Raw genomic sequence first — 144179 nt, 5'->3', positions numbered from 1 at the left:
GGGAAAGCAAGGAGTCATCAGGCCAGGTAGTCCTGAGGCGTGGTCCTAGGGCTCAGGGCCTCCGAGAGAAGAGAGAGAGCGAATTAGAGGGAGCATACTTAAAATTCCCACAGGACACCGGATAAGACAGGAGACATACTCCAGATATAACAGACTGACCCTAGCTCCCTGACACAAAATATTGCAGCATAATTACTGGAGCCTTAGATAGAATAGAAGTAATATTATTCATTAAGGTAATATTAATCAGAATGCTGTGCAGCAGAAGGCCATCATCGCTCTTATGGTTGGTAATCTCCACCCGACACAGCCAGAAGAGGACTGGCCTCCCCTCATAGCCTGGTTCCTCTCTAGGTTTCTTCCTAGGTTCTGGCCTTTCTAGGGAGTTTTTCCTAGCCACCGTGCTTCTACACCTGCATTGGTTGCTGTTTGGGGTTTTAGGCTGGGTTTCTGTACAGCACTTTGTGACATCAGCTCATGTAAGAAGGGCTTTATAAATACATTTGATTGATTGATTGATAATGTAGGGGAGACGGTGAAGCATGTGTGTCCTCTACTGTCCGCATGGATCACGCCTGGATTTATTCAGCTAATCTAACAGCCACTTTAGTCATGCTGTGTTTCTGCTTGTTTTTGTATGTGAAATGTGTTTGTGTGTATGCATATTTTGTGTATTTAATTCTGTGGGTCTGTGCGCGTGTTTCTGCATGTGTGCATGTGTTAAATGTTTGTACACACACATTTTGTTTGTTTAAGTGCGTGCATTGTATGTTTGTACATACGTGTTTAGTTTGATTAAGTTTGTCTGCGTGTGTGCATACCGTATGTGTGAGAATCCGTATCGCAGAGGTTCAGCATTACACCGTGATTGAGATTGAAAGGCAATGTTCCCGTGTTAGCAGAGACTGCATTCACAGTAAAATGCTGTATTTGTCAGCTCAGTCTGAAATTACATTCAAATTTCTATTGTGCAATCAGCGATATAGATTGAGCCCTAAATTCATGTGTGTGTGTTTGTACATGTGTATGTTTACATATGTGGTGTGTGTTGGCTGTCAGGTTGACAGCGATTAGGTGATGCCTACCCCACAGGGATTACCTGGTCGGGCCGGATTAAAGTGTTTGTCTTTGATAAGGTCTGTAGTAGCAACCATAGAGGGAGAGGGACAGAGAGAAGGAAAGTGAGAGAGAAAGAGACAGAGAGAAAGATGGAGAGACTGCAGTCACTGGATTATTAGGCAACACAGAGGTTGTCGAGAGAGGGAGAGAGATAAACAGAGTAGGGGAGAGAGAGAGAGAGAGAGAGAGATGAAAAAATGCAAAACATGCAGAGGTAGATTAGAAGGAGGAGAAACACATGCTCCATGTCAGGTTAATCCTCCCACGTGCAGCTCTATACACAGAACTCTCCTCTCTGCTATGTACCTCTCTGCTACAAGTCTCCTTTAAAACTTCTTCAGGATCGGTGACCCATTCACGGGGCGGTTGAGCTAACATAGGCTAATGTAATTAGCATGAGGTTGTAAATGGCAAGAACATTTCTCAGGGCATAGACATATCTGATATTGGCAGAAATCTTAAATTATTTTTTAATCTAACTGCACTGTCCAATTCACAGTAGCTATTACAGTGAAATAGTACCATGCCATTGTTTGAGGAGAGTGCACAATGTTGAACACAAAAAGTTATTAATAAACAAAGTAAGCACATTTGGGCAGTCTTGATACAACATTTTGAACAGAAATGCAATGGTTCATTGGATTGGTCTAAAACGTACATTACTGCCATCTAGTGGCCAAACTCTAAAATGCCCCTCGGCTGGAATAATACATTATACTCTTTCTCTTGCATTTCAAAGATGGTGGTACAAAAAAAATACAAAAGAACATTTGTTTTTTCCTTTGTATAATCTTTGACCAGATCTATTGTGATATAATCTCCTGCCTTCCACTCACATTTCCACAAACCTCAAAGTGTTTCATTTCAAATGGCACCAAAAATATGCATATCCTTGCTTCAGGACCTGAGCTTCAGGCAGTTAGATTTGGGTATGTCATTTTAGTCAACAAGGCAGCGCAGCTAACTGATCAGCATATTAGCAGGTAATTTGTGTAATAAAAGTAGAATGGCATTAGCTTAGTGCCTAACTGGCTCTACCAAGGAACAGAGTGCCAGACGGAGCCGTGTGCCTGCAACTGACCGGTATTGGGAGCCGCAAGCGTCTTGGGATAGATCCAAAATGGGGTCGCAGGGAAGCAGTGGCAGAGCCTGTGATGGAGGTCCAGAAGCACTCTGAATATCAAATGGAGAACACATTAAAAGCTACATAAATAATGGTCTCAGCATTTTAGTAGGAACACATACATACAGGTGGAGGTCTCTTTTGGCACCATTTAATGCAGCGGGAGGCGAAACATGGTGTGTGTGTGTGTGTGTGTGTGTGTGTGTGTCTGTGTGAGCGGGAAGCAAGGTATCTACGGAATACTAATCCCCTCATCCTGCCTTCCTGGAAGACAACCAAATTCTTTGAAGTTTTCACATGAGCATTAGTGTGTGTGTATGTGGTTAGTGTTGCTAACAAGGCTCAACTTCGTCTCCGTGTCTAATATTTCCATGGCAACCACGGGGAAAGGCCAGGCTTTCTGGGAGACAGTGATGGATGAAACCCAGTTTCTGGGGGCTGAGAATGAGGTACACTACATGACCAAAAGTATGTGGACAACTGCTTGTTGAACATCTCATTGCAAAATTATTAGCATTAATATGTTGGCCCCCCCTTTGCTGCTATAACAGCCTCCACTTTTCTGGGAAGGCTTTCCACTAGATGTTGGAACATTGCTGTGGGGACTTGTTTCCATTCAGCCATAAGAGCATTAGTGAGGTCGGGCATTGATGTTGGGCGATAAGGGCTTGCTATCAGTCGGCGTTCCAATGAATCCCAGAGGTGTTCGATGGAGTTGAGGTCAGTGCTCTGTGCAGGCTAGTCAAGTTCTTCCACACTGATCTCAACAAACCATTTCTGTATGGACCCTGCTTTGTGGACGTCGGCATTGTCATGTTAAAACAGGAATGGCCCTTCCCCTAACTGTTGCCACAAGGTTTGAAGCACAGCATTGTCTAGAATGTCATTGTATGCTGTAGCGTTAAGATTTCCCTTCACTGGAAATAAGGCACCTAGCCCGAACTGTGAAAAACAGCCCCAGACCATTATTCCACATCCACCAAACTTTACAGTTGGTACTATGCATTGGGACAGGTAGCGTTCTCCTGTCAATCGTCTAACCTTGATTTGTCCATCAGACTGCTAGATGGTGAAGCGTGATTCATCAATCCAGAGAACGCTTTTCCACTGCTCCAGAGTCCAATGGCGGTGAGCTTTACACCACTACAGCCGATGCTTGGCATTGCATATGGTGATATTAGGCTTGTTGTGCAGCTGCGTGGCCATTTAAACCCATTTCATGAAGCTCCTGATGAAAAATTATTGCGCTGACGTTGCTTCCGGAGGCAGTTTGGAACTCAGTAATGAGTGTTGCAACTGAGGACAGACAATTTTTAGACGTTACGCGCAGTCCCGTTCTGTGAACTTGTAGGGCCTACCACTTCACGGCCGAGCTGTTGTTGCTCGGCTGAGCCGTTGTCCTTTCCATTTCAGACCAGAGTAGCTCTAGCAGGGCAGAAATTTGATGAACTGACTTGTTGAAAATGTGGAATCCTATGACTGTGCCATGTTGAAAGTCACTGAGCTCTTCAATTAGGCCATTCTACTGCCAATGTTTGTCTTTGTTTGTCTTTGGAGTGTGCTTGATTTTATACAACTGTCAGCAACTGGTGTGGCTGAAATACCCAAATCCACTACTTTGAAGGGCTGTCCACATACTTGTGTATATATAATGTGTCATGACTCTCCTGTGAAGATCCAAAAAGTCAGGTTACAGTGGATCAGCTCTACAGAGCTCTCTCTCTCCTGCAAAGGGGGAGAAGGATGGAGTTGGGCCGGTTTTATGACTTAACGCCAGTGGTAAACTTCCTCTCTCTTGCCCTGCAGTATTGAACAAAGTAATGTGCTGTGTGTATAGAGAGACTCTTGCCTAAGAACTTCAAACAATGGACATTGAAGCAATATCTCTAACATAAAGAATGTTGGGAATGATGACAGATGGAATATGGGAAATGAATGTCTATTTTGTGATGTTATTAAAATTATTATAAAGACGTTATAATGGGAACATTGTAACATTAAGAGCTTTCACACAGTATATATCAGATTTACATCTAAATGTTGTAAAACATATGATTAAATAATAAACTATTTTTTTAAAGATAGAAATGTGATTTTAGTCTTCTAATGAGATAATGGTTTTTCATGTCTGTTGCACACTCACTAAGCCACGCCCCTAATTATGTCAGAGTTCATGTCAGCATGATGTAACTGCCTTCCAAGGCCAGAGTGCTTTAAAGGACTCGCTGAGAATTTAAATACAGACCAGAGAACGTGAGGATGTGGTCCACACGTTGAAATGTTTAAAACTACAAGACCAAATAATGGTAAGACCCTCTGAAACTCTCAACGCTTGAAGAAAGTGAAGACTAGACCAAAACATGCACCTTCTGCACCTTTGCATGTAAAGTAGTCTAAGACAATTGACCAAAGTTGGGAGGGAATATATGATCCCTCACACCACCGGGTGGTACACCTCTGAGGTATCCATTCAAAAAATATTCTGAGACAAAGAAGCTTACAACTAAGAAGTACATTATGACCTCTGGTTGATAACCAGAGACTTTCATCGAACTACACTCCATAGTCGGGAACTACTCCCCATCGAGTGGTTCTCCCGAGTGTCTCTCCCGCTCTTTATCTTTCCCCACCCCCCGTCATATCAGGTTAGTCCACTAGGGACTGTTTTCATTATGTTAAGTTAGTAATCCATAACCTATACTGTGTGTATGTGTGTTTATGTATTTCTGTGTGATTATTTAGTTAGTTAGTAAATTAATAATTAAACCAATTTGTGTATAGCTGATTCATCACTTAAGTTAGGGATCGTGTAGATTTACAAAGTGAATGATGTTCAGAATGAGACCGATATGAGGAAATGATTAATTGGTGAATGGTATGATGTCTATATAGCCTTGAGTTAATTCGGGAGACGGTAACTCATTAAATCAACTTTTGGGGCACCACTACCTGTGGTGTCCCAAATTACTAATGAATTAGGTGTTATATGATTCATTTAATAGAATAATAATTAAACATAGTAGGTAATGAACATGTACACAGAGAGGGAGAGAAAAAGAGAGAGATGGAGAGAGAGTGAAAGAGTGACATTGCAAGATAGATGGGGAAAGAGAGAGAGGGGGGGGGGTGGGAAAGAGAGACAGAGAGATGGCGAGAGAGAAAGAGAGAGATGGATAAAGAGAACAATTCTCTCCTGGACCTCAGCTCTTTCCTATACCAGCCTCAGGATGTCAAGGATACATTTAATCTAGGAGATGAATGGCTTTGGTCCATCTCATTATCACAGCTCTCTGTGATCATTTCACTACACCTATACCCAGATGAAGGGAAGGCTCCCTCTCCCCTAATCTCTATCCCTCTTTAATTCACTCCATCTCTTTTCTTCAGCTCTCTGTCATCGGACAGGCAGAGCAGATGTATTCAATTACAGAGGAATAGATCGCCGCACAGCATGTCCATAACTTACAGACAACGTTTGGAGTGTTGAACAGTGTGGGGCCAATAAGGTAATCTTTAATTCTATACCTCTATTATACAACAGTAGATTCAGACTGTGTTGATTTGCCAAGTCTTACCTACTGTCAGTCACACAACTAACCAATCTGATGGCGGTAGCTGACTGCTGATGCTTTTAATTAGCATTGTATCTCTGCAGGGTTTTTATTTGAAAGAAATTGTGGTATAATTGACACTGGTCTATCAGTTAAATGCTCTTCCCTCTCCCAGCCTCCAGTTGGCTTGTTTGGAAAATCAGTAAAATTCTAGTTCATCTTTGTTTTCATTTCCACAACTTTCTGCTTGGGAGCAGGACAGAGAGAGAGAAAGACATTGAGAGAGACGGAGATAGAGAGACCCTAAAAAAATGATTTGCTTGATCCTGTCTTGCTGCAGCTTTCTGCTTCCCTGATTGCGGAGTCATTGACACATTGGTAATCTGACTATCATGACACAAGGCCAGACCCAGATGCAGGCACAGGAGGCAGATGGTTGGAGTCACAATATGTATTAATCCAATAGGGGGGAAGACGAGAGAATGGTCGTGGACAGGCAAAAGGGTCAAAACCAGTTCAGAGTTCAAAAGGTACCGAAGAGCAGGCGGAATCAGGGTCAGGCCAGGCAGGAAGATCAGGCAGACTGGATAGAGGCCCAGAGTCAGGCAGGGGTCAAAACCTGCAAGGTCTATCAAAAAGAGAATAGCAAAAGGAGTATGTAAAAAAACACGCTGGTAGACTTGACTAACATACAAGACGAACTGGCACAGGGAGACAGGAAACACAGGGATGAATACACTGGGGAAATAAGTGACACCTGGAGGGGGTGGAGACAATAACGAGGAAAGGTGAAACTAATCAGGGTGTGACACTGACAATCATCTTGGGTGCTATAGGATTTGGAAGGTGGTACACAAATGGTAAAATCAGGAATCAAATGGCAGCTTGGATACTTTATAACTACAATATGTATTCTAAGTGTCCACCAGTCAGGTTTCAGATGGAGTCATACACCATCTCTGTTGTAACTTGGTGTTAAATTATGTGGTTAAGCATATGGATAGGAGGAAGCAATGTGCAGCTCCACTCTTTATTGATTCAAATATTGTCTGCAATGGGTATGGATCAGGTGTCATGTAATTGGTAAAAAGATTACTTGACTGACAGGACACTGTGTTTTTCTCTAGTGGTGTTAAGGCAGGTTTCCTTTACATCACTGCATTCTGCATCAGATAGTAGCCTGGCCTTTGAAATTTCATAGATCGATGCATTGCACTCTTTTTGTTTATAAAGCCTTCCTGCATAGACTTCCGGCGAACCTTACTTCATTGTTAACTTGTAAACATACGAGACCTGGTCTCAGGGATGGCTAACTCTGGAGATTGCTTCAATCTCCACTGAGTTATGTAAATATTCTTTAAAGTTTTTGTTTCACCCTTACTTGTGGAATAATCTCCAAAGCTCTCTAGAACTGATAAAGAACCTTTTTACTGAAGAATATTTTTGTTTTTTAAGAATTGCATGAAATGAGTTACAAAATTTTTACATTTTCTTTACGTGCCACGGCAAAATCTGTAAAACTGCGGAAATGAACTAAAGAAAACTAAATGTTTATCGCTGCTGTCAAGATGGGGACAGCAACAAAATGTCACTTAGGGCCCCCAAAAGGCTAAGGCCGGCTCTGAATGCATGTGTGGGCACAGTATGGATGTGGGTATGCAGGCCCGTGAGTCACTGTAGCCCCTCAAGATGACTTCAGATTTTCTGTGGCCCCCACCCCCACCAAAGTTGCCCATCCCTGGTCTACACGAATAGAAAAACAAACAGGTCTATTTGATCTTTATTGTGCGTCTGAAATGGAACCCTATTCCCTATATTTTAGTGCACTACTTTTGGGTCTGGTCTTAAGGAATAGGGCACTATTTCTGACTCATCCTATGACCTCCATGATGGAAAACTAAATAACAGTGTTGATGTTCCCAGTGGTCAGTATCTGGTCATTGAGACAGTGTTTGTATTGCCTGGCATCTCTGTGTGTGAGAATGTTAATGGGGTTGTTCCAGGAGACAGGGGGAGAGAATGAGTTTGGGATGAGTCCCATTTGCAGCGCATCATTACCCTCTCACTCAGATAGTGATCTACAGTATAAATCTTTAAAGTGATCTTTAATGTCACGTAGATCACATCATTACACTCATTTTGTTTACAAAGCCCTGCCCCACAAGCTTCCAACTCACCGAACTTCACTGTTTAGATTAGTTATCAAACCCACTCACACGGTTTTAGGTAAATCAGCTTTAAATCTCTCTTGCACCCTATGTTTAGAATAATCTCTCAAATATATTTCAATTGCTTGCTTTGGTGTCCCTAAGGCAATTCAGACAGCTGACACAGGATTTTTATAATGAAGAATGTGTGTGTTTTAATTGACTGTGTTTTGTTTCCTAATTCTTTTTTTGTGTGTTTTATTGAACCTTTATTTAACCTAATGTGGGTTTATCTATACCTGCCTATTGACGTGTTTGTTTTGTATTGTGCAGGGCACATTTGCAAAAGAGACCTTAGTCGCAATATGATTTCCCTGTTGAAATAAAGGTAAATAAAACAACAATAATAATAATAAACACAACTGTCTCAGAGAGAAAACAGACCTAGAACTCTGGCACCTTGAACAACAAACCTAGGACATCAACACTACTAGAACATAAACTGTCCTAGAACATGAATAGATCTAGAACCTGAACTGATTCCTGTTAGAAAAAGGAATTGAAGGCAGAACTATGGTACTAGAGGATAAACCTAGAACATGGACAAGCATCCATTATGTAGATGTGTGCTAATGAACTAAATACCGCACAAATACTTTTCAACTGACAATTCATAAAGTAGGAAAGGAGGAGGTGCATGGGAGATTGATGATGGTAGGTGGATGCTTCTGAGGGAACAATAGAAGGGGAAACAAGACGATGGAGTTGACAGGCGGTTAGATGATGTTGTAGCATGTGTAACAGAAGAAGCAATAGGTGGCCGTGGCTGCATGGTGGGAGGAGGTACAGCAGAAGAAGAGTGTATTTCTCTAAAGTCTCAGTCAACGACCACGTTTACATGAGCACAGTATTCCCGGATAGTAGCTCATATCCCGCTTAAGGTATTATTTGGGAAAAGCTGTATCCATGAAATCCCTCATTGAAGTACACTGTCTGGGTTCAATGGAATAGTAACTGAAATGTGAAATATTAACGCCTGCAGAATTATGCATTTCTTGCAGTGAAATTATTCAACAAATGTTCATTTTGTCTCTGGAACATCTCATTCAGCATCGACTCTCCGCTCTAAAGGAAAACATTTTAGATCACGCTACAAACGAAACAGGCCCAGCAAACACAACTGACAGCCGTGTTTCGTCTTTCTCCCGTTTCTTACATCTTGTCGTGAATAAACATCATTTCCCTTCATGTTTCCCTCTTATGCGTTCCCTCCTCCAATTTGCCACATCCTCAGTCTTTTTAGTGTTCAACCGAGCATACGACTTGAACAACGCGAGAGAGAGAGAGAGAGAGAGAGAGAGAGAGAGAGAGAGAGAGATTCATGCTCAGGCTAATTGGGAATCCTTCATGGCTGAGGCCTCTGTCTTTGATCAGGGCCTCTGGTAGATACACCAGCATCCTCAGAGAGAGAGGAAAGGAGGGTGAGATAGAGAAAGAGTGGAGAACAGTATTTTTTTTTCTTTTTTTAAGTGAAAGGTGGGGTGGGAAAGATATATTTAGAGCATATGCACGTTCAGAAAGTGTGGCAGTTAGCCTAGCGGTTAAGAGCATTGGGCCAGTAACTGAAAGGTCGCTGGGTCGAAAGGTCTGTTCTGAAAGGTCCGTTCTGCCCTTGAGAAAGGCAGTTAACCCCCAATAACAACTGCGCCGATGACGTCGTTTAAGGGAGCCCCCCGGAACTCTCTAATTCAGAGGGGTTGGCTGAAACACATTTCAGTTGAATGCTTTCAGGTATGCAACTGACTAGGTAACCCCTAGCCCTTGTGTAAGAGTGAGGCCTCTTGTCTCAACCAGTCAAATGTGGCTCAGTGGGACATCTGCCTTCGTTATCCTCCAAACAGCAACACTTCCATCATTACGGTGCCTCTGAGCTGCTTGTTTACCTTGTAATCATTGCTGTGCTATGAAGAGAGACAGATCAATAGACATGTACCAGCAGAAATAAGTCCGAAAAGGAGATCAATGTTTCGTCTGTGATACTACTACCATAATGGGCCAAGGATGGTTGGATTTTATTGCTCACTAATGAGGGTTCAGAGGAGGAGCAGAGAGATGTGGCGATGTTACTTATACACGGAACCCAGCCTAGCCTACTCTGGATTGTTTAAAAAGACACAAAGAACAGAGGAGGTTAAGAATTGAAGTTACGGTAGTGTCTCTAATTCAATAAGAGATATGCAGAAAAAACAAAAAAACATGCCATTTACATACTGAACATAGTCTACTCTCTAATGTAGTGGCGTCTCTTGAATGAAAGATATTTTCAAAAAACAAATTGGCGCTGGCTAAGATAATGGTGTGTGTGCTGGTTGGGTCTGAACATAGCAGAGGTTGATGATATTATAAATATGGAACTCTCTCCACCTCCCAAAGAACTACTTAGTATTCACAATGAAAAACGGTCTCCCTTTGTGCATTCAGGGCCAGGTAGCATCCAGGAAACCACAACAAGACATCAGTAATAACATGCACACACATACACACATCCTTTCTCTGCAAACCTGCCCATGTCAGCAGAAAGTCCGTGTCAGTTTGCTGGGGAAGGACAGAATGAGAGGGGGAGAAAAGGAGGAGAGGAAATGAGAGGTAGAGGGGTAAGGGGGGACACTAGGGGCTCATCAGCTCTGTCTTTTACAGCAGGCAAGCAGTTTAAAACACACACACCTTCCTCTGCTTTCTCTACCGCCTACATTTCAGCATACATTGGTGATAGCCTGAGACCAGTAAGCTCTTTCATCAATGCTGATTGTGATTCATGTGACTCTTCCTATGTTTTCTAAAGGGTATAAAGGATGCTCGCTCATGTCAGCTGTTTCTTTATGCAGATGATTTGACACTCCTGGTGTTTCACAAAAACCAAACCACACTGGAGAGTGTACTGAGTGCAAAACTCACTAACATCCTTGCATGGCTCATAGACAACGAGTTGTCTCTGCACCTCAGGGTACAGCTAGCAGGATAGGTACTCACAGCCAAAACAGCAGTTAAATACTTGTACACTATTTTTTTTATTTTTTTTATTTCACCTTTATTTAACCAGGTAGGCAAGTTGAGAACAAGTTCTCATTTACAATTGCGACCTGGCCAAGACAAAGCAAAGCAGTTCGACAGATACAACGACACAGAGTTACACATGGAGTAAAACAAACATACAGTCAATAATACAGTATAAACAAGTCTATATACAAGGTGAGCAAATGAGGTGAGAAGGGAGGTAAAGGCAAAAAAGGCCATGGTGGCAAAGTAAATACAATATAGCAAGTAAAACACTGGAATGGTAGTTTTGCAATGGAAGAATGTGCAAAGTAGAAATAAAAATAATGGGGTGCAAAGGAGCAAAATAAATAAATAAATTAAATACAGTTGGGAAAGAGGTAGTTGTTTGGGCTAAATTATAGGTGGGCTATGTACAGGTGCAGTAATCTGTGAGCTGCTCTGACAGTTGGTGCTTAAAGCTAGTGAAGGAGATAAGTGTTTCCAGTTTCAGAGATTTTTGTAGTTCGTTCCAGTCATTGGCAGCAGAGAACTGGAAGGAGAGGCGGCCAAAGAAAGAATTGGTTTTGGGGGTGACTAGAGAGATATACCTGCTGGAGCGTGTGCTACAGGTGGGAGATGCTATAGTGACCAGCGAGCTGAGATAAGGGGGACTTTACCTAGCAGGGTCTTGTAGATGACATGGAGCCAGTGGGTTTGGCGACGAGTATGAAGCGAGGGCCAGCCAACGAGAGCGTACAGGTCGCAATGGTGGGTAGTATATGGGGCTTTGGTGACAAAACGGATTGCACTGTGATAGACTGCATCCAATTTGTTGAGTAGGGTATTGGAGGCTATTTTGTAAATGACATCGCCAAAGTCGAGGATTGGTAGGATGGTCAGTTTTACAAGGGTATGTTTGGCAGCATGAGTGAAGGATGCTTTGTTGCGAAATAGGAAGCCAATTCTAGATGTAACTTTGGATTGGAGAGGTTTGATATGGGTCTGGAAGGAGAGTTTACAGTCTAAACAGACACCTAAGTATTTGTAGTTGTCCACGTATTCTAAGTCAGAGCCGTCCAGAGTAGTGATGTTGGACAGGCGGGTAGGTGCAGGTAGCGATCGGTTGAAGAGCTTGCCTGGAGGGTTATTGAAGCTTGCCTGGAGGGTTGTTAACACAGTGTCCAAAGAAGGGCCGGAAGTATACAGAATGGTGTCGTCTGCGTAGAGGTGGATCAGAGACTCACCAGCAGCAAGAGCGACCTCATTGATGTATACAGAGAAGAGAGTCGGTCCAAGAATTGAACCCTGTGGCACCCCCATAGAGACTGCCAGAGGTCCGGACATCAGACCCTCTGATTTGACACACTGAACTCTATCAGAGAAGTAGTTGGTGAACCAGGCCAGGCAATCATTTGAGAAACCAAGGCTGTCGAGTCTGCCGATGAGGATGTGGTGATTGACAGAGTCGAAAGCCTTGGCCAGATCAATGAATACGGCTGCACAGTAATGTTTCTTATCGATGGCGGTTAAGGTATCGTTTAGGACCTTGAGCGTGGCTGAGGTGCACCCATGACCAGCTCTGAAACCCGATTGCATAGCAGAGAAGGTATGGTGAGATTCGAAATGGTTGGTAATCTGTTTGTTGACTTGGCTTTCGAAGACCTTAGAAAGGCATGGTAGGATGGATATAGGTCTGTAGCAGTTTGGGTCAAGAGTGTCCCCCCCTTTGAAGAGGGGGATGACCGCAGCTGCTTTCCAATCTTTGGGAATCTCAGACGACACGAAAGAGAGGTTGAACAGGCTAGTAATAGGGGTGGCAACAATTACGGCAGATAATTTTAGAAAGAAAGGGTCCAGATTGTCTAGCCCGGCTGATTTGTAGGGGTCCAGATTTTGCAGCTCTTTCAGAACATCAGCTGAATGGATTTGGGAGAAGGAGAAATGGGGAAGGCTTGGGCGAGTTGCTGTTGGGGGTGCAGTGCTGTTGACCGGGGTAGGAGTAGCCAGGTGGAAAGCATGGCCAGCCGTAGAAAAATGCTTATTGAAATTCTCAATTATGGTGGATTTATCAGTGGTGACAGTGTTTCCTATTTTCAGTGCAGTGGGCAGCTGGGAGGAGGTGTTCTTATTCTCCATGGACTTTACAGTGTCCCAGAACTTTTTTGAGTTAGTGTTGCAGGAAGCAAATTTCTGCTTGAAAAAGCTAGCCTTGGCTTTTCTAACTGCCTGTGTATAATGGTTTCTAGCTTCCCTGAACAGCTGCATATCACGGGGGCTGTTCGACGTACAGTAGATGGCAACTTGAGCAACCTGGGGGAAAATGGCCGCTAAGGTACTAGGTAAGGTCACTGCCAGGACCAAGCACTTGGCTAGGAATTCTAAGCTGTTGGACAAAGATTCAAAGAAAGTGCTAGCTAATGCGCTAATCCAATGTCATTTTGACTATGCTAGCACTTCCTAGTTTGAAGGCTTAACTAATCTACTAAAAAGCTAGTTTCAGAGGGGTATACTAAATCAAATCAAGTCAAATTGTATTGGTCACATAGACATATTTAGCAGATGTTATTGCAGGTGTAGCGAAATGCTTGTGTTCCTCGCTCCAACAGTGCAGTAGTATCTAACAATTCACAGCAATGGTACCTCCCGAGTGGCGCAGTGTTCTAAGGCACTGCATCGCAGTTCTAGCTGTGCCACTAGAGATCATGGTTTGAGTCCAGGCTCTGGTGCAGCTGGCCGCAAATGGGAGACCCATGAGGCGGCATACAATTGGCTCAGCATCATCCGGGTTAGGGTAGAGTAGGGATGTTCTTGTCCCATCACACTCTAGCGACTCCTGTGACAGGCCGTGTGCAATGCACGCTGACATGGTCGCCAGGTGTACGGTGTTTCCTCCAACATGTTGGTGTGATTGAGTTCTGGGTTATGCGAGTTCTGGGTTATGTGTCAAGAAGCAGTGAGGCTTGGCTGGGTTGGGTTTCAGGAGACGCACGGCTCTCGACCCTCTCCCGAATCCCTACGGGAGTTGAAGCAATGGAACAAGACTGTAACTACCAATTGGATACCATGAAAAAGGGGTAAAAGCAAAATATTTTTACACACATCTGCGACGTGGCTGGTTTTTCCTTTGTAGTCCTTGTTTGTCTGTAGACCTTGCCACTTACAAAATAGGATCAATGAGTTAGCCAACTAGCTGATAAACAACCAGAAATAACCACACATTGTCTGGTTCATTAAGAAAGCTAAACTCAGATATGTGTTTTTGGTTGTTAACTCAACTAGATAATTTACATTTAAGGCTTATCTTTCTTAAAAATAAAAGTTACGTAAGAATATTTAGACAAGTTAGCTGGCTGACTCATTGAACCTGCTTCGTAGTATACCCCTCAGATAGCCCAGATCAAGCTGAATAGGGTGGTGTTGAATCTAATGTACTCATATTGGTAGAAGTCCGTTTTTAATCCATGGAGCAGCTCCTAGGTATTTGTCTGACTACTTTCCCCATGTTAGAAATTCACACAACAACAACACTAGAGCTCAGATAGCTAATGTGTGTGAGTATAGATTCAGAAGCCTGGCAGGGAATAGTATTTGTTTATATTCAGAAGCCTCTGAGTGGTCTGAATAGTCTGCCTCTGTCAAAACAATTCCCACTCTGAGTAGCTTTATAAAGGAAGGTGAAATACTGTTGAAAACCTCTTGAATCTAGGGGGCAGTATTTTCATTTTTGGAAAAATAACGTTCCCAAAGTAAACAGCTATTTCGTCAGGACAAGATGCTAGAATGTGCATATAATTGACGGCTTAGGATAGAAAACACTCTAAAGTTTCCTAAACTGTAAAAATATTGTCTGTGAGTATAACAGAACTGATATTGCAGGCGAAGGCCTGAGAAAAATCCAATCAGGAAGTGACTCTTATTTAGAAACCTCTGCATTCCTATGCGTCCCTATTGAGCAGTGAATGAGATATCAACCAGATTCCTTTTTCTATGGCTTCCCTAAAGTGTCTAGTGTCACAACACATAGTTTCAGGCTTTTATTTTGAAAAATGAACATGAACGTCAACATTGCGTCAGTGGTCAGCTGAAGTCGCTCAGAGTGTTTTGTGCGTAAAGAACAAATGTGGCCATTGTTTCTCTCTTTCCTACTAAGAAGCCATCTGTCCCGGTTGATATATTATCAAATAGATATTTGAAAAACACCTTGAGGATTGATTATAAACAACGTTTGCCATGTTTCTGTCGATATTATGGAGCTAATTTGGAATATTTGGAACATATATGTCCGGTCGATTTCTCAGCCAGCTATCTAACTGGGAGTCTCGTGAGGTAAACAATTTAATTTGATTTCTTTTCTGATTTTCGTGACCAGGTTTCCTGCTGCTAGCTAGGCATAATGATATGCTAGGCTATCGCTAAACTTACACAAATGCTTGTCTTGCTTTGGCTGTAAAGCATATTTTCAAAATCTGAGACGACAGGGTGATTAACAAAAGGCTAAGCTGTGTTTCAATATATTTCACTTGTGATTTCATGAATAGGAATATTTTCTAGTAATATCTATGTCCGTTGCGTTATGCTAATTAGTGTCAGTTGATGACAACGCTCCCGGATCCAGGATGGGTAGTACGAAGAGGTTTTAATGGATAGTGTGCCTCTGTGAGAAATCCCTTCTAGCCCATCGATGATGACCAAATAGTGTTCCTTTGTGTATAGTGTGTATATATTGTTGTGTTTTTATGTCATTATATTACAAAATTGACCTGCCATTTTTAGCTTCTGTTTTTTTTATCCTGCCACACATGCCAAATGCTATTGTGAAAAAGGACCACATTGAAAATAAGTTGTTGACGTTTTTGTATTTTTCCTCTGATTCTTAATCAAGTGCATACTTTGTGTACCTTGTTTAAAATGATCAAATAAACTAAACTAAACACCACACGTGCCCACCGTGAAGCCACAACCTAGGAACACAGTACCTTTGGAAAGCATTCAGACCCCTTGACTTTTCTCACATTTTGTTAAGTTACAGCTTCTTCTAAAATTGTTTAAATTATTCATTTTTTCTTTATCAATCAACACACAATACCCCATACTGACAAAGATTTTTTTCTTCTAATTTATAGAACATTTTTTAACTGAAACATTTCCATAAGTATTCAGACCCTTTACTCAGTACTTTGTTGAAGTACCTTTGGCAGCGATTACAGTGTCAGTTCTTCTTGAGTAGGACGCTACAAGCTTGGCACACCTGTATATGGGGAGTTCGTCTCTGTTCTTCTCTGCAGATCCTTTCCAGCTATGTCAGGATATATGTCGAGAGTTGCACAGCTATTTTCAGGTCTTTCCAGTGATGTTCGATTGGGTTCAAGTCTGGAATCTGTCTGGGCCACTCAAGGCCATTGAAACTTGTTCCGAAACTACTCCATCATTGTCTTGGCTGTGTGCACAAGGTCTTTGTCCTGTTGGAAGGTGAACTTTCGCCCCCAGTCGGAGGTCCTGAGCACTCTGAAGCAGGTTTTCATCATGGATCTTTCTGTACTTTGCTCCGTTCATCTTTGCCTCGATCCTGACTAGTCTCCCAGTCCCTGCCACTGAAAAACCTCCCCACAGCATGATGCTGCCACCACCAAGCTTCACTGTAGGGATGGTGCCAGGTTTCCTCCAGACATGACACAAGCATTCAGGCTAAAGAGTTCAATCTTGTTTTCATCAGACTAGAGAATATTGAGTCTTTAGGTTCCTTTTGGCAAACATCAAGCGGGCTGTCATGTTCCTTTTACTGAGGAATGGCTTCCGTCTGGCCACTTGACCATAAAGGCCTAATTGGTGTGCAGATCTAGTTGTCCTTCTGGAAGGTTCTCCCATCTCCACAGAGGAACTGTGTTCTTGGGGACCTTCAAAGCTCTGTCAGAGTGACCATCAGGTTCTTGGTCAACTCCCTGACCAAGGCCCTTCTCCCCTGATTGCTCAGTTTGGCAGGGCAGCCAACTCTAGGAAGACTCTTGGTGCTTCCAAACTTCTTCCATTTCAGAATGATGGAGGCCACTGTGTTCTTCAATGCCGCAGACATTTTTGGTACCCTTCCCCAGATCTGTGCCTCAACATTGTCTCGGAGCTCTACGGACAATTCCTTCAACCCCATGGCTTCGTTTTTGCTCTGACATGCACTGCCAACTATGGGACCTTATATAGACAGGTGTGTGCCTTTCAAAATCATGTCTAATCAATTGGATTTACAACAGGTGGACTCCATTCAAGTAGTAGAAACATCTCAAGTAGACAGGAACAGGATGCACCTGAGCTCAATTTCGAGTCTCATAGCAAATCAAATTAGTATTGCGTGTAGATTTCTTCAGGGATTAAGAAAAAAAATGTTTTTTAGAAAATAGGCTGTAATTTAACAAACTCAGGAAAAAGTCAAGGAGTCTGAATACTTTCCGCAGGCACTGTACATTTCCCAAACACTCCTATACTGTCAGACTTACAGATATTCAAAACTGACCATCTCGTAAATTGATAGGCAAATCAACAAAAGATTGATATAAAACATATAATTGAAAAACCCTCTAAGAACACAAAAAGGTAATTAAGTCCATAATCCAACATAAATTCAAGTCCAATGGACACAGGTGGCTCTGAATTTTCAGACAAAACAGTGTGCAATATAGGAGAAGAGGACATAAATTCCTATTTTTTCAGCCTAAATGTATTTATTTATTTTTCATTTTTTATTTTATTTAACTGGGCAAATCAGTTAAGAACAAGTTCTTATTTGAAATGATGGCCTACCCCAGATGCCACCTGTAGGTTTGGCCACGCCTCCAACCACACCCATACAGTTTCTGACAGCTTGTGCAAAAAATGTTCAGTTTTGCAAACCCACAGTTTCATCAGCTGTCCGGGTGGCTGGTTTCAGACGATCCTGCAGTTGAAGATGCAGAGTTACGGACGTGATTACAATTGGTCTGTGGTTGTGAGGCCAGTTGGATGTACTGCCAAACTCTCTAAAACAGCGTTGGTAGATAAATTAACATTAAATTCTCTGGCAACAGCTCCGGTGAACATTCCTGCCGTCAGCATGCCAATTGCACGCTCCCTCTAAACTTGAGACATCTGTGGCATTGTGTTGTGTGACAAAACTGCACCTTCTAGTGGCATTTTATTGTCCCTAGCACATGCTGAACCAGTGTAATGATCATGCTGTTTAATCAGCTTCTTGATATGCCACACCTTTCAGGTGGATGGATTCTCTTGGCAATGGAGAAAGGCTCACTAACAGGGATGTAAGCAAACTACATTTTAGAGAAATAAAAGTGGTTGTACACCAACGTGGACTATTCTTAAATTGACATAAATTGATTCATCCATTGATCCTGAGAGACAAAATGACCAACAATATGGCGTAAGTCTCTTTATTTACTTACCCCACAGTCGGCATTAGCATCGCTGCTAGTGAAACAATGAGAGTGGTAGGGCCCATGGCATGACACTTCAAAAAGCATGGTCAAATCCTTAATGTCACTGTAAATTAAATGTTAGAGCAACCCAAATACCATAACAATTTGCACACATTGGATATTGTAGGATATTATAGGAATTCTGGTATTTATGTAACATTTCCCGTTTCGTACAGCCAATAACACAATAGAAAAATCTGTATAAAGTGTGTGCAAATGAGGTAAGGAGGTAAGGCAATAAATAGGCCAATAGTGGTGAAGTAATTACAATTTAAACAGGAGTGATATACGTGCAGATGAGGATGTGCAAGTAGAAATACTGTTGTCCAAAAGAGCAGAAAAACAAAACAAATATGGGGATGAGGTAGGTAGTTGGTTGGATGAGCTATTTACAGATGGGCTGTGTACAGCTGCAACGATCGGTAAGCTGCTCTGACAGCTGAAGCTTAAAGTTAGTGAGAGAGATATAAGTCTCCAACTTCAGTGATTTTTGCAATTCATTCCAGTCATTGGCAGCAGAGAACTGGAAGGAAAGGCGGCCAAAGGAGGTGTTGGCTTTGGGGATGACCAGTGAAATATACCTGCTGGAGCGTGTGCTACGGGTGAGTGTTGCTATGGTGAACAATGATCTGTGATATGGCAGAGCTTTACCTAGCAAAGACTTATAGATGACCTGGAGCCAAAGTATCCACCCTTTGCCTTGATGACAGCTTTGCACACTCTTTAGATTTTTTTTTGTTTACCTTTATTTGACTAGGCAAGGAAGTTATTAACAAATTCTTATTTTCATTGACAGCCTTGGAACAGTGGGTTAACTGCCATGTACAGGGGCCAAACGACAGATTTTTACCCTGTCACCTCGGGGATTCAAGCCTGCAACCTTTCTGTTACTAGTCCAATGCTCTAACCACTAGGCTACCTGCCGCCCCCTCTTGGCATTCTCTCAACCAGCTTCATGGGGTAGTCACCTGGAATGCATTTCAATTAACAGGTGTGCCTTCTTAAAAGTTCATTTGTGGAATTTCTTTCCTTCTTAATGCGTTTGAGCCAATCAGTTGTGTTGTGACAAGATAGGAGTGGTAAACAGAAGATAGGCCTATTTGGTAAAATACCAAGTCCATATTATGGCAAGAACAGCTCAATAAGCAAAGAGAAATGCCAGTCCATCATTACTTTAAGACATGGAGGTCAGTCAGTGCGCATCATTTCAAGAACTTTGAAGTGCAGTTTGCAAAAACCATCCAGAGCTATGATGAAACCATCTCTCACGAGGACCGTTACAGGAAAGGAAGACACAGAGTTACCTGTGTTGCAGAGGATAAATTCATTAGAGTTACCAGCATCAGAAATTGCAGCCCAAATAAATGCTTCACAGAGTTCAAGTAACAGACATATCTCAACATCAACAGTTCAGAGGAGACTGCGTGAATCAGGCCTTCATAGATGAATTGCTGCAAATAAACTACTAAAGGACATCATTAATAAGAAGAGACTTGCTTGGGTCAAGAAATACGAGCAATGGACATTAGACCAGTTGAAATCTGTCCTTTGGTCTGATGAGTCCAAATTTGCGATTTTTGGTTCCAACCGCCGTGTCTTTGTGAGACGCAGAGTAGGTGAACGGATGATCTCTCCACGTGTGGTTCCCACCATGAAGCATGGAGGAGAAGGTGTGATGGGAGGAGGAAGTGTGAGGGTGGGGGTGGGGGGGGGGTGCTTTTCTGATGACATTGTCAGTGTTTTATTTAGAATTCAAGGTACACTTAACCAGCATGGCTTCCGCAGCATTCTGCAGCGATACGCCATCCCATCTGGTTTGCGCTTAGTGGGGTTATCATTTGGTTTTCAATAGGACAATGACCCAACACACCTCCAGGCTGTGTAAGGGCTATTTGACCAAGGAGAGTGATGGAGTGCTGTATCAGATGACCTGGCCTCCACAATCACCCGACCTCAACCCAATTGAGATGTTTTGGGATGAGTTGGACCGCTGAGTGAACGGTATCTACTTTGAAGAATCTAAAATATTTTGGGGTTACTACAGGATTCCATATGTGTTATTTCGTAGTTTTGATGTCTTCACTATTATTCTACATTGTAAAAAATAGTATAAAGAAAGAAAAACCCTTGAATGAGTAGGTGTGTCCAAACCTTTGACTGGTATTGTATGTCTTTGCAGATGATCTGTCTATCTGGTCAAAATCACTGATACAGGTCCTCCCACCCTCTGGTGGTATGTTTGGATAACTTGTTATTTTGTATAGAGAAACCTGCATTCAAATAATGGTCCCATCTATCAAATTACTATAGACGGAATTAGGCGATTTTTGCTTGAATTAAAAAATAAATAATCCATATAGATACAGAAACATGATTTAGATTTACTAAGAACAATTTAAACATTTCTAAGAATTGAATAAACAACCTTTGGGATATGATTTCAAAAAATGGCCCTGGGATCAAAATGACCCCAGTCGGTAGTATGAGGGTTAAACGTTTACTGCTCAATAGGAACTTATCATCACATTACAGTGTGTTAAGATAGTCTTGATCAATTACATTCATTAACACATTATTTTTATAATTTCATACTGTAGCCAATGGCAGGGAAGGGAAGCGAACCTGGGCCATTGGCGTGAAAAGCAAACATACCATGCATCGTGCCATTTGGGTTAACCCAATTGGTGGGAATTGTAAAATGGCTTACAGTATATAGAGACGATTAATACACTGTTCTCCCTGAATGGTAAGGTACGTCCTCATGGCCCCCCTCACACATCCGGCCGTGCGTTCCGATGGCCTCATGCTGTCATCCCACTTCTAACACCCATTCGGTGGGAATTGTAACGTGGCTCATATAGCAAGATTTATTTTAGTATGGGGCAATATTTAATAAAATGGTAACATGGTAACACATGTTGCAAGAGGAAACAATCCATGTCTCCTACTCTTTACACTGAAAAAAAACCCAACTCTACGTTAAACTGAACCCATTGAATTAATCCATTTGACTTTAACAATGATCTAATCTGTTAATGGAGCTCCTCAGAGAGGCTCAGTGAGAGGTTCCTGTTTGAAATGAATCTACAGCCTCCCTCACTGACGGGAGATTTACGAACTGAGGAGATGAGAATTGAGGATACCATGACAGTCTATTCTTCTCCAACAACCTGAAATAGACCTTCTATGTGACTATCTTCTACCTAACAATGGGAGACTCCCTACAGGGATGGAGCGCAGCGGGGAGGTTTGAACACAAAAGATGGATGAACTAACCAATAATAAAATGTCTATTCTGTCTCTATACTTACATTTATGCTTATCTTCAAGTCATAAAAGCTTGTTTGAACAACTATTTCTCCCGTCGAGAGGTGCCATTCAGCATTCAGAACCCACGCTCAAAATGACACACTTTCACCTTGGAAACGATGGAGCTCGAAAGATGGAGAGAAAATGGTGGTGTGGAGGGACAGTGGGATGTGGAGACGAAGGGACATAGAGGTGGAGAAAGATTAATTATGGGATTCGAGTGCACTCTGCCGTTGCCCCATTCACCAGCGAGAGCCTTCCTGCTTACTGTCATGGCTACAATGGAATTCTCCCATGGGCGCAAATGGAATCCTTACTGCTCCTTCTCGGAAAACCAACAATGATTGCTGCATCGTTATCAGAACAGTGAAATTTCTCATCCAAGCCTCCATCTTTTCAATTATGATATGATTCAAATGCATTTCCAGAGTGTTTTTTTCCCCCAAAGGCTCATATTCAACAGAGAACAGTTGGGCTCAAACCTTTATCATTTAAGGCAAACATTCCTATTAAGGAGAAAAATGGTTAGAAACCACCTATGATACTTCAGGCTGAATTTCTCTGTGGTCATTTGGTAGCAAGCAAAATTGTTAATCTGTATTGTTATATAAATGTCATTCCCAGATGAACAGCCTGAAGTGTATTGAAATGAGACAGAAACGGGTGAAATTGTAGATTGGCCACAGAATCGCTCTTCAACAACAGTTGTGATTCTGTTCCCAAATTCTGCCCACTGACAACCAGTCCCCAGCTATCATATCCCTCTATTCATCCCTCTATCCCTCTTTTCATCCCTCCATATCCCTCTCTTAATCCGCAGATAACAGGATTCCCAATGATTACGGGCCTTAATGATTTTCTAATCTCCCATGCTCGACACGGGGATGGAAAATTTGCCAATTTTGCTCTTTGCCAAATCCTCCCAATCCATTCACGGAATGCCCTTTTTAGCTTGTGTGTTTAATATGATTTTTGTTTGGGTTGACATGGTGACCCAGAGCATCATCTCAAAGGTCAGCTATTGTAATGGAAGGGATGAGATGTCTCATGGAGTCTCGGTCATGACAAGAGTTTAAAAGTCACAGCTTGTGTGTGTGTGTGTGTGTGTGTGTGTGTGTGTGTGTGTGTGCGCATGCCTACTCGTGTGTGTTTGTGTGTATGAGATTCACTGCTGACTACACACACATCCTTAGCAGACATCTGCATGGCCTCAGCTGAGTCACGCATGGCAGGACAATTGAGTTCAGACATAATCTAAAAACTTTCAAACAGAACCAAATCCTTTCACTGTGCCTCTGGGGCATTCTGTTCAAACTATTTCTGACAAACGACATTTGTTTGGCCCAGCTAGCCAACCGCTTACATGAAAGCAAAAAATACATATAACAAGTCGTACGTTTAAGATGTGCATTAGAGCCCCAGTGACATCACCAGTCTCCTCATTATCCTACATCTCCACCCAGGGCAGGACCATCTGTCTCCATGGTCACCCAGAGGGCGAGGACAGAAGCAGGACAGGACCCATTTAGAGCCCCTAGCTTTGGACCACAGAGCCAAGAATAGCACAGGGAGAGAGGTGGAGAGAAACACAGAGAGAGGAGAGGGGGGGGTAGGATTGAATGAGGTCAACACATCGTATACTGCATTACCATGGTTTTTGAAAGAGAAGGAAAAGAGAACAAGAGGGAGAGAATGAGTGAGCATTGTACCAGATACAGTGGAGCAGCATTCACTGCACTACTTCCATAATTTATAGAACTGAAATTCACAACCTCGCACCTATCAACAACCACCGGGGTCTAACAACTTGGATAGAAAATTACTAAGGATAATAACGGACGATATTGCCACTCCATATCTTCAATTTAAGTCAACTAGAAAGTGTGTGCCTTCAGGCCTGGAGGGAAGCAAAAGTCATTCACCTACCTAAGGATATTAAAGCCCCCTTTAGTGGCTCAAATAGCCGACCAAGCCTATTACCAACCCTTTGTAAACTTTTTTAAAATTAAATGTATTTTTACAGTAAACAAATTGACAACAGACTTTCACCACACTTACAGGAAAGGACATTCAACAAGCACAGCACTTACACATATTACTGTTGATTGCTGAGGGAAATTGATGATATAAAAGTGTGGGGGCTGTTTTGTTAGACTTCAGTGCGGCTTTTGACATTATCGGTCATAGTCTGTTGCTGGAAAAATGTATATGTGTTATGGCTTTATACCCCCTGCTATATTGTGGATACAGAGTTACGTGTCTAACAGAACACAGAGGGTGTTATTTAATGGAAGCATCTCCAACAAAATCCAGGTAGAATCAGGAATTCCCCAGGGCAGCTGTCTAGGCCACTTACCTTTTTCAATCTTTACTAACACCATGCCACTGGCCAGTGTGTCTATGTATGTGGATGACTCAACACTATACACGTCAGATACCACAGCGACTGAAATAACTGCAACACTTAACAAAGAGCTGCAGTTAGTTTCAGAATGGATGGCAAGGAATAAGTTAGTCCTAAATATTTCTAAACTAAAGCATTGTATTAGGTACAAATCATTCACTAAATCCTAAACCTCAACTAAGTCTTGTAATGAATAATGTGGAAATTGAGCAAGTTTAGGAGACTAAACTGCTTCGAGTAACCCCGGTTTGTAAACTGTAAACTGTCAAACTGTCAAAACATATTGATACAACAGTACCTAGGATGGGGAGAAGTCTGTCCATAATAAAGCACTGCTTTGCATTCTAAACAGCACTATCAACAAGGCAGGTCCTACAGGCCCAAGTTTTGTCACACCTGGACTACTGTTCAGTCGTGTGATCAGCTGCCACAAAGAGGGACTTAGGAAAATTGCAGTTGGCTCAGAACAGGGAAGCACGGCTAGTCCTTGGATGGACAGTGGCTTGCGAAAGTATTCACCCCCCTTGGCATTTTTCCTATTTTGTTACCTTACAACCTGGAATTAAAATAGATTTTTGGGGTGTTCGTATCATTTGATTTACACAACATGTTGACCACTTTGAAGATGCAAACATGTTTTTATTGTGAAACAAACAAGAAAAAGACAAAAAACTGAACTTGAGCATACACAACTATTCACCCCCCAAAATCAATACTACCTTTTGTAGCAATTACAGCTGCAAGTCTCTTGGGGGTATGTCTCTATAAGCTTGGCACATCTATCCACTGGGATTTTTGCCCATTCTTCAATGCGAAACTGCTCCAGCTCCTTCAAGTTGGATGGGTTCCGCTAGTGTACAGATTCTCAAATGGATTGAGGTCTGGGCTTTGACTAGACCATTCCAAGACATTTAAATGTTTCCCCTTAAACCACATGAGTGTTGCTTTAGCAGTATGTTTAGGGTCATTGTCCTGCTGGAACCGGAACCTCCGTCCCATTCTCAAATCTCTGGAAGACTGAAACAGTTTTCCCTCAAGAATTTCCCTGTATTTAGCGCCATCCATCATTCCTTCAATTCTGGCCAGTTTCCCAGTCCCTGCCAATGAAAAACATCCCTACAGCATGATGCTGCCACCACCATGCTTCACTGTGGGGATAGGGTTCTCGGGGTGATGAGAGCTGTTGGGTTTGCACAAGACATAGCGTTTTCATTGATGGCCAAAAAGCTACATTTTTGTCTCATCTGACCAGAGTACCTTCTTACATATGTTTGCTGACTCTCCCACATGCCTTTTGGCGAACACCAAACGTTTTTCCTTTAAGCAATGGCTTTTTTCTGGACACTCTTCCGTAAAGCCCAGCTCTGTGGAGTGTACGGCTTAAAGTGGTCCAATGGACAGATACCCCTGAAGGAGCTGCAAAGCTCCACAGCAGAGATTGGAGTATCTTTGGTCTCTTTGTTGCATCTATGATTAATGCCCTCCTTGCCTGGTCCATTAGTTTTGGTGGGCGGCCCTCTCTTGGCAGGTTTGCTGTGGTCCATATCCTTTCAATTTTTTTTATTATGGATTTTTTATTTTTATTTCACCTTTTATTTAACCAGGTAGGTTAGTTGAGAACAAGTTCTCATTTACAACTGCGACCTGGCCAAGATAAAACATAGCAGTGTGAACAGAAAACAACACAGCGTTACACATGGAGTAAACAATAAACAAGTCAATAACACAGTAGAAAAAGTAGAGTCTATATACATTGTGTGCATAAGGCCTGAGGAGGTAGGCGAATAATTACAATTTTGCATATTAACACTGGAGTGATAAATGATCAGATGGTCATGTGCAGGTAGAGATACTGGTGTGCAAAAGGGCAGAAAAGTAAATAAATAAAAACAGTATGGGGATGAGGTAGGTAAATATGGTGGGCTATTTACCGATGGACTATGTACAGCTGCAGCGAACGGTTAGCTGCTCAGATAGCAGATGTTTGAAGTTGGTGAGGGAGATAAAAGTCTCCAACTTCAGAGATTTTTGCAATTCGTTCCAGTCACAGGCAGCAGAGAACAGGAAGGAAAGGCGGCCAAATGAGGTGTTGGCTTTAGGGATGATCAGTGAGATACACTTGCTGGAGCGCGTGCTACGGGTGGGTGTTGCCATCGTGACCAGTGAACTGAGATAAGGCGGAGCTTTACCTAGCATGGACTTGTAGATGACCTGGAGCCAGTGAGTCTGGCGGCGAATATGTAGCCAGGGCCAGCCGACTAGAGCATACAGGTCGCAGTGGTGGGTGGTATAAGGTGCTTTAGTAACAAAACGGATGGCACTGTGATAAACTGCATCCAGTTTGCTGAGTAGAGTATTGGAAGCTATTTTGTAGATGACATCGCCAAAGTCAGGGATCGGTAGGATAGTCAGTTTTACTAGGGTAAGTTTGGTGGCGTGAGTAAAGGAGGCTTTGTTGCGAAATAGAAAGCCGACTCTAGATTTGATTTTGGATTGGAGATGTTTGATATGAGTCTGGAAGGAGAGTTTACAGTCTAGCCAGACACCTAGGTATTATAGATGTCCACATATTCTAGGTCGGAACCATCCAGGGTGGTGATGCTAGTCGGGCGTGCAGGTGCAGGCAGCGAATGGTTGAGAGCAGTTGGAGGCCACGGAAGGAGTGTTGTATGGCATTGAACCTCGTTTGGAGGTTAGATAGTACAGTGTCCAAGGAAGGGCCAGAAGTATACAGAATGGTGTCGTCTGCGTAGAGGTGGATCAGGGAATCGCCCGCAGCAAGAGCAACATCATTGATATATACAGAGAAAAAAGGCAGTCATTAGAGAAAACCGACAACATGGCTACTGAGTCTGCCAATAAGAATATGGTGATTGACAGAGTCGAAAGCCTTGGCCAGGTCGATGAAGACGGCTGCACAGTACTGTCTCTGATCGATGGCGGTTATGATATCGTTTAGTACCTTGAGTGTGGCTGAGGTGCACCAGTGACCGGCTCGGAAACCAGATTGCACAGCGGAGAAGGTACGGTGGGATTCGAGATGGTCAGTGATCTGTTTGTTGACTTGGCTTTCGAAGACCTTAGATAGGCAGGGCAGGATGGATATAGGTCTGTAACAGTTTGGGTCCAGGGTGTCTGCGGCAGCTTTCCAATCCTTGGGGATCTCAGATGATATGAAAGAGAGGTTGAACAGGCTGGTAATAGGGGTTGCGAAAATGGCGGCGGATAGTTTCAGAAATAGAGGGTCCAGATTGTCAAGCCCAGCTGATTCATACCGGTCCAGGTTTTGCAGCTCTTTCAGAACATCTGCTATCTGGATTTGGGTAAAGGAGAAGCTGGGGAGGCTTGGGCGAGTACCTGCGGGGGGCGGAGTTGTTGGCCGAGGTTGCAGTAGCCAGGAGGAAGGCATGGCCAGCCGTTGAGAAATACTTGTTGAAGTTTTCGATTATCATGGATTTATCGGTGGTGACCGTGTTACCTAGCCTCAGTGCAGTGGGCAGCTGGGAGGTGGTGCTCTTGTTCTCCATGGACTTTACAGTGTCCCAGAACTTTTTGGAGTTAGAGCTACAGGATGCAAATTTCTGCTTGAAGAAGCTGGCCTTTGCTTTCCTGACTGACTACGTGTATTGGTTCCTGACTTCCCTGAACAGTTGCATATCGCGGGGACTATTCGATGCTATTGCAGTCCGCCACAGGATGTTTTTGTGCTGGTGGAGGGCAGTCAGGTCTGGAGTTAACCAAGGGCTATCTCTGTTCTTAGTTCCGCATTTTTTGAACGGAGCATGCTTATCTAAGATGGTGAGGAATGATGCTCCGTGGAATGTTCAAAGTTTTGGATATTTTTTTATAACCCAACCCTGATCTGTACTTCTCCACAACTTTGTGCCTGTCCTGTTTGGAGAGCTCCTTGGTTTTAATGGTGCCGCTTGCTTGGTGGTGCCACTTGCTAAGTGACGTTGCAGACTCTGGGGCCTTTCAGAACAGGTGTATATATACTAAGATCATGTGACAGATCATGTGACACTTAGATTGCACACAGGTGTACTTTATATAACAAATGATGTGACATTGAAGGTAATTGGTTGCACCAGATCTTAATTAGGGGCTTCATAGCAAAGGGGGTGAATACATATACACGCACCACTTTTCCGATTATTCTTTTATAGAATTATTTGAAAGAAGTCATTTTTAAAATTTCACTTCACCAATTTGGACTATTTTCTGTATGTCCATTGCATGAAATCCAAATAAAAATCCATTTAAATTACAAGTTGTAATGCAATAAAATAGGAAAAACGCCAAGGGGGATGAATACTTTTGTCAGGCACTGTACACAGTTTGAACTACTGGCACACAGCTCGGACACCCATGCGTACCCCACAAGACATGCCACCAGAGGTCTCTTCACAGTTCCCAAGTCCAGAACAGACTATGGCACAGTACTAATAGAGCCATGACTACATGGAACTCTATTCCACATCAAGTAACTCATGCAACCAGTAAAATTAGATTAAAAAACAGATAAAAATACACCTTTTGGAACAGTGGGGAATGTGAACCAACACAAACAGATGATAACATATGCAATGTACACACACATACACATGGATTTTGTGTTGAGGATATGTGGTAGTAGAGTAGGGGCCTGAGGGCACACACTTAATATGTTGTGAAATCTTTTGTGAATGTATTGTAATGTTTTTAAAATTGTATAACTGCCTTCATTTTGCTGGACCACAGGAAGAGTAGCTGGGGATGGAGATTTATAATAAATACAATTAGGTAATGGGAGTACACTATTTGTATCACTTTATTTACTTAGCTAGGAATAACACTTGTCACTGTTTTCCAGTATACCTCATCCTCCGATCCATATTATTGAAACCCATTCTGTCAAAAATGTACTGTATGTTAGTGTATTTCCGAGAACATGTCCTCATACTGTCAACAACTGGAAAGAATATTGCACATCATTACTGTCCCTCTGCCCACCTCATTGACTCTCTCCCCAGTCTAGCCCAGCCAAGACCATCCCAGCCCAGCACAGAATAGTTTGGAGCCCCGGGGAAATTGCCCTCCACTCTGCTTCTTCACAGACATCTGCTGACAACACCACCAAGATTAACTCTGAGAAACCCTGTAAAAAAAATATGCTCTCGTCGGTAATAGAAAAACAAGGGAATGTCATGCAAAGAATTGTGTATTCACAAATAAATCAGCTGGCATAAAGACATCAAACCAAAATACCCTAAAATGAATACAAATCTAATCTAAATGTTATTTCATTTATTAATTAACTCAAATGTTTAAGAAGTTTCTGTTTTAGTAGTTGAGCAACAACAATGCCTTTGTCTTACAATAACAGTAAATGTTCTATTGAGTTCAGTTCCAAAATCCCCCTCCCCCAAAAATCACGGTGCAGGAAATGAAATAAGGATTGATCTTATCAGTTCAGCTGTTCCTTTGTGTAATAATCCAAAGGAAAGTAGTCCACAAAAGTTAATGGGTGGCACCATTAAGGACTATCACCATTTTGAAGTATAGTCCACTGGGTGGGACTTCCTATGGCTTAAGGAAGGATCACATAATTCCATCGAGGTCATCAGGAGGGATTAGCCAATGAATTATACTTGTGAGCAAACATTCCATAACTGCTTGGCTTTATACCTGTTCAAACAAAACACTCCAGGTGGCAGTATGCACCCTTTCAGTTTATTTACCAACTCATAGAAGTAGTAGAAGAAGGAAATTGACTACCTCAAAATGGAGATGGCCTCAATGACAATGTCCAATCTCACAGATGCCTTAATAGGACAGATACAAAGATGAGTCGTCTATCTAAGTCTATGGAATGTTCTCGTCCTGTATGGCGTGAGGAAATACTGGGTCTATACTGGGTCCTACCTGAGGATAAGACGTTTGGTTTAAAATGTCTAGCTGTTTATTTTTCTCATAGGCCAACCTGGCACAATTAGCCGTCTGGCAACCACAAGTCAAACATGTAGAAGGATTATATGCTTACATTCATAGCTACATCATTAAAAAGATGAAGATGATGGTGGTCTTGTTAAATAGCTGTATTTTATTAGGTTTGAAGTTTGTTTTGGCCAAAGGTTTTTTAAAGGAAATAACGCTCCACTGCTGGGTGAAGATTAACAAAACACTTCTTACACAAAAACTTAAGAAGCTTCTTAAGATTAAAAAAATAAGAAGTTTATAAGATAGTTTGTAAAGTGCAATTCCTTAATAATATCTAAAGATTTTAATATTTTCTTACGAACTTCCCAAATATCTTCTTACAAATCTTCATAAGATGTTTGTTGCTAGGAAACCGTTTTAGCTAGCTATTTAGCTAGCAATGGCAATCATGTTAGCATATTTCTTAGTGATATTACTGTTCTGAAACATGTTCTTGGGTTTAAAATAACCAATTCTAAAACTTTCAGATTAAGTGTGTGAGTGAATAAAAAAAATCTATTGCTTTCATGAGCTTTTTCTATCACTGTCCTGAGTTTAAGGCAATTTCCAATAAATGTATTTTCAAAATTTTTTTTTTTTTTACCTCTTTCTTCAGGAGAAAAATAAGAAATAGCGTAATAACATTTTCAATAACTTGATTTTCAAGAATTTAAATTTAAATTTGGTTGCTTTTCTTATTTTCGTGAAAATGTTGCATTATCATGGCATTATGCCATGATAAACTTACACAAATGCTTGTCTGGCGTTGGCTGTAACGCATATTTTGAAAATCTGAGATGACAGTGTTGTTAACAAAAGCCTAAGCTTATGTTTGAATATATTTATTTCATTTCATTTGCGATTTTCATGAATAGGAAACGTTTCTAGGGGTATTTATGTCTGCTGCGTTATGCTAATGCATTATGCTAATGCATAATGCAATTTTTGCGACTGCCTTTTTTGCATCTGCCTTAGAAGAATCTTTCAAAATTCTTGAAATGTTCAAGATTGACTGACCTTCATGTCTTAAAGTAATGATGGACTGTCATTTCTCTTTGTTTATTTGATCTGTTCTTGTCATAATATGGACTTGGTATTTTACCAAATAGGACTATATTCTGTATACCACCCCTAACATGTCACAACACGACTGATTGGCTCTAACACATTGAGAAGGAAAGAAATTCCACAAATTGACTTTTACCAAGGCACACCTGTTAATTGAAATGCATTCCAGGTGACTACCTCATGAATCTGGTTGAGAGAATTCCAAGAGTGTGCAAAGCTGTCATCAAGGCAAAAGGTGCCTACTTTGAATAATCTCAAATCTAAACTTTTTGGGTTACTACATGATTCCATATGTGTTATTTCAGAGCGATGATGTCTTCACTATTATTCTACAATGTAGAAAATATTCAAACTAAAGAAAAACCCTGGAATTAGTTTTTACTGGTACTGTAGCTCCTTATTAAAATTCATTCTTAATCTTAATTTGTATAGTATTTTGTATTTATTAGGGAGCCAAGGCAGCAGCTACTCTTCCTGGGTTCCAAACACATTAAGGCAATTACATCACACGTCAAGTTGTTGTCTGCACCTTTCTCAACACACTGGCTGTGTCTCAAATCTGGCTTGGCTACTACTAATTGTACTATATACTATTTAGAAAGTTGTAACGATGTGTGCTGAGAGTCGGGAAGCAAGTTCAGGGAGTGAGGGTTTTCAAATAAACACAACATATTACAAAATAAGAAACACGAACAACGCACAGACATGACACAGGAACAGAAACAACGATGCCTGGGGAGGGAACCAAAGGGAGTGACATATGTAGGGCAGGTAATCAAGGAGATGATGGAGTCCAGGTGAGTCTGATGACACATAGGTGCGCGTAACGATGGTGCCAGGTTTGCAACATAACGAGCAGCTTGGTGACCTCGCGGCCGGGGAGGGAGCACACGTGACAAAAGTACTGTTTTGTAAAACAAATACAGTAAGCAACAAATATCAGCATACTAGGCTTATCCTGAGAATGCGTAATCTAATGTGCAATTTCCTTGATTCCCTACATAAATTCATTTTGGTACAGCGTGTCCCCCAGCTGATTATCAGCTGTTCAACGTGGGTCTCTAAATACGATTCTCTTCCTCAATAGTGTGCAGCAAATTCTACTAGATGACAAGGCAACATTAGTTTGATAATCCTGCCATTTAAAGCATACTCAATTTTTTTTCACATACCCAGAATGGCTACTATTTAGAACTCAGGTAAGGCTATTTGGACACGGCCACTAACACAATTAAAGTACTTCTTTCTACATTTCAAAGAAAAGGGGATAAGGGCCTTGGTCAGGGAGGTGACCAAGAACCCGATGTCACTCTAACAGAGCTCCAGAGTTCCTCTGTGGAGATGGGAGAACCTTCCAGAAGGACAACCATCTCTGTAGCACTACACCAATCAGGCCTTTATGTTCGACGGAAGCCACTCCTCAGTAAAAGGCACATGAAATCCCGCTTGGAGTTTGCCAAAAGGCACCTAATGGACTCTCAGACCATGAGAAGCAAGATTCTCTGGTCTGATGAAACCAGGATTGAACTCTTTGGCCTGAATGCTTAGCGTCACGTCTGGAGTAAATCTGACACTATCCCTACGGTGAAGTATGGTGGTGGCAGTATAATGCTGTGGGGATGATCTTCAGCAGAAGTGACTGGGAGACTAGTCAGGATCGAGGGAAAGGTGAACAGAGCAAAGTACAGAGAGATCTTTGATGAAAACCTGCTCCAGAGTGCTGAGGACCTCAGACTGGGGCAAAGGTTCACCTTACAACAGGACAACGTGTCACGCCCTGACCTTAGAGAGCCGTTTTATTTCTCTATTTGGTTAGGTCAGGGTGTGATTTGGGCATTCTATGTTGTCTATTTGTTTGTTTTGGCCAAGTGTGGTTCCCAATCAGAGGCAAGTCTGTGAATGTCCTTGAGTGGCCAATTTAGAGCCCTAATTTTAACCCAATCGAACATCTCTGGAGAGACCTGAAAATAGCTGTGCAGCAACGCTCCCCATTCAACCTAATAGAGCTTGAGAGGATCTGCAGAGAAGATTGGGAGAAACTCCCGAAATACAGGTGTGACAAGCTTGTAGCATCATACCCAAGAAGACTCGAGGCTGTAATCGCTGCCAAAGGTGCTTCAACAAAGTACTGAGTATAGGGTCGGAATACTTATATAAATATGATATTTCAGTTTTTTATTTTTAAAATATTGTTTTTGTTATGTCATTACCGGGTATTGTGTGTAGATTGATGAGGAAGAAATAAGACTGTAACGTACCACAATGTGGAAAAATTCAAGGGGTCTGAATACTTTTCCCGAATGCACTGTAGACCCTGGGCTTTTAAATTATGATCAGTTTTCTAGTTACCAAAGATTTCTATTTTACCAGGAAATGACTGGGTGTGGCTTGCCAGCGACCGGGGCGGAGCCCACAGCCTATACACATGAAAAATACATAGAACCTTGTGGGTCACAAAGTATCTAACTGCGTGAAACAGTACATTTGAAATCTTTAGTCTGTTACATCCTATCGCCGAATAGAATGAGGGTAAATATTTTTGAACACCGTAGTGTTTTTAGGAAATATCTACACCAACTGGGAGAAAAAAAAGGGGAAAATGACAAGTAAACGCCTACAAAAATCACTACAAAGAGGATGTAGACTTTAATCAACGTGGAAGAGCTGTAACCACCCACAGAGGGGTTTGGCTGGGAGACAGTTTGCCATTAGCTATGGACACATATTTATCAGCTTGGCAATAGATGGAGGGATCAGGATAAAGAGATGGATGGATGTGTTAAAGAGAGAGAGAGAGAAATACGAGATGACGTTAAAAGAGTTTTGAGAGCTACTGCTGTGGTAGGTAACACACACACACACAAACAAACACGCACACAAACACACTCCAGCTGCCGAAAGTGTTAAGTTTGACACAGCGTAAGTGTTATTGATGTGTTGGAGGGCGGATGCGAGATGCTTTCTGTAGCGCTTCGCTAAACTGTTAGCCTGTTTGCTGATTTTAACAGTGTTTGGCTTGACAGTGTGCTGTTCAATTAGTCTAATGAAGGTTGGCTAACACACACGCTTTGTCTCTCCCATTATGCATCATAATGCTGCGTCAAATTAAACACCATTTGATAAGAGCATCTGAGTGTTTAATTATTGTAATGATCTCATAGCACATCAATCAGCTTTTCACCGTCCAACGTTGCCGTCGGAGACAGATTATTAAAAGCCCTAGCTCTCTGATGGTCTGTTTGCTCTCTATCTCTTTATTTTTCTCCTCTGCACACTCTCTGTTCTCTGCTTCATATCTCTGATTAACAAAACACAAAGGCAAAATAAAAGAGTAACATTTTGAAATGTATTTTAGAAATTTAGAGTTCTAAGAAAAGCATTTTTGACATGATAAAATCTAGTGAGTTGGGAAAAAAAGCCTCTAGAATTCATCTCTTACAGGCTTGTCAGAACAAAGTCATCCTCATTTCACCTCATCTCACCTGGCTCAACAAAAGCCGGATCACAGACCAGTTAGTTATATAACCTTTCAGACTTTTCAGGGATGGTGCGAGATTTTGACCGTTTTTCTTTGTCTACTTACCCAACGTCAGATGAACTCATGGATATTATGTGTATGCCTCTGCGTCCAGTATGTCTAGGTATTAGCTCTGGCCTCAGACATGAGTCTTCAGGACACAAACACAAAAATATTCCCTCGAGATCTCAGCAGCTGTTGTGAACAGGTGTTTTGGCCTGTGTACCAGATGAGGGGTTTGGCTTGTAATTGGAGGTCTGGAGCATGGAGACCCTACACCAACACACACACACTGAGGGGCAGGACTGGGCGGCCAATCATTTTACAGCATGTTACAATCAGTAGTAATGTGTGGGTAAAATCAATGAGGAAGCCAATCCAGTAAAAAGACATACTACAACCTATGTTATGATAATTGCGCGGTTTGCTCTATAAGCAATTAATTCAAACGCCACGTGATATACAACAAGGCCGTGACAACAAAAATACAACAGTCACAGAGTGGCGGAGTTAGTTCAACTACACGTACGTTTGTTTCATCACAAAACCGAGAGCAACATCTGCAACAATATTGCATAAAAATAGTTATCACCTACAGCATTGTCAAGCAAGTTAATGTTTTCAACAACTACTGATTTAGAATCACGGAGATACTGCAAGTCAGCACAACGACAACAGGAGCACTGCTATCCCTGCACCATTTCCATTTAAACATCATCAAATCAACAAGGCTAAATATGCTTACTTTAATACACTGAAAACAAACTTAAAGATACCAAAAACAATTTAGTCCAATCAATGTTGCTAAATGTCATGTGATGTCCATGGTATTCATTTCTGTGTATGTATGTATGCGTGGGCATCCATGCGTGCGCATGCAAGTAAAACATTTTTTACATTTTTTTACTCACCCTACTTGTAGACTAGTTGAACGCCAATGCCATCCTCTTCTCTTTCATGTTGGCAAAACGGTCTATGGCTCTGTCATACAGTACACTTTTAGTTTTGGTTTTCATAAGCTGCCTAGCTAAAGTGCTTGCTAGCCTGACTTCCTCGCATGGGCAACAATGAACCAACTCAGTTAGCTAGCTAGCTAACGTGAGCCTATTAGGTTACATCTAGCAAGCTAGCAACCACAGCACCTCAACACAAGCAGACAAGAAACAGACACATTTTTCAGACAATTGTTTTTTCAAAGGAAGTGATTTGCTTGGTTTGAAGCCAAATCCAAACGGGCTTCTCTTGGGGGCTTTTGATGCATCAGGACAACCCAGAGTTGAGCGCAACACTGATTCAAGGGAGGCCAAATGCTTGCTGGCATCAATCAATAAAATGCTAAGGCGGAAACATGTTATACTCTTTTGGTCAAGACAGCATCAGAGACATGGGCTACACATACTGAGATAGAGGGGCGCTGTTTCCATTGACGTACAATTATGAAAACACAGGGAGAGCCGAAAGATAAATGATTTTATAATTCAACTTCTTTTATTGGTCAAATATTTGGGGGAAGCCTGGCTTCCCTTTGCATCCATGAATACACACCACTGGTTATAATATGTAACTTGTTGATGATAGAAGATGTTCTTCTATTATGGGCCGGAGGGCTATCTGGGCCAATTGTGACGACCCTCCTACTCTGTCTGCCGAATTCTTTCTCTTTGCTCTTGTTTTCCTTAATAGGATGTCTGTGGGCGGAGCCGGGAGGGTCGTCAGCGAAATGAGACACACCTGGGCTTCGGGTGTGTTCCGGGATAAATACACCTCTTTCCCTATTCATTGAGGAGACTCTCTCCATGCAGACACACTGTGTTTTACTTTGGCTGTGGCATTTTTGTGGCCGGTTTGTTTGCTTTGGCATCGTTCAACACTCCTCATTATCCCATCTATACACGCAACCACTCACTTACACTACTGATTACTGACTGTTTATTTGTATATAGGTTACCTCAGTTAATCAATATATTTTTGTTATTCCTTATCTCCACATTGTCTCCCTCTTTGTTACGGATTACGAGCTGGTTCGTGACACAATGCAGATCTTTCTACATGTTCTAGTCAATACCAGTCTCCGGAGATTCCAGTTATTCCCCAATAATCAGATTTTCTGCTTGCTGCTAATAGACACATTTGATTATAAGACTTTAGTTTGAATGGACTTAACAAACCATCTGAAAGATTGGGATGCCCATGACATAGTACTTAACGGGCCCTTTCTCAATTCATCCTCAATTCCTAACATCTTATGTACTCACCTCCTTCTCAACTGTATTGGAGAAGGCCTAAGTTCCCTCCCCTCAGACCTTCTCCACAAATGTGTTTTGAGGAGGCGATGAGAGAGGATGTGGAGGAATCAAGGCTTACCTGAATTGAGAAAGAGACAAAGTAACAACAGGACATCAATCTCACCCAGCTTTGTAGTTGTAAACAAAAAATAGGTGGGTAACTCTGATTGCCTGTTGCAGTGAAAAACAAGTATTGCTCCATATACTTTTGTGCAAACAAAAAAAGTGGGTAAACTACACTCCTGAACTCACCTCAAACTGCTGTTCATATGATTCACACTTCATTGCTTTTACATTGGTAAACACTTCACGTGTTGTTCACCGTGCAAGACTTTGAAATGAGAGCACATGATTCTGAAGTGTATGTAGACCATTTTTATCCATCGCTTGTGTGTGTGTGTGTGTGTGTGTGTGTGTGTGTGTGTGTGTGTTTGTTCGATGGCAGTCACACTCCAAACTCTCCTCGGCAACTAAATGCCAATTTTATACATAATAACACCCAGACAAGGCCAAACACACCTTTCAAAATATATCTATAACAGCCTTTTCACATACAGTAATCAGTCAAGTCCAGACTGATTGAAGCTCATTGAAAAACTTGGCTGTAATTTGTCTGTTCCCGCCCTTTTTCCTTCTCCAAACGACTAACTCAGATGACATCAATAGAATAATCAGGTTTACTTGATTTTATCGCAGTTTAAGCAACAGAAGACCTATCTGATGATAGAGCCTGCACTTTGTTTAAATTGCTGTTTAGATGTTCAAGAAGGTGTTGGAAGGCCAGAAGAAGAACACATATTAGATGCATAACTTGGGTTTATGTATTTGCATAGCCACCTTGAAAAAGATACAGAACTTCACAATGTCAATGGAGTCTGTAATATTCATATGTGTAAACATACTGAATTGTAATTGGACGCATTTTACCGCCACATCATACTGCGCTATGATTGGTTAAGACTAGAGGTCGACCGATTAATCGGAATGGCCGATTAATTGGGGCTGATTTCAAGTTTTCATAACAATCAAAATCGGTATTTTTGGGCGCCGATTTCCGATTATTATTTTTTTTTTTATACCTTTATTTAACTAGGCAAGTCAGTTAAGAACACATTCTTATTTTCAGTGACGGCCTAGGAACGGTGGGTTAACTGCCTTGTTCAGGGGCAGAACGACAGATTTTCACATTGTCAGCTCAGGGGATCCAATCTTGCAACCTTACAGTTAACTAGCCCAACGCTCTAACCACATGCACTCCACGAGGAGTCCGCCTGTTACATGAATGCAGTAGAAGCCAAGGTAAGTTGCTAGCTGGCATTAAACTTATTTTATAAAAAACAATCAATCATAATCACTAGTTATAACAACTAATCCAGGTTAGCAGGCAATATTAACCAGGTGAAATTGTGTAATTTCTCTTGCGTTCATTGCACGCAGAGTCAGGGTATATGCAACAGTTTGGGCTGCCTGGCTCATTGCGAACTAATTTGCCAGAATTGTACGTAATTATGACATAACATTGAAGGTTGTGCAATGTAACAACAATATTTAGACGTAGGGACCGAAATACACGTTTTGTTTTCGGAATTATAGTTTCCGGATTCGACCATATTAATGACCAAAGGCTCATATTTCTGTGTGTTATGTTATAATTAAGTCTGATTTGATAGAGCAGTCTGACTGAGCAGCAGCAGGCTCGTAATCATTCATTCAAACCGCACTTTCGTGCGTTTTACCCGCAGCTCTTCACAAGCACAGCGCTGTTTATGACTTCAAGCCTATCAGCCTAATGGCTGGTGTAACCAATGTGAAATGGGTAGCTAGTTAGCTGGGTGTGCGCTAATAGCGTTTCAAACGTCACTCGCTCTGACACTTTGAGTAGTTATTCCCTGCGGCTTTTGTGGAGCTATGGGTAACACTGCTTCGAGGGTGGCTGTTGCCGCTGTGTTCCTGGTTCGAGCCCAGGTAGGGGCGAGGAAAGGGACGGAAGCTATACTGTTACACTGGCAATACTATAGTGCCTATAAGAACATACAATAGTCAAAGGTATATGAAATACAAATGGTATAGAGAGAGAGAGTCCTATAAATACTACTGTATATTAACTACAACCTAAAACCTCTTACCTTGGAATATTGAAGTCTCATGTTAAAAGGAACCACCAACTTTCATATGTTCTGAGCAAGGAACTTAAAATGTTAGCTTTTTTACATGGCACATACTGCACTTTTACTTTCTTCTCCAACACTTTGTTTTTGCATTATTTAAATGAACATGTTTCATTATTTATTTGAGGCTAAATTGATTTCATTGATGTATTATATTAAGTTAAAATAAGTGTTCATTCAGTATTGTTGTAATTGTCATTATTACAAATAAAAAGAATCGGCCAATAATTGGTATCGGCGTTGAAAAATCATAATCGGTCGACCTCTAGTTAAGACCACCCAGGTGGTGAGGTCATCTACTGTTGATCATGGTATGAGACATGTGAACATGCCAGTCATAGCTAACTAACAAAGAGCTACGCTCAGAAATATCCCGTCGTACTGGATTTGATTATTTTGTACAAAGCGTGCAAAACAAGACATGGTGTCAGAATGAAAGGACTAAAAGATGGAGTTCCTTCACCTCGAATGGACTGGGAGTCTACAAACGTACCCGATGCATGACGTAAGTACAAACAGCATGTGGAGCTAATGTTCACGGGTCCTCTGAAAGAAAGAGGGGAAGAGGAAAAGCGCAGCTACCTGCTCCTCTGGATCGGTGAAAAAGTGAGAGATATTTACAACACATGGACACTTACCGAGGCTGAATCAAAGGTACTAAAAGCATACTACGATCGTTTTGAAGCATATGTTGTGCCGAAGACCAATAGAATTTTCGCTCGGTACAAATTCCATGAGAAAGTACAGGGAGCTAGCGAATCGTTTGAACAGTTTGTGACGGAGCTGCGTCTGCTTGTGAAAGACTGTGATTATGCAAACAAGGATAAGTCAGGGACCGTATTGTATTTGGAATACACTCACCTCGAGTGAGAAACTTTTGAATGTTGGGTCTGAGCTAACGCAGGACAAAGCTATCGACATAGCCAGAGCTCACGAGCTAGCACAGGTTCAGATGAAAAGCATTTTGGGCTGCAGCACGAGCGCATCACGTGAACAAGGAGTGCAGGCAGTCAGGCAGACATCAAAAGACACCTCCGGTGGCTAAAGAGTGCACTTCAGAACTGGGAGAGACAGAACTCCAAAACAGAGCAAGACTGACTCAAAAAGCCCCAAAACATGTGGATATTGTGGATACAAAGTACATGGCGAACAGGGAAATTGCCCAGCTAAAGGCAAACAGTGTACTAAATGTGGGAAATGGGTTTACTTTGCAAAAGTGTGCAGAGCTTACCATGCAAAAAACAGTACACACAGTGAGTGAAGATAAAATGTCAATCAAAGAGTAAAATACTGATATTGCATTATTCCTCTGAATAACTGCTGCAGCTTGACATCTGAGTGCGAGCTACAGCCCACCACGCGCAGACTGCCTGACTGGTTATGGTGGTGAACAGCTCCTAGTAAAAGGCACATGCACATGTTGGACTTTTACGTTGTTGACACTAGAGCACCTGCAGGGATATGGTCTTAAAGCATGTTTAGTCATGGACCTCATTAAGCTAGTTTTATCAGTGACAGCACCAGTAGAGACAGAAAATGGAGGAGTTTGCTGATGTTTTTACAGGAATAGGATTATTCCCAGGAGAATGTAACATTCACCTTGACCCAGACGCAACCCCTGTGGTCTCCCCACCAAGAAAGATTCCTCTTGCTCTCTGTGTCCGTCTGAAGAAAGAGCTGGATAGCATGGAGCAATCTGACATAGTCACCAAGGTTACAGAACCGACAGATTGGGTAAACGCATTAGTGGTGGTGGAGAGTACCACGCACAGGCAAGCTCCGAGTATGTCTCGACCCAAGAGACTTGAACAAGGCTATCAAACGCTCCCATTACCCTTTACCGACGCTAGAAGGCCTCACACACAAGCTAACGGGAGCACGCTACTTCAGTGTCATGGACGCCAGATCAGGCTACTGGGCTATCAAGCTCACAGAAGAGTCATCTAAGCTCACAACGTTCAACACACTGTTTGGACGCTACAGGTTTCGTCGCCTGACTTTCAGTATTATCTCAGCCCAAGACGAGTTTCAGCAAACAAAGTGTACGAAGGCCTCTACGGAGTTGTGGCAATTGTGGACGACATCCTTGTCTATGGTCGAACCAAAGAGGAACATGACAGAAACCTCTGCGCAATGCTGCAAAGGTCCCGTGAGAGAGGAGTCCGGCTCAACCCCGAGAAGCGCAGTCTGCACTACAGAGGTCAGCTACTTCGGACATCTTCTCACAGCGAATGGAATCAAGCCAGTGCACCCCTGCGTCAGCTGCTAAAGCAGTCCAGTGAGTTCCTCTGGGACAAGCAACAAGACATTGCTTTCCAGAGAGTGAAATACTTGATCACAAGAGAACCAGGAGTGGGTGTAGGTGCAGTGCTACTGCAAGAAGGAAAGCCCATCGGCTAGCGCTTCCAAATCTCTCACAGACTGTGAAATCAAAAAATCAATCAAATTAAAATTAATTACTTAAAAATCATACAATGTGATTTTCTGGATTTTTGTTTTAGATTCCGTCTCTCACAGTTGAAGTGTACCTATGATACAAATTACACACCTCTACATGCTTTGTAAGTAGGAAAACCTGCAAAATTGGCAGTGTATCAAATACTTGTTCTCCCCACTGTATATGGATGCCAAGTCATTGTGGAATCCAACCACAAGGCCCTCGAGTTAATCATAAGGAAACCCCTAGCCGCAAGCCTCGCCAAAGCTACATAGAATGATCCTTCAACTACAAAAATAGCAGAAACAGAAAAGGACACAAAACTCACACAGCTGAGGAAAGTCATACAGGATGGATGGCCTAAGGAGAGGAGAAAATCCCCTCTGATTGTCTCAAAGTTATGGAACCATCATGATGGACTATCACAGATCAACTGAATTATTTTCAAAGGAGAGAAAATCATCATTCCTACCAGTCTCAGAGAAGAGATTTTGACAAAGATCCATGCTGGACATATGGGCATTGAAAAATTGCTTTTTGCCCAGAATGGCCAAACAAATAGAGGACATTGTTGGTAAATGCCCCACCTGTCTTGAACAATGCCCCTCAAACACCTAAGAGCCAATGTTACCTCACTGTATCCCAGACCAACCCTGGCAGGTCGTGGAACAACGAAGATTACATCGTAACAGTGGACTACTACAGCAGATACTTCAAACTTGACAAACTTCACAGCACCACAACTGCAGCTGTGATACAGAATCCTGGAAGCAATCTTTGCTAGGCATGGCATTGTAGAGACTGTAATGTCTGAGAATGGTCCCTGTTACAAATCAAATGAGTTTGAATCCTTCACAAAAGCACGGGAGTTCAGATGTCACCACAAGCCCGCATTACTCTCAAAGTAATGGCCTTGCTGAAAAATCCTTGCAGATTGTTAAATCACTCATGGACAAAGCAAAAGCAGACAAGAGAGACCCCTACCTCAGTCTCCTTGAATACCGCAACACTCCAGTTGACAACTTCAAATCACCAGCCCAGCTGTTGATGAGCCGCAGACTTCAGACTTCGCTCAACCCTTCCCAGCACCAACGAGCAGCTGCAGCCGGAGGTTGTCAGCTACACGGAAATGCATGAAAAACATGCGCAGAGACAACAACATGCATGCTCAGGATCATATCACACAAGGTCAGGAAGAAAGGTCAAGCCCAGGGCTGTCCTAGACCTGTGAAATTTCAAAAGGTATAGGCGGATAGCTGCCCTAAAAGAGTTCTTGATTGTTCTTGTTCTTGAAAAGTTGACTTGAAATGCTTTGGTATTGTATTTGTTTGAAATTTTAAGATGTCATTGCTAGAGTGAAAGCTGAGTTACTGAGAATTCTTTGTTCTAAAATTAACAGTATGCTGAATTATTGTTTCCGAGTCTGTTATGTTGATTTAGTTGGTGCAGTATGCAGTATAAATGGTCACTTACCTTGAGTTCAAACTACAGAGCATGTATTCAAAAGGAACATTTAGAATATGTTAAAAAAATATATATATATTTTTGTTTTAAAAGAAGGGGGATCTCATATGTGTAAACATACTGAATTGTAATTGGATGCATTTTACCGCCACATCATACTGCGCTATGATTGGTTAAGACCAACCAGGTGGTGAGGTCATTTTCGGTTGGTCATGGTATGAGACACGTAAACATGCCAGTTATAGCTAGCTAATAAAGAGCTACTTTAAGAAATATCCTGTCGTACTGCATTTTATTATTTTGTACAAGGCGTGCAAAACAAAACAGAGTCCATAAGCATCAGTGAACTGAACCTCAGTGCAATAAACAAGTCATTGTATCCATAATCAGCTCTAGCTGCAAAAATCCAATTGGAGAAAAACAATTACAAGATGACTGTAAATGCCACCGCCACCCCTCACGACCTGCGCCCTTTGACCCCGGCTCCATATTGATCCAGGTAGCCTAGAGGAGAGAAATTGCCTGGAATTACAGGTATCAAGTAACAAACAAAACCTTCCAGAAACACGCTAAACAAATATAATAATATCCTCCAGTAAACAAATAGTCTGCTCCATAAGAGTATCCCTATAGGATAGGACAATAAAGACCTTAAAGTATGAAAGGTATATTTTCATTCCCCCAACCGGGAGGCACAATCACAGTAGAGTGGGATGGATTGTTAGGGGACACTTTATTGACCAAACGGAGGGGAAAATAAAGAGAGGGAGAGGTTATTGCCATTGATTCAGTGGAGGCAGCGGTGGAAGAGTAGTGTGGAGGGGGGCGGTTGTGGGAGTTCATTTTTATTTGGAGACTCGGAGGTAGGACATCGATCCCACAGCTGACACCAATAATGAGACTGGTGCCACCCACTCTGTCCCCTGATGGGTCTATCTCCAGTACTCCTTGGCATCTCGCATGTCTGGGACTGTCTGCCAGCACTGTGGCACAAAATGACAGAGAGAGAGTAATCATACTGTATCAAGGGTGGACAACAGGTGGCCCACGGGAAAAAAAAAACATCCCGCAAGTGATTGAACCCCCAGTGTTTTGTCAAATAATATAAACTCTGCAAAAAAATAAATGTCACTTTTTCAGGACCCTGTCCCTGTAATTCGTAAAAATCCAAATAACTTCACAGATTTTCATTGTAAAGGGTTTAAACAGTGTTCACATGCTTGTTCAATGAACCATAAACAATTAATGAGCATGCACCTGTGGAACGGTCGTTAAGACACTAACAGCTTACAGACGGTAGGCAATTAAGGTTACAGTTATGAAAACTTAGGACACTAAAGAGGCCTTTCTACTGACTCTGAAAAATGCAAAAAGAAAGATGCCCGGGGTCCCTGCTCATCTGCGTGAATGTGCCTTAGACATGCTGCAAAGAGGTGGCCAGGGCAATTGCAGTGTCCATACTGTGAGATGCCTAAGACAGCACTACAGGGAGACAGGACGGACAGCTGATCGTCCTCGCAGTGGCAGCCCACGTGTAACAACACCTGCACAGGATCGGTACATCCGAACATCACACCTGCGGGACAGGTACAGGATGGCAACAACAACTGCCCGAGATACACCAGGAACGCACAATCCCTCCATCAGTGCTCAGACTGTCCGCAATAGGCTGAGAGAGGCTGGACTTGGGGCTTGTAGGCCTGTTGTAAGGCAGGTCCTCACCGGACATCACCGGCAATAACGTCACCTATGGGCACAGACCCACCATCGCTGGACCAGACAGGACTGGCAAAAAGTGCTCTTCACTGACGAGTTGGGGTTTTGTCTCACCAGGGGTGATGGTCGGATTCGTGTTTATCGTCGAAGGAATGAGCTTTACACCAAGGCCTGTACTCTGTAGCGGGATCGATTTGGAGGTGGGGGGTCCATCATGGTCTGAGGCGGTATGTCACAGCATCATCGGTCTGAGCTTGTTGTCATTGCAGGCAATCTCAACGCTGTGCATTACAGGGAAGACATCCTCCTCCCTCATGTGGTACCCTTCCTGCAGGCTCATCCTGACATGACCCTCCAGCATGACAATGCCAACAGCCATACTACTCGTTCTGTGCGTGATTTCCTGCAAGACAGGAATGTCAGTGTTCTGCCATGGCCAGCGAAGAGCCTGGATCTCAATCCCATCGAGCACGTCTGAGACATGTTGGATCGGATGGTGAGGGCTAGGGACACGACCCCCCTTGGTGGAAGAGTGGGGTAACATCTCACAGCAAGAACTGGACATTCATTCTGGTGCAGTCCATGAGGAGGAGATGCACTGCAGTACTTAATGCAGCTGGTGGCCACAGCAGACACTGACTGTTACTTTTGATTTTGACCCCGCCTTTGTTCAGGGACATTATTCACTTTCTGTTAGTCACATGTCTGTGGAACTTGTTCAGTTCATGTGTCAGGTGTTGAATCTTGTTTTGTTCATTCAAATATTTACACATGTTAAGTTTGCTGAAAATAAAAGCAGTTGACAGTGAGAGGATGTTTCTTTTTTTTGCTGAGTTTATATACAGTATCAGTCAAACGATTGTTTACACCTACTCATTGCAGGGTTTTTCTTTATTTTTGCTATTTTCTACATTGTAGAATAATAGTGAAGACATCAAAACTATGAAATAACACATATGGAATCATGAGGTAATCAAACAATTGTTCAACAAATCAAAATATATTTGATATTTGAGATTCTTCAAAGTAGTCACCCTTGGCCTTGATGACAGTGTTAAACACTCTTAGCATTATCTTAACCAGCTTCATGAGGTAGTCACATGGAATGCATTTCAATTAACAGGTGTGCCTTGTTAAAAGTTCATTTGTTGCATTTATTTCCTTCTTAATGTGTTTGTGCCAATTAGGTGTGTTGTGACAAGGTAGGGGTGGTATACAGAAGATATCCCTATTTGGGAAAATACCATATTAGTCCATATTATAGCAAGAACAGCTCAAATAAGCAAAGAGAAATGACAGTCCGTCATTACCTTAAGAAATGAAGGTCAGTCAATCCTGAACATTTCAAGGACTTTGAACATTTCTTCAAGTGCAGTCGCAAAAATCCTCAAGTGCTATGATGAAACTGTCTCTCATGAGGACCGCCACAGAAAAGGAAGACCCAGAGTTTCCTCTGCTGCAGAGGATAAGTTCATTAGTCACCAGCCTCAGAAACTCCAGCCCACATAAATGTTTCCCAGAGTTCAAGTAACAGACAGACACATCTCAACATCAACTGTTCAGAGGAGACTGTGTGAATCAGACCTTCATTGTCAAATTGCTGCAAAGAAACAACTCCTAAAGGACACCAATAATTAGAGACTTGCTTGGGCCTATCTATATAGGCAGTTTTTTGTACAAAAAATACTATAAAATCACCAAAATTAATTTAATTAAGGAAATCTGTTCCCAAGTATTCCCACAAATAAAAAAAAGGGACATATATGATCGTGTCTCAAGATAATCAAGGTATGACGTTACCATTTTCAAATCTATTTTGGGCTTATTTGAGATCAATTTGCAGTGTAAAAATTATCATAATTTAAAAAAAATTGCCCTCGGCCGAATCTTGCTGCATACCCTCTAGATTTTCCAAGTTTACAGTTTGCTAACTTAATTGTTGACCCCTTTGTTTTTTGGAAACTGGGGGAAAATATATCTAAAACAGAACATCATTGATCACATCATCCAACTCATTTGCAACACTTTGAATCATTTCCTTCTCTTTGTACATTGATAGGCAATCTTAGAAACTGTTGTGTAACTCAAGATTGTGTCTGTTTGGAGCACAAAGGCTAAACTCTTTCTAAATATATCTAGCCTAGCACACAAGCTTCTGCAAAGCAAATGGAACAAAAACAAAAGGAGTCTAAACAAACATGGGTAAAAAAAAATAGCGCTCAAGCTCACCTCCGTGCTTCCACATCGAGCATTTCATAACTAGAAACAAACCAATTTTGCCAGCCATTCATGAATCACAAATTAGAACAGGTTTGAACAACCAAATAGAGTCAGCGTTTTCATAAACACCTATCTGAAATTCAATGTAAAGCAAGAGTACATTCCTCTGCTGGATTTTTGAAGCTTTATGTTGCTGACTCTCCTCTTGAGAAGCTTCCAGTACGCCTCTACGTGGTTGGTCTTATGTGACCTCCTGTTATATTAAGAGTGCTTGTGTCAGGCCCGTCTAATGTGTGCAGTGGGCGAGATGATTCATAACGTCATAAAGGACCACATCCAGCAATTACTCCATTATTAGCCAGCAGATAAGAGATGGGGAGGAAGGAAAGGAGGGACGGATGGAGAGAAGGAGAAAGTGAGGATGGTGTAAATTTGTCCATACAAAGAGGGTTTACATAAAGTGTTTAATTCAATTTGAAAGAAGCATCGCATCCATTCAAGATGCCCTATATCTCTTCCCTCCAATCGGCTTGGAAGAACTTCAGAACAACTTGACCCTGTATATGTTGAGAGGTCAAACAAGTCTTTAAGCTGGTTATCACTACCAGGATCATTCAAAGGTCAAGAAATGTCATTGAAGATAATTAATTTTTTAATTGTGAATACCTAATGTATCAGTCTAATGGTTTGATAGGACTTGTCTGATGTGGCTACTTGAAAAGGCCATTAACGACACTGTAGCTCTATACTAGATCAGCCCAATCTATCCCTTTTCGTTCTCGTAAGGAGAATACAGATACTTTATTGCATTATGTCTAGTCTTTTAGTTCGACAATGGCCCCTGTTACAAAGTTTTTTAAATGTTTAGTGTAAGTATATCATTTGTATTTGACTTTTTCCCACTAATCTTTGAATGATCCGTATTCAGCAATTCATGTCATACTTAGGTCCTGATGATTTGCAGATTAGTTTTGCCTTCTGTGAGTGAATGCCCATTAATAGATCATCTCAGTGATCCATTCTACCTTTTGTAATGTGAAAATATCAGACTTTTTATTGCTTATGCAGTGTAGTGACACACAACTGTTTTCATAGATTACTATAATCATGCCACAGTTGTTTCTGAAGATATCGGAGATGGGAAAGTGGATATGAAGAAATGCTAAACTATTTTTATTCTATTTTTTGGTGAAAGAAAACTGCCTGCCTGGCGGCCGATTTTTTCCTTAAGACAAGCAGTACATCTATAAGAGACAATTCAATTTTCAGGCTGGTAATAAATGTCACAGAAGATAACAAACAGCTGATGGAGAATTACAATTTGTTTTGTTTTCCCTCCTTAGTGGTGTGTGTGTGTGTGTGTGTGTGTGTGTGTGTGTGTGTGTGTGTGTGTGTGTGTGTGTGTGTGTGTGTGTGTGAAGTCATTGCATACATTATGTCTTCATATAAAAACATGAATGAGAGGAGAATCCTTGATGCTTTAAAACCAATTAACTCTGAAAATAAATCATGTGTATATAATTCCACACTTATAGTGGTGATACCATATCCTTCAATCCGTTCCACTTATGTTCCAATCGAGACAAACCTCAGACAAACTGGTTGAAAAAGGGCATATTTATTTAAAGCACTTTGTCCCCGACATAGAAAAATATGATTGATTTGAGTCGACAATAATAAATAGAGTGCCTGACTATCCTCAGGCCCCATTGGTAACGTAACCCATTGGTACAGCAGTACAATCAATATCCAGTTACACAATACAGCAAAGGCACTAGCATTTACTGCACTCAGAACAGTCGACAGGGGTTTGTGGGAGGCATGGAAGGTGGCAGGGAGAGGTGGTGTCTTGATCCATTCCTAGGTAGCCAATCCAATGGCAGCTGTGTATATACCTAACCCATAGTAACGATGCAGGGTATGGTGCCCATCCCATAGTTGTGTTGTATGTGCCGACCCCCATAGTGGCATTATATGTGACCATTCAGTCATTGCAAAGTCATTACAGTAGCAAATAGGCTTGAACACTTGTGCCGTTTCTCGTGACTTTAGGCGTATACCTATTATTTGGCATTTGGAGTGGTAGGTTCATTGGGGTTGAAAGGTTGATTTGTTACTGCCCGGTTGTCCCATGGATTATGTGTACTATAGAGGTCAAAACAGTAGTAGTAGCATATAGAGATTTAGGAAGGGGTTGGGATTAGAGAAAGAAGGGATGGTTTGTGAGAACAGAAGTGGTTTTCCTGATGGTATACGACAAAAAAACAAGGAATGGGTCAATAGAAAAAGGAATGAAGTTTTAAAGAAAAGGGGAAAGGTTCATCATAAAAGGAGAACGGCTTGTTTGGTAGATGACAAGGTTTGTTACAGTAGATGGCACATAGCATACAGTGTATTACTCATCTCGACATGGCACTGGTAATGCTCCAATCGCTCATGGCATTTCTGTAGTGATTGTTAACAATTCAACAACAGGCCGTTTATTTTCAGCCATTGCATTTCTGGCGAGATGCTTTTTTTGTTGTTGCTATTTTGATTTTTGGGGTCTGTTTGCGATGGTCCCAATCAGTGGTGACTTGTATTTTTGACTGAAGTTGGGTGCATATTTGGCTTAGAGGGGATAAATATATGCAGAAGGAAAAACAAGAATCTTAATATTAACACCTATGCGGTACCAGTCAAAAGATTGGACACACCTACTCATTCAAGGGTTTTTCTTTATTTGACTATTTTCTACATTGTAGAATGATAGTGAAGACATCAAAACGATGAAATAACACACATGAGATGATGAAGTAAACAACAAAAAAAGCATATAATTTGTTAAGCAAATCAAAATAGATTTTAGATTCTTCAAAGTTGGCACCCTTCGGCTTGATGACAGCTTTGCACACTTGGCATTCTCTCAACCGGCTTCACATGGAATGCTTTTCCAAAAGTCTTGAAGGAGTTCCCACATATGCTTGAGCACTTGTTGGCTGCTTTTCCTTCACTCTGCAGTCCAACTCATCCCAAACCATCTCAATTGGGTTGAGGTCAGGTGATTGTGGAGGCCAGGTCATCTGATGCAGCTCTCCATCACTCTTCTTCTTGGTCAAATAGCCCTTACACAGCCTGGAGGTGTGTTGGGTCTTTGTCCTATTGCAAAACAAATGAAAGCGCAAACCAGATGGGATGGCGTATCACTATAAAATGCTGTGGTAGCAATGCTGGTTAAATGTGCCTTGAATTCAAAATAAATCACCGACAGTGTCACCAACAAAGCACCATCACACCTCCTCCTCCATGCTTTACGATGGGAACCACATATGCAGAGATCATCCATTCACCTACTCTATTTCTCAAAGACACAGCATTGAAAAAACAAAAAAAACAAAGGACAGATTTCCACCCGTCTAATGTCCTTTGCTCGTGTTTCTTGGTCTAAGCTAGTCTCATGTTCTAATTGGTGTCCTTTGGTAATGGTTTCTTTGCAGAAATTCAACCATGAAGGCCTGATTCACAGTCTCTGAACAGTTGATGTTGAGATGTGTCTTATTACTTGAACTCTGTGAAGCATTTATTTGGGCTGCAATTTCTGAGGCTGTTAACTCTAATGAACTTATCCTCTGCAGCAGAGGTAACTCTGAGTCTTCCTTTCCTGTGGCGGTCCTCATGAGTGCCGTTTCATCATAGCGCTTGATGTTTGTTGTGACTGCACTTGAAGAAACTTTCAAATCTCTTGACATATTCTCGATTGACTGATCTTCATGTCTTAAAGTAATGGTGGACTGTTGTTTCTCTTTGCTTATTTAAGCTGTTCTTTCCATAATATGAACTTTTTCTTTTACCAAATAGGGCTATCTTCTGTATACCACCCCTACCTTGTCACAACTGATTGGCTCAAACGCATTAAGAAGAAAATTTATTCCACAAATTAGGTACACCTAAATTATTCCCCATCCTCCATGCATTCCAGGTGACTACCTCATGAAGCTGGTTGAGAGAATGCCAAGAGTGTGCAAAGCTGTCATCAAGGCAAAGGGTGGCTACTTTAAAGAATCTGAAATATCAAATATATTTGGATTTGTTTAACACTTTTTTGGTTACTACATGTTTCCATATGTGCTGGTTCATAGTTTTAACGTCTTCACTATATTCTTCTACTATGTAGAATATAGTCAAAATAAAGAAAAACCCTTGAATGAGTATGTCTGGCCAAACTTTTGACTGATACTGTGTGTATATATTATTTAGATGCATGATGATATTAGTATGATGTAGAGGAAAGAGAAAAGTATATGACATTGAGTGGTAAGAATGTAGTATGACATAGCATGGTGACTTAGTGAGCAGCTCATTTAGTCAGTGAGTGCACACACATACACAATGTCCAGTTTAACCATGATGCCTGGCTATTCTCCCCGCTCAATTCTTCAGAGGCTTTCAAACAAGGACATACTCTTTCCTTTCAGGGGAACCCAAAAATAGAGAAAGGAAATAGAATGTAATTATAATGCAACATCATAATCAAAACATATATATGCCATATTTGTTTGCTATTAATTGCTAATCATTTACATTGAGAAAAATACTGATATCATTAAATATCTTATTAAATATAATGGAAAATTATAAGGCTTAAACGTTTATCCAGTTCGATTGGTCACTCCGAACGTGATTCCGATTCGTCCCCTTGAAGAGACCAGGGAAGATGCAACTTCCCTTTCTTTCAGTTCTGTGTTTCCCAAATGTCCTGTCCTTGAGTTCCAGGTACAGATATCCCATGTGGTCGTATTGGTTTGAAATGTATTTTCCTCAGAAAAGGCCCTGATTGTCAGAACAAATCATGATAATCATCACTTACTCCCTGGCTTAAAGCAGTCAACCACTCATCCCTCTCAGAGGAACGTCTTCCCAGTGAGCCCAACATCTTGCGACAACTGTCATGTCTGTTCTGTTTGGTTCATTTTTTTACTCCAGTTTGGGCCATAATCCATTCTAGCATAGTTGGGTGGTTCATCCCAGCCCAAACCACCCCAGAAAGTTTAACACATCTCCAGAAATTTCTACAAGACTTTAAAGCTCCATCTTGATATCCAAGATTAGTCGAGATATTGGAGGATAGTTGCCAATATTCCCAAACCCCTTCAGACTTGCCAGGGAGCAGCATGGGTGTCAGTAGGGCCGTTGGGGCCCTAGATATGGAGCCCAGTGGCCCTTGGGAGTCCTGGTTTAGATGTTCCTCTGAGCAGTGAGGTACTTGAGGGCGGCTGCGCCGTACTTCCGGGACAGGTCTTGGTGGAACTCTTCTTTCAGGGTCTGCAGGCAGTAGCGGTAGCCCGGGCTGGAGCGAAACTTGGAGATGTCGAAGCTGGGTGCGTGTGGCATGTGGATCATGAACGCATTGGGCAGAACCATCAGGTCGTACTCCTGGGGGGTGGGAAAGGGGTGAAAACGGGTTTTATTTTATTTGTTTATTGGACACGGTCCGTGTACAACAGGCACCACATTTTAGCTACGTAGCTAATACTCATCTGCAGTCCCGGCTGTGACTGAATAATTTAAGACTCGAGAAACAAAGTCACGTTCGTTGCTCTGAGGTGCTGAACACTGAAATGTCACGGCTCCACTTTGATTTATGGGCCATTACAACAGCTATTATTCCTGACTTAGCGAAAGCATTAAACCTAATAACAGGGGTCTACTGCGAATCAAATCTGTTCTAATCATTAGCCTAACCTTAACTGAATTCCAAAGATGAGTTGAGGTTTTGAATTAAATTTAAATTAAAAGGAGTTATTATGTGCAGATTATTTGGGAGTAGAATCTGAGGATAAAATGTGAACAATAACTTTAACAAACATTTTTCTTCTCAACAAGCCCTAAACAGGTGACCATATGCAGACTTTAACTACATCTCTTTGTCTGCCCGTCTTGTCTGCTATGGTTGTTTGGTCTACCCAATGTGTGTAAATGTACTGTGGTGTGATAATGTGTCCTGGAGGAAAATAAATCTATTATATTTTAACTCCCCACCATTATCCTCCATACTGTACCTGTGCATCCAGCTCCATGATATGGGAGACCTTGTTCCAGCCAAAGCCCACAAAGCGCTGGTCATACTCAGGGCAGTCCCGCTTCACCACCACATAGGGCTCAAAATCTACCTCCCACTCCACCTTATAGGGCGTGGTGGCTGTCCGCCACTTGGCGTAGTTGGTAGGAGCATGGCCCTTGGTCCAAACGTGATACCTGGGGAAGGCAAGAAGAAAGAGAAGTGTGCAGGTGTGTTAATAATAGTTTTGAACAAGATTGCATTAAGTGCATTTGGGAAAGTATTCAGACCCCTTGACTTTTCCCCCACATTTTGTTACGTTACAGACTTATTCTAAAATGGATTAAATCTTTAGTTTTTTTCATCAATCTATACACAATACCTCATAATGACAAAGCAAAAACATGTTTGTCATTTACATAGGTAATCAGACCCTTTAAACTGACTTGTCTCCTAGTCCCTGCCACTACCATGCTTCACTCTAGGGATAGTGCTAGGTTTCCTCCAGACGTGATACTTGATATTCAGGCCAAAGAGTTCAATTTTGGTTTCATCAGACAAGAGAATCTTGTTCCTCATGGTCTGAGAGTCCTTTAGTTGCCTTTTGGCAAACTCCAAGTGGGCTGTCAAGTGGCTTTTTACTGGAGGAGTGGCTTCTGTCTGGCAGGCCTGAATGGTGGAATGGTGGAATGCTGCAGAGATGGTTGTCCTTCTGGAAGGTTCTCCAATCTCCACAGAGATTGCACTTGGTCACCTCCCTGACCAATGCCATTCTCACCCGATTGCTCAGTTTGGCCAGGTGGCCAACTCTAGGAAGAGTGTTAGGGTTTCCAATCTTCTTCCATTTAAGAATGATGGAGGCCACTGTGTTCTTGGGGACCTTCAATGCTGCAGAAATGTTTTGGTACCCTTCCCCAGGTCTGTGCCTGGACACAATAATGTCTTGGAGCTCTACGGACACTTCCTTCGACCTCATGGCTTGGTTTTTGCTCTGACATGCACTGTCTACTGTAGGACCTTATATAGACAGGTGTGTGTGTGTGCCTTTCCAAATCATGTTCAATCAATTGAATTTAAAACAGATGGAAACAGGATGTCTCATAGCAAATGATCTGAATACTTATGTAAATAAGGTATTTCTGTTTGCTATTTTGATACATTTTCAAACATTTAGAAAAACTAAAATATATTTTTTTAAATAAGGCTGTAAACGTAACAAAATGTGTAAAAAGTCAAGCGTTTTGAATGTTTTCTGAATGCACTGTATACAGTACCAGTCAAAATTGGACACACCGAAAGTGTACTTTCTACCTTCATATCTTAAAGTAATGATGGACTGTCATTTCTCTTTGCTTTTTTGAGCTGTTCTTGCCATAATATGGACTTTGGTCTTTTACCAAATAGAGCAATCTTCTGTATATCACCCCAACCTTGTCACAACACAACTGATTGGCTGAAATGCATTAAGAAGGAAATAAATTCCACAAATTAACTTTTAACAAGGCACACCTGTTAATTGAAAAGCATTCCAAGTGACTACCTCATGAAGCTGATTGAGAGAATGCCAAGAGTGTGCAAATATGTAATCAAGGCAAAGGGTGGCTACTTTGAAGAATCTCAAAAATAAAATATATTTTGATTTGTTTAACAAATCAAAAAAATGTTGGTTACTACAGTATTCCATGTGTTATTTCATAGTTTTGATGTCCTCGCTATTATTCTACAATGCAGAAAATATTACAAATAAAGAAAAACCCTTGAATGAGTAGGTGTGTCCAAACCTTTGAATGGTACCGTATATATTATCAAATGACTTCAATGTATCAATGTAACAAACATAGTATCAACATCAGGATGGCTGTTCCAAGTTATGTCATCTGGGTATATTTCAGAAGGGCCATTCAAACCTCCTGATCTACAAGCCAGATTGACCAATGGGGTGAGCTGTTAGTGCTGGTGTACCTGAAGGTGTAGAGGGTCCCCATGTCCAGCATGGAGAGCAGCTCGGCTTTGGATTTGGGAAAGGAGAGGCGGTAGCGCAGAGTCTCAAAGGCCGGTACCACCAGAGCCTTCTTAGTGTTGGCCATGTCTAACTGGACCACTGACTTTCTGTGGGGGTACGATAGAGAAACCATTAATTTACAATGAATACTCTTCATCAGCTAGAGCCACAGCTGCCACTAGTTGGTAGGAATGCATTGCTGGCAACACCTTAGCTGTGGGCTCGACTCCCACATGGGCCATATATGAACATCATACATATGGTGTCTGTACATTTCTTTGGATTAAAATGGCTGCTAAATGACAAAAAAAAATCCCAGCCAGTGTTCTGTCTATGTTTATGATGGAACATCTTTGGGAAGAACTACGACTCACCTGAGGTAATCATAGAGGCCGTACATGGGCAGGAAGTCCACGTCTGCCAGGAACACATAAGGTGTGTTGGCGTTCCTCAGGGCCACATTTCTCACCAGGTTGACAGGGTAGAACTGTCCCTCCTTGTAAACGATATGGTATCCCACGTTCTTACGGTTCTTCAGCACCTCGGAGGCCTGGGCGTAACGCAGGAACTGTTGGGCCTCGGCGTCTGACATGTACAAGGCCAAGCTGATAGGGCCTTCCCAGTGTTTACATATGGCCTCCAGCATCTGTAACCTGAGAGAAATAGAGGTGACATAAAATACAAACAGAGTAGTATAGTATCACAAGCATGTATAATGATAGTAAAAGCAGTGGTGGAAGTAGAGAAGAAAAGATGGAGGAGGGGGAAGAGGAAGAAGTAGAGAAATAAGCAAAATACAATCGTATTTGTGGAGAGGTGATAATGAATTCAAGCTCACATCTCCAATAACTAGTAAACCAAAGGCCAGTAGGATCAGAGCTATAAGGTGAGTGTTCACCTGTCCATGGAGAGCTGTGCGACCAGCGTGACGTCCGTGTCGTCCCCGGTGGGCGTGTACTCGTACTGCAGAAAGTAGAGGTGCACGCGGTGCACTGTGATTCGCTCCCGCCGGAAGTCATAACACTGGTCGTCTTCATCCAGCTCCTCCAGAGCTCCTTGTAACTGGAGAGGGATGGACAGAGGGAGGTCAAAACCCATGTTCAGATTGTAAATATTCCCTCTAATAGGCTAACATGGTTTCATGAGAGCATGCGGCACACCTGCACACTCTGTTGTATTCTGTCTGGATGTCCATGATAGTATAGTGAATAAAGGTATGGTGAATGTTAAAACCTACTTGAGGTGTTAGGGAGTGGTTTGTTAAATGTTATACAATGGGTGGTGCAAATCCTGAATGGTTAAAGCCACATTCCAGCCGGTGTCTATTCCACAAGTTACCACTAAATCTATGACGTTAAAATGCCTATTTACCTAGTTCCATCTGACTGCGCAATCCACTGTCTCATCACCCCAGCCAGGCAATTTATAAACTTGATCTCCACTATAAAAGCATCTAGACATTATCTCACATCTCTTTTAGACTAACATTTAGTTTTCAACAGCGGAGATTTGTATAGACCTTGCTATCTCTCTCCGACATTTGCAACATTGTTTCAATATTCAAAGTCTATCTCCAGCTGTCCCATAGTAATGAACGTTTGGGAGTCGGGACTGCGACAGACAGGCAGGCAGCTTTTCTCAGCCAGTCCAAATCATAAATCAGCTGGCATCATTTTAATGGGTATATACAAAGAAATGTCAATAGAAAGAAGGTAAAACAAAGTTTGCAGTCCTCCCAGCTTCAGTTTAAAGTGATTGTGTTAGCTGTGTTGTTGGCTAGCTCCTCTGAACAATAGTGTCCTGACGAGAGAACACATTTTCTTTGCCATGTGAAATCGCACCTCATTATAAAGTTCATCCACAAAAAACTGAATTGGTGCCTATTAATCTTTCTGCCATGCAATCTTATTTTAGCTATGTGCCCTTCAGAGTGACTACACAGACATATTTGGGAATTTGGGTCACGCACAATTTAAAAGATCTCTATAATGCAAATTTCCCTCCCTTGATACTCCGCCTGAAACAGGATCTTGAACGGCGGGATTTACTTTCTCTTTCTTTGGCCGGGAAGAATTAGCATTGTTAAAACTAATGCATTACTTAAGCTTTTATACTTAATTGAATGTATTCCTATCTTTCTAACAAAATACACTGCTCAAAAAAATAAAAGGGAACACTTAAACAACACAATGTAACTCCAAGTCAATCACACTTCTGTGAAATCAAACTGTCCACTTAGGAAGCAACACTGATTGACAATACATTTCACATGCTGTTGTGCAAATGGAATAGACAGGTGGAAATTATAGGCAATTAGCAAGACACCCCCAATAAAGGAGTGGTCTGCAGGTGGTGACCACAGACCCCTTCTCAGTTTCTATGCTTCCTGGCTGATGTTTTGGTCACTTTTGAATGCTGGCGGTGCTTTCACTCTAGTGGTAGCATGAGACGGAGTCTACAACCCACACAAGTGGCTCAGGTAGTGCAGCTCATCCAGGATGGCACATCAATGCGAGCTGTGGCAAGAAGGTTTGCTGTGTCTGTCAGCGTAGTGTCCAGAGCATGGAGGCGCTACCAGGAGACAGGCCAGTACATCAGGAGACGTGGAGGAGGCCGTAGGAGGGCAACAACCCAGCAGCAGGACCACTACCTCCGCCTTTGTGCAAGGAGGAGCAGGCGGTGCACTACCAAAGCCTTGCAAAATGACCTCCAGCAGGCCACAAATGTGCGTGTGTCTGCTCAAACGGTCAGAAACAGACTCCATGAGGGTGGTATGAGGGCCCGACGTCCACAGGTGGGGGTTGTGCTTACAGCCCAACACCGTGCAGGACGTTTGGCATTTGCCAGAGAACACCAAGATTGGCAAATTCGCCACTGGTGCCCTGTGCTCTTCACAGATGAAAGCAGGTTCACCATTTTTTATTTATTTTATTTTATCTTTATTTAACCAGGTAGGCAAGTTGAGAACAAGTTCTCATTTACAATTGCGACCTGGCCAAGATAAAGCAAAGCAGTTCGACAGATACAACGACACAGAGTTACACATGGAGTAAAACAAACATACTGTCAATAATACAGTATAAACAAGTCTATATACAATGTGAGAAAATGAGGTGAGAAGGGAGGTAAAGGCAAAAAAGGCCATGGTGGCAAAGTAAATACAATATAGCAAGTAAAACACTGGAATGGTAGTTTTGCAATGGAAGAATGTGCAAAGTAGAAATAAAAATAATGGGGTGCAAAGGAGCAAAATAAATAAATAAATTAAATACAGTTGGGAAAGAGGTAGTTGTTTGGGCTAAATTATAGGTGGGCTCTGTACAGGTGCAGTAATCTGTGAGCTGCTCTGACAGTTGGTGCTTAAAGCTAGTGAGGGAGATAAGTGTTTCCAGTTTCAGAGATTTTTGTAGTTCGTTCCAGTCATTGGCAGCAGAGAACTGGAAGGAGAGGCAGCCAAAGAAAGAATTGGTTTTGGGGGTGACTAGAGAGATATACCTGCTGGAGCGTGTGCTACAGGTGGGAGATGCTATGGTGACCAGCGAGCTGAGATAAGGGGGGACTTTACCTAGCCGGGTCTTGTAGATGACATGGAGCCAGTGGGTTTGGCGACGAGTATGAAGCGAGGGCCAGCCAACGAGAGCGTACAGGTCGCAATGGTGGGTAGTATATGGTGCTTTGGTGACAAAACGGATTGCACTGTGATAGACTGCATCCAATTTGTTGAGTAGGGTATTGGAGGCTAGTTTGTAAATGACATCGCCAAAGTCGAGGATTGGTAGGATGGTCAGTTTTACAAGGGTATGTTTGGCAGCATGAGTGAATGATGCTTTGTTTGCAAAATAGGAAGCCAATTCTAGATTTAACTTTGGATTGGAGATGTTTGATATGGGTCTGGAAGGAGAGTTTACAGTCTAACCAGACACCTAAGTATTTGTAGTTGTCCACGTATTCTAAGTCAGAGCCGTCCAGAGTAGTGATGTTGGACAGGCGGGTAGGTGCAGGTAGCGATAGGTTGAAGAGCATGCATTTAGTTTTACTTGTATTTAAGAGCAATTGGAGGCCACGGAAAGAGAGTTGTATGGCAATGAAGCTTGCCTGGAGGGTTGTTAACACAGTGTCCAAAGAAGGGCCGGAAGTATACAGAATGATGTCGTCTGCGTAGAGGTGGATCAGAGCCTCACCAGCAGCAAGAGCGACCTCATTGATGTATACAGAGAAGAGAGTCGGTCCAAGAATTGAACCCTGTGGCACCCCCATAGAGACTGCCAGAGGTCCGGACAGCAGACCCTCCGATTTGACACACTGAACTCTATCAGAGAAGTAGTTGGTGAACCAGGCGAGGCAATCATTTGAGAAACCAAGGCTGTCGAGTCTGCCGATGAGGATGTGGTGATAGACAGAGGCGAAAGCCTTGGCCAGATCAATGAATACGGCTGCACAGTAATGTTTCTTATCGATGGCGGTTAAGATATTGTTTAGGACCTTGAGCGTGGCTGAGGTGCACCCATGACCAGCTCTGAAACCAGATTGCATAGCAGAGAAGGTATGGTGAGATTCGAAATGGTCAGTAATCTGTTTGTTGACTTGGCTTTCGAAGACCTTAGAAAGGCATGGTAGGATAGATATAGGTCTGTAGCAGTTTGGGTCAAGAGTGTCCCCCCCTTTGAAGAGGGGGATGACCGCAGCTGCTTTCCAATCTTTGGGAATCTCAGACGACACGAAGGAGAGTTTGAACAGGCTAGTAATAGGGGTGGCAACAATTTCGGCAGATAATTTTAGAAAGAAAGGGTCCAGATTGTCTAGCCCGGCTGATTTGTAGGGGTCCAGATTTTGCAGCTCTTTCAGAACATCAGCTGAATGGATTTGGGAGAAGGAGAAATGGGGAAGGCTTGGGCGAGTTGCTGTTGGGGGTGCAGTGCTGTTGACCGGGGTAGGGGTAGAAAGACTTTCCACCTGGCTACTCCTGACCGGATGAGATCAATATCCTTCCAGGATACCCCGGCCAGGTCGATTAGAAAGGCCTGCTCGCTGAAGTGTTTCAGGGAGCGTTTTACAGTGATGAGTGGAGGTCATTTGACCGCTGACCCATTACGGATGCAGGCAATGAGGCAGTGATCGCTGAGATCTTGGTTGAAGACAGCAGAGGTGTATTTAGAGGGCAAGTTGGTTAGGATGATATCTATGAGGGTGCCTGTGTTTAAGGCTTTGGGGAGGTACCTGGTAGGTTCATTGATAATTTGTGTGAGATTTAGGGCATCAAGTTTAGATTGTAGGATGGCTGGGGTGTTAAGCATGTTCCAGTTTAGGTCGCCTAGCAGCACGAGCTCTGAAGATAGATGGGGGGCAATCAGTTCACATATGGTGTCCAGAGCACAGCTGGGGGCAGAGGGTGGTCTATAGCAGGCGGTAACGGTGAGAGACTTGTTTTTAGAGAGGTGGATTTTTGCAATGAGCACGTGACAGACGTGACAGAGTCTGGAGACGCCATGGAGAACATTCTGCTGCCTGCAACATCCTCCAGTATGACCGGTTTGGCGGTGGGTCAGTCATGGTGTGGGGTGGCATTTCTTTGGGGGGCCGCACAGCCCTCCATGTGCTCGCCAGATGTAGCCTGACTGCCATTAGGTACCGAGATGAGATCCTCAGACCCCTTGTGAGACAATATGCTGGTGCGGTTGGCCCTGGGTTCCTCTTAATGCAAGACAATGCTAGACCTCATGTGGCTGGAGTGTGTCAGCAGTTCCTGCAAGAGGAAGTCATTGATGCTATGGACTGGCCCGCCCGTTCCCCAGACCTGAATCCAATTGAGCACATCTGGGACATCATGTCTCGCTCCATCCACCAATGCCACATTGCACTACAGACTGTCCAGGAGTTGGCGGATGCTTTAGTCCAGGTCTGGGAGGAGATCCCTCAGGAGACCATCCGCCACCTCATCAGGAGCATGCCCAGGCATTGTAGGGAGGTCATACAGGCACGTGGAGCCCACACACACTACTGAGCCTAATTTTGACTTGTTTTAAGGACATTACATCAAAGTTGGATCAGCCTGTAGTGTGGTTTTCCACTTTAATTTTGAGTGTGACTCCAAATCCAGACCTCCATGGCTTGATACATTTGATTTCCATTGATCATTTTTGTGTGATTTTGTTGTCAGCACATTCAACTATGTAAAGAAAAAAGTATTTAATAAGAATATTTCATTCATTCAGATGTGTTATTTTAGTGTTCCCTATTTTTTTCAGCAGTGTATATATATATATTTTTTATCTCCATAGATACACTGATATATGCTTTCATCTGGAACAAGAAAAACCCTCGGATACGTAAGAGCATATTGCAGAGATCTCGTCCCCAGGTTGGTCTAGCACTTCCGAACTTTCAATATTATTACTGGTCAGCTAATATATGAATAATTCTATATTGGATGACAGATACCCCTGATGTTACAGGTCTGAAATGGTTGACCTTGGAGATCTCATCCTGTGGCCCCACCTCCTTAGCTGCCTTACTTTTCTCAAGACTTGCATTAGCTGAGCCTGTTTCCAAATACACTAAAAACACTAGTGTGAAACATTCTCTAGAAATCTGGAAACAGTTCAGGCAATCGTTTGATCTTGGTGAACTTTCAACTTCTGCCCCATTATTAAAGAACCATACATTCTCTCCATCAGTATTAGACCATGCGTTTCATTTCTGGTCTGGAAAAGGGGTCTCCTCACTGAACGACTTGTACATTGGTAAGGATTTTTCATATTTGGAAAAGTTAGTACAAAAGTTTAATTCCTGGATCCCATTCATTAGATACCTGCAATTGCGTAGTTTTGTGTCTTCATACTCCAGTAACTTCCCATCATGCCCACCTACTTCCTTTCTATATTCTCTTTTTAAAGTGAACCCTTATATCAAAAGGGGCATAATCTTGATCTATACATTATTAACTTCATGGCCGCAGGGCAGTATTGAGTAGCTTGGGTGAAAAGGTGCCCATTGTAAAACGGCCAGCTCCTCAGTCTCAGTTGCTAATATATGCATATTATTATTAGTATTGGATAGAAAACACTCTAAAGTTTCCAAAACTGTCAAAATATTGTCTGTGAGTATATATACTGATATTGCAGGCGAAACCCGAAGGAAAATCAAAACAGGAAGTGGCTCCTATTTTGAAAACTTCATGTTCCATAGCCTCACATTGCTGGATTTAAAGGGATATGAACCAGATTCCTTTTCCTATCGCTTCCTCAAGGTGTCAAAAGTCTTCAGACATAGTCTCATCGTGTCAAGTGGTCACATGAGTTTTGCTTGTTTTGCTTGCGAAACAGAATTTGGACAGCCATTGTTTTCCCCTCTCCTACTGTGAAAGACATTTGCGGTTGATATATTTTAAAAACAACCTGAGGATTGATTATAAAAAACATTTGACATGTTTCTGTGGACATTATGGAAACTATTTGGAATTTTCGTCTGCGTTGTCGTGACCGCTCTTTCCTGTGGATTTCTGAACATAACGCGACAAACAAACTGAGATATTTTGGATATAAAAATCATCTTTATGGAACAAACAGAACATTTGTTGTGTAACTGGGAGTCTCGTGAGTGAAAACATCCGAAGATCATCAAACGTAAACGATTAATTTGATTGCATTTCTGATTTTCTAAGTGTACTTAATGTTTTATTGTCCGATCGATAAATTTACACAAACGCTTGGATTGCTTTCGCTGTAAAGCATAATTTCAAAATCTGACACGACAGGTGGATTAACAAAAGGCTAAGCTGTGTTTTCCTATATTGCACTTGTGATTTCATGAATATAAATATTTATAGTAATATTTATTGTATGTAGCGCTGTGCTATTCAGCGGTTGTTGATGACACTTATCCCAATAGGGGGATTGCAGCCATAACAGGTTTTAAACTCGCACAATCTGGATTCCCTGTACTCTCTTAAGAACCTTAAGAACCAATGGGAAGAGGATTTAGGTTTACAGATGAAACGTGGCAGATGAAACGTGGCAGAATATGCTTCAGAGAATACATTCTTCATCTATATGTCTAAGACATGTTGTAATTCAATTTAAAATAGTTAATTGGCTGCATTGGACAAAGGCAAAATTATTCAAGATTAGACCACAAATAGATCCCACTCGTGACCGATGTAAGCAGGCTCCTTTCTTTTTTATTACACGTTTTGGACATGCCCGAAATTGACAGATTTCTGGATATCAATTTTTGAGACATTTTCTAAGATACTGGGGTGACCTACGGAAAATTCTGCCTTCATTGCATTATTTGGATTGTCACCACAGGAGGCCCCTCTAAACAGTTCTTGGCATTTACATGCTGGCATTTACTATTCTTCTAGCTAAACATCTTATACGATTTAAGTGGAAGGATCCTACTTTTAACCATTGGATAAAGGAAGTTATGCAACATCTCGAGCTAGGGAAAATACTCTACTCCGTTAGGGGATCTGCAATTACTTTTTATAATATCTGACAACCTTTCCTATCCTTTGTAGAAGACAAGGACACGGCTTATTTCACAATTCCATAAACGAACCCAAATTCGAATTTGTGTCATTATTTTTCCTTTTTTTTGGTTTAGATTTTTACCCCCCTTTTCTCCCCAATTTCGTGGTATCCAATTGTTAGTAGTTACTATCTTCTCTCATCGCTACAACTCCCGTACGGGCTCGGGAGAGACAAAGGTCGAAAGCCATGTGTCCTCCAAGCCGCACTCCTTAACACAGCACGCATCCAACCCGGAAGCCAGCCACACCAATGTGTCTGAGGAAACACAGTGCACCTGGTGACCTTGTTAGCGCGCACTTATGACCGGCCCGCCACAGGAGTCGCTGGTGCGCGATGAGACAAGGATATCCCTACCAGCCAAGCCCTCCCTAACCCGGACGACGATAGGCCTATTGTGCGTCGCCCCACGGACCTCCCGGTCGCGACTTGTTTCAGGAAACTAGGTTAATGTCGCGGGTCACTATTTCACAGGAGTGCCAGTTTTTTATCAAAATGCGTTGGAACATGAACTTTCACGTGCGTTAATAACAGACTTGTATGCCATCTGAACAATTGTATTCATATTTACAATTACGAGCGCAATTGGTTTAGCCACAGAAAAAGCGAGCAACATTCCTGCTAGCCATGATTGACTGAGATAACGAGTGGGCTGGATATGCCGAAAGATGAGTTCGGATTGGTCTGCCATATAGCAATCTTCTGTCTATTTGAGGTGGTCAGTATGTGTAGGTAATCAGTATGTGTAGGTAATCCTGTCAAACACAGCTTTTTAATGTATCACATAGTAGAACTGCATAAGTGTTGCTTTCCACTTTCTGGAGGACTGAGATTTGAAATCAGTGGAATTAGAATATGATAGCTAAGGAGATGGAGAAAACACCTGTCTCTGGATTACATCTTCAAACGAAGGGCAACCATGGCATCCGTGACAGGGAGAGGCATCCATCCATGATGTATACGGAGAAGATAGTCTAGCTAGCTACATTTTCAGATATTACACGTTTTTAATTTTGACAGAAAGTCATTTTCATTTCAAATTAAATTGTACTGTTAGCTAGCTAGCTAGCTAGCTAATGTTTGCTGGCTGGCTCACTAGCTACTGTCACGTGTACAATCTTATTATTAACTTCTCAAAGGCCTTTACTTTACTAGTTATAGCCTAATATTAGCTACAGTAGCTAGCGTTGGACCTGGTTGGTTAGCTACCTGCAGATTCATGCAGGGTAGTAATGTCATGAGTTGGGATTATGGTTCATTGTTTAGCTAGCTACATGTCTTAACAAAAGAATGTCACTGCAACAACTGTTGATAGACTTAGCTGGTAAATTTGCTCTGGCTATCTAATCCGATTTCAGAGCACTCTCGTCTGAGTGTGCCAGAGTGCAGAATAACTGACGAATTTACGAACACTCAACACCCGTTGAATATGGTCGGTGTCAGTAAACATTGTAAATTGTTGTAAATTGTTGCCAGCAGCACAGTTGCAGTCACCAACATATAAACAGCGTAACCAGAGTAAAATGGTCAATGAGCTGTTCTCTCATTTGTGGTTGGAAGTAGCTGTTAGCTTGGGTGCTTGACTGTTGTTGTTAGGACAGAACGCTCGGATCAACTCTTAAAGAGATGGGTGGGGCTAAAGCTTAAGAGTGTGTCATCGATGCTGAATGGTTGTAGACAAAGAAGAGCTCGCCGGTAGGTACCAAAACATTGGCCATTTTCTCAAAAGTGAGGTTACAAATTTATCAACTTAAAAGTGCAATGTGTAATATACCATTTTGTAGCTCTGTGTCTCTGCTTTTATCCAATATAAAAAATAAATAAAAAAACATTTTGCTACATAAGACCGAATCAAGGCAGTGGGTCACATATGTCAATAATTATTTTAATATGTTAGTAACCTGTTGTATAAAAGTGCTAATGCCCTCGAAGCCGGTGTTTGGAGGATTTAATGACACGCAACACCAATGCCGCAACACCCATGCCAATTTACCCTCCAAACACCGGCTTCAATGGCATTTTACATACACAGAGACGCATACAAAGCCCTCCCTCGCCCTCCATTTGGAAAATCTGACCATAATTCCATCCTCCTGATTCCTGCTTACAAGCAAATAGTAAAGCAGGAAGCACCAGTGACTCGGTCAATAAAAAAGTGGTCAGATGAAGCAGACGCTAAACTACAGGACTGTTTTGCTAGCACAGACTGGAACATGTTCCGTGATTCTTCAGATGGCATTGAGCAGTACACCACATCAGTCACTGGCTTTATCAATAAGTGCATTGAGGAAGTCGTCCCCACAGTGACTGTACATACACAACCCAACCAGAAGTCATGGATTACAGGTAACATTAGCACTGAGCTAAACGGTGGAGTTACCGCTTTCAAGTAGCGGGACTCTAACCCGGAAGCTTATAAGAAATCCCGCTATGCCCTCCGACGAACCATCAAACAGGTAAAGCATCAATACAGGACTAAGTTCGAATCATAGTACACTTGCTCCAATGCTCGCCGGATGTGGCAGGGCTTGCAAACTATTACAGACTACAAAGGGAAGCACAGCCGAGAGCAGCCCAGTGACACAAGCCTACCAGATGAGCTAAATAACTTCTATGCTCGCTTCGAGGCAAGCAACACTGAAACATGCATGAGAGCATCAGCTGTTCCGGATGACTGTGTGATCACACTCTCCGCAGCCGATGTGAGTAAGACCTTTAACTTCTTGGTGACGGGGCAGTATTTTCACGTCCGGATGAAATGCATGCCCAAATTCAACTGCTTGCTACTCATCCCCAGAAGATAAGATATGCATATTATTAGTAGATTTGGATAGAAAACACTCTGAAGTTTCTAAAACGGTTTGAATCATGTCTGTGAGTGAGTATAACAGAACTTATGTAGCAGGTGAAATCCCGAGGAAAAAACCATTCAGATTTTTTGTTTTGAAGTCACTCTCTATTCAATGACTTTTCATTGGGAATCCAGATTTCTAAGGGATCTTCTTGCAGTTCCTACCGCTTCCACTGGATGTCACCAGTCTTTAGAAATTGGTTGAGGTTTTTCCTTTGTGTAATGAAGAAGTAGTCCTGTTCAAAACGAGGGTCACTTCAAGGGTACTGTTAGATAGAGGCGCGTGACCAGAAAGGTAGCGTCAGTTTGTTTTCTTCCTGTATTGAACACAGATCATCCCGTCTTCAATTTGATTGATTATTTACTTTACAAAATACCTAAAGTTGTATTACAAAAGTAGTTTGAAATGTTTTGGCAAAGTTTACAGGTAACTTTTGAGATATTTTGTAGTCACGTTGCGCAAGTTGGAACCGGTGTTTTTCTGGATCAAAGCGCCAAATAAATGGACATTTTGGATATATATCGACGGAATTAATCGAACAAAAGGACCATTTGTGATGTTTATGGGACATATTGGAGTGCCAACAGAAGAAGCTCGTCAAAGGTAAGGCATGATTTATATTTTTATATCTGCGTTTTGTGTCGTGCCTGCAGGGTTGAAATATGTTTTCTCTCTTTGTTTACGGAGGTGCTACTCTCAGATAAGAGCATCGTTTGCTATCGCCGGGTAGCTTTAATTTGGTATCTTACATGTGTGATTTCATGAAAGTTTGATATTTTATAGTAATTTATTTGAATTTGGCGCTCTGCATTTTCTCTGGCTTTTGGCCAGGTGGGACGCTAGCGTCCTACATATCCCAGAGAGGTTAAACAGGTCAACATTCACAAGGCCGCAGGGCGAGATGGATTACCAGGACGTGTACTCCGAGCATGCGCTGACCAACTGGCAAGTGTCTTCACTGACATTTTCAAACTCTCCCTGTCAGAGTCTGTAATACCAACATGTTTCAAGTAGACCACCATAGTCCATGCGCCCAAGAACACTAAGGTAACCTGCCTAAATGACTACCAACCCATAGCACTCACGTCTGTAGATAATGCTTTGAAAGACAGGTCATGGCTCACATCAACACCATTATCACACTCCCATTTGCATACCGCCCCAACAGAGCCACACAGCCCTTTCCCACCTGGACAAAAGGAACACCTGTGTGAGAATGCAATTCATTGACTACAGCTCAGCGTTCAACACCATAGTGCCCTCAAAGCTCATCACAAAGCTGAGGATACTGGGACTAAACACCTCCCTCTGCAACTGGATCCTGGACTTCCTGACAGGCCGCCCCCAGGTGGTAAGGGTAAGTAACAACACATCCACCATGCTGATCCTCAACACGGGGGCCCCCTCAGGGGTGCATGCTCAGTCCACTCCTGTACTCCCTGTTCACTCATGACTGCACGGCCAGGCACGACTCCAACACCATCATTAAGCTTGCTGACGACACAACAGTGGTAGGCCTAATCATTGACAACGATGAGACAGCCTATAGGGAGGAGTTCAGAGACCTTGCCGTGTGGTGCCAGGACAACAACCTCTCCCTCAACGTGATCAAGACAAAGGAAATGATTGTGGACTACAGGAAAATCAGGACCGAGCATGCCCCCATTCTCATCGACAGGTCTGTAGTGGAGCAGGTTGAGAGCTTCAAGTTCCTTGGCGTCCACATCAACAAACTAACATGGTCCAAGCACACCAAGACATAGTCATGAAGATGGCACGACAAAAATTATTCTCCCTCAGGGGACTTAAAATATTTGACATGGGTCCTCAGATCCTCAAAAGGTTTTACAACTGCACCATCGAGAGCATCCTGACGGGTTGCATCACTGCCTGGTACGGCAACTGCTCGGCCTCCAACCACAAGGCACTACAGAGGGTAGTGTGTGCGGCCCAGTACATCACTGGGGCCAAGCTTCCTGCCATCCAGGACTTCTATACCAGGCGGTGTCAGAGGAAGGCCCTAAACATTTTTAAAGACTCCAGCCACCCTAGTCATTGACTGTTCCCTCTGCTACTGCACAGCAAGCGGCACCAGAGAGCCAAGCTTCTAAACAGCTTCTACCCCCAAGCCATAAGACTCTTGAATATCTAATCAAATGGCTACCAAGACTATTTGCATTGTCCCCCCCCATTCTACGCTGCTGCTATTCTCTGTTGTTATCTATGCATAGTCACTTTAATAACTCTACCTACATGCACATATTACCTAAATTACCTCAACACTGGAGCCCCCGCACATGGACTCTGTACCTGTACCCCCTGTATATAACCCCGCTATTGTTATTTACTGCTGCTCTTAATTATTTGTTATTCTTATCTCTTACTTTTTTAAAGGTATTTTCTTAAAACTGCATTGTTGGTTAAGGGCTTGTAAGTAAGCATTTCACTGTAAGGTCTACAGCTGTTGTATTCGGGCGCAAGTGACAAGTAAAATGTGATTTGATTTGTTTTGATTTATCACATAATTATGGTTAACGTTAAGGTAATGTTTTACTCACTTGTACACTCTCTGAGGTGGCATGGCTGGGGCAGCCAAACAGCTCTCGTCTCAGTAGGTTCCCATCGTACTCTAGGAAGGTTAGGTAGAGGTTCCTGAAGAACTCCACATGCTTGTTCTTCACACGAAGTTTCTTAGGAGAGTTCCAGTGGATCACCTGACACGGGACATAAACATGTTACCATGATGACCTGTAGCCAGATGACTAGACGCAGTACATTCATAAAGGAAATAAGTGAGGGATTTTGCTGTATTGAGTGTGTGTGCGTGTGTGTGTGTGTGTGTGTGTGTGTGTGTGTGTGTATTTCACTGCATAGCCCTACCTTGAGGTCAGACACCTCTGTGTAGCACTGTTCGGAGCGTGTGTGGTCAGACAGCTGAACGTTCCAGAAGCAGGGCAGCTGATGCACTAGGACTGGGTTCTGCTTAATGAACACATTAAAGATGTCCTGCACACAAGATTACCCACTCACATTAAACACCTGTGTAATACCCTCCTTGAAAAATGGGTTCCAAAAGGGTTCTTCGGTGTCCCCATGGGATAAACTTTTTTGGTTCCATGTTTACTCTTTTGGATTCAATGTAGAACCCTCTGTGTAAAGGGTTCTACATGGAACTCAATAGGGTTCTACCAAGAACCAAAAAAGGGTTATTCAAAGGGTTCTCCTTTGGCGACAGCCGAAGAACCCTTTTAGGTTCAAGATCGCACCTTTTCTTTCTACGAGTGTATTATACACACTCATTTTGACATTAAAATCATATAGAACTCTGGCACACAATAGTAAACATTCACATTTACACATGCACCAAATGTTCATTTGAGATGTCTTACACACTTACATTACCATTTGCCTCATACACAGTATGCTTTGAGGCATAAGATTACCCTACATCAGGGTCCCCAACTGGCGGCCCGTGGGTCGAATTTTGGCCGAGGGTGGTTTTATTTGTACCCCAACATTTTTATAGACTGTATATACAGTTGAAGTCGGAAGTTTACATACACTTAGGTTGGAGTCATTAAAACTCGTTTTTCAACCACTCCAAAAATGTCTCGTTAACAAACTATAGTTTTGGCAGGTCGGTTAGGACATCTACTTTGTGCATGACACAAGTCATTTTTCCAACAATTGTTTACAGACAGATTATTTGTATCACAATTCCAGTGGGTCAGAAGTTTACATACAATAAGTTGGCTGTGCCTTTAAACAGCTTGGAAAATTCCCCAAAATTATGTCATTGCTTTTGAAGCTTCTGATAGGCTAATTGACATTTTGAATCAATTGGAGGTGTATCTGTGGATGTATTTCAAGGCCAACCTTAAAACTAATTTCCTCTTTGCTTGACATCATAGGAAAATCAAAAGAAATCAGCCAAGACCTCAGAAAATTGTAGACCTCCACAAGTCTGGTTCATCCCTGGGAGCAATTTACAAATGCAAAAAGGTACCACGTTCATCTGTACAAACAATAGTATGCAAGTATAAACACCATGGGACCACGCAGCTGTCATACCGCTCAGGAAAGAGATGCGTTCTGTCTCCTAGAAATGAATGTACTTTGGTGCGAAAAGTGCAAATCAATCCCAGAACAACAGCAAAGGAAGATGCTGGATGAAACAGGTACAAAAGTATCTATATCCACATTAAAAGGAGTCCTATATCGACATAACCTGAAATGCCGCTCAGCAAGGAAGAAGCCACTGCTTCAAAACCGCCATAAAAAAGCCAGACTACGGTTTGCAACTGCACATGGGGACAGAGATTGTACTTTTTGGAGAAATGTCCTCTGGTCTGATGAAACAAAAATAGAACTGTTTGGCCATAATGACCATCATTATGTTTGGAGGAAAAAGGGGGAGGCTTGCAAGCCGAAGAACACCATCCCAATCGGGGATGGCAGCATCATGTTGTGGGGGTGCTTTGCTGCAGGAGGGACTGGTGCACTTCACAAAATAGATGGCATCATGAGGGAGGAAAATTATGTGGATATATTGAAGCAGCATCCCAAGACATCAGTTAAAAATTGGTCGCAAATGGGTCTTCCAAATGGACAATGACCCCAAGCATACTTCCAAAGTTGTGGCAAAATGGCGTAAGGACAACAAAGTCAAGGTATTTGAGAGGCCATCACAAAGCCCTGACCTCAATCCCATAGAAAGTTTGTGGGCAGAACTGACAAAGTGTGTGCGAGCAAAGAGGCTTACAAACCTGACTCAGTTACATCAGCTCTGTCAGGAGGAAGGGGCCAGAATTTACCCAACTTATTGTGGGAAGCTTGTGGAAGGCTACCCGAAATGTTTGACCCAAGTTAAACAATTTAAAGACAATGCTACCAAATACTAATTGAGTGTATGTAAACTTCTGACCCACCGGGAATGTGATGAAAGAAATAAAAGCTGAAATAAATCATTCTTTCTACAATTATTCTGACATTTCACATTCTTAAAATAAAGTGGTGATCCTAACTTAACTAAAACAGGGAATTGTTTACTAGGATTAAATGTCAGGAATTGTGAAAAACTGAGTTTAAATGTATTTGGCTAAGGTGTACGTAAACATCCAACTTCAACTGTATATATATATTTATTTTGATTTTTTATTGTTGGACATAGAAGACTGTAAAAACATCAGGAAATCATCTTCAAGTGATTTTTATTCAAGACATCTGTTCCCAATTATTTCCACGCATAACAGAGAGTCACTTGATTGTAATGCAAATGTGAGTAAGGTTTGAAATTATGTTTTAGTCTAACATTATATCTGTTTGGGCTTCTTGCAGTCAATTTGCAGTTTACAAATTATTTGCAATTATTTTCTGGCCCTCTGACTATCCGTTCAAGAAAAATATTGGCTGAATCTAGTTTATGATCCCTGCCCTATATTAACATTTGTTAAGAAAAGTCATGATCTAAAGAGTATTTAATAATATTCTGAATAAAAAGAATAGACTAGAATAGAATAAAAGTAAATAAACAGACCTGGTCAGCCAGCGAGGTACTGAGCATGCTCATTAGCTCTCTCTCGGCGGTCAGCCTCCACATCTGCTCCCAGCCAATCCGTCGCAGCCTCTCCAGGTAGAGCAGGATGACCCCAGTGTTGAAGCCTCGTCCCAGGGCGGGCCAGGGTTTATGGTTCTTCCACAGGTTCCCCAGGTACCAGTCACTCTGGTTCTCCACCAGACCTATCACCTGCTTGTCTGCAATCACAGCATCACCAATCATCATTCATCCGGATTTTAAAATGCTGATTATCATTTGTAATCAAATCAAATCAAATGTATTTGTCACACACACATGGTTAGCAGATGTTAATGCGAGTGTAGCGAAATGCTTGTGCTTCTAGTTCCGACAATGCAGTAATAACCAACGAGTAATCTAACCTAACAATTCCAAAACTACTACCTTATACACACAAGTCTAAATGGATAAAGAATATGTACATAAAGATATGAATGAGTGATGGTACAGAACGGCATAGGCAAGATGCAGTAGATGGTATCGAGTACAGTATATACATATGAGATGAGTAATGTAGGGTATGTAAACAAAGTGGCATAGTTTAAAGTGGCTAGTGATACATGTATTACATAAAGATGCAGTAGATGATATAGAGTACAGTATATACATATACATATGAGATGAATAATGTAGGGTATATAAACATTATATTAAGTAGCATTGTTTAAAGTGGCTAGTGATATATTTTACATCAATTTCCATCAATTCCCATTATTAAAGTGGCTGGAGTTGAGTCAGTCTGTTGGCAGCAGCCACTCAATGTTAGTGGTGGCTGTTTAACAGTCTGATGGCCTTGAGAGAGAAGCTGTTTTTCAGTCTCTCGGTCCCTGCTTTGATGCACCTGTACTGACCTCGCCTTCTGGAAGATAGCGGGGTGAACAGGCAGTGTCTCGGGTGGTTGTTGTCCTTGATGATCTTTATGGCCTTCCTGTGACATCGGGTGGTGTATGTGTCCTGGAGGGCAGGTAGTTTGACCCCGGTGATGCATTGTGCAGACCTCACAACCCTCTGGAGAGCCTTACGGTTGCGGGCGGAGCAATTGCCGTACCAGGCGGTGATACAGCCCAACAGGATGCTCTCGATTGTGCATCTGTAGAAGTTTGTGAGTGCTTTTGGTGACAAGCCAAATTTCTTCAGCCTCCTGAGGTTGAAGAGGTGCTGCTGCGACTTCTTCACGATGTTGTCTGTGTGGGTGGACCAATTCAGTTTGTCTGTGATGTGTACGCTGAGGAACTTAAAACTTACTACCCTCTCCACTACTGTCCCATCGATGTGGAGAGGGGGGTGCTCCATCTCCTTAGTTTTGTTGACGCTTATGTGAGGTTATTTTCCTGACACCACACTCCGAGGGCCCTCACCTCCTCCCTGTAGGCCGTCTCGTCGTTGTTGGTAATCAAGCCTACCACTGTTGTGTCGTCCGCAAACTTGATGATTGAGTTGGAGGCGTGCGTGGCCACACAGTTGTGGGTGAACAGGGAGTACAGGAGAGGGCTCAGAACACACCCTTGTGGGGCCCCAGTGTTGAGGATCAGCGGGGTGGAGATGTTGTTAGGGGGCAGCCCGTCAGGAAGTCCAGTACACAGTTGCACAGGGTGGGGTTGAGACCCAGGGTCTCGAGCTTGATGACGAGTTTGGAGGGTACTATGGTGTTAAATGCTGAGCTGTAGTCGATGAACAGCATTCTCACATAGGTATTCCTCTTGTCCAGATGGGTTAGGGCAGTGTGCAGTGTGGTTGAGATTGCATCGTCTGTGGACCTATTTGTGCGGTAAGCACATTGGAGTGGGTCTATGGTGTCAGGTAGGGTGGAGGTGATATGGTCCTTGACTAGTCTCTCAAAGCACTTCATGATGATGGAAGTGAGTGCTACGGGGCGGTAGTCGTTAACTTAGCTTTTTTGGGAACAGGAACAATGGTGGCCCTCTTGAAGCATGTGGGAACAGCAGACTGGGATAAGGATTGATTGAATATGTCCGTAAACACACCAGCCAGCTGGTCTGCGCATGCTCTGAGGGCGTGGCTGGGGATGCCGTCTGGGCCTGCAGCCTTGCGAGGGTTAACACGTTTAAATGTTTTACTCACGTCGGCTGCAGTGAAGGAGAGTCCGCATGTTTTGGCTGCGGGCCGTGTCAGTGGTACTGTATTGTCCTCAAAGCGGGCAAAAAAGTTATTTAGTCTGCCTGGGAGCAAGACATCCTGGTCTATGATGGGGCTGGTTTCCTTTTTGTAATCCGTGATTGACTGTAGACCCTGCCACATACCTCGTGTCTGAGCCGTTGAATTGCGACTCTACTTTGTCTCTATACTGACGCTTAGCTTGTTTGATTGCCTTGCGGGAGGAATAGCTACACTGTTTGTATTCGGTCATGTTTGCGGTCACCTTGCCCTGGTTAAAAGCAGTGGTTAGCGCTTTCAGTTTCACGTGAATGCTGCCATCAATCAACGGTTTCTGGTTTGGGAATGTTTTAATCGTTGCTATGGGAACGACATCTTCAATGCACGTTCTAATGAACTCGCTCCCCGAATCAGCGTATTCGTCAATGTTGTTGTTGGACGCAGTGTGGAGCATATCCCAGTCCACGTGATGGAAGCAGTCTTGGAGCGTGGAATCAGATTGGTCGAGGTGTATTCTTCAGCATATAGACAGCTTTTAGACAGCTTTTCAATTACTAGTTCATCAAATATAATTTTTGTTCTCTTGGCATTTTTGCCCTCAAGGGATTTTTGCTTTATGGCATAAAAAAAGGTACAATTCACTAATTTGCTTTATCACTCAACCAATGAATTCATTATTCAATCAATCAACCAGAAACGTTTATCAAGGTCAAAGGTCGTACCAGTGAACTTCCTGAAGATGGCCCAGAGCTCAGCGATGTCGGTGGCGAAGGTGATGTCCGTATCCAGGACTATGACCTTTGTGAGGTCAGAGGGCAGCGCTTTGGTTAGGGTCAGCTTCATCAGGCCGTAGATACCTGAGTAGTGCTTGTTAGGTATCCATGACACCTCAGACTGGAAGAGAAGAGACGGTAGAGGGATGGAGAGAGAAAGCAAGAGCGAGGATGAACCACTTTAGACCTCACAAATATTGATTTAAAAAAGAAACGGAACATAAAGTTGCAAGGTATGAAAAATAATGTCATTAGAAGCAACACCACTGTGGTTCTTTTGTCAGGTGTGTAAGGGTATTCTCCTTCCTTTAAATAGCTAACTTGCTCAGACACCCATCCATTTCCCAAGGTCCCTTTAGAATAAAAGTCCCTTTAAAGCAGAGGTGAAGCAATTGGAGCTTTACTGCTGTTCACTTAATAGCATCAATCTTTTAAAAAATGTCATCTCTTTTTATGCCCAGGATACCCAAATGAATACTGAAACCTGCATAACTCTCGGCATGCATCGGGGCAACCATGTCTGATCATTTACGCCTCTTGATTGTACAGAACGGGATCTGCATAAGTGAATCATTTGCAAACATAATCAGCTCAGAAGGTGCAGTGTTTCCTTCTCTGTTTGAACTGAGTTAATGAAAACGGTGAGTAGGTTGAGACATTTGAGAGCACAAGGAGCTTTTGTTCCTGCTAAGCTTGCTAAGAGTGCTGAGAGAGAATTTGATGATGGGGACAGAGACGGAACCAAGTCATATTACAGGTCGAGGCCAGGTTGTTATGGGAGTTGAGCAACAACATGTTACTTTATGAACCCTTTGTCAGTAGCAAAAGAGCCAAAGCTAGACGCACACATCCAACCACCAACAGTACATGCACGCAACACACACATACCACACACAAAAGACACAGCACATGCATACATACACCCCCTCCAACCCACACACACACACACCACTTTTCGATTTACACAGACACACAGTGACTGAGCGGAGAGGCCAGAGGAGTAGGATTGAGGTGACACATCACTGTTGTAAGAGTAGGGAAAGGGAAGAGAAGGAGGGAGTAAAGAGCATGTAGAACAAGGAAAATTGAATAAGAGCAAGTATGGTCTCCAGTCCTTGTGAAGTGTCTACTGGATTTCTCTTTCTCCTGCCAACTGATTGATTGGAAAGGGGTGGAATCCCCTTTTATGTCAATGGTTGCTCAAAGAGTGCACGCCATTGTTTTCCTAAACACGGATTTAAAAGGTAGAGCAGACACTCAGGCTCCTGAGGACCATAGTTGGTATTTACCTTGAGTTCATCTGCGTCGTAGAAGCTAACTTGTACAGATGGAACCATCCAGGACTGGAACAGAGAACTCAGGATCTGATTGGCTACTGCGTCTGTGATGAAGTGGAAATGGAGAGGGTTTTTCCTGAGAGAGCAAGAGAGAGAGAGAGAGAGAGAGAGAGAGAAAGAGAGAGAAACGTATGCCAAGAGCTACTCAAGTGCTTCATCTCTCTGATTATGAAGGGTCTAACATTTCCTAAACTTCCAATAATGAATGAATAAATCATTCTCATTTTTACAAGTGCCCTTCCGAATTGACTTCATCCTTATTGGCGCAGGATTCATCGAGTCGAACAAACAACTGTCGTTGCTTTATAAGGTGTAGCTGTATCTATGAGCAGCAGGTGTAGTTGTATGTGAAGCTCTGTTGTGTTACCTGTGGAACAGGATGGACTTGACCAGGGTGACCACATCTCTGCTGGCGTTGTGACCGGCACACACGCACGCTACATGGATCAGCTGTGCAGAAAAGAGAGAAGCAGAACACTGTTGCGAATATCAACTCCCTACATTTTAGCACTACAGCCATATTTTTAGAACTATGTCTATGTTATTTCATCCAAAACACATAAACACCAATGACAGTAGATTTGACATATCAACTTAACACCAATGACCAAACAGTGAAGCTAAACTAACACAGGTAAAAAACACAGAGCTGCGCTAAAATAAGTATTTGATCCTGGCTCACCTCACACTTCAGTACGGTGGGCGAACGGGGACACTCTGTGTGATTGGCTCTCTCCTCCGCCGTGTTCTCCACATCCTCGGGCCCAGTGTCAGCTGACGCCCCCCACGCCGCGTTGCCATAGTTACCACCGTCGGCGGGCTGGCCGGCCGTGCCCTGCAATTGGCTGAGCTGCAGGCGGATCTGCCGGTTCTCCTCCTCCATCTCGCGCACCCGCGACTCTAGAACCGCCCGCTCTAGGACCCGTGCCTCGGGGGTCTCTGACAAACAGGGGGACAGGAGGAGAGAACGCCCATCTGGAGGGGGGCGAGGAGGGGATAGAGGGAATTAAGATTAGGGTTGAATAAAATCTTTCATTTGTAGAGTTGTAAAACACAGGAAGCTGACACAGCTGGATGGGGCACTCGGGGAATGTTCACAACCTGTTCCTGGTCGCTCAGAGGAAAGTGGGTGAGAGAGAGAAATACTGATATGTAGACAGTCAGACCTAATACTGACACAGATACTGTACAAGGGCAGCCTTGTCCTCTCGTGTGTACACAGTAATTCACTGCTTCCTATGGCTATTCCGTAGAGCTGAAGTGAACAGACTGCACTATAACACCCCATCAGTCATCTTAGGTACAGTATGTGTGAGAGAGGATTTGCATGCACATGTGTGCGCTTATGAATTTTGGCGCACTTCATAAATTGGTTTTAGGAGTGTATGACAGTACGTCCAGGGTCTATCGTTTTTGTTTACGACAGGATACTTAACCACATTCTCGGACGAAGATATCTAGGAATCTTAATTTCGAGCCAGTTTCACACAGAAAGATTATATTCCTGCAGCAAGAGGAAAGGTGAATTGTTAGAGACAGATCGAAATTGGGAAGTTTTTATTTTTATTTTTTTATCGGGCACAGGGGAGGGTAGTGTGTTTTGTCCCTGGTTTACATTCGCTCTTTTGCAAGATTAATTATATAATTGATTCTATCCTAGCCACATTTCGATATCTGTTTGCATGCGCCTCCCCTACAGTGCCTTCGGAAAGTATTCAGACCGCTTGACTTTTTCCACATTTTGTTAAGTTACAGCCTTTTTCTAAAAGGTATTATATCGTTTTTTCCCTCATCAATCTACCCCATAATGACAAAGTAAAAACTTTTAAACATTTTTTTAGAAATGTTAGCTAATATATCAAATAAAACAACTGAAATATTACATTTACATAAATATTCATAAATACTCTTTACTCAGTACTTTGTTGAACACCTTTGGCAGCGATTACAGCATCGAGTCTCCTTGGGGAGTGTCGATGCACAGATATTTTCAGATCTCTCTCTAGACAGTTTTGATCGGGTTCAAGTCCAGGCTCTGGCTGGGCCACTCAAGGACATTCAGAGACTTGTCCCAAAGCCACTCCTGCATTGTCTTGGCAGTGTGCTTAGGGTCGTTGTCCTGTTGGAAGGTGAAACTTCGCCCCAGTCTGAGATCTCTCTGTACTTTGCTCCATTCATCTTTGCCTCGATCCTGACTAGTCTCCCAGTCCCCGCCCCTGAAAAACATCCCCACAGCATGATGCTGCCAACACCATGCCTCACCGTAGGACGTGAAGAGAGTTCAATCAGACAAGAGAATCTTGTTTTCATGGTCTGAGAGTCTTTAGGTGCCTTTTGGCAAACTCCAAGCGGGCTCTCATGTGCTTTTTACTGAGGAGTGGCCTCTGTCTGGCCACTCTACCATAAAGGCCCAATTGGTGGAGTGCTGAAGAGGTGGTTGTCCTTCTGGAAGGTTCGCCCATATGGTCACTCAGTCAGAGTGGTCACCTCCCTGTCCAAGGACCTTCTCCCCCGATTGCTCAGTTTGGCTTGGTACCCTTCCCCAGATCTTGGCCTCGACCCAATCATGTCTCGGAGCTCTACAGACAATTCCTTCAACATCATGGCTAAGTTCTTGCACTGTCAACAGTGGGACCTTATGCTGGGACCACACACAGGTGTGTGCCTTTCCAAATCATGTTTAGTCAATTGAATTTACCACAGGTGGACTCCAAACAAGTTGTAGAAACATCTCAAGGATGATCAATGGAAACAGGATGCACCTGAGCTCAATTTCGAGTCTCATAGCAAAGGGTCTGAATACTTATGTAAATAAGGTATTTCCGTTTTTTGTTTTAAATACATTTGCAAAAATGTAAATAAAAAAACTATTTTTTGCTTTGTCATTATGGGGTATTGCGTGTTATTTGCTGAGGAAATTGTTTTATTTAATCCATTTTAGAATAAGGCTACAACGTAACAAAATGTGGAAAAAGTCAAGGGGTCTGAAAACTTTCCGAAGGCACTGTATATCAAGTTGTTTTGGTACTTCCCTTATGCACTATGCTTTTCTGCATGCTAACTTTTACTATACCAGAGGTCAATCAATATACACTGATTATACAAAACATTAACACGTACTCTTTCCATGACCGACTGACCAGGTGAATCCAAGTGAAATCTATGATCCCTTCTTGATGTCACTTGTGAAATCCACTTCAATCAGTATAGATGAAGGGCAGGAGACAGATTAAAGTATTTTTAAACCTTGAGACTATTAAGATAAAATGGGTGTGTGCCATTCAGAGGGTGAATGGGAAAAACAAAGTGCCTTTGAACGGGTGCCAGGTGCCCCGTTCTGGGTCAAGAACTGCGACGCTGCTTGGTTTTTCACAGTCAACAGTTTCCCAAGTGTATCAAGTATGATCCACCACCCGAAGGACATCCAGCCATCTTGACACAACTGTGGGAAGCAATGGAGTCAACATGGGCCAGCATCCCTGTAGAACACTTTCAACACCTTGTAAATGTACATATGAGGCTGTTCTGAGGGCAAAAAGAGGGGGGCTCGGGTCGATCGATAGTGGTTCATGGAGATTAGAGTTTCTATGTGAAGAGAGATGTAGGTCACGTCTCAAACAACTATTTATTCTTTTTTTACCCCTTTTTCTCCCCAATTTTGTGGTATCCAGTTGGTAAACCAGAGTTCCAATAGGTTGGTAGTTACAGGGTCTCATCGCTGCAACTTCCGTACGGACTCCAGAGAGGTGAAGGTCGAGAGCCGTGCGTCCTCCGAAACATAAACCAACCAAGCCGCACTGCTTTTTGACCAATGCCCACTTATCCTGGAAGCCAGCCGCACCAATGTGTAGGAGGAAACACCGTACACCTGGCGACCGCGCACTGCACCCGGCCTGCCACAGGAGTCAGTAGTGCTGCGATGGGACAAGGACATCCCTGCCGGCCAAACCCTCCCCTAACCCGGATGACGCTGGGCCAATAGTGCGCCGTCCCATGGGTCTCCCTATCGCGGCCGGCTGCGACAGAGCCTGGACAGCAGGTAGCTCAATATTAGGAAAGTATTCCTAAGGTTTGGTATACTCAATGTAGTCTACCAGTCTATCCTGCCCTCTATCCACCATTCATAGTGACAACAGTGGTAGGTGCACGTTTGTCAAGATCTGCAAGAGGCTAACTGGCAATCATGCCTCACATGCCTCAAAGCTGCATACATTTTCAATATAAATCCACAAGGACAAATAGCAATAGCTGATAGGCAGTCGAGAAGCCAGGTGCATCATTGTGCATAAAATAACTTTGAAGGCATGATCTTGTATAGGCGGCAATACAAAATTCTACTCTAGGCTCCAGTGAAAATGTCCTTTGAATAATGACGTTAAAGCCCTGTGATTTTAAATGTTTCGTTCCATTTGGATCAGTTGTGGGTGGACAGTTTTTAAGGTCTAGTCAAGCACAGTAGCGGACCATTCTGGCTGTATTCTTACATCTGATACTGAGATGTGCCGTGTGTTGCAGATCATCATTCTCCCAAGTCATCCTATAATAATGTGGCCATATATACAACTGTATGCTCTCGGCAGGCCCAGCTATTCGGGAACGCTGAACGCACGCTCTGCTTCCTCTCCAAATCCGAGCAGCCATTCCTTGTACACCTAGAACCTGACGCTTCAATGTAGCCTAAATTTAAACTTTAAAAAATGTATCGCCTTTTATATGCGCTACTTCAGAAGTCTACTGGAGGCATGCGCAGGTTTGTCCAAAATATAATTCTAGCCTCCTCAAAATGGCTTGATATTGAGTGGGCATGTTCACCATACCTACGCATTTCTTTTGAGACAAAACCATCAGTAGGACTAAATGCAATGGAAAGTCATTTTCCTTGTATTTTTTTCCCGCTACGGGAATCTAACCGCAAAAGTTATTTTTGTGGACTATGTATTTACGCATTTAAGTCAATTTGATGGAAACACAAATCTGATGGGAAAATATTGTTTTTATGCAGATTTTTTCATATTTATATGAAAATCTGTCAACAATTGGATGGAAAGTTCGCTATAGGGACACCCTAAAGACTCTGGCAAGTGTGCTAGTCCAGTGTTTCACCAACAGCCCCAAGCATCTAATGAATAAGCTGCAGACCAGCAAAAACAAGCTTGTAAGAATTGTACTTAAACTCATACTCATCTAGAGGCAAGCATTTTTTTTGTCTGTGTCTCTGTAATGTGTCTCTATCCCTGACATTTCATTATGTATCTATGCAAAAAAAATAGGGACCACAATGGAAATAAGTCTGACTTTAATTGTGAAATCCCGGTCACTTTGAAAAAGTGTTGTACAGTGTGTATATGTATTTGTATTTACTGAACCATTCAAATCAATCCAAACTGTGCAGCAAAACATTTGATTAACGGAAAGAGACATCTCTTATAAAACACCAAAAAGCTGAATGACATTCGGTGATTGGCACGCCAATCCTAGGTCGGGATGGAGGGATGCATTTTATGTTTGTCGAGATTGACATCTATTTATTGTGGTGTTGAAAATGCAAACCATGATATAGAAGTGCCCGAAGTCAGTATGCTTTGTTTATTGGTTGTTGGGTGCATTGGCACAGATACCTGTTCGTTATCTTTTTTTTTGCAAATATTTTGTAGAATTATATAAAATCTGATTTCCCCTAGCTGATCATTTTCTGCTGCCAGCTCTGATTGTAGTGTTACTCTTCAGCTCCACTATATGCATTGTGTTGCTTTGCCATCAGCGTCACGTCAATGTGAAGTTTTACCTGCTACACAGAGTTCGTTGTTTTGAGAGAGGAGCCTTTATTCTATTTTGCCTACTGTACCATATTCAACGATTATGCGTAAGTATAATAGCTTTGGTCCAGTTTTTCGTAAGTACTGCTAGTGGTTGTACTAAATGATCCCCTAATTTCACACGCTGCTTTTGAACCTAGCTAGTCAATGTAACTAGCTAGCTAGTAGTAGTAGCTTCTTGACTACAATAACCAGTGGTGTATAGTCGTGGCCATGTGCAACCAAAATCGTCTTTATTTGTCATCAATTCAAATCACAAGATAGAATTAACGTTTGCGTCAGCCATCGAGAATTTAACCTCTGTGATTCTTGAGCTTGGACGCTGACATTGGACGTGACGCATCGTGAGCGCAACACGGGCAGTGAAGCAGCATTCATTGATTTCAAGGAAGCATTTCCTCAATGGCTGATGGCAATGCCGGACAAGGGCCTCCCGGATGGCGCAGCGACTCCTGTGGTGGGCCGGGCGCAGTGCATGCTAGCCAAGGTTGCCAGGTGCACGGTGTTTCCTCCGACACATTGGTGCGGCTGGCTTCCGGGTTGGATGCGGCTGGCTTCCGGGTTGGTATCGGAGGACGCATGACTTTCAACCTTCGTCTCTCCCGAGCCCGTACGGGAGTTGTAGCGATGAGACAAGATAGTAGCTACTAACAATTGGATACCACGAAATTGGGAGAAAAAGGGGTAAAAAGTTTGAAAAAAGTAAACAAAGGGTCGTTACAGTTATTGTTATTTTGAGGTCGTAAACATTATTTTGAGTCTGACATTTCAAAATGGAAATTACAAACTTTAGAAGCCTTTTTAAACCTTGAATGCACTACAAGTTTGCAATCTCCATATTCCTGCAACAACAGGATGCTCAAATTAAGATACGGCATCTGTATACCGTTGTTTAATGTGTTTTTAAAGTAGCTACAGTACATGCATACATGTGTTTCCTATTCCTTTCTTCTGCAGCTCAGTGGAAAAGTAGTTCCGGTCAGTCATGTAACCATGGCGACGGGTCGGTACTACTTACTCTCCAGGTTCCCAGCCAGCAGGTAGAGCCAGGTGAGCAGGATGACGGCGGTCAGAGATGCCACCAGCAGCTTCAGACGACCTCGAAACGGCATGTGCATGATGGGACGGCCGGGAGGGGGCGGGGGCGGGTGGTGAGGGCTCAGGTGGGGCTCAGTCTCACATCCACTTCCTGCTGCATCCTCTCATCTGGAGGGAGAGACGAGGAGAAAGAGAGGAGGAGGGAGAGGATTAGCATGATGCTATCACAAAATGCTTTAGTGGCATAACAGTGCAGTTTGTATTCCAGCAAAGCAGAAGTAAGGACACGGAAATGCCAGGGGCATAATTAAAATATGATGTCATCTCACTCTCATAACACAAATACAAGCACAGGCATGAATGCTCAAACGCGCACGCACACACACATGTGCACGCAAGCACACACATACACACACAGTTTATTCACAGCCAGGCTCAATTGGCAATAAGTGCGGGAAGACTCTCACTCTCTCTCTCTCTCTACCTCCCTCTATCTATAAAGGCTATAAGAGTTCCAGGTCCTCTCTTTGTTTTAGGATGAGCTTAATTAATCAGGTTTCACTTTAATTAGATGCAGGCCTGAAGGAAACAAGATTGGATGCAGCTGCCAATTAAAGAAGAGAAGTCAAAAAATATCTGGGAGTTTATGAAAAGAAGAGTGTGTCTGGCCTGTGCTTTGCTGGTGTGAAAACTCTGGTGAGAGAGAGAAGAGAGGGAGGAGAAAGTGGAATGGGTGGACGGTATAGGGGTGAGATTAAACTGAACTCGCTCCTTGACCCAGGTTTTCATGCAGGTTGACTGGGATGAGTCTTGTCCTAGAGGCAGAACCGAGCGATTCCTGCTAAATTGGCCAGCTGCAAAGTCAAAATTGGCTATATTGTAAAAGTTCATGAAAACAAAAATGTGCTTTTTGGTCTTAATTTAAGGTTAGGGTTAGGCATTAACATTAGCAGTGTGGTTAAGGTTTAAAATCTGATTCTATGACTGTACCAGCTTGTGACCACTCTGCAGAGCAGACTCCAGAACAAGATACATGATGAAAAACGCCAACCTGTGGGTATCATCTACTTGACATGTGCGCACACACACCCTCAAGACTGTCAAATGAACATCCTGACCTTCAGTGTGCAACTTTACTTAAAACAGGCGCTTAACTTGGTTGCTCGAGGTGTGTGTGTGTGTGTGTTTGCTCAAGGTCTCTCATTCCAATGGATTCTCGTCACAGCGCCTACAGCTAGCAGACTCTAAAACGACAAGGACAAAGAGCACTGCTGATAATGCCAGCGAGAGAGAGAGAAAAGCAACAATACCACAACATGCTGGAGAGCAACTCCGACATGTGCAGTATATTAACGAAAAGTATAATTCTATAGAAAATGCTATTAGTAACATTAATAACACAACAACCAAAGCCATAGCTGGCTCACAGTCCCTGATTTAGATGACCATCCTAGATTACGGAGACGTAATTTATAGATCAGCAGGTAAGGGTGCTCTCGAGCGGCTAGATGTTATATACCATTCGGCCATCAGATTTGCCACCAATGCTCCTTATGGGACACATCACTGCACTCTATACTCCTCTGTAAATGGGTCATCTTTGTATACCCATCGCAAGATCCAAGGGTTGATGCATATTTATAGAACCCTCTAAGGCCTCACTCCCCCCTATCTGAGATATCTACTGCAACTCTCATCCTCCACATACAACACCCGTTCTGCCAGTCACATTCTGTTAAAGGTCCCCAAAGCACACACATCCCTGGGTCGCTCCTCTTTTCAGTTCGCTGCAGCTGTCGACTGAAACGAGTTGCAAAAAAACACTCAAACTGGACCGTTTTATCTCCATCTCTTCATTCACTCAGACACTCTAACTGACAGCTGTGGCCGCTTCACGTGATGTATTGTTGTCTCTACCTTCTTGCCTTTTGTGCCGTTGTCTCTGCCCAATAATGTTTGTACCATGTTTTGTGTTGCTACCATGTTGTGTTACTACCATGTTGTGGTCATGTTGTGTTGCTACCATGCTGTGCTTTCATGTGTTTCTGACATGCAATGTTGTTGTCTTTAGGTCTCTTTTGCCTTCAGGTAGGCCGTCATTGTAAATAAGAATTTGTTCTTAACTGACTTGCCTAGTTAAATAAATACAATTTTTAAAAACAGTCAGAGTAAGTGAGGGCTGTTGAGAGGTTTTGTATGTTGGATAGGGAAAGAGAGCCAGGGCCTGCAGATACAGAAGAGAAAGGCGAGAGGTGTTTCAACCGAACCACCCACCTCAACGGGCCCCTCTTCAGGAGGGTTGGCCAACCCTGCCTTAAAAGGAGAGTTCAACAATCCCCTCAAATCCACAGTTGATTCAACTATAACCTCAAAATAAATTCACGCCAAATACCCCATACATTTCCTTGCTGTGCTTTTATAAGCACAGTTACTGCTCTTTGCCTGTTAAAGTACAGTAATAGTACATGTGATCCACATAGCATTGAGGTTACGCCCTGGAGCTACAACACCTGGTCAAGGTGATATCAGGAAGGGGATTTTTTCCCCAGAAACCCTTGGCTGCATCAAGTGATAAATACTGCAAGATATCTGCTTTTGAATCTTTCTTATTTTCTCTCTGATCTTTCATATGTTTTTCTCTGTGTGTGTGTGTGTGTGTGTGCTGAAGATAAACCCATTCTGAAATTATTTACACCACAGGTGTAAATCTCTTTCTTTTTCCCTCCCTCCCTCCTGCCCAGATCATAAAACAATGTTATTAACCGGTTCCCATGCTTTTAAAACAAGGATTCTGTTCAGGAACAGCATAGATCACTTCCGTTACTGGCTCTGATTCAGTTTTATTATTTTCCAGTTTTCGGCTCTGTTCCCTGAACCGGTTCCAAACCCTGGTTTAAAATCCTACCCCAAACTTTAACCCTTATCTTAACCATATGGAATTAATGCCTAAGCTTAGCCGTCAAAATGTCTGTGTTTATGGTCAAAAGTCGAATACTGCAGTCAGACCACAAGATTTGTTGGAAAAATAATAAAAACTAAACAGAATACAACCCTTCATGCATTGTCCTCCAAAGCAGAAATTCTTAATTTGTTAGGTACAAAACAGCCAAAGTTTTCTATTTCACATTATTGTAGAGCATAGTGAATGGTGCCAAGGGAAACCTGCCTGTTCCTGTATTTCTAAGCATGGCTGTCAATAAAACACGAGAAACATATAATGCAAGTAATAGTGCAATAAAGAGCTGACGCCATTGTGTAAAGGCTTTCATCGGTAGCTTCCCCATTAAAAGTGAAGGGGCTTTTAGCACTGAGCTAAGCAGGAAGGGAGATATCTCTGATTAGGGCATAATCAGTTTGGCGCTTCCTACATCAGAGAACCATGATAACAGAGACAGTTAATCATCTACTCTCTTTCTCTATTTTGACCTCAGCCCAGGGTTCACACACACACGCGCACACACACTCTTGAGATTAGATTCTTGAGTGAAAACCAGACCATCCATTCAGAGTGGATACGTTTACCCCTGTCTGTATGTCTGTGAGTGTATCTGTGGCACAGACGGATTGGGTCCCTCTGCATTTGTTTGACCTGGCTTGTGTTTGTGTGTGTGTGTGTGTGTGTGTGTGTGTTTGATACGTGGGTTGACTCATAACCTGCAGTCCCCGCAGTTATATCTGCGGGTCGGGCGGATGGCTGTCGGGTTGAATAAAGAGAAAATAGTACAGAAAAAAAAATCTATAAAAGCATAATTCTTGTGCAATTTACATCTAGGCCTACAGGCTACATTGAGGTCTGGCATTAGTGCATAAACCTAAGCTTTAGGGCCTAACTTCACATCTGCCAAATAGCCTACACACCAATCCCTCAAGCTTTTGGGAACGGATAGAAAAAGTGAATGTCTTTCCACTGAGGCAAAAAAGTACAATGTCAGAGTTTAATTCAATAACAGAAATGCTGCAAAATGGAGAATTCATGCATTTTTGGGAAATATTTGGTGAAGTGGTAAAAGAGGATGGTAGCAGTGTCGGCTATGTTGTGTGTGTGATTTGTGTGAGGCACTATATGAATTCGACAGACACTAGACGGAGACCTCTAATAGACCTATGACACGTCAAGGGAACTGTAGCCTACTGTTCAGATGGGTTAAATGGAAACTGAAATCTGGATAATGACTGTAGGTCTATAACCTCTCACATAGTCTTAACATTAACTCCTGCAGAAATAAGCCAGTCTTGCAGTAAATTGATACGAACAAGCTCAAGTCAGAATTAGATGTTCATCTATGTTTCTCAAACATCACATTTCGAAGTCTTTAAGTGTTTAGGTATTAACTCAGAATTTTTAAAGGTAAGGCATTACCTTTCGAATGGTTAAGGTAAAGGGTTAAGGTTTGGGATAGGCTAAAAACAAAAATCGCAAAAACAACTTTCTATTGCTGGATTCAAACATGCAACCTTTGGATGCTTACACCCATCCCACTCCACAACACCCGAGCAAAACCGAAACCTACTTGAAGGTAACAGCGCTCACTGTTACCCCTAGTGGACGGTTTACACGTCTTCGCCAGACATCCTCAGACATGGATGGACGTCAAATACTGACTTGTATCAAGGGTGAGCTGGCTGATTGATACAGAGATGACATAGAACAATGTTGTGATGTCAATTACACTGTAAAAGTAGAAAGTCTCAAAACACCATGATTGTGTAATGAAACCATGACAACTAAACTGAGATCTGGTGTTTGAAGAGTGTTTGAATGTTAACCCAATGCAAGTGTTTTAATGCACAGAATGTTTGAGGAATATACGGTAATGGAGTCTGTTCAGGCGTGTGTCGGGGGAGATGACAGAGAGACGCAGCACACACACACACACACACCTTTCTCTCTTCTGCATTTCTCTCAGAGCAGGGTAAGAAACACAATTATCACCCCGCTCAATAATCTGTGCTCACATGATGGTTCACACACTTCACAGTAACAGCAGGGAGTTTTCACATGAAACTGCAGTTTAGACAGTTAGACTCTGCTGCTCATATCACATCTGCTGCAGCTCTGACTGCTATCATAAGAGAGTGTGTGTGTGTGTGTGTGTGTGTGTGTGTGTGTGTGTGTGTGTGTGTGTGTGTGTGTGTGTGTGTGTGAAAGAGACAGAGAGAGAGAGAGGCAAATCAAATCAAAGTGTATTGGTCGCGTACACAGATTTGCAAATGGTGTTATTGTAGGTTCAGCGAAATGCTTGTGTTTCTAGCTCCAACAGTGCAGTAATACCTAGCAATAATAATACAACATTTGTAAAACACACGCATAATCCAGAACAATTAAGAAATTAAGAATTATCAGTACGAGCAATGTCAGAGGCAGGAATATAACTATATATATACATATAATACATACGGTGTATTCTGAAAGTATTCACACCACTTGACTTTTTCCACATTTTGTTACGTTACTGCCTTATTCTAAAATAGATTTAATAAAACATTTTCCTCCTCAACCTACACACAATACCCCATAAAACAGGTTTTTAGAAATGTTTTCAAAGTTAATAATAATACAAAACAGAATCCTCATCCTATCATCAGTGATCATCATCCTACAACTTGATCGGAGTCCACCTGTGGTACATTCGACTGATTGGACATGATTTTGGAAGGCACACACCTGTATGTATAAGGTCCGACAGTTTACTGTGCAGGTCGGAGCAAAAACCAAGCCATGAGGTCGAAGGAATTGTCCGCAGACCTCTGAGACAGTATTGTGTCATGGCACAGATCTGGGGAAAGGTACCAACAAATGTCTGCAGCATTGAAGGTCCCCAAGAGCACAGATTTGCGATGTCAACTACACTGTAAAAGTAAAAAGCCTCAAAACACCATGATTGTGTAATGTAACCATGAAAACTAAGCTGAGATCTGGTGTTTGGAGGTTGTTTGAATGTAAACCCAATACAGGTGTTTTAATGCACAGAATGTGTTTTTAAACAGAAATGAATTACTCTGAAACACCCAAAGTGGTTCTTCAACCTTAGTATTGTTGTTTTGAAAAGAGTATTGTGAAAACACAGGGTTTTAGTGCACATAAAAGACAGCATCGAAAACACAACAACTGTTTCTCATACAATCAATGGTTTATAGCCTAAATATTGATTGATGACAAGGGCCGATGGAGAATATTTGATGTGGAATTACACCTTTCTTTTTTCAATGCTTTTTTAAAGACAGATTAGAAACAGGAGGGCAGTAAAATGGTACATTTTGTTGGAATTTGACACACTCAACCACACTGCAAGAAATTATTCTGGGGTTAATTGAAATGAACTCAAACGTGAAAAATGAATGCAAGTCGTGTAGTGTCTGTGGTCTAGCAATAACGCACACGGCTTAAACATGTCTCCCCTCTCTATCCACCGAAGACGGGGCTTAAATTCCCCGCTCCAACCCAGTCTGTTTCTCCCACCTATCTGTTTCCCCTCTGTCATTTCATGACTGTTTCAATAGTGTCAAAATACAACCAAAATACCTTTAAAAAAATATGTATTTAAGTTATTTCTATGATTTATTAATTTCATTCTACCAAAATAAAGAATAAATTCAACTAAATATATTCCTAAAAATATAAGTAACTTTCATGAGGAAAATGTCGTGATCGAACTCATTGGAAGTCTGGTTTTAATCACTTTGCATTTTATATCCTGCCATGTGACTCTGATGTTAAAGGATTGTGCATAATGCAACATTTTTAGACTTTATCATTCTTTCACACAATGTTGTATACGTGTTTGACGAAAGAAAAGTCTATTTTTCTATGAGTAATAAGCTCGTTGTGCCACGAGGTGTAATGGATCTTGATGAATGGATATCAAAACCATCAGGCAAATTGATGGTGAATGAAGACAGCACCCATTCAAGCCTTCATGATTGTCAATGGAAGAGGGCAAGTGCAGAGTCCCACAGTTTTGCTGTTCAACCAGTTAGTGTTGATGGTTTGAACACTGAGCTTGACAATACCTGCCAAAATGTTATACAATGGCAAATGATCAAATACATAAAACAATGTTAAACATTAAAACACTTCAGAAAAAGGGATCTAATTATGCATTAGAAGGGATTCTAATCGTAATGGTGTTTAGGAGCTTTAGAGTGAGGAAACGACACCAAAAGAGAAGGTATCTAATTCGGCACTAAACAGGACTCGAAACACCAAAATAGTGTTTTCAATCATTTCTTTTTAGTGCTCCCAGTCTCTGGCAAGGTGTTGCACACAACACTTAAGTGGCGTTACAACACACCGTGTTATGTTTCAAAACATCTCAGGATAATGTTTTTCAGTACTCCACCAAAGTTAAAGTTTCATCTCCTTCAAGTTGGTGGCAGCTCAGTCGCCACTAGTTTTGGTGTTACAAAGCACTTTTTAAAAATTTATTTTTACCCCCTTTTCATGATATCCAATTGTTAGTCGTTACTATCTTGTCTCATCGCTACAACTCCCGTACGGGCTCGGGAGAGACGAACGTCGAAGGCCATGTGTCCTCCGAAACACAACCCAACCAGGCCGCACTGCTTCTTAACACATCCAACCCAGAAGCCAGCCGCACCAATGTTACGGAGGAAACACTGTGCCCCTGGCAACCTGGTTAGCGTGCACTGCGCCCGGCCCGCCACAGGAGTCACTAGTGCGCGATGAGACAAGGATTTCCCTACCGGCCAAACCCTCCCTAACCCGGACGACGCTAGGCCAATTGTGCGTCGCCCCATGGATCTCCCGGTCACGGCCGGCTGCGACAGAACCTGGGCTCAAACCCAGACTCTCTGGTGACACAGCTAGCACTGCAATGCAGTGCCTTAGACCACTGCACCACCCGGGAGGCCATAAAGCACTTATTTTTAACAGTGTAGACTCCCGAGTGGCGCAGCGGTCTGAAGCGTCATTAAGGACCAGGGTTCGATCCCGGGCTGTATCACAACTGGCTGTGATCGGGCGGCGCACAATTGACCTAGTGTCATTTGGGGAGGGTTTGGCCAAGGGGGGCTTTACAAGTAGACTGTCATTGTAAATTTGTTCTTAACTGACTTGCCTAGTTGAATATATATAAATATTTTTTAAATAAACATTCTGGTGAGCAAAAGTTTATTTGGTCTTCAAGGGCAACATATACTGACAGAAGGGAAGCTGCATGATTCTAATTACAGACAAGTTGACAAACAAATAGCCTACCAAAATGTCAGAAATTATAAGCAGAAACATATTTAAATTAGGCAAAAAACGATTCTGCACCCCCTGTCAAAAAATCATTGCTCCTTCTCTGACTGTAGCCTACAGCGCATTTTCTATATTTATTAGCAATTTCGGGTGGGTGTGTGAATGTTTGCATTAGCGTTTGGTTGGCTGACTGTGTGTCATCATGTATTGTTGTTGCAGCCTCCCTAGATCACTTCTGTTCACTTCAAATCAGGTCAAATCAGGCTTTATGTCACTTGGGGCAATATACAGTAATGGAGTCTGTTCAGGCGTGTGTCGGGGGAGATGACAGAGAGACGCAACACACACACACACCTTTCTCTCTTCTGCATTTTTCTCAGAGCAGGGTAAGAAACACAATTATCACCCCGTTCAATCATCTGTGCTCATATGATGGTTCACACACTTTGAAGTAACAGCAGGGAGTTTTCACATGAAACATGAAACTGCAATTTAGACAGTTAGACTCTGCTGCTCATATCACATCTGCTGCAGCTCTGACTGCTATCATAAGAGTGTGTGTGTTTCTTTGTTTTTGTGGGTGTGCGAGTGTGAGTAGTGGCGGATTTACGTAGAGGTGATGTGGCCATCTTGCCGGGGGTGGCACGGGGCACCCGCACCATAAAACTCGTAAAGGTGACCTTTGCGCGATCATTTCTAATTTCTAATCGCTCGTTTGCATGTCACGTCAATGATATCATGTCCCCGTGTGGGACTGTGGTTCAATTAGCCTTGTCGGAGTGGGCACCCTGATTGTAGTTTGTGAGCTAGGCAGGCTACTTCCAGGGAAGGTCTCCCACTCAGAAGTACGAGATGGGGCGGAGGCAGGTTGACCTCAGGTCTCCCCACTGTAACGGTTTTCTTCTGTGGACGAAGGATCGGACCAAAGCGCAGCGTGGTTAGAGTTCAACATCTTTAATAAAGACCATAAACGTGAACACTACAAAATACCAAAACAACAAATGTGAAAAACCGAAACAGTCCTATCTGGTGCATAGATACAAAGACAGAAGACAGGAAACAACCACCCACAAAACCCAACACAAAACAGGCTACCTAAATATGCTTCCCAATCAGAGACAATGACTAACACCTGACTCTGATTTAGAACCATTGAAGGCCAAACATAGAAATGGGAAAACTAGACACACAACATAGAATGCCCACTCAGCTCACGTCCTGACCAACACTAAAACAAAGAAAACACAAAAGAACTATGGTCAGAACGTGAAACCCACTGGAAGCCCGAGGTCGGGGGAGCGGGTGGGAATCTATCAAATAGAGGTGCTCCAACATTGTACAGTACTAATGTTTTATTTATTTATTTTTCTGACCAGGTAAGTTGACTGAGAACACATTCTCATTTACAGCAGCGACCTGGGGATGTAATTAGTCAATTCGGTCACACTACGACACACTACCAAATGAACCACAATTCATTCATAATACTTTTGAATATACAGTTTCACGGACAAATTGTTGTTATTTTTTGTTTTATTTTGTGTGAAATGGTTAAGAATAATATTAATAAACCAATGTGCACACCACCAAGGTGAATTGGTTTAGTCTTGTGTCGTGGAAGATTCAGAATTTGTTGGTAACATATGTAAGATGTTTTATATTTATCAAATGTGTGTAAGTTACTTCTCATCAGAATGGTATTTTTGTATAATACTGTGGCGAGGGTTGCAGTATCTGTTCTATGTCAAGACTAAGTTGCATGGCCGCAGAGAGGGGAGAGGTCAAAGTATCATCATGTGTAAACATATCTCTTGACTCCACAATGTCTGTGTGCCAGTTCAGTGTGTCTCTGTGAGCTTGTCCAGGAGTTTGTATTTAGAGTTGGTTGTATCTAAATGACAATTTGATATATGCCTGTTGATATGGAGGGTTGGTTTATGGTTCTGGGGTTTGAGTAAGGGGACAAAGCTGAACGATTTATTATGTCTATGCTGTCTGACTATGTGTGATCTTTGCTATAAAGGATCCCATGTTGCCATTGTGTGGGGACTCTCAACTTTTCATTAGAGATACTGAACTGTTGAAAGTCAAAATGCTATAGAGCTTATATAATTAAAGATGTACTTTTATAACTAACTCTGACTTGTGTGTGTGGTTTGCTCCCATGATTAGGTAAATAGAGGAAATTTCTATGACATTTGGCGACGAGGAGGGGATGTGAATCTTCACTCGGTGACCGTTCCTACGATCTAGGTAAATAAATCGTGCACGAGGGATCCCCCAAACTTGGGATCTCAGGGAGAACCACACTTCGGGAACGAAGCAGATGGACCAACCTTTGATCTAAGAGGAAGCGAGCCGAGTGGATACCACATCTCGAACTGAGTTTTTTGTAAGAAAAAGGTGAGCGAACCACACACAGATTTGAAGTCGAGTTTTTTAATTATGCCTGTTACGTATACTCTGAGCGTGAATTCCTTTATAAGGAAGCACCTTGGCGGCGTAAGCAGGGCCGAGTCAGAGGAGAGTAATCTGGGGGTTTTGTGGACTCAAAAGATACTCTGTACTGTCCGGTTGCCAGTGACCAAGAGCCCTCCTGACACTGAATTGATCACAGTGGGGATTTGGTGCGGTCTGTCGGGGTGAGGAGCCAGGGTGACTGTGTGTTCTAGGTGAAACACGGTACTTGGTGAAGCCCTATTGGAAGAAGGACCTCATTCTGTGCGTCTGTGTGATTTGTCTAAGTGACCCTCAGATGTGGTGAATTCCAATTATTTTAAATGTGCTAGCCAGGTATGCCCTGGGTTACTCTGTGTGAGTAGGTAATAGTTGTCGGACCGTTCTGTGTGAGCGGGGTAGGGTTGACTCTGTGTGGGCAAACCTTTTGATGTTCTGCGTGGACGTCTGAACAGTTCTATGTGAACATCTGACCAATCCTGTGTGGATGATCCTGAAAGTTCTGTGTGAGTACCTAAGATTTTTAAAGTTTTATTTGGATTCTATGAATTATTTGAAATTATGATAAATGGTATGTGTGTAAATCAAATCAAATCAAATCAAATTTTATTTGTCACATACACATGGTTAGCAGATGTTAATGCGAGTGTAGCGAAATGCTTGTGCTTCTAGTTCCGACAATGCAGTAATAACGAGCAAGTAATCTAACTAACAATTCCAAAAAAAAAAAAACTACTGTCTTATACACAGTGTAAGGGGATAAAGAATATGTACATAAGGATATATGAATGAGTGATGGTACAGAGCAGCATAGGCAAGATACAGTAGATGATATCGAGTACAGTATATACATATGAGATAAGTATGTAAACCAAGTGGCATAGTTAAAGTGGCTAGTGATACATGTATTACATAAGGATGCAGTCGATGATATAGAGTACAGTATCAACGTATGCATATGAGATGAACAATGTAGGGTAAGTAACATTATATAAGGTAGCATTGTTTAAAGTGGCTAGTGATATATTTACATAATTTCCCATCAATTCCCATGATTAAAGTGGCTGGAGTAGAGTCAGTGTCATTGACAGTGTGTTGGCAGTAGCCACTCAATGTTAGTGGTGGCTGTTTAACAGTCTGATGGCCTTGAGATAGAATTGTTTTTCAGTCTCTCGGTTAGCTTTGATGCACCTGTACTGACCTCGCCTTCTGGATGACAGCGGGGTGAACAGGCAGTGGCTCGGTGGTTGATGTCCTTGATGATCTTTATGGCCTTCCTGTAGCATCGGGTGGTGTAGGTGTCCTGGAGGGCAGGTAGTTTGCCCCGGTGATGCGTTGTGCAGACCTCACTACCCTCTGGAGAGCCTTACGGTTGAGGGCGGTGCAGTTGCCATACCAGGCGGTGATACAGCCCGCCAGGATGCTCTCGATTGTGCATCTGTAGAAGTTTGTGAGTGCTTTTGGTGACAAGCCGAATTTCTTCAGCCTCCTGAGGTTGAAGAGGCGCTGCTGCGCCTTCCTCACGATGCTGTCTGTGTGAGTGGACCAATTCAGTTTGTCTGTGATGTGTATGCCGAGGAACTTAAAACTTGCTACCCTCTCCACTACTGTTCCATCGATGTGGATGGGGGGTGTTCCCTCTGCTGTTTCCTGAAGTCCACAATCATCTCCTTAGTTTTGTTGACGTTGAGTGTGAGGTTATTTTCCTGACACCACACTCCGAGGGCCCTCACCTCCTCCCTGTAGGCCGTCTCGTCGTTGTTGGTAATCAAGCCTACCACTGTTGTGTCGTCCGCAAACTTGATGATTGAGTTGGAGGCGTGCGTGGCCACGCAGTCGTGGGTGAACAGGGAGTACAGGAGGGGGCTTAGAACGCACCCTTGTGGGGCCCCAGTGTTGAGGATCAGCGGGGAGGAGATGTTGTTGCCTACCCTCACCACCTGGGGGTGGCCCGTCAGGAAGTCCAGTACCCAGTTGCACAGGGCGGGGTCGAGACCCAGGGTCTCGAGCTTGATGACGAGCTTGGAGGGTACTATGGTGTTGAATGCCGAGCTGTAGTCGATGAACAGCATTCTCACATAGGTATTCCTCTTGTCCAGATGGGTTAGGGCAGTGTGCAGTGTGGTTGAGATTGCATCGTCTGTGGACCTATTTGGGCGGTAAGCAAATTGGAGTGGGTCAAGGGTGTCAGGTAGGGTGGAGGTGATATGGTCCTTGACTAGTCTCTCAAAGCACTTCATGATGACGGATGTGAGTGCTACGGGCGGTAGTCGTTTAGCTCAGTTACCTTAGCTTTCTTGGGAACAGGAACAATGGTGGCCCTCTTGAAGCATGTGGGAACAGCAGACTGGTATAGGGATTGGTTGAATATGTCCGTAAACACACCGGCCAGCTGGTCTGCGCATGCTCTGAGGGCGCGGCTGGGGATGCCGTCTGGGCCTGCAGCCTTGCGAGGGTTAACACGTTTAAATGTCTTACTCACTTCGGCTGCAGTGAAGGAGAGACCGCATGATTCCGTTGCAGGCCGTGTCAGTGGCACTGTATTGTCCTCAAAGCGGGCAAAAAAGTTATTTAGTCTGCCTGGGAGCAAGACATCCTGGTCCGTGACTGGGCTGGGTTTCTTCCTGTAGTCCGTGATTGACTGTAGACCCTGCCACATACCTCTTGTGTCTGAGCCGTTGAATTGAGATTCTACTTTGTCTCTGTACTGGCGCTTAGCTTGTTTGATAGCCTTGCGGAGGGAATAGCTGCACTGTTTGTATTCAGTCATGTTACCAGACACCTTGCCCTGATTAAAAGCAGTGGTTCGTGCCTTCAGTTTCACACGAATGCTGCCATCAATCCACGGTTTCTGGTTAGGGAATGTTTTAATCGTTGCTATGGGAACGACATCTTCAACGCACGTTCTAATGAACTTTGTATAAAGTAATGCGGAGAATGATTAGATACAATTTAAACCGCCCATTCGTAGACGTACGTAGGTTTTGAGTTGATATCTTAAATGGATAATTTGACAAAGATTACGTTTTTAAGCACTATTAAAATAATCTACAAAATCTGGGAAATTGAGCTGTAGAAACTGATTAGTGTGTGTCCACTTTTTGTTATCTTACCCTAACGATGTAACTATAAAACGCATATTGGATTATCTCCGTCTGGGTGAAACATGTTAAATTAAACTGCCTTTAAGGTCTGAACATGTTATAGTTTTTCTTCCCAGTATGAGAGAAGTTGCGGGATTTATTGAATAAACTGTTTTCCATAAAGTTAAAGAGAATTCGAGGGATGCTCGATGTAATTTATAATGTTGTACAAAGCCTAAGGTTTTCCATCAAACTAATTATCATTGCGTGATTAATGTGATGTAGTAAAGTAATTGAAATACGTTGCATAAGTAAACATAATCTACTTTTATTAAAAGGCAATATCTGTTTCCTAGTCATTAGTGTCGATTTTATTCTTTGATTGCTCATATATTCATTTGGAATTTGAGAATCATAGCTGGAATATGAGAATCATAGCTGGAATATGAGAATCATAGCTGGAATATGAGAATCATAGCTGGAATATGAGAATCATAGCTGGAATATGAGAATCATAGCTGGAGTAACGTTTTGTACTATCAAAATTGGGCTATTATTCTTCTGGGAATTACCGATAGTGACGTGTTTTGATTTTACTTTGTAAATGGGGTTTATATCCAGAGAATTTTTGTTTTTCACAATAGCATTAGTGGTTCAGTGGTAGAATTCTCACCTGCAACACGGGAGGCCCGAGTTCCGTTCCCAGTCATGGCGCTGGCTGAATTCAGAGTTTTTGATTGTAAATAATCTATCTGTATGTTTTGCCTGGAAAGTTATGGTCGCTAGTGTTTGTATAAGAGATAAATTGAACGTTTTCAATAGATTGTTTAGGTTAAATTGATAGACTAATTCAATTTACAGTGCCTTGCGAAAGTATTCGGCCCCCTTGAACTTTGCGACCTTTTGCCACATTTCAGGCTTCAAACATAAAGATATAAAACTGTATTTTTTTGTGAAGAATCAACAACAAGTGGGACACAATCATGAAGTGGAACAACATTTATTGGATATTTCAAACTTTTTTAACAAATCAAAAACTGAAAAATTGGGCGTGCAAAATTATTCAGCCCCTTTACTTTCAGTGCAGCAAACTCTCCAGAAGTTCAGTGAGTATCTCTGAATGATCCAATGTTGACCTAAATGACTAATGATGATAAATACAATCCACCTGTGTGTAATCAAGTCTCCGTATAAATGCACCTGCACTGTGATAGTCTCAGAGGTCCGTTAAAAGCGCAGAGAGCATCATGAAGAACAAGGAACACACCAGGCAGGTTCGAAATACTGTTGTGAAGAAGTTTAAAGCCGGATTTGGATACAAAAAGATTTCCCAAGCTTTAAACATCCCAAGGAGCACTGTGCAAGCGATAATATTGAAATGGAAGGAGTATCAGACCACTGTAAATCTACCAAGACCTGGCCGTCCCTCTAAACTTTTAGCTCATACAAGTCGAAGACTGATCAGAGATGCAGCCAAGAGGCCCATGATCACTCTGGATGAACTGCAGAGAACTACAGCTGAGGTGGGAGACTCTGTCCATAGGACAACAATCAGTCGTATATTGCACAAATCTGGCCTTTATGGAAGAGTGGCAAGAAGAAAGCCATTTCTTAAAGATATCCATAAAAAGTGTTGTTTAAAGTTTGCCACAAGCCACCTGGGAGACACACCAAACATGTGGAAGAAGGTGCTCTTGTCAGATGAAACCAAAATTGAACTTTTTGGCAACAATGCAAAACGTTATGTTTGGCGTAAAAGCAACACAGCTCATCACCCTGAACACACCATCCCCACTGTCAAACATGGTGGTGGCAGCATCATGGTTTGGGCCTGCTTTTCTTCAGCAGGGACAGGGAAGATGGTTAAAATTGATGGGAAGATGGATGGAGCCAAATACAGGACCATTCTGGAAGAAAACCTGATGGAGTCTGCAAAAGACCTGAGACTGGGACGGAGATTTGTCTTCCAACAAGACAATGATCCAAAACATAAAGCAAAATCTACAATGGAATGGTTCAAAAATAAACATATCCAGGTGTTAGAATGGCCAAGTCAAAGTCCAGACCTGAATCCAATCGAGAATCTGTGGAAAGAACTGAAAACTGCTGTTCACAAATGCTCTCCATCCAACCTCACTGAGCTCGAGCTGTTTTGCAAGGAGGAATGGGAAAAAATTTCAGTCTCTCGATGTGCAAAACTGATAGAGACATACCCCAAGCGACTTACAGCTGTAATCGCAGCAAAAGGTGGCACTACAAAGTATTAACTTAAGGGGGCTGAATAATTTTGCACGCCCAATTTTTCAGTTTTTGATTTGTTAAAAAAGTTTGAAATATCCAATAAATGTTGTTCCACTTCATGATTGTGTCCCACTTGTTGTTGATTCTTCACAAAAAAATACAGTTTTATATCTTTATGTTTGAAGCCTGAAATGTGGCAAAAGGTCGCAAAATTCAAGGGGGCCGAATACTTTCGCAAGGCACTGTAATGGAAACATACTATAACATTAGACTACATGAACTTTCCTGCTCAAATTAACTGGTGTTACTTAAACAATCAAACCAAGAATCAATAACCATCAGAATCTATCCTTACGATGTTTTATGATTCAGACATCCAGTCTCCCACAAATCTCTGTTGCCCACCTAGCGAATCAGCTGCTAGAAATACAAAAAAATGTACCTGAACAACGGTCAAAACACTTAGAGTAAGGTTATTGTATATTCAAACTAATAATGCAAATTTACGTTTCATTTGGATAATGAAATTAGGGTCATTTGTAATACTGCTTTCAAAATCATTTGTGTAATTGGTAAATATGTTTCTTAGCCATATTTGTAATTTGGCCCACTGTGGAGGGCATTGCTTTTAACTAAGGATATGCTGACTTAAGTCTATTTTCCTATGACCATAGGGGTTAAATAATTTTTCTTTGTGGAGTTTTTTTTCAGTTTAGTGATTTTAATTGGATTAGGTTAGCTGAAATGTTGTTTTATATTTGTTTTCAGTTTTGTTTTACATTACTCTCATAGGGAGAGATGTGTGTAAAACATGGGGGAGGATTCAGTTTTTTGAGGGTTTGAATTGAAGTTATACAACTTAAGTGATATGTGAATGAGTGTATTGTATTGTTGAGTGTATTGTATTGTTGAGTGTATTGTATTGTTGTGTTTGTTTTGTTCTATTCCCGAGGTATAGGTCTAATTTCTTGATCCTTGGCTCTACGATGGAGTTGACAGTGAGATGGGGAGTATAAACCAATTTGAAAGAATAGTTTCAATAGAATGTTTTGATATTCTATGTGAAATATGTTTTGATATGTGTGTTAAGAATAATTGTTAAAAGTAATCATTTATCATGTAGTTAATGAACTGAACTGAACTAAACTGTTGTTCTCATCTGTTCTTTCGAGGTTATCATGAAAAGTGACATCAGACGGTATCTTAATGCATGGAAGAGATAATATGGACCGAATGGTGTGTGTACCTCAAAACCCCCTCTAACTGGCTGAAGAAGGGTGACAAAGGCATTGAAGGAGGCTTTCCAAACCACTTCTACTGAGAGAAAAGAACCAAGCCAGAAATTGGTGTACAGTATCAGATCTAAGCTATCAACTGCTTTTCTTTCATGGTTCTGTCATACTGTGATGAGTCCACTTGGAGTGATCATGGAGAAAGATCTGTTCTAACATTTTCTTATGATGCTGGTATATTGGTTGACGAATGGACAAGACATGAGTGGTAAAGATGAGACATTGAAATTGGGACATTATCATGGGCCGTCCACTTTGAACTGTAAAGCTATCTGAAGAAAAACGAAGATGCCAGAAGATGCCGTGCCTGTGTAGGGGGGGTTTAATCAAACTGTGCCATTAAAATTGTTTATACTTTTGTGGTATCAGATTGATTGAAGAGGTCTACACCATGTAAATTGTAGTAATTTAGATTAAGAGTGCATTGAGATACTGATCTGTATTAAAATCATGATTAAAAAAGTTAATAGTAGAATTATGGGATAATTATACTGTATGTAAATCTGCTAATATTGATGTGTGTTAAATTGAGGTTTTTCCTTTGAGTGATAAGACAAATTTGAATCACTGAGGAGTGCTATTCTAAATATTGGTTTGATAAATAGTTGGGTTGTTACTTATGATTTGGAATATGAATGATTTCACTGACCTATTCTCTATTCCTGAGTATATTTCTGAGCATGAGTACTTAGAGGGATGTCTGTCCTATATGTTGTGAGGAGACATGTGTTTAGACACTGGTTCTCATGTAACTTAAAGAGCATTTACATGTCATGCTTTTATTTTCCTCAAATGTATTATTCTGTGTTATTTAAACATGTGCAAGTTTGTCTTGTAGAATAAAGGTTGTAAACTTAGTTTCAGAAGGGAGAAAGCTTACATATAAGCTAAGGTATTTGACATTAAGGGGATTTGAATTTTTAAAGATTGAGTATGTTACTATTCTGATTCTTCAGAAGGGACTGAGTCCCTTGAGAGGGGAATGTCGTGGAAGATTCAGAATTTGTTGGTAACATATGTTAGATGTTTTATATTTATCAAATGTGTGTAATTACTTCTCATCAGAATGGTATTGTTGTATAATACTGTGGCGAGGGTTGCAGTATCTGTTCTATGTCAAGACTAAGTTGCATGGCCACAGAGAGGAGAGATGTCAAAGTATCATCATGTGTAAATATATCTCTTGACTCCACAATGTCTGTGTGCCAGTTCAGTGTGTCTCCGTGAGTTTGTCCAGGAGTTTGTATTTAGAGTTGGTTGTATCTAAATGACAATTTGATATATGCCTGTTGATATGGAGGGTTGGTTTATGGTTCTGGGGTTTGAGTAAGGAGACAAAGCTGAACGATTTATTATGTCTATGCTATCTGACTATGTGTGATCTTTGCTATAAAGGATCCCATTTTGCCATTGTGTGGGGACTCTCAACTTTTCATTAGAGATACTGAACTGTTGAAAGTCAAAATGCTATAGAGCTTATATCATTAAAGATGGACTTTTATAACTAACTCTGACTTGTGTGTGTGGTTTGCTCCCATGATTAGGTAAATAGAGGAAATTTCTATGACACTTGACTCTTGGTTGACAGTGTCGGGGGATGGGTAATGAACTGACGCTTGAGTGCCAAATCAACACAAATTTGTTTCTATTTGTCTTTGTTATTTCTTTTTGATATTTATGAGGAACTGGGAGACTAGTCAGGGAAAGATGAACGGAGGAAAGTACAGAGACATCCTTGTTGAAAACCTGCTCCAGAGCGCTCAGGACCTCAGACTCCATCAGCACAATGACAGTAAGCACACAGCCAAGACAATGCAGGAGTGGCTTCGGGACAAGTCTCTGAATGCCCTTGAGCGCCCCAGCCAGAGCTGGGACTTGAACTCGATCAAACATCTCTGGAAAGACCTGAAAATAGCTTTGCAGCGACTCTCCTCGTCCACCCTGACAGAGCTTGAGAGGATCAGCAGAGAAGAATGGGAGAAACTCCCCAAATACAGGTGTGCCAAGCTTGTAACGTCATACCCAAGACAACTATATGCTGTAATTAGAGGTCGACCGATTAATCGGAATGGCCGATTTAATTAGGGTCGATTTCAATTTTTCATAACAATCGGAAATCTGTATTTTTTGACACCGATTTGGCCGGTTTAAAAAATATATTTTTTTTACACCTTTATTTAATCTTTATTTAACTAGGCAAGTCAGTTAAGAACACATTATTATTTTCAATGAAGGCCTAGGAACGGTGGGTTAACTGCCTTGTTCAGGGGCAGAACGACAGATTTTTACATTGTCAGCTTGGGGATTCAATCTTGTAACTTTACAGTTAACTAGTCCAACGCTCTAACCACCTGCCTCTCATTGCACTCCACGAGGAGCCTGCCTGTTACGCGAATGCAGTAAGCCAAGGTAAGTTGCTAGCTAGCATTAAACTTATCTTATAAAAAACAATCAATCAATTACTCATAATCACTAGTTAATTACACATGGTTGATGATATTACTAGTTTATCTAGTGTGTAATCGATATGGTCCGTATTTGCGGTTCCGTATTTCACTGAAAGAATAAACGTCTTGTTTTCGAGATGATAGTTTCCGGATTCGACCATATTAATAACCTAAGGCTCGTATTTCTGTGTGTTATTATGTTATAATTAAGTCTATGATTTGATAGAGCAATCTGACTGAGCGATGGTAGGCACTAGCAGGCCCGTAAGCATTAATTCAAACAGCACTTTCGTACGTTTTGCCAGCAGCTCTTTGCTGTGCTTCAAGCATTGCGCTGTTTATGACTTCAAGCCAATGAACTCCCGAGATTAGGCTGGTGTAACCGATGTGAAATGGCTAGCTAGTTAGCGGGGTGTGCGCTAATAGCGTTTCAAATGTCACTTGGAGTAGTTATCCCCCTTGCTCTGCATGGATAACGCTGCTTCGAGGGTGGCTGTTGACGATGTGTTCCTGGTACGAGCCCAGGTAGGGGCGAGGAGAGGGACGGAAGCTATACTGTTACACTGGCAATACTAAAGTTCCTATAAGAACATCCAATAGTCAAAGGTATATGAAATACAAATGGTATAGAGAGAAATAGTCCTACAATTCCTATAATAACTACAACCTAAAACTTCTTACCTGGGAATATTGAAGACTCATGTTAAAAGGAACCACCAGCTTTCATATGTTCTCATGTTCTGAGCAAGGAACTTAAACGTTAGCTTTCTTACATGGCACATATTGCACTTTTACTTTCTTCTCCAACACTTTGTTTTTGTATCATTTAAACCAATTTGAACATGTTTCATTATTTATTTGAGGCTAAATTGATTTTATTGATGTATTATATTAAGTTAAAATAAGTGTTCATTCAGTATTGTTGTAACTGTCATTACTACAAATAAAAACAATAAAAGAAATCGGCCGATTAATCGGTTTCAGCATTTTTGGGGCCTCCAATAATCGGTATCGGCGTTGAAAAATCATAATCGGTCGACCTCTAGCTGTAATCACCGCCAAAGGTGCTTCAACAAAGTACTGAGTAAAGGGTCTTATGTAAATGTGATATTTCAGTTTTAGATTTTTAAGACATTTGCAAAAATGTATAAAAACCTGTTTTGCTTTATCATTCTGGGGTATTTTGTGTAGATTGATGAGGAGGAAAAAAAACAATTTAATCCATTTTAGAATTAGGCTGTAGCGTAGCAAAATGTGGAAAAGGTCAAGCGGTCTGATTACTTTCCGAAGGCACTGTATAAGGAAGATTGACATAGAGAAAGAGAGTGAGAAAGAATGGCAGAAAGACAGAGAGAGCTCTGAAGTTAACTGCAGTAGCTTTGCCATTAGGATCGTGGAATAGTTCTAGGGGGACTGTGAAGTTGTTAACTCTACTCGGCTCTGTTATCAACAGCCACACACACACACACAAGCACGCACACAAATATTCAGCATTACATGGTCTGTTGGTCATTTGAACCCAAGCTAATATGTGTCATCTCGTCTGGCCACCCTCTAAAATCAGCCTTTATCACTCTGTGTCTCAAAGTCCCTTATTTTCCCCTCTATTCCCATCTCGCCCTCAGTCTTATTTCAGAGCACTTCTACTGTTCTGGTAATGGAAAGATTAACACTTCTCCAGTGCCAATCCAAGTTGATAGCTCACAGCCTCAACAATTCACAAACAATGGGTTTGATTATCAGTGGGAGATATTAAAGGTCAACTGCAAAACCCAGCATCATATGATGCAAAATGCATCATACAGGCCAGATTTCCGGTATTTTGGAAAGTGACAAATCTTGAAAACTTGATGGCTGACATGCAAAATTTTTTGGGATTATATCAATAACAGACTAATGAAACAAACACCAAAAGGCAGTGTTTGGGTGAAGTTTTCCTTTAACGTCGCAACCACTTTACAGTCTTTACACACTTGTCTTGTGGTAGTTAAAGCACACGAGCGCACACGCACACGGCCCTTCAAAAGTTTGGGGTTACTTAGAAATGTCCTTGTTTTTGAAAGAAAAGCACATTTTTTTGTCGATAAAATTAACATAAAATTGTCTCCCGCAAAACACCAATCTCAATGTCAACAGGAAAGAGGTGACTCCGGGTTGCTGGCATTCTGGGCAAACTTGCTAAGAAAAAAAACACATCTCAGACTGATGTCACATCTCAGACTCACATCTCAGACTGAATGAAAATAAAAGATTAAGATGGGCAAAAGAACACAGACACTGGACAGAGGAACTCAGCCTAGAAGGCCAGCATCCCGGAGCCACCTCTTCACTGTTGACGTTGAGACTGGTGTTTTGCGGGTATAATTTAATGAAGCTACCAGTTGAGGACTTGTGAGGTGTCTGTTTCTCAAACCAGACACCTCTAATGTACTTGTCCTCTTGCTCAGTTGTGCACTGGGGCCTCCCGCTCATCTTTCTATTCTGGTTCGGGCCAGTTTGCGCTGTTCTGTGAAGGAGTAATACACAGCTTTGTATGAGATCTTCAGTTTCTTGGCAATTTCTCGCATGGAATAGCCTTCATTTCTCAGAACAAGAATAGACTGACGAGTTTCAGAATAAATGTCTTTGTTTCTGGCTATTTGAGCCTGTAATCGAACCCACAAATGCTGATGCTCCAGATACTCAACTAGTCTAAAGAAGGCCAGTTTTATTGCTTCTTTAATTAACACAACAGCTTTCAGCTGTGCTAACATAAATGGCAAAAGTGCTTTCTAATTATCAATCAGCCTTTTAAAATGATAAACTTGCATTATCTAACACAACGTGCCATTGGAATACATGAGTGATGGCTTCTGATAATGTGCCTCTGTACGCCTGTGTAGATCCATTAAAAATCAGCCATTTCCAGCTACAATAGTCATTTACAACATTAACAATGACCAATTTGATGATATTTTAATGGACAAAAATGTGCTTTTCTTTCAAACACAAGGACATTTCTAAGTGTCCCCACACTTTTGAACGGTAGTGTGAATAGAAAACAGATGTAGTACTAGAAACACATGGCATGTGGGGCGGCAGTGTACCTTAGTGCTTAGAGCGTTGGACTAGGAACCGGAAGGTTGCAAGTTCAAACCCCCGAGCTGACAAGGTACAAATCTGTCCTTCTGCCCCTGAACAGGCAGTTAACCCACCATTCCTAGGCCGTCATTGAAAATAAGAATTTGTTCTTAACTGACTTGCCTAGTTAAATAAAGGTAAAAAAATGAGGGAATTACATGCTTGAGGGCAGACTAGGGTAGCATTCCTGGGAGACAGATATACATCTATAGAGGACTCTAGTCTAGGAATTCTAGGTGGGAATGGTTTTCAGGTTACTGAAGGCCAGAAGGAGAGCGAGATGTTCTGCAGCCTGCAGAAACATGAGAGCAAGAAGCAAAATAAAGGATTCTGGACAAATATCCATGACCTATCATTACCTATCTGTTAGCTATCCCTTATCTATCATAGATCATCGGCATCGATCACAGAGGCCCAGAAAAAAATTATTTCAGAATATGGTTTGAAAAATGTAAAGAAATTCTTCTCCTAATCGGAAAGAAAAGGTGATTCAGCAGTGTGTAAGGTGTTTCTCTGAACTGTGTGAAAATCTGTTAATCTTCACGCATGAATGCAAGGACTCTCTCACATACACACACACTCCACACAGCAAGAGAGTGTGTGTGACCAATCAGAGCCATAGTAAAAAAGAAAAGCAAATCCTGGTTAAGATCATTCAATTCTAGTTTGAATAAAAGGTGGCCCAGAAAAAAATGTCATATTCATATAATGTTTGTTTACAATATGGAGGATTGTTTGCTGAGCTAAACCCCAGCTGTCACAGGGAAGGAGAACACTTCCAGACAAACTAAACACCTTCTTTGCCCGCTTTCAGGATAATACAGTGCCACCGTCGCAGCTCGCTAACAAAGACTGCGTTCTTTCCTTCTCAGTGGCTGACGTGAGTAAAATCTTTATAAATGTTAACCCTCGCAAGGCTGCTGGCCCAGACGACATCCCTAGCCGCGTTCTCAGAGCATGCGCAGACCAGCTGACTGGTGTGTTTACGGACATATTTAATCGCTCCCTATCCCAGTCTGTTGTCCCCACATGCTTCAAGATGGCTACCATTGTTCCTGTACCCAAGAAGGCAAAGAAAACTGAACTAAATGACTACCGCCCCGTAGCACACTTCTGTCATCATGAAGTGCTTTGAGAGGCTAATCAAGGATCATGTCACCGCCACCTTACCGGCCACCCTAGAGGGTCCACAGATGACGGTCCACAGATGACGCAATCGCCATCGCACTGCACACTGCCCTATCCCATCTGGACAAAAATAATATTTATGTAAGAATGCTGTTCATTGACTGCAGCTCAGCATTCAACACCATCGTACCTTCCAAGCTCATCATCAAGCTGGAGGCCTGGGTCTCAACCCCTCCCTGTGCAAATGGGTCCTGGACAGTTTGACAGGCCGCCCCCAGATGGTGAAGGTAGGAAACAACATCTCCACTTTGCTGACCCTCAACACTGTGGCCCCACAAGGGTGTGCGCTCAGCCCTCTCCTGTACTCCCTGTTCACCCATAACAGTGTGGCCATGCACGCTTCCAATTAAATCACTACCACAGTAGTGGGCTTGAACACCAACAATGACGAGACAGTCTACAGGGAGGAGGTGAGGGCACTCGGAGTGTGGTGTCAGGAAAACAAGCTCTCACTCAACGTCAAAAAAACAAAAGGAGATGATTGTGGACTTCAGGAAAAAGCAGAGGGAGCACCCCCCATCCACATCAAAGAGACAGCAGTGGAGAAGGTGGAAAGTGTTGTTCCTGGGCGTACACATCATAGACAAACTAAAATGGTCCACTCACACAGACAGTGTGGTGAAGACGGTGGAACAGCATCTCTTCAACCTCAGGAGGCTGAAGACATTTGGCTTGTCACCCAAAACCCTGCCAAACTTTAACAGATGCACAATCGAGAGCATCCTGTCGGGCTGTATCACAGCCTGGTACGGCAACTGCTCCACCCTCAACCGCAAGGCTCTCCAGAGGGTGGTGCATTCTTCACAATGCATCACCGGGGGCAAATTACCTGCCCTCCATGACACCTACAGCGCCCGATGTCACAGGAAGGCCAAAAAGATCATCAAGGGCAACAACCACCCGAGCAACTGCCTGTTCACCCCGCTATCATCCAGAAGGCGAGGTCAGTACAGGTCAAAGCTGGGACCGAGAGATTGAGAAACAGCTTCTAATGGCACTTTAATAATGTCTACATATCTTACATTACTCATATCACATGTATATACCATCTACTGCATCTAGCCTATGCCGCTCAGCCATATACTTATATGTACATATTCTCATTCACCCCTTTAGATTTGTGTGTATTAGGTAGTTGTTGGGGAATTGTTAGATTACTTGTTAGATTAATGTGTATTAGGTAGTTGTTGGGAATTTTTAGATTACTTGTCAGATATTACTGCACTGTAGAAGCACAAGCTTTTCGCTACACTCGCATTAACATCTGCAAACCATGTGTATGAGATCAAAACAATTTGATTTGATTTGAGAAACACTAAAGCTGAAGGTTACGCTAGATCACAGACTAACTAATCTCACCTCAGTTTACAATCAATAATTTACCTGGTTATGCAGAAACACGCACGGACGCCGACACACTAATACTCACAAACATGCTCAGGCGTACACACAGGCACACACAACGTCCTCCTCAGCCCCCCGTAGAGAGTGACGCTACAACAGATTAAGTTGAGTATCCTTCAATGGCCTGCAGAAATAACAACAACTGCAGAGATAGTTGCCTCGTCCCATCTGCCCTACTTTGTTGTTCTAACATACTGTCGCCTCCGACAGCTCACTCTGGATGACTCAGTAACAACATAAAACAAAGACAGAACACATAACACACACACACACACACACACACACACACACACACACACACACACAGTGTAGAGAAGGACATCCAAGATAGTAAACACAGCACACCAAGGTCAAATTCCTGGGGAAAACTTTTAGGAGATAGTACCTTTTAAGGAAAATAATTGCGAGAAAAGATATCAGAAAAAGGTAGAGATGCAGGACACAAACATTCTGTAGGTAGACGACAACAGAGAGAGATACTGTAGGAAGAGAGGGACAGAAGTAAAAGAAGGGTACAGAAGGGCTACAATGACAGAACAAATGCTCTATTCACTCAAGGGGGAACGGAAGGAGAGAACAGAGGAGTGCTGCTCACCTCTCACTCCTGTTCACACAGGAACACACACACACACACACACCTCTCTTTCCGTCCCTCTCTCACACACACACTCTTGTTCTGTCTCTCTCTCACCTTTCCATCTGTGAGACGTGCTTGTAGGTCTGACAAGAACATTGACAGCTGACGGTGAAAACAAAGCCGGCATACACACCGAGTGGACAAACACAGACCCACACAGTCGATAGTGAAAAGCCGCTGTGACCTTTGCACATTCTTTCGACCGGCGTGTTTGTGTAAGCTCCAATCGTTTCCTCTCTGTGTGTCAAGTGTCTACCAAGCGTGTAGCTGCAACTCCACGTTGTTGTGGACAGCCACGCTTTCAATAAGTCTCTCTCTCAGAGAAAGGGGCGAGAGAAGCTGGAAGGAGAACAAGAGAAAGGGGGAGTGGTTTCACCATGCACACGGTTAACCCTCTGTGACAAAAGACAGGAGTTGGTTGGAGCTCAGGAATGCAAGACTCTGGATGATTAACAGTGTGTGTGTGTGTGTGTGTGTGTGTGTGTGTGTGTGTGTGTGTGTGAATTCCTTCAATTCACATTTTATTCTGCTTCCTGTAGGGTGTGGATAATTCAAATTAGAATGTATTGTTTGAATTAAATTACATTCAGACATTCCAAATTTCATTGGTTAAAACCTCATTTCAGCCCGTGTTTATTCCACAAGTTACCACCAGCTAAAGCTATGAAGTTGAAATGCCTATTTACTCTGTTCCATCTCACTGAGCAATCCACTATCTCATCAGCCCAGCCACGCAATTTATAAACTTGATCTCCGCTCTAAAAAGCATCTAGACATTATCTCCCATTTCTTTTAGACTAGCGTTTGGTTTTCAACAGCAGAGATTTGTTTAAACCTCGCGGTCTGTCTCTGACATTTGCAACATTGTTTCAATATTCAAATTCGATCTCCAGCTGTTCCATAGCAATGAACATTTTGGGATGAGACAGACAGACAGGTAGACAGATGGCATCATTTTTATGGATATATACTAAGTATCCTGCATTATTAGCTCGACTTCATCTCGGGCCGAACAACACCTGTGCCAATATATCCTCCAAACACCGGCTTCTCTGGCATTATCACTTAAGTAGGGAACGTGTGTGCGCTTCCGTACGTATGTGCATGTGTGTGTGTGTGTGTGTGTGTGTGAGTTCATGCGACAGGGGAGTACAGCTCTCTAATTAAAGTAGACACAAATGCTGTTTTTGCTAAACAGAGAGCTAGTTGGAGCCTGCGTCTGGCCTGCTATCTAAATTAAGCTGTGATGATCGATCCCTTATCAGAGGCAGTAATAACTGGAGAAAGTCTGAAGGGAGATTGAACTGAGCTGAGGAGCAGAGAGTACAGTCTCAGCACTGTGTGTGTGTGTGTGTGTGGGTGTGTGTGTGTGTGTGTGTGTGTGTGTACGTCTATGTGTGTGTGAGAAAAAAAAAGAAGTTACATCCTGAAATTCAATCTCAGTCCCTAGAGCACCAGTTTCCCATTGAGCCTACAAGCTAAACCAAGACAGTACGATTCCAGTAGAAACAACACAAACAACTGGTAGCAGCGCTCGCCGTTCTATACCAATAACAAAAAGAAAACACGCTGATGAAACGGATAGTGATTCATACAGTACTTCTACAGCCACCAGTTTTAAGGTTTCACATTGCTAATGGACCTTTAGGTCAGTTGAACTGGTTTCACTGCTTTCTTCTAGTCCCCAGTGCTCTTTCTCCTCTGGTTGCTTTGGGTAGAAGTTACCCATAGGCACAGTTATAAATCAAGGGTCAGCTTACCTTCCGCCATTCCTGACCTTAACCATTAGAGGAGAGGCAGCAAGGAACTGACCTTAGATCAGTGTCCAGGGATGTTGGCTCAGGATCCGGTGGCTGTCAAACCAGATGACTAATGCAGGTTAACACCTCTGCTTATCTCCTAATTATGAGGTTAAAGGTCTGGCTGTGCCTTGGCCAGTAAACCTAAAGTCCCCCACCACAACACCCATACAGGGGTCCGACATGAACGGGGGGGAGTGGCCAGGGTTCAGGGTTGGGTTTCCCCACCAGCATAAAATGTGTGGGAAGGGGAAGAGAGAGAAGAGAGATGACATGGTTTAGGTTTCCCTGGCTCCCACGTATGTTCCACATAAATTGGTGGGTAGGAAATAGTGAGGAGGGGGGTGGGGCTGTATTTGCCCTCCCAAGAACATTCGGGAACGCCTCCATGCTTCCTATGAGAAACACAGTTTCTCAGTGCAACTTGTCTGCTCTACCTTCAAAAGGAGGCGTGGCCGGGAAGACTGCTACTGTGTTCAAAACGCAGGATAAACAAACTGCCAGACAGCTAATCTCTTCTCCATAGGAGTTGCAGACACTGGGCTGATCTGATCACTGCCTTTCTCCCCCGTGGAGACAACTAATGGGTTGGCTCTCAGCACCACCGAGCAAGACAGATAACTGCTACAAAACACACACGCATATAGACAGACACTCAATCGCAGATGTGCACACACACACACACAACAATTTGCCCTGGCATTTTAGCCACACCTGCCCACATCACTGTGCACGCACCTGCCCCCCCCCCATGTTACTTACACATAACATAGGCAGCACACTAGTACAGCGTTTTTCAAAATGTACTGTACCAGTGACCGGTGGAACATAGTCCTCCTCCTCTTTTAACCAGCTCATGTTTAAGACAAATACAACACTTAGAAACCACAACTCACCACGACAACTGTGCCTCTGTTGCCTCCCTTCTGTGCAGTCCGTCTCTGTATCTTCTCTGCTGTCACTGTCAGTCTGTCACGACTTCACATAGAGCCAACATATTAAGGAACTGGCAGTACATCCGTCTCTCTCTGGTTACTTCCTACCTCCACCGCACTCACCTCTGACCTTTCCCACAGCACTGGTACCAGAAGACCAGGGGATCATGCTTGGCCCAGCAACATCCTAGTCGGGAATGAATAGACTCATATACCAGATAAAGAAGAATAATGACAGAATAAATGCTTAACAGATGACCATTGGCTCATAATACCTTATAAAAGCCTAACTACAATCCTAAGGGTTAATTACTATTACACTATAATTTAGAGCCAAAACATACAACTGGCAGTACATCTGTCCATGTCTCTGCTTTTTATTCGTGCCTCCACTGCACTTGACTGCTGCAGCAGCAGCTGAGCTGTCTGTGCTTCTAGGTCTAGCATGCTCTTTCCATGGCATAGACTGACCAGGTGAATCAAGGTGAATGCTATGATCCCTTATTGATGTCACTTGTTAAATCTACTTCAAATCAGTAAAGATGAAGGGGAAAGAGAGAGGATTTTTAAGCCTGGAGACAATTGAGATGGATTGTGTGCCATTCAGAGGGTGAATATATCGTAGTAACCTCAAAGCTCATCACTAAGCTAAGAACCCTGGGACTAAACACCTCCCTCTGCAACTGGATCCTGGATATCATGATGGGCCGCCCCCAGGTGGAAAGGATAGGTAACAACACATTACCACGCTCATCCTCAATACAGGGGCCACTTCAGGGGTGCGTCCTCAGTCCCCTCCTGTACTCCCTGTTCACCCATGACTACATGGCCAGGCACGACACCAACACCATTATTAAGCTTGCCGACGACACAACAGTGATAGGCCTGATCAGGACAACGATGAGACAGCCTATAGGGAGGAGGTCAGAGACCTGGCCATGTGGTGCAGGATAACAACCTCTCCCTCAACGCGATCAAGACAAAGGAGATGATTGTGGCCTGCAGCAAAAGGAGGACTGAGCACGCCCCCCATTCTCATCGACGGGGCTATAGTGGAACAGGTTGAGAGCTTCAAGTTCCTTGGTGTCCACATCACCAACAATCTAACATGGTCCAAACACACCAAGACACTTGTGAAGAGGGCACGACAAAGCCTATTCCCCCTCAGGGGACTGACAAGATTTGTCATGGGTCCTCAAATCATCAAAAAGTTCTACAGCTGCACCATCGAGAGCATCTTGCCTGGTTGCATCACTGCCTGGTTTGGCAACTGCTCGGCCTCTGACTGCAAGGCATGACAGAGGGTAGTGCGTACGACCCAGTACATCGCTGGGACCAAGCTTCCTGCCATCTAGGACCTCTATACCAGGCAGTGTCAAAGGACGGCCCTAAAAATTCCCAAAGACTCCAGCCACCCTAGTCATAGACTGTTCTCTCTGCTACCGTACAGCAAGCAAGCAAAATCTGTCTTCTAACAAAATCATCTGTAGCGTCCGAACGGTTTAGCCTACAAACTATTATGGGACTCTTACGAACACGATGCGTCTTGGCACTCGTCTGATGTCGGCACAGCTGATCTGCCAACTTCTGTCTGTAACGTCCAAACAGCTTGGGCTACACACTAATTTGACTCCTCTGTGAAAAGGTGAGACTCTCTAGGATGATCACAGGCCTCACAAGACTCATCTGAAGGTCCCCCAGGATCCGTTGAAAATAAAAACAATTGAGGTACAGTATATATGGAGACGGTTTAGTGCCAAAAAATAAGGGGATAAACAAATGTTTCCTGATCTCTCTTATTTATTTCAGACATAAGACAGACCCCTCAGCCCCAAAAAACATGACAAGGAAGTTTGTTCTATCTGTTGGTCCATGTAGTGAATCTGTTATTCAATCCGATAGTATGGGCTAATAGTAGTAAGGCCCCCAACAATCTTTCATCAAATTATTTAAGCATTTTTGGGCTTAGACAGGGCGTAGACTCTTAATGGTTAATCACCGAGAAACCGGTGTATAAAGGATACATTGGCACCTGTGTTGTCTCAGGCCGGCAAAACCGTGCCAATATATCCCCCAAACACCGGCTTCAAGGGCATTATCACTTTCATACAACGGGTTACCAACATATTCAAATAATGATTGACATATTTTCATTAAATACATTATTTTGATTAATTTATTCATTCTATTTCATCCTTCCACATGTCCCGACACAAATCTAGGGTTGCTACCCAAGCTGGCTGTTCTATCGGTTCGGTTGCCAGAGCGACCCAGTCGTTCATTCTAAATGTGCCATTGCCAAATTGGCTGGCAAAGTTCTTATCCCTGTCAATCAGTGCAGACAGAATAACAACAGTAGCTGAATTTGTTGAATCGATTTTCTAGTAGCATTTATTTGGATACATCCATAACAATGACCAAATGAGGCGCGATTTCGCCTGGCATAGAGAATGTGCTCTCTCGTCAGGACACTGCTGTTCAGAGGAGCTAGCCAACAACACAGCTAACACAACATCTTCAAACGTAAGCTGGAAAGACGACATACTAGCTGCACATACTAGCTGTATTTATTTTGTACATATCCATAATCTTGCTGCCAGCTGATTCATGATTTCGACTGGCTGAGAAACGCTGCCTGCCTCTCTCTCTCTCGTCCCGACTCCCAACCCCTGCACGTTCATTACTATGCGACAGTTGGAGATCGAATTCAAATTTTAATATTGAACCAATGTTGCAAATGTCGGAGAGAGACAGCAAGGTTTACACAAATCTCCACTGTTGAAAACTAAATGCTAGTCTAAAAGAGATATTTTAAAGTCAAATATTTATCCAGTGATAATTTGTGGAATAGGTTGAGTGCGCTGGAGTGCGCTTTTAACAAATCAGCAATCAGGATTAGACCCAAACGTTGTATAATTAAGCAATAATGCATGGGGGGGGGGTTGGTATATGGCCGATATGTGGTATATGGCCAATATACCACGGCTAAGGACTGTTCTTAAGCACAACGCATAGTGGAGGTTGCCAAGAGATTGCAGAGCTGTCATCATGGCAAAGGGTGGCTACTTTTAAATATATTTTGATTTGTGTGACACTTTTTTGCTTACTATATGATTCCATATGTGTTATTTCATAGTTTTCAAGTCTTCACTATTATTCTACAATGTAGAAAATAGTCAAAAATAAAGGTAAACTCTTGAATGAGTAGGTGTGTCCAAACTTTTGACTGGTACTGTATATATTACACACTAGCGTTCAAAAGTTTGGGGTCACTTAGAAATGTCCTTGTTTTTGAAAGAAAATCAAACAATTTTGTCCATTAAAATAACATCAAATGAATCAGAAAATAGAGTGTAGACATTCTTAATCTTCTAAATGGCTATTGTAGCTGGAAACTGCAGTTTTTTATGTATCTCCATAGGTGTACAGAGGCCCGTTTTCAGCAACCATCACTCCTGAGTTCCAATGGCACGTTGTGTTAGCTAATCCAAGTTTATCATTTTATAAGGCTGATTGATAATCAGAAAACCCTTTTGCAATTATGTTAGCACAGTTGAAAACTGTTGTTCTGACTAAAGAAGCAATAAAACTTGCCTTCTTTAGATTAGTTGAGTATTCGGAGTGTCACAAGCTCAAACTGGCCAGAAACAAAGGCCTTTCTTCTGAAACTCATCAGTCTATTCTTGTTCTGAGAAATGAAGGCTATTCCATGCGAGAAATTACCAAGAAACTGAAGATCTCGTACAACGCAGTGTACTATTCCCTTTACAGAACAGCGCAAATTGGCTCTAACCAGAATAGAAAGAGGAGTGGGAGGACCCGGTACACAGCTGAGCAAGAAGACAAGTACATTAGAATGTCTAGTTTGAGAAACAGTCGCCTCACAAGTCCTCAACTGGTAGCTTCATTAAACAGTACCCGCAAAACACCAGTCTCAACGTTAACAGTGAAGAGGCGTCTCAGTGATGCTGGCCTTTTCCAACTACAATAGTCATTTACTACATTAACAATGTCTACGCTGTATTTCTGATCAATTTGATTTTAAATGGACAAAAAAAATTGCTTTTCTTTCAAAAACAAGGACATTTCTATGTGACCCCAAACTTTTGAACGGCAGTGTACATATACACTACCAGTCAAAAGTTTAAGAACACCTACTCATTCAAGGGTTTTTCTTTATTTTTACTGTTTTAAATAATAGTGAAGACACCAAAACTATGAAAAAAGTGTTAAACAAATCAAAATGTATTTCATACTTGAGATTCTTCAAATAGCCAGCCTTTGCCTTGATGACAGCTTTGCAAACTCTTTGCATTCTCGTAACCAGCTTCACGAGGTGGTCACCTGTGACTCAGTGCCTTCAAAAAATAACAACATCATTAACTTAACTTGGTAGTTAATCATCCAAAGCTGGCCGGCACTCAAAGAAAATAAATGAATCGCTAGAAACAGAGATCATGAACATAAAGAACATGTAATATCAGAGAACATCTCCATGTATGAGAGAGTAAACTGTGTGGGTTTCTCATCTGAGAGAGAAAAATAGAGGAATAGAGAGGGAGAGAGCGAGAGCGAAAGAGAGACGGAAGTGTGACAGTAGGTCTTATGGGAAAAGGGAGAAGAAAGAGGGACTGTTTATGGGGGGGGGAGGGAAAGGAGATGAGAGGCGTGGGGTGCAGTGGAGAGAAGGATGATAAAGGATGGGGTATAGCTTATTTCCCCAGTGGAGTAGAAGCTCCATTTCTTACCTTCCAAAGCAGAAGATGAGAGGCATTTATCTCTCTGAAAGAGTAGTGGGTGAGAGGTGGAAGAGAGGAGGAGTGGATAAGATGGACAAGATGAAGGGGGTAAGGGCCATTAGAAGGGGAGAAGAGGAGAGAGGGAGGCGAATGGGTGGAGGTAGGTTTAGAGATGGTGAGAGGGGAGGGAGAAGTGTAACAGATGGAAAGAGGGGAAGAGAGAGAATGAGGACAGCAGAAGTGTAGAGAGGGGTGGTGAGGAAGGGATGAGGATGCTTACTTCAGGGATAGGAGGGACTTCCATTATGAGCCTGTACGAATCTCCTCTCTGTTAATCTCTTCCCTATTTTTTCCTCTTTCAATATGAAGAGTTTATTTCCAAAACCAATTTTTCACATTTGTGTTTTTTCATCAGAAATGATTGCTTATGGGTTATGTTCATGTGTGTGTAAAATATGACTGTTCTCAAATGTTTGATTCATAGATTTTTAGATGTGTATCGAAATCATTTATCTTCTTTTACGGTATATATCCATTGTTAAGTTGGAATGGGATGTTCATATCCTGTATGTTTGACTGTGACATGTGGTTGTCTCACCTAGCTATCTTAAGATGAATGCAACTGTAAGTTACTCTGGCTAAAAACATCTGCTAAATGTATCAAGATCTCAAGGTAAGACCCAGACACATCAAATTGACAATGGTTTAATATTCCAACAGGGGGCGGCAGGCAATAGACAGGTCAAGGCAGGCAGGGGTCAGTAAACCAGAGGAGGGGCAACGGTACCGGACGGCAGGCAGGCTCGTGGTTAGGGCAGGTAGTGGTCAATAATCCAGAGGTGGGGCAAAGGTACAGGTCGGCAGGCAGGCTCAGTGTCAGGGGCAGGCGGGCTCAGTGTCAGGGGCAGGCGGGCTCAGTGTCAGGGGCAGGCGGGCTCAGTGTCAGGGGCAGGCGGGCTCAGTGTCAGGGGCAGGCGGGCTCAGTGTCAGGGGCAGGTGGGCTCAGTGTCAGGGGCAGGCGGGCTCAGTGTCAGGGGCAGGCGGGCTCAGTGTCAGGGGCAGGCGGGCTCAGAGTCAGAACAGGCAAGGGTCAAAACCAGGAGGGTGAGGAAAAAGGAGAGACTGGGAAAGGCAGGAGCCGAGAACAACGCCGCTGGTTGACTTGACAAACAAGATGAAGTGGCAACGGACAAACAGCGAACAAAGGTATAAATACACAGGGGATAATGGGGACGATGGGAGACACCTGGAGGGGGGTGGAGACAATCACAAGGACAGGTGAAACAGATCAGGGTGTGACAAAATCACTACAATGTCAAATGTAAATGTTATACATACAGACCTCAAATTAGTGTAACTATTTTTTCAAAAAATAAATGCACCTTGATGTCACAATTGTATCATTTGTACAGTTCTTTATTAAAAATATCGTTATTTGTTACATTTCACTCTGTAAAACTTAGCAGTACTACTTATTTCTTGAGAGTGAGGTGGATATATAGCATGTTTTTTAAAACATGATTATTTGTCTCTCTGAAATGAAACCATAAAATCTGATAGATTTTAAACAAATAAATGTCTGTCATTGAACAACCCAATTCCATGATTACATAGTGAAAAAAAAACAAAACACACTGATCTCTTTCCTAAGTTCTTTAAACAATAAAGGTTAGTGGCCTCCTGAGTGGTGCAGTGGTCTAAGGCACTGCATTACAGTGCCATTAGAGATCCTGGTTCGAGTCCAGGCTCTGCCGTGACCGAGAGAGCCATGGGGTGGCGCGCAATTGGCCCAGCGTCATCCAGATTAAGGGAGGGTTTGGTCGGCCGGGATTTCCTTGTCCCATCACGCTCTAGCGACTCCTGTGGCGGGCCGGGCACATGCATGCTGACACGATCGCCAGGTGTACGGTGTTTCCTCTGACACATGGTGTGACTGGGTTATGTGAGCATTGTGTCAAGTGTGGCTTTGCTGGGTAGTGTTTCGTAGGATGCACAGCTCTCAACCTTTGCCTCTCCCGAGACGACACCCCTGCCCCCCACCATCCCTAAAACATATACACCAACTGGGAAACTGTCGAGCGTGAAAAACCCAGCAGCGTTGCAGTTCTTGACACTCTCAAACTGGTGCCCCTGGCACCTTCTACCATTCACCTGGTCAGTCTATATTGTGGAAAGAGCAGGTGTTCCTAATGTCTTCTGCACTCGGTGTATATGTTTTAGGGATGGTGGGGGGCAGGGGTGTTATAGGGATGGAGATGGGAGGCAGTGGGGTGGAAGTTATAAATTGTCCTGTGTGAGAGTCCACCAGTAGTTATTGACAGGGATAAATGCTAACTGTTTGTTTAGATTGAGTGAGGCCTATACACAACCCCCACTGCATGGCACTGACCATAAGCACACAGCACAGCAGGCTCTGATATATTGTGAGATACGCTACCCTCCCCTGTGTGCAAAGTGTTTAGTCAGAACACCACCTGACCCTCTAAGCCCTGTGGGAGAGCCAATCAGGCAGTGGTAAAGACAATAAGCGCCTTCCACTTTCACTGGTCAGGGGTCTGAGGTCAAGAGGTAGGGGTCAGGGCGAGAGAGGTATTGTGCCTAACCGGTCAGCTCTGCAATGATGTGTCTGGCTCCTGTGAGGAGAGGACCAGTGGGATGCTGTGTGTGTGTGTGTGTGTGTGTGTGTGTGTGTGTGTGTGTTTAGTAGAGTTAAGGGCCTATGAGAGCCTGTGAACCACATCAAATCCCCACCACCCACATATCAGTGTGAACTTTTACACCTAGAGTTCAATTTCATTATGATCCAATGCCCTGTCAGAGACCTTATATGAGTCTCACAGGATTTAGCCTGTCACACAGCACGGCCGGGAGAGAGTGTGTTGAACAAAGGATGAACACATGCACCCACCCACATATGCATGCTCACTAGGGTTGTCCCCGACTAAAATATATCTTAGTCGACCAAGAGTCGTCTGTTCCTTCGACCAATTAATGAGTCAACATTTTAAAACGCGATTTTTCCATATATTGACACATCCTATGTGTTTTAATCGAATCAACCATATTCACTGAGCTGATCTGATGCTTTAAGCACACTCTTTGATTAAATAATTAAGACAGACAAATTGCTTGGGGGAGTCCGGACAGCAATTGATTTGATTGTGCCGGGCCAGGCTCAGACTTGCTGCACTGTGTTATTAAAAAATAAAGACAGCGAGTAACTGTGTCTCCCTCTCCTCCCTGCTGCAACGACCACCACAGAACATCAGTCTTTATTGCGCTGTCCGTGTTGCTGGAGCTGCAACATAAGCACAGCCATTTCTGACTGAAAAGTTCTGTCACCGAAAGCCCTCATTTATTTAGGAAAAATATTCCCTATTCCCTCAACACTTGCTCCCTTTACTTGCCACATGTATGCATTGCACTGCATGTGACCAAAGACCTATTCACACGGGACTAGTATTACTAGAGAATGTTGACCATGTACAGTAATTATTACTCCAGAATGTCCATTATTCCTGAGGACGATTCGGACGAGATTAGTTTATTCTAAACTGCCCCCTGAAATGAATATTATTATTATTTGTTAATAAATTGTGACGGAAGCCTGGAGGTTTTTATTCTAGGCACGAAGATACAGTATTTCAACATGTTCAGGTGATAGGGCCACACTGATGACTCGAACTTGGTACCCAAGTTTCTAAGTCATAGAAAAACATTTTTGGTATAGTGTCGCCATAATATTTCATTGAGGGAGTGTGATCATAATCATTAGGATATTTTAGTGATCCGCAGTACGTCCTAAATTACCCCCAGCCTTCAGATGTGAATTAAACACTGTTTAAAGGCTATGGTCGAGAACGTTAAATGATCATTTCCAAACGTAATGCGATCTATTAACAGCAAGGGTTACATTAAACAGCCTAAATACATATTTTTACTGATGCATTTGGCAATGTTCAATTCATAGGCACAAAACATATTAACAAAAGCATTCACTGTGAAAGTTGATAGGCCACATGTAGGTCATTCATATATACTGTAGCTTATGCGCAGCAAACCGCAATCAACACCTGTCAAACTCAGACATTTCTCTCAAAACACAGGGACGTCGATTCGCACGGGACTAGTAGTTAGCCAAAAAAACAGTAGGTTATTCTGGCTGGAATTGTTACTCTCCTGCCATGTAAAAATTACAGCCATGGCAGATTCAGACGGGACAAAAATTTGGTTTTGTGCTCGTGCATATAATTACATTACCCGACCTCCCCCAGTAAAACTAATCCAGTCCAAATAAGGCACAATAGGGGCTGACATATAGCATATCATAATCACATCAATACATTGGTTATATCAAACTCTGAACACCGTAACACATGACAGCAAAATGGATGCAGAGGACGTGACAAATAAAATTGAAACTAAAGTAAAATAAAATAAAATGGGCACCAGTACCGAGTCAATGTGTGGGGGTAGGTAGGGGTAAAGTGACTATGCATACATAATAAACAGCGAGTAGCAGCAGTGTAAAAACCAAGGGGTGGGGCAATGTAAATAGTCCGAGTTGCCATTTGATTAACTGTTCAGCAGTCTTATGGCTTGGGGGTAGAAGCTGTTAAGGAGGCCCTAAAGCTTACGCACTAATGATGCCAGATAGCCCAAAATAATGAAAGAAAAGCCTCAATATAGCCTATAAATATAAATTGCACATGAATGATACATTTATTGTTCTCTCTTTATTCAACCCGCCCTTCATCCACACAATATTTCATGACCCTAAATGCCCCTGGATATAACTGCGGGGACTTCATCACTCACTCACTCACTCACTCACTCACACACACACACACACACACAAAGTTACCCACACATCACCACATCTGACTGTGAATATAGATTGTGTTTTAAATGTTTAATGACACACAAACATAAAGCCACACCAAAGTTACCCACACATGTTGACTGTGAATATAGATTGTGTTTTAAATGTTTAATGAGGACAAATATAAAGCCAAACCATGTTAAGTGTGCTTGGATCAAAGCAATGGAGGCCAGGCAGGCAGCAGGCTGACAGATAGGGGACCTGGAGGTGAAAGAAGCGCACACCTGTTTAGACGAGGTGCTGGCTAGCGGAGTAGAACACCTGTTTAGACGAGGTGCTGGCTAGCGGAGTAGAACACCTGTTTCGACGAGGTGCTGGCTAGCAGAGTAGAACACCCGTTTAGACGAGGTGCTGGCCAGCGGAGTAGAACACCCGTTTAGACGAGGTGCTGGCTAGCGGAGTAGAACACCCGTTTAGACGAGGTGCTGGCTAGCGGAGTAGAACACCCGTTTAGACGAGGTGCTGGCTAGCGGAGTAGAACACCCGTTTAGATGAGGTGCTGGTTAGCGGAGTAGAACACTAGAAAAAGAAAAGGAGCTCAGATGCAATCATTTAATAACCTAATATCTAACATTTGAGACAGACAAGCTGTCTTCATCACGGTATAATGACAAACCCTGCCGGTTACTAGTTTATATAGTGTCAGAGGACACACACGGGTGTCTGCAAGACAGAATTGGCTGTAGGGAAAACTGTTTTTCAAGGGAAGCCCTCAACAAACTGTTACGATCAATAGGTTTCCTGTAAAGATCAGTTTATGAAACGTTATCCTCACACAAAATCAGGAGACCAAGGAAACTGATTGGACTGCATAGCAAATCTCAGGCGACAGACAGGGGATAACACAGATTTCAGCAGAAAGAACCCGTCTAGCGCTGCTGCACAGAAGCTGATTGAACCACAGCATACGAAGACTCGCAGGCTACAGTTTGAAACGCACATTCACACACACACACACACAGGCATGCAGGCACACGCCCTTCCAGAATTCCCATTGGTTACTCACCAGGTTCGCTCTCTGAAATTCCGTTTAATGGGAAAAGCAACTCCTCAATACCAAGAGACCTCACGGGTCAGCCTGGAAATACAAGAGGGAGCTCCTCCCTCTCTCAACCTGGAAAGAAACAGGGAAACAGTGAGCATTACAGCTAAAGATAAATAACATAAAATCATGCTCTGGGATTTGGATGACAAGTAGCACAGAAGTCGATCAAAAGTACCAACAACAACAGGAGTTTGTTTAATCAATCAATCATAGTATTTGTTATATTGTATATATATATATTTTTTTTTTTTACAGCGCTTTCAAGTGTGTGCAAGTGTGCCAGAGAACGCCTATCTTTTCGCAAAAGCTTCCCTTTCTGTAGCCTCTCAATCACATGGGCTCCCGAATGGTGCAGCGGTCTAAGGCACTGCATCTCAGTGCTAGAGGTGTCACTACAGACCCTGGTTCCATTCCAGGCTGTATCACAAGCGGCCATGATTGGGAGTCCCATAGGGCGGCGCACAGCGTCGTCTGGCCCAGCGTCGTCCGGGTTAGGGATTGCCCGGGGTAGGCCATCATGGTAAATAAGATTTATTTCTTAATTGACGTGCCTAGTTAAATAAAAGGTTAAATAAAAAATAAATATGTTGCCCAGACATACAGTGAATGAGTGTTCATTACAGAGTTTGAGAGTGTCTAAGTCATATGGAACTACATTATAAGAGACTGAGAGGGAGGCTGAAAAGATTGGGGGTATTTTAAGATGGAAGCGAGAGCAAAGAGAGTAAGTAACAGAATAAATGTATTATGTCCTTCGCCCATCCTTCTCTCCTCCTTGCTGTGTTTCCAGATGGCCATCTCCTTCTTAGAGAGAACAGAGGACGTGACCTCTGTCAAAAGCTCCAGAAATGGCTGCCTTTGGGCCCCGGGGCCTGCTGCACTCAGAGTAGACACATACTCACCTACACAACTGTCTCCATACTAGACACTGACAGCAGGGGCCTGAAGCATTAAAGGTACACCCAGAGCTACACGCACGCACACTCACGCACGCACGCAATCAAAAACACACACACACACACACACACACACACACACACAGACAGATCCACATGAGGTCTCTGTCTATTCTTCTCCTCCTGTTGACTGTTAATAGCTGGTGTGTTGCCATTGTTTGCCTGTTAACAGCAGCCCGGTGTGGTAACAGCCCACTGATGGTGACATGACTGGGACAGATTGGCCCATAATGGAAATGCTGCTGTAAAGCTCTATACGACCAGGGGGAATGGGAGGAAAACCTACTATAACCCAAACAGAGCCACACTGTCTGGGGGAGAGTAGGGGTGAAGTGAGATGAAAGAAGAGGAGGGGAGGGAGGGGTGAAGGGAGAGATGGGCATAGGTAGGGAGTGAAGACCAGTGTCTCTTGACATATTACACAGATAACACACTCAGGGAGATAGTAGAGACAGCACTGCCCTCTAATCAAGCAGTCCAATCATTCAAGTCTGATACTCTGACTCATCATCAATCAAGCAGGGTCTTGGCTGTACATACGGACACAAGTTTAGAGGCAAGAATCAGAGAAAAGAGAGAGAGAGAGAAAAAGAGAGAGAGAACAAGGGGAAGACAGGGGCAGAGAGATAAAGAAGAGTAAGAAGCGGGAAAGAGAGGAGAGAGAATGGGAGAGGGAGAGGGAGAGCAGTGGCTCCAACAAGGCGATTTAAAAAGATGACTTCTTACTGCTAGCAGCAAACACTGAAAAACTGACATTGCTGTTTCGAATGACATTACTTCCTTGTGCGCAAGAGAGCTTGGATGTAGTCACGATAAGTTAACAGGACAAAGATAAGGATACATTTTCTTTTAAGTTTCCAATATACAAATCCAGAATAAAGCCTCTCAAATTGAGATTTATAGTTTGGCCAAGTTTGAGAGCAGTGAGCGAGTTTGGTGTGTAGACCAATTGTGTGTGTTAAGAGTGTGTCTGTATCCCTCAAAAAAATCCCATGCATGACTAGCCAAAACACACACACACACCTTAAGAACAATCCCATTTAAAGCTAACGCGAAATTGTTGTCTCTTCAGGAACGACCACAGAGATAATGAAGCTAATGTAGAACAGTAATCTCTCTACTCCATTACACCCATGTTCCCCAAAGTAGCATAGTGCCATAGCTCCCAAAGCAGCACAACACTAAATTAGCTTAGCATACAGCGCAACAGTAGCAATTTCCCACAGCCACCTGTGGGAAATTAGCTTAGCACACACCACAGCACAACTCCCACTGTCAATGCAGTTAGTGACGCAACAACGACCACACCAGTGTGCTAGCAATCTAGGGTTGCTACATTGGGCTTCCCAGAATAGGGCTCCACCACATGGTGAGCAGTAAAGCTATTCTGGGAGATTGTTGAATACCTGGATGAAGTTGAGGATTTTCAGAATGAGCTCGGTCCAATTTAGCAACCCTATAGAACTACAGCTGCATTCAACACATTGTCACCGATCCACCCCACTCTCTGTGGATGCAGCTGGATGTGGTGTCAAGTGTGAATCAATGCTAGCCTCTGAACGCACCCCTAAGGGTACAGCAGCAGACAAAAGGCTAGGGGGACACACACAAGCGCAAGTACACACGCACAGACAGACACACGCATATACAAACACACACACTGGCGTGTGATGTCTATGGCGATAATAGGTAAGATTTTCACCAAACTAACAGTCAAGGTATCAGAGTGTGTTAAAAGGGGAGGGTCACACACACACACACACACACACACACACACACACACACACACACACACACACACACACACACACACACACACACACACACACACACACACACACACACACACACACACACACACACACACACACACACACACACACACACAACCTGACTGAATCCCAGCACCTTGTGCTTCCAGTGTGTGTTAATCCTATCCCAAAACCTTAGTCCTAACCCGCTGGAATGAATGCCTAAACATAACAGTTAAATGTTAACTGTTTGTCCATAACATTTCAAAGGGGAGTTCCTGTTGGTTACACAGCAATGTTAACCACATGTGCACACACGCAACCACTCTATGATGTAAACATGTATTCAAAGCACCTGGGTCTGACATTTACCAGAGTATTAGCTTGAAGTCACCCCCTCCCTCCACTGAGATGGAATTGCATTAGGCTAAAATGTCTTCAAAGACAGCAATCTCACGCACGCACGCACGCACTCACACACAAACAAATACTCAAAGAAGCACACAAACAGGCAGGCATAGAATATACAGAGACAACACAGACACAAAGAAACAAACACATAGCCTGACGGGCTCTGACTCGTCCACACACAGTCCGCTCGGGGCGCTGAATGTAGGCGCGTCGGCAAAATATAGTCTGCATTATTTATGGATAACATTGATAGTGCGTGTGTGGGTGCTTATATTTGTCCTATTTCAAGTGTACAAGTGTGTGTATTATACTAAATATATTATTATATATTATTGTACAAGTGTGTGTATTATACGCATGTGAGAATTGGATTTTTTTTTTGCACATCCCAACTCCCCCGGAGACCCTGGGAGAGTGGGTTCACAGGGTCTGCCATTATCAATGGCGACCCTGGAGCGATTAGGGTTCTAGTGCATTGTTCAAGGGCACTGACAGATTTTTCTGCATAACCTTTCAGTTACTGGCCCAACGCTTTAAATCACAGGCTACCTGCTGCCCATCTGCCATGTTTCCTTCTCCCTCTCATTATTTTCTTTCCCCCTTTCTTTCTTTGATCTTTTTAGTGTGCGTCCCAGCACAAGCAATTTACTTTAAGATAGTTGAACTGGCTTCTAATTAAGCTTCCTTTCACCTCCACCAGCGAGTGAGTGAGTTTGTCTGTTCTCTGGAGGCCCTCCCCTGTAACAAGGCAAAGATTCTTTATAACTTAACCAAGATAGACCACAGCACATCGTTTCAAATGGGAACAAATGAGTCATTGTGGGCAGAACAAGCAAGGAGGTGGGCATCACCAAGCACTAGCTAGCGAGATCCTTAGGCAAAGGGTAAAAAAAACAGGGTAAAGAGATTCTAGTTTTGGGAACAGAAAACTGTATTAAGATCAAATGTTTCATTGATTGGTGTGGCAGGTAGCCTAGTGGTTAGAGCGCTGGGCCAGTAACCAAAAGGTTGCTGGTTCAAATCCCTGCACTGACAAGGTAAAAATCTGTTCTGAACAAGGCACTTCCCCAGTAGGCCGTCATTGTAAATAAGAATTTGTTCTTAACTGTCGAGTCTGTGACTATCATTGAATGTGAAGACTGTTTTTTATCAAATAAATTCTCTGTGTGTAATTATTATTATGTGATTAAACTAATCATGATTAACTAAGAAGTCGGGGAACCACGGGAAAATGTTTATAGAGTCTCTTTTTCCCGAATCGACTCTTCAGATATTTTCATCTTATCGAGTACAGTCTTGTATTAATGTATCATCATTCCCTCATCAGTTCTCATTACTGAACGTCGCAAACCCTTGGATATCTGCACAAACCCTAGTTTCCATAATGAGTCAGCGATATACAAATTGGCTTAATTATTTATTTACGAACTAACTAATCAAATCACAGAAATACATAAACAAACAATATAGTTATTGGTTACTAACACAATACATTGATAAGTCACTAGTGGGCTATACCGGTATGATGGCTTGGTAGACAATGGAAAGGGGTGGGGACAGATAAAAAGCAGGAAAGACAAAATGGATTCACTACATAGTTGATAATTATATTCATTGAAATGCTAATCATTTGCACATGAACGGCCGCTCATTCGAAAATAATTGCAATGTATATATTTACGCCCGTATGTTGTCTTCTCTGTTGGAATCGCCGGTCTGTATGCTGGAGAGTCAGTTCATCAGAGAGTCAATGTCTTTCGTAGTTGTCGCTTTCTCAGCAATTCTGGATAGTGTCTGTCGTAATGGATACATCAGGCGTACAGATGGTCGTTGCATAGAATAGATGCTTCCCGCGGTTGACGGTATTCTCGTACTAGACTTACGTAATTTCAAGCTGCAGACCAGTAATTATAATTTTAAGGTTTGATCTTATTCTGTAGTGATCGATAGTCTCAGAGTTGAACCATTTCCAGCCGTGTAGTCAACACTACACACCCTCTGGTCTCCTGGGCCTATAGAGTTGTGTTATTAACCACTTCAACATGTAGCGTCAGCTCCATATTTTCTGGCCTAATGGCCTATAGAATTGTATCCATTCCAATGTGGGGACCCTGTCCCGGCATTCTCTGACCTAATGTACATTTAGTAGGAAGCAGTTTGGTAAAATGGCCGATTCCATGGCCTCACGGGGGCGTGGCCACTGACTAGTTAAACTTCATATAAGAATACATACACTCATTGTTACGGTTTTCTTCCGTCGAAAGAGAGTCGGACCAAAATGCAGCGTGGTTAATACGATACATCTTAAATGAAGATGACACACGAAAATACGAAACAACAATCGGACCGTGAAAACCTATACAGCCTATCTGGTGAAATACAAAACACTGAGACAGGAACAATCACCCACAAACACACAGTGAAACCTGGGCTACCTAAATATGGTTCCCAATCAGAGACAACAATAATCACCAGACTCTGATTGAGAACCGCCTCAGGCAGCCATAGACTTTCCTAGACAACCCTACTCAACCACAATCCCAATACCTACTAAAACCCCAATACAAAAAACACACCACAAAATAAACCCATGTCACACCCTGGCCTGACCAAATAAAGAAAGAAAACACAAAATACTAAGACCAAGGCGTGACACTCATTTAGAAGTCTAACATCAAATTACATCTTTTCACAAATAGTTTCATATTTACTCATTCATTTTATCCAACATCTAGATGTAAATCTGATAATTAAAAAGTGTACACAAAGAAACAGAGATACAGTAATATGGGTCTCCTGCCTTTCATGAGGTCACCAAATGAAACAACTTTGACAGGATTGTTCCTTAAGTGTCCGCGGACCACTCCCATTCTCAAAAATATAAATACTGTTTAAATATTGCAACTTTTGATGTGCAAGGGTCTCTCTGTGTTTCACAGTTTTACATTCCAATCTCAAACACTACGGAGCATAGAGGCAGCGTATTTAATGGCCGTCATAAAACGTCAGACTTCCCGCTCTCCCCCTCTACGAGAGAGAGAGAGCACGCTGTAGAGCGGACCCGCTGTAACCTGATCCTTCAGATCGTCACAGGAGAGTCATGACATAACTGACTTGCCTAGTTAAACAAAGGTTAAAAAATACAAAAATGTAAAAAATAAACATTGATGAGAAAATGTTCCGAATGTCGGACAAAACCCACCTCTTTCCATCTTCTCCCACTGCCGGCCACTGGGCTTCCTCTCACTACCATCCGGTGAAATATCTGTCTCGTTGTTCTAATGTAATAACCAAGGAACACAGGTAACTTATAGTCTGGTTAGAAGTGAGTGAGAAGCCTTATCTGTTCACTGCGAAACCAGACATCCACAACATACCCCAGACACGCATGGGCTTACCCTGCTCCAGCCATATAAATACGGACCACGTACACAGTGGGTATAGAAGGAACAGAGGCAGAGAAGTGTAGAAGTGGAGGGGTGTACATACCACACACTATCGCAATGACTCAGACCCCTTTATACCCACACATGCATGCAAGTCTTTTAGACCAGGTTGAAGTGCTTATGAAACCAATCACATCATCACTATTAACACTGCCCAGAGAGAGCCGGTTATTGGGCTCTGTTCATAAACATGAACAGACCCCACAGAGCCCCAGGACAGCAACACAATTAGACCCAACCAAATCACGAGAAAACAAAAAGGTCATTATTTGACATTGGAAATAATTATTTAAAAAAAAAAACAGAGCAAACTAGAATGCTATTTGGACCTAAACAGAGGCACCTGACCACTGTGGCTGACCCAAAGTTAAGGAAAGCTTTGACTATGTAAAGACTCAATGAGCATAGCCTTGCTATTGAGAGAGGCTGCCATAGGCAGACCTGGCTCTCAAGAGAAGACAGGCTACAGTATGTGCACACTGCCCACAAAATGAGGTGGAAACTGAGCTGCACTTCCTAACCTCCTGTCAAATGTATGACCAAATTAGAGAGACATAATTTATTTCAGATTACACACATAATTTGAAAACAAATCAAATTCTGATAAAGTCCCATATATATTGGGTGACATACCACATTGTGCCATCACAAAAGCAAGATTTGCATTGTGCCACAAGAAAAGGGTGACCAGTGAAGAACAAACACAATCGTAAATACAACCCATATGTATGTTTATTTATTTTCCCTTTTGTACTTTAACTATTTGCACATCGTTACATCACTGCATTTAGCTATAATTGGACATTTGAAAAGTATTCCTATGGAATGTTTGTGGGTGTAATGTACATACTGTACATTTTTTACCTTTATTTAACTAGGCAAGTCAGTCAAGAGCAAATTCTTTTTTATAATGATGGCCTAGGGACAGTGGGTTAACTGCCTTGTTCAGGGGCAGAACGACAGATTTTTATCTACCAGCTCAGGGATTCGAACTAGCGTTGGTTACTGGGCCAACGCTCTAACCACTAGGCTACCTACCCTTTTGTTTATTATCTATTTCATTTGCTTTGGCAAAGTAAACATGTGTTTCCCATGCCAGTAAAGCCCTTTGAATTTAATTTAATTTAATTTAATAGAGAAAGAGAGAGGCAAAGAGAGGAGAGAGATGAAAGTTCACGTCTTTAAGTCTTCAGCCTTACCTTGCCTCTCCATTCCATCCTCTGTCTCTCCTCCCCTATCTTCCTGCCCCTCTCTCACTCTGCCTCTCAATCTTACCCTCCCTCCCTCTGTGTCACCCTGTCTATGTTCTCCTCTGTGTTGCTCTCTGCACAGAATGTCAGTCCGAATGGAACTATAGGAACAACCAAACATAAAACCTCAGTCATCACATCCACACACACACACACACTCCCATGCAGAAAGTAGTTGCTCCCCCTGACCTTCCTGAAATATTTAATTATTTCTTGTGCCTCAATTTAGCTTGTCACTTTGTCCTTCCTCGGCATCCCCCATCTGGCCCCTGTAGTCAGAAAATAATTTAGCTGTGGCTGCTCTCTTCAGCCACGCTGCCATCCTTTATGCCACTTTAGGAGAAATGGCAGATCATATTTGCGGTTCAAAAAGAATCACAGGGAGGGAGAGGGAGAGACAGAGATTAGGGAGGAAGGGAGGGAATAGTAGCCTGGTTGTGAACAGACTTTTCCACACTTATGGGAAAGAGGGGCAGACGAATATCTTGGGGTGTGATTGGTATGGGGTGAGGTTGGGTGATGCTGCACCAGTGGCGGTCGTTGCTGTTTAAGATGAGGGAGGATGATCATTTCTTTGAGCATGGCCTTATTTTTATTACAGCATGTTGGATGAACGTCATTCATATTCCATTCACCCAACTCAATGTAACATGTATAGGTTGAGACTACTACATGATACTAACCTAGCTATGAATTAAAGTTGACAATGTAGGTGTACAGGTCGGTGCACAGGTACCTCCATTCAATACCGCCTTGCACACTCTTGCCTGCATCTACCTGAAAGCAGTTTAGCAGTTACACCGGCGGGCCTCGTGGCAATAAATTAATAAAACCAAAAGATGACCTTGACTTGGAAGTTCTAATGTTGAATAGTCATAGCCAGCTAGCTAACATAGCATCCCTCTCTATTTGAGTAGTCTAAGTTAGATACAGTGGGGAGAACAAGTATTTGATACACTGCCGATTTTGCAGGTTTTCCTACTTACAAAGCATGTAGAGGTCTGTAATTTTTTTATCATAAGGTACACTTCAACTGTGAGAGACGGAATCTAAAACAAAAATCCCGAAAATCACATTGTATGATTTTTAAGTAATTCATTTGCAAAGCTTATAAGGTCATACCCAAAAAGATTCAAAGCTGTAATCGCAGAGTAATGGGTCTGAATACTTACATAAATGTGATATTTCAGATTTTTTTTATACATTTGCAAAAATGTAAAAAAAAGTGTGTAGATTGTGTGTGTAGATTGGTGATGGGGAAAACAACAATTTTATCAATTTTAGAATAAGGCTGTAATATACATTCAGCATCTTGCAAATTGAAGGGAAATTAATGAAGCACAGAGAGGAAAGGTACTTTTTGATTTTTTGTTATTTTTTGTTATTGGACCATTTTTTGGGGAAGCCTGACTTCCCTTGACATGAATGAATACACGCCCCTGTTTCTAACTGAGCCCCAAAGCTTCATTTCACCAGTAATCCAAGTTTAAAAGCATTGTCTACATGTGATGTACAATCGTCATGTTTTGAGACACTTTCAGACAACTGTTTTGAATCCTTAAACCCAGTGTTGTAGACTTGTAGTACTCAAGACTCGGTCAAGACCGAGTACAAATGTATCTAACACCAATGTGCAAATCTATCGGTGTCGGATACATTTGTACTTGGTCTTGACTAGGTCTCGGACAGTGAGGACTTACCAGACACCAGCCGAGTAAAAAACAAATAATTATCAGCTTCCATTCTGTCAACGCATAAAACTGCATTGCCAGGCCAAATATATACAGTCCTTTCTTGAAACATTAGTATTTTAAGAGCCTTAACTATTATAGACATGTCTGCGCAGTGGATAACCTATAGGCCTTCAGTGTGTGGCAGGTCCAAACATTGGAGAACCTATAGGCCTTCAGTGTGTGACAGGTCAGTACAGTGGTGAACCTATAGGTCTTCAGTGTGTGACAGGTCCATACAGTAGAGAACCTATAGGTCTTCAGTGTGTGACTTTTTGTAAAACACAAAGGCCAGTAGGGTAGTGGAGGGTATACACATTTTATTTTCAGTGGGCATTGTGTACACTCACTTCTGAATCCCTACTGATACGTATCAAAGTAGTGTAGTGGAGGTATACAACTTATCAATTAGTAGTACAATAGAGTAGTAGTACAATAGAGCAATCATGAACAAAGTAGCCTACACAATGGCAAAGAGCTGCACACGTAGCCTAGTTCCAGCAGAATATAATCTCCAGGGAGCAAGACTGTGCAGCTCTGAACTGGTTTTGGCATGGAGCAGCTCACAGAAAAAAGACATTGGTAGCCGGTAGGGTAGGAAAGACGTTTCAGTTGAAGATGAAAACCCCCCACACACATACATTCATATATAGCATTTTTTGGAAAGGTTACAAAACCAGGCAACGGTATGCTTTAGGACCATACAAACGCCTCTGAGTGGTCGGGTAGGCTGTCTGGAGTGTTTATCTGGCTGGATTTAAAAAAAATCCCACTTCTAAAACCAAAGTTGTGCACTTGTCTACCAGTAAAATGCTAACTACGGCAACAATGGGTATGCAAACCAGATATTGAAAAGATTTAGTCTGGAGTGTTGGTTGCTAGGCTATTTGTGTTGCGCAATTGTCATCATGCACTGTTTGCGTCAGGGGCATACACATGGATGGGGCCTGGGTGGACAACAGGACAACAACTGGAAAACAGGATTTTCCACACAGGGTGCCTTTGCTTCGCTGGGCGGGTCATTTGGCAACTTCCAGGCACCACTACACCATCGCATAGGGCCGATGGAAAGACAGTAGTCACACACAGTATGATATCAAACAATAAGCAGTCCATAAACTCATACATAATAAGCCAGAAGGTCCCAATCATAAGAATCCAAAAACACAACCATTAAGCATTTCCCAATTGAAATGTACAACTATTACCTCCTATTGCAAAAAAAAAAACATTTCACATTTGGCACACAAAGTAACCGGTGACCTAACGTTTAAAGTGGAAGTGACGCCGTTTTAACTACTTTGCAGATATGAAAAAAATAGACAATCACAACATCAGTCAAAAAATATAAAATTCCCATTTTATGCTACAAAATCCACTTCATAATAGGTTTTAAAAATAGGTTTTTAAAAAAATCCATGACTAATTCCCTGGATACATTATTATGTGGTAAATTGCTGTGTGCCGCTCTGGAAGCCCAGAGTGGCTTGCTTGTTGTGGGTGTGCTGGCAGCATTTAGCAGCACGTTCGATTGTGCATCCAGAATCCAGCATAGTAAATTTGTATGATTTGGTTATTAAAATGAGTAAATAGTTTAATCCATTCTCCATTTCAGAAATTTACTCACAGGTAAATAGCACAGTGTCTTGCGAAAGTATTCACCCCCTTGGCATTTTTCCTATTTTGTTACCTTACAACCTGGAATTAAAATGGACTTTTGGGGGGGTTGAATCATTTGATTTACACAACATGCCTACCACTTTTAAGATTCAAAATATTTTTTCTTGTGAAACAAATAAGAAATAAGACAAGAAAACAGAAAACTTGAGCGTGCATAAATATTCACCTCTCCAAAGTCAATACTTTGTAGAGGTACGGATTACAGCATTTACAGCTGCAAGTCTCTTGGGAGTATGTCTCTATAAGCTTGGCACATCTAGCCACTGGGACTTTTGCCCTTTTCTTCAAGGCATAACTGCTCCAACTCTTTCAAGTTGGATGGGTTCCGCTAGTATACAGATTCTCAAACGGATTGAGGTCTGGGCTTTGAATAGGCCATTCCAAGACATTTAAATGTTTCCCCTTAAACCACTCGAATGTTGCTTTAGCAATATGCTTAGGGTCATTGTCCCGCTGGAAGGTGAACCCTCCATCCCAGTCTCAAATCTTTGGAAGACTGAAACGGGGTTCCCTCAAGAATTTCCCTGTATTTAAAGCCATCCATCATTCCTTTAATTCTGACCAGTTTCCCAGTCCCTGCCGAATTAAAACATCCCCACAGCATAATGCTGCCACCACCATGCTTCACTGTGGGGATGGTGTTCTCAGGGTGATGTGAGGTGTTGGGTTTAAGGCAGAGATAGCATTTTCCTTGATGGCCAAAAAAATCAATTTTAGTCTCATCTGACCAGAGTACATTCTTCCATATGTTTGGGGTGTCTCCCACATGCCTTTTGGTGAACACCAAACGTGTTGCTTATTTTTGTCTTTAAGCAATGACTTTTTTCTGGCCAATCTTCCAAAAAGCCCAGCTCCGTGGAGTGTACGGCTTAAAGTGGTTCTATGGACAGATACTCCAATATCCTCTGTAGAGCATTGCAGCTCCTTCAGGGTTGTCTTTGGTCTCTTTGTTACCTCTCTGATTAATGCCCTCCTTGCCTGGTCCGTGAGTTTTGGTGGGCAGCCCTCTCTTGGCAGGTTTGAGGTGGTTCCATATTCTTTTCATTTTTTAATAATGGATTTAATGATGCTATGTGGGATGTTCAACGTTTCCGATAATCTTTTATAACCCAATCCTGATCTGTACTTCTCCACAAATTTGTCCCTGACCTGTTTGGAGAGCTCCTTGGTCTTCATGGTGCCGCTTGCTTGGTGGTGTTATTTGCTCTGTGGTGTTGCAGACTCTGGAGCCTTTCAGAACAGGTGTATATATACTGAGATCATGTGACAGATCATGTGACACTTAGGTTGCACACATGTGGTCCCTCTTTAACTAATTATGTGACTTCTAAAGGTAATTGGTTGCACCAGATCTTATTTAGGAACTTCATAGCAAACACAGGTGGACCTTATTTAAGTAATTTTTTTTCATTTCACTTCACCAATTTGGACTATTTTGTGTATGTCCGTTACATGAAATCCAAATAAATAAATCAATTTATAATCCAGGTTGTAATGCAACAAAATAGGAAAAACGCCAAGTGGAATGAATACTTTTGCAAGGCACTGTAATATGCTCTAAACTGATCTGGTAACAAAAAAAAACTTTGCTGCTTTGTTTCCAATCGTCCACATGGCTGGGATAACCTATTCAAGTAAGTAATTACATTTTGAAAATGTAAAAAAAATTAATGTATTATTAGCTCACCAGCTACAGTGCAGGCTAACTCAAATGAGCTGCTAATGTAGCTAGCTAGCTGTCTAACAAACTGTACAGCTAGCTAGCTAAGTCGATTCAATATCACCAGCTACCTAACTTCATATTAGCTATCTATATGTGCATTTGTCGGTAGCTAGCTACCAGCCATGGAGAAGGGTGAAAGGATAGCAGCCCCAACTGTCAAAGTGAGAGAGTAGGCTAATCTGGATAGGGCAGGTACTTTTGTGTAGTTCCAGTCCCTAGCAGTGAGGACAGAGAAAATAGTAACATAATATTCAGTGCTGTCTAATTTGAGTATAATGAAGTCTGTTTCTTGTGATGTCTTCTGTCCTCTGATACAGAGAGCTATGAAAGTCTGTCTGTAGATGAAGAGGTCCCAATGAAGAGCAGTGGTTCTCAGTCCTAGGGACTCAAAGGGTTGCACATTTTTGTTTTTGAACGACACAGCTGATTCAAATGATCAACTCATCATCAAGCTTCAAGCGGTACTTATGTATTCATTTGTGATGCTATTCTTGATATGATCATGCTGTTGTCACATGCTACATGTGCACGAGTGTGCATGCATCTATCTATCCAATGTTATCATGCTTTGTTATAAGAGATATTCAACTTCAGTAATCCACAATGACCTGATGTAAAAGTCTAACAATAAAATTATCTTCCATATTCCTACAGATACCTTGCAACTGGAGATTCCTTCAATTCGATAGCCTATAGTCACTGTGTAGGGCACTGCATGGTTGGGTGACCAGGGCCATCTGGGACTGCCTCCTAGGGGAATTCAGGCATGTGAAAGCTAACTGTGTCCTGAATAAATTCATGAGGTTGGAGGGGATCTGCATCTTGCCACCATGTGCCAGAGAGGTCTGCTGCTCTGCAGGATGTTTCAAGGATGGGGGCCAACATCGCAGCATGGGAGGCAATCCGTGTGTAGGAGATCTTCACCTCCTACTTTAACATAGATGGTGCTATACCCTGGCAATACCATAGACTACACTATACATGACCAAAGGCTTGTAAAAAAATAGTGTTTTTCCATTTACTTAGCTATGTCAACTGCAGTTATTCAAATCCCAGTTTCTCTCCCTTTGACTTCCATTTCTCAGGTGAGGGTGCTGTTTAGGTAAGGGTGATGTCTGTACAAAAACAAAACAGGCTCTTTTAAGAGTCATCCATATTGAAAAAATATAGAACAATTAGACACCCTATAACCCACACCTACACACTTGTGTATCAATCTGATTGATGGATTGTGTTGTGCAGTAAGCAGGCTCAGGTGTGTTACTGTGTCTCCTTCCACCGTCAGAGAAAAGGCAAAAGGACCAACCATGGAGAATAGTAAGACACTTCATTATTTTTATAACTACGCTATATTGTTTGTCCATGAGTGTCTGTGCATGTTTATCAGTATAAAGTACTCTGCAGCCACTTAGTGTGGACACCAGGTGAGGCCACACACACAGATGCATGTTGAACACTCTCTTTAACTACCTGATTTTCTCAATAACTGTCTCTCTCCTTCACTTTACACCTGTCCCCCCTTCTCCCCAAATCCTCTAGGTTATATCAGCAGTGTCGGGGAACCCTCCCACATCTGAACTGCTATCTGCTATCTGAGCAGCTAACCGATCGCTGCAGCTGTACATAGTCCATCGGTAAATAGCCCACCCAATTCACCTACCTCATCCCCATACTGTTTTTATTTATTTACTTTTCTGCTCTTTTGCACACCAGTATCTCTACCTGCACATGACATCTGATCATTTATCACTCGTGTTAATCTGCTAAATTGTAATTATTCGCCTACCTCCTCATGCCTTTTGCACACAATGCATATAGACTTTATTTTTTTCTACTGTGTTATTTACTTGTTTATTGTTTACTCCATGTGTAACTCTGTGTTATCTGTTCACACTGCTATGCTTTATCTTGGCCAAGTCGCAGTTGTGAATGAGAACTTGTTCTCAACTAGCCTACCTGGTTAAATAAAGGTGAAATAAAATAAAAACTGGCTACATAGAGGGCACGGCATGATCAGAGGTTTGAGGGCACTTGGTCGGGTCAACATGAAGTGTTATTCAAGAGATGCTTTACATTGAAATACAGATAGAGATGTAGTAGTCCCAGAGTTAATGATCCAAGGTCAGTTTTGCATTTCACCTCCTGATGATTATGATGACTGACAGTGTTAGAATAAACAAAACACAAGGCTTAATCATGCTCTCTCTCTCCATCCATCTGTCTGTCTCTTGTCCGCAGGTATGTTTGGATGTGAGAGAGGATGCCAAACCCCAGTCCCGTCATCGCCACCTCATCCGCTCTTAAGATAACCTTCATGCCAACTGGGAGCCCAAGGCTGGTAAGGAGACACAGCTAGAAACCCTAGAACTATAATGTATAATGTAATTGTGAGGAACTGAGAGAATATTAAGTTTACTAGCACTGTAATTGTCTTACCTCTTTCCCTTTCTGTCTTTTACACTCTCTCACACATCTCTTCCCACCTTCTCTTTCTTCCTCTGTTTTTATAATGGACACCAGATGTGCATTGAAGTTCAATTTGAACTTGTATGTATAATATAATATTACAAATATAATATTTATAATGCATGCATTATGTATTTATAACACTTGGATAAGGAACTTCTTTCAAGAAAGCTTTTCACATTCTCTACTGGTTGAAAATAAGTCTCTAATTTTATGAAATACTACACCTATCCTGTGTCCCCAGATCAGTGCATATGAAGGAAATTAGATATTGAGAGGAACCAGTTTTAGAGTATTTACATGATGCATAGGAAGTGCAGTGTAGTTTTTTAAATTCTGTTTCTGTATAAATGGATTAGAAATCAGCCTTGAACTAGTTAAATCATGTTTCTAGTCTATTGCATTGTTACACATTGTAACTATGCAATGTCCCAGGACCAGGATTGATACACTGTTGAAGTGTATAATTGTAATACATACATGCAGATACAGCATCATTCAAAGACCGGAGTCTGATACTCCTGGTATTGGATATGGCTGAAAAAGAATGTCTCAGACATTCAAACCTAAACTGCACCTGTATTTGCCCAGGTAGAGTACATGATCAGTGAATATATTCAATGTACATGCTACAATGTGGGGATCTCATCCTTGGTAATAACTACATGTATTTACAACTTGCATCCTTGAAACAAAGTTATATTATATTCTACTCAATCCATTATATTCTTAATGTCAGACTATTTTGAAGTTCATACAACCCATTTAGGAGGTTCATAGCTAGGTTCACAAATAATATTTATACCAAACATTTTAGGGTATAGCGTCCAATTCGTCATGGAAACCACTCGATACGATTGGTCAGAGCTCAAAAGGTTTTCTTTAATGAAAGCTTCTCTAATGACAAACATGTAAAGTGTGGTGTACCACAGGGCTGCTCTCTAGGCCCTCTACTCTTTCCCATTTTTACCAATGACTTGCCACTGGCATTAACCAAAGCATGCGTGTCCATGTATGCTGATGATTCAACCAAATATGCATCAGCAACCACAGCTAATGAAGTCACTGAAACCCTTAACAAAGAGTTGCAGTCTGTTTTGGAATGGGTGGCCAGTAATAAACTTGTCCTGAACGACTCTAAAACTAAGAGCATTATATTTGGTACAAATCATTCCTTAAGTTCTCGACCTCAGCTGTATCTGGCAATGAATGGTGTGGCTGTTGAACAAGACTAAATTACTTGCCGTTACATTAGATTGTGGTCAAAACATATAGATTCAATGGTTGTAAAGATGGGGAGAGGTCTGGCCTTAATAAAGAGATGCTCTGGTGTTTTGACACCACACTCTAAAAAGTAAGTTCTGCAGGCTCTAGTTTTGTCTAATCTTGATTATTGTGCAGTCGTGTGGTCCAGTGCTGCAAGGAATGACAGAGTTAAGCTACAGCTGGCCCAGAAGAGAGTGGCACGTTTTGCTCTTCATTGTAATCAGAGGGCTGATATAAATATTATGCATGCAAGTCTCTCTTGGCTAAGAGTTGAGGAGAGACTGACTGCATCACTTCTTTATTTTATATTGAAACATTCATGTGTTGAAAATCACATAGTTTGCATAGTCAACTTAAACACAGCTCTGACACACACACTTATCCCACCAAGGGTATTTTCACAGTCCCCAAATTCAGAACGCGTACATTATTATATAGAGACCTTACTGAATGGGACTTCCTTCCATCTCATATTGATCAAATAAAGAGCAAACCTGGTTTTAAAAAAAACAGATAAAGCAACACTTCACGGCACAATGCCTCTCCCCTAATTGACCTAGATAGTTTGTGTGTAGGCATTGATATGTAGGCTGTGTGCCTTTTTTCGAAATGTATGTACTTCTGTCCTTGAGCTGTTCTTGTCAATGATGTAATTCTGTATTATGTTTCATGTTTTGTGTGGACCCCAGGAAGAGTAGCTGCTGCTTTTGCAACAGCTAATGGGGATCCTAATATAATACCAAATACCCTTGACTTTTTCCAAATTGTTTTACTTTAGAGCCTTATTCTAAAATTGATTAAATAGTAGTTTCCCCCCTCATCAATCTACACACAATACCACATAATGACAAAGCAAAAAACAATTTTTTTAAATTTTGGGACAAAAATAAATCAATATGCCTCCCAGGTGGCTCAGTGGTTAGGGGCGCTGTACTGCAGCGCCAGCTGTGCCACCAGAGACTCTGGGTTCACGCCCAGGCTCTCTCGTAACCGGCCGCGACCGGGAGGTCCGTGGGGTGACGCACAATTGGCCTAGCGTCGTCCGGGTTAGGGAGGGTTTGGCCGGTAGGGATATACTTGTCTCATCGCGCACCAGTGACTCCTGTGGAGGGCCGGGCGCAGTGCGCGCCAACCAAGGTTGCCAGGTGCACGGTGTTTCCTTCGACACATTGGTGCGGCTGGCTTCCGGGTTGGATGCGCGCTGTGTTAAGCAGTGCGGCTTGGTTGGGTTGTGTGTAGGAGGACACATGACTTTCAACCTTTGTCTCTCCCGAGCCCGTACGGGAGATGTAGCGATGAGACAAGATAGTAGCTACTAAACAATTGGATACCATGAAATTGGGGAGAAAAAGGGGTAAAATTTAAAATAAAAAATAAAACAAAGAAAAAAATGAATACATTGAAATATCACATTTACATAAATATTCAGACCCTTTCCTCGGTATTTTGTTGAAGCACCTATGGCAGCAAGTACAGCCTCGAGTCTTTGGTATGACGCTACAAGCTTGGTACACCTGTATTTGGAGAGTTTCTCCCATTCTTCTCTGCAGATCATCTCAATCACTGTCAGGTTGGATGGGGACCGTCAATGCACAGCTATTTTCAGGTCTCTCCAGAGATGATCGATTGGGTTCAAGTCTGGGCTCTGGCTGGGCTACTCAAGGACATTCAGAAACTTAAGTTGTGAGTTGAGTTCCTGAGTTGTCTTGGCTGTGTGCTTAGGGTTGTTGTCCTGTTGGAAGAGGAGCCTGAGCGCTCAAAGATATATCTTTGTACTTTGCTCTGTTCATCTTCCCCTCGATCCTGAACAGTCTCCCAGTACCTGCTGCTGAAAAACATCTCCACAGTATGATGCTTCCACCACGATGCTTCACTATATGAATGTTGCCAGGTTTCCTCCAGACGTGATGCTTGGCATTCAGGCCAAAGAGTTCAATCTTGGTTTCATTAGACCAGAGAATCTTGTTCCTCATGGTCTGAGAGTCCTTTCGGTGCCTTTTGGCAAACTCCAAGTGGGCTGTCATGTGCCTTTTACTAAGGAGTGGCTTCTGTCTTTCCACTCTACCATAAAGGCCTGATTGGTGGAGTGCTGTAGAGATGGTTGTCCTTATGGAAGGCTCCCCCAACTCCACAGAGGATCTCTGGAGCTCTGTTCTTGGTCACCTCCCTCATCAATGCCCTTCTCCCTCGATTGCTCAGTTTGGCCGGGCGACCAGCTCTAGGAAGAGCTGATGGAGGCCACTGTGTTCTTGGGGACCTTCAATGCTGCAGACATTTAACCCTAACCAGTCAAAATTTTGGACACACCTACTGTACTCGTTCCAGGATTATTCTAAATGTTTAATATTTTCTACATTGTAGAATAATAGTGAAAACATCACAACTATGAAATAGCACATATGTAATCAGTTAAGAACAAATAATTATTTACAAGAACAGCCTACTCCTTCCTCCCCAATGGGGATTTGAACCCCGGTCTCCCACGTGCCCCGCATTCTGTAGTACAGACATCCTAATAAACAAATAAACACATTTTGTTCATAAAATAATGGTTAAAAAAATACTCTTTCAAAATGCAGATGTTGATTTAGTTGGATCGATAACGAATTACTATGGGAATAAATATCACTGATTTATGGAATTATTGGAACAAAGTTGTCTAATGAAGGCAAACAATTTAGAATCCTCCAATCCTGTAGCCTACTCCCGACCGTCACATTGTACAGTGCCATATTTTCCATTCCATCCTAACGGAAACCCTGAGGGTTTAGTTTTTGTTTTTCTTTGAATCGAAACCCCATAATATTAATTAAATTAAGCCAAATTTCTTAAAATCAATCCCATATTTTATGTTATCACAAAAAAGGTTCTCTGGTAATGCCAATATGGAATACTATCAAATGCTTCTCAAATATTCCCTCTGGTGGTCAAACTAGCAATAACTTGCAGTAACAGAAAAAATGACTGATAATTAAATGATGTGCCACCGAATGCTGCGGCAGCACGCCAGGTGTGCCGGCAGTACAACGCAACTTTTAAAGGAGGAACCACTGTAGATCAACGATTCTTGATAAAAGGAAAAACCTATCCAGAACCACAAATGAATGAATTAATTCATTCATTTACAGTGTTAAACAACACTAATATATGAGAACAATATTTTTAATTTTGTCATTATAATAAGGTTGTTAGCAACATGTGAAAATATGTTGCGGCTCAAGTCAACTACAAAACCCACAATGCAATGCTCTCTCTATGAGCTGGCTGGCTGGCTAGCTAGGTAGGTAGCTAGCTAGCTAGCAAACGTAGCTACACACAATAATACCAAAGTCAGTATCAGCATGTGAAGTAGCTAGTTAACTGTAAAATTGCCTAAGCAAACTGCACTATCAATTGAGGAGTCAACAATCTCACCACGTTCAACCTGCAGATCGATATGTCTCACAGAATGGAGTCTGACATTCACAACAGCCATGCAACATCACCATACAATGTACCCTGGACTGATGAGGCAGACAAATAGAAGAAATGTGCTAGACCCTCTGTTAAAATTACACATTTCTCGAAGTAGGAAAAGCGCAAAAATATGATCAATGGCTCATTCAAGAGAAGACGACGCTCTGCGTTATGACATCGGCCAGTATTGAAATCTGACATATCAGGGGTTTTCGTGATCTAAAAGTCATATTCCTATTAACCTCCAGCGTAGTGAGAGTGGCTTTATAAGCAATGCTACGTCATACTTTCTTGAATGCTTGAAAGGCAACAGCTCAGATACACGTGAAAACATGACGCTGGGAATCAATAGAGCATCCCTCAGAGATGAACAAAAACAATAACATTCCAAAATGGTTGAACCTTTACTTTAAACACACGGGTACAGGGAGGTCGGGAACACAGCCAGCTGACAAAGCATCTCCCACTGAATTTACAGATCTACAAATTAGGTTAACAGACACACAGGGCAGCAACAGAAAGTCATGCCATTAGGAACTCCAATCCGATCTATATTGTACTACACAGATCACGCCACCTCAAAACGTGACATAGCAGTTTTGGGGCATAGAGGTGGCAGTGTTATTTATTCTACCACGCAACTGTGAGGACATAAGAGTACCTTGTACAGCAACAAAAGTTATGTTGTGTCACATTATACTGTAACTACCTTCAAAAAATATGTACTGGGCCATATTGAGAAGAATGTACTGGTCTATTGGGGGCAGCTGCTACAGACACAATCGCTCACACAACAGTACAGGGGTATTTCTATGTAAAGCACCTATCAGCCTATTCAGCCATGTAGGCATCGGGGCATGTAGAGCTATTAGTGGCTAATTAGCAATTAAACAGCTATGCATATGTTATATAGAGCAGGGGGAAGAGAGGATAAAGCAGGTGCCAGTTACCTATTCAGAACATAATTATCCCCTATTCTAAAGGACTAGCTAACATTGGTGTCATGGATTAAAATCAACTGAACGAAACGGAATAATCAGCCACATTGTCAGTCTCGCGCATGTCTCTGCAGCTCTATGACCCCTGATTCACATTCACCTATAGTGTTCAGCATAATAGGTACCGAGTAAGTGCTACCCATCTCTTCGGAGCACAATGGTGGGCATCAGGAGGGGCAACACCTCTACAGGTCTCACACACACACACACACACACACACACACACACACACACACACACCCTGACTCCTCTCGGTCTGTCTGGTGGAACCCTTCACCCAACTCAATATGAAAAGAGCAGGATGAGTGCAACATGTTGGACAGGGGGCCATTATTTCAACCATCCTCCCCAGTCTCTCTTTATACTCGGCTCCCGCTCTCGTCCCTCCTTGTCTTCATTTCTCTCTGTTTATCCATGTGGAAGAGAGGGATGGTTACCAAGGCTCTCTCGTCAGACTCTTTGCTTTGGATGTCTACAGGAAAAACGAGTGCAGCGAAATGACCTCAGTTCTCTCGCACGCAC

The 144179-nt window shown here is 42.4% G+C and overlaps 1 protein-coding gene across 2 annotated transcripts; it reads right to left on the bottom strand.

The window, feature by feature from the left end:
* Positions 1-50764: 50764 nt before the first annotated feature.
* LOC112232295 (LARGE xylosyl- and glucuronyltransferase 2) lies at positions 50765-122614 on the bottom strand. 2 transcript variants are annotated; one of them, XM_042330756.1, is made up of 14 exons: positions 122486-122614; positions 83033-83220; positions 76881-77173; positions 76566-76648; positions 76151-76274; positions 74811-74982; positions 71935-72152; positions 69279-69404; positions 68957-69112; positions 55917-56080; positions 55393-55671; positions 54979-55125; positions 53018-53213; positions 50765-52391 (listed from the first exon to the last, which is right to left on the bottom strand). In XM_042330756.1, exons 2-14 carry the CDS (start codon positions 83130-83132, stop codon positions 52194-52196), a joined length of 2256 nt encoding a protein of 751 aa, XP_042186690.1. In that variant the 5' UTR covers positions 83133-83220; positions 122486-122614; the 3' UTR covers positions 50765-52193. The 2 variants fall into 2 exon arrangements, with proteins under 2 accessions (XP_042186690.1, XP_042186689.1); XM_042330755.1 differs by lacking the exon at positions 122486-122614 and adding an exon at positions 109179-109427.
* Positions 122615-144179: the final 21565 nt, after the last annotated feature.

This window comes from Oncorhynchus tshawytscha, linkage group LG12 (genome assembly GCF_018296145.1).
Source record: "Oncorhynchus tshawytscha isolate Ot180627B linkage group LG12, Otsh_v2.0, whole genome shotgun sequence".
Classification (NCBI taxonomy): Eukaryota; Metazoa; Chordata; class Actinopteri; order Salmoniformes; family Salmonidae; genus Oncorhynchus; species Oncorhynchus tshawytscha.
The sequence above is the reverse complement of the archived record's forward strand: the minus strand, read 5'-3'. Positions and strand labels throughout refer to the sequence as shown.

Coding starts and splice junctions, on each gene's coding strand:
- LOC112232295 (XM_042330756.1), bottom strand. CDS start 83,132: ATGCACATGCCGTTTCGAGGTCGTCTGAAGCTGCTGGTGGCATCTCTG. Junction 56,081..68,956: donor CCACCTCAGAGAGTGTACAA/GTGAGTAAAACA, acceptor ATCCCTCTCCAG/TTACAAGGAGCTCTGGAGGA. Junction 52,392..53,017: donor TCATGGAGCTGGATGCACAG/GTACAGTATGGA, acceptor CCCACCCCCCAG/GAGTACGACCTGATGGTTCT.